The 114,178-nt window shown below is 37.5% G+C and overlaps 1 protein-coding gene across 6 annotated transcripts; it reads right to left on the bottom strand.

The window, feature by feature from the left end:
• Positions 1 to 5,441: 5,441 nt before the first annotated feature.
• On the bottom strand, positions 5,442 to 95,006 carry JPH1 (junctophilin 1). Of its 6 annotated transcripts, none has more exons than XM_068672114.1 (6): positions 94,513 to 95,005; positions 87,432 to 88,188; positions 41,144 to 41,262; positions 19,872 to 20,536; positions 11,425 to 11,520; positions 5,442 to 6,658 (listed from the first exon to the last, which is right to left on the bottom strand). In XM_068672114.1, exons 1-5 carry the CDS (start codon positions 94,889 to 94,891, stop codon positions 11,440 to 11,442), a joined length of 2,001 nt encoding a protein of 666 aa, XP_068528215.1. In that variant the 5' UTR covers positions 94,892 to 95,005; the 3' UTR covers positions 5,442 to 6,658; positions 11,425 to 11,439. The 6 variants fall into 6 exon arrangements, with proteins under 6 accessions (XP_068528215.1, XP_068528214.1, XP_068528213.1 ...); XM_068672113.1 differs by lacking the exon at positions 5,442 to 6,658 and adding an exon at positions 8,899 to 9,568; XM_068672112.1 differs by lacking the exon at positions 5,442 to 6,658 and adding an exon at positions 8,899 to 10,871.
• Positions 95,007 to 114,178: the final 19,172 nt, after the last annotated feature.

A 114,178-nucleotide genomic window follows, 5' to 3' on the forward strand; every position in this document is an offset into this window, starting at 1 on the left:
TCAGATTTTCTTACCTTAGTTTTTCTCAGCTTTTCTCAGTGTTCCACAGCATGTATTCCAGATGTATTTCAGGTCTCCACTGCTGTATTTTTTGGAATAATACTCCACATGTAATTCTACTCTATGTTAATAAAATGAATATACTGTAAAAACATCTGTAAATATCCCCCCAGCATATTTCATGTGCTCTGAAACAGGCTTGTGTTTAGTCCCCTGATACAATGAGACGGTCTAGAAGAATAGGAAATAATAACAGCCTGCACACGCATGTCATGCCAGCTACTTCAGGCCAAATGTTGTTCTCCAGCACCTGGCAAGCACAATTCATTCATTTTCCAAATGTCAGTGGCCAGCCAGCTCCTCGGGACATTCCCTCCTAATGCAGGGTTACTTGATAGGCACAATCAGGCAGATTTTGGCTGCCAGCCTTGTTCCCAAGTCACGTGTGCAAACTGTAAGGACGGAAGTGCATCTTGCTTCTGGTTTTGTCTTGCAAGCAGCAACTTTTTGTATTATCCTTCATGTTTATTTTACTCTGTCATTAGTATTTCACAGTATTTCCACAGGGCTTTGAGGGATGCATAGTTGGAATACTGAAAATACTCTATAGGTACCAAGACACAGCAACTGGCTTCTGATCTAATGCCCAAAGTATTAATGGCATGCTGCAGTCACCTGGCTTGTAGGGGCAGGAGAGCCCACGCAGCTGTGAGTATCTGCTGTACGCCCCACTATTCATCAGTGCCCTCCCTGGGGATGCAGTGCCTCTGCCCATGGCTTGTAGGTGTCAGGGGGTAGTTGAGATGAGGGTGCTGCTCCACCAGCCCCCATGCCAGCATCTCCATCTATAGCTCCCATCACTAGGCTTGCACCCTAAGCTGCTACATACAGTTGCCTGGCAGCTGTAATTTCACTGCAATGCTGCACTGAAAGGAGCCTTGTCAGCCATACAGAGGGCATTTGATGGCTTTCAGTGGGATATGTGTGCAGAGCCTGCCTAGCTAGTCTTTCAGATGCAAGCTCAGCTACAGTGGACATAATGTGACTGTGTGCAAATGATCGTTGAAGTTCTCTGATTCATGGCTGTAACCTAGAAGCTCTGGTTATTTCCACCAAAAATAAAATCAAATAATGCTTCTTTCTATGCCTGGAAATACTTTTTATTCAGTCTTTTCACTTGCTTTCATTTTAGTGTGAAGAATGTGAGATGGGTGAACTAAGGGTTTTGAAATGTCAGACAATTAGCAAGTAGCCATAAGGTGAATTGAAAGTGCTTCTCTCTCTCTTTTATTTTTTTTTTCTTTTTTTTTCTTTTCTTCTTTTTTTCTTTTCCTTTTTTCTTTATAAGATAGCAATAAACATATCTGAACACTCACCAGTCTGTATCCCTGGCAGACGAGGCCACCCTTTTATTATTTGTGTCAGTCACTCCAGACTCTCAATCTTAACGATTAAAAATATTCTGATGCCTAGAATAAACAAATGTTTGTAAAAGTGGCCATCAGCACTTAATGATAGACTTTACAGATGGATGTATGATCTACACAGCTGACATACTTAGCTAGCTAGCAGCTATAGAAGTACTCTGGCCCCTGGGTAAAGGATGAAGCCCATAAGTCCATGCTGGTGCTCTGAAACACCTTTGCTACACTCAGCTTGTTTGATTGAGAGAAATGTCCAAAGCTAATGGCAGGAAATAGTAAAATCACTGTTTCTGCCTGTCTGAGAGGAAAGGATACTGGATTTGTGCGTGTAATATATAATAATAGTAACAGTAATAGCAATAGCAATAGTAATAGCAATAGTAACCAACCACCCAATTCCATGAAGAGTAATAAATGATTTTGTCTGGTCTGACAAAATCAAGACATATATGGGAAGTAAAGATGCTGGTCAATCAAAACATATACGGGAAGTAAAGATGCTGGTACATGAAATTATTTAGCTAACTCACCAAGTTAGAGGCTTTTGCTTGTGAGCAGGCAGCACAAACGCTGCAGCCTGCAGTGTGTGTGTGCAGTCAGCTGGGATGTGGAGCTGCAAGCAGTGCCTTCCAGATATCACGTGGATAGCTCTAATCATCTGACCAAAATAAGGCAATGCCTTTGTAAGTGGGGCTTGGATGAAGCACCAAATCTTCAAAGGTGTGTGAGTGTCCACATAGCCTCTTGGGTCCTAGCATAACCTAGCACTTAGGTAAAGTCAGAGGCGATGAGAGAAATCTGGTTTATTGGAAGGAGAACTTGGAGACCTTGGCTAGAAGTTGTCTTCCTTCCTGGATTTGTTCATCTTTAGGAAAAAGCTTTTCAACTAGCCTGGTCAAGCAGGAGACAGGCTGAAAGGTCAAGAAGGGAATGCTAATGCTTTGGACAATTGACATTCATTTGGAAGGAGGATGATATTTATGACTGACCCATGAAATAGATGGCTTTGTCAAGGATAAGGGGACCATGATACTGGATTACTGGCACATATGGCCATTGGTGCCAACAGAGCATCACAGCTTACTCTGGCTATGAGTCATCTCCCCCTGAGGAAGTAGCATGAAAATAACACTTAACAAGGACGATAAAGACTAGAGATAAAAGAGCGAAGAATCTGTTAGCAATATTTCTGTAGCAAGCAGATGACTGAATGTATTTCCAAATGTTACATAATTTTTTTTTGTGTGTGACTCACAACAACAGTCTATAGAGCATATGCAACATTTGGTACAGCAGCGAATCAGTGTAAATACCAACAGCATTTTTGTCGTCTGAGGAGATACTCACAGAAAAGCAAACCTGTAACTTTGTGCTAATGTTCTTTCAGATGGGGAGGTTGCATGATTATATGTTTGTTTATTTCTTCCTTGTGCGTTTTATCGCATCTTTATTAATATTGGGAAAATCCCGTTGTAATAAAATGTTTTTCTTAGAGTGGATTTATGCAGAGTTAATAAAAAATATTGCAACTGTGTCTGCATTATTGACTTCCTTTTGTGGAACCCAAGTCAGCCTGCTTTGACAGCAAGCCACTATTTTCTGCAGATTTTGGAAAGAGGAAAATGGTTCAGGAAAAAGTTGTCATGAATATTTAATAAAAAGGAGACCTCCTGAAAACTTTGATTGCTTCCACAGTTTAAAAATTCTGTAAAACTCCATTGGATATCTTCATCTGAGAAAATGAAGGGGGTGGACACCTGTGCTGTTGTGGAAAACCTGGTGCTGCTTTGGTATAGCTTCTCTGCTTGAATCTTCTTTGGGCTCCTCTGCTGTGCTTTGTGTGATGTTCTTGCAGGACTTCCTGAAGCTTCCCAGCCCACTTCTTGCTTGTTCTTCTTCCCGCACTGAACACCCTTTTCAGTTTAGCATTTGCTTTTTTGGTCAATTATCCCCTCCTCTCATGTGTCAAATCCTCACATTCTTCTTGACTCTCTACTCTTCAGGTTTTCTTCTTCCTACCATCTGTCTTGTCCTAGCATCCTCCTACCTTATTTTTGCAGTACACCCTCCTTTTTCTTCCTCCTGCCTGTGTTTATGTAAAGAAAGGCTCACTCTCCTGTCCTCTAGCTGCCCGCCCATCACACCTCTGTCAGATTCCATCAGAAATGTCAGGAATCAGAGAAAATGATTCCTAAGGGTTAACTGTCAATCTTTCAATTTGTGATACTGTCTGGAATAGAAACACACCATCCTGAAATTCTACATTTTCCCTAGTAATCTAATTCAAATATGTTATCCTTACAATTAGAAAATTTTTCTTCATGCCTAGCACAGATCTCAATTTTCATGCAGTTTAAGCCCATCTGTTTTTGTCTTAATCCCTGTGGGCACGGAAAGCAGCTTTCTAGAGCAGCTGTTTATGTATTGAAGATGGTTACTTCTCAGTCTTCTATCCTCTTTATATTCCTATTGAACAAATTTCAGTTTCTTCTGTTTCTAGTATCATTCCTTCCTTTGTATTTTTTTTCTCTCCATAAAGTCCTTTTCCCTCTCTTTAACATCTATAGGTCTTCTACTGCTTCACATTTCCTCTCACTTTTTTCCCTTTACTTTCTACTCTTGTTTTCAACTTCAACATGGCTGCACCTCCTTTTTCCTAAATATTTTTTTCCAATCCTTCTGACAATTCCTGCTCTGCTCTGTATCATGGGAACATGTGGAGGCTTGTTGCAATCAATGCCAGGAATGTGTTGCCTCGGTATGGCAGGAATGCATGGAAGCCATCTACTGTAATGTAAATGCCATTTTACTTTCTCTTTGCAGAATGTCTTTTTTAGTCCTAGCCCCTGCAAAATGCTGCTGGTGCTCTTCTGTCTTCCCTGTTTCCATGGCAGCCGATCCCATACTTTCATGACTTTCTCATCAGTGGCCTAAACAAAATCCAGAACTGTCATAATTAAAATGGAAGCCAGTATACGGTATTTTTGAAGACTGGGTGGTATTATATGATAAAAGTACTTTGCAGCTAAAAATGGGTAAGTAATTAAGCACCATTATATTATGACACTTTCAGAGGTATTCTGTGGGACATGTCCTGAATATAGTAAAATTGCAATGTTAAATACAGCTAATGACACTGTTCCAGAAGTACAGAATGTATCAGTTTAATTAACCCAGAGTCACTGCACCCTGGTTTTTAGCAAACCTCTCCCCCCCCCCCTCCCTTCCGTAAAACCTCTTCCAGCTCAAGCATTTTTTCTGTGTGTCCTTGGGACCAGATCTGGATTTGGGTTCTGACCAAATCCAGAGTAGTGCAGGTATCCTGCACTTAGGACCTGTAGCTCTAATGGCTGATCCAAAATCCACATCTAAATGCTTTCAACCTTCTGCATAGTTGTAGGCCAGTTTCAACGTTTACACAGGCTTCAGTTTTCAGTTTTTCACCTGATTTCTTCCCTCCTTCCCACCTCCCCACAAATGTGTTTGGATGGTAACTATGAGGTGCTCAGGAACTGAAAAATGTTTCCCCTTAGGTCACCATGTATAGACTAAAGACTTCAAATGTAGGCAACAATTCTCAAAACTCTTGGTCAAAATCTGTCATTTGTGGTCTAATACAGTGTCTGTGCCAAGCTGCTTTTCAGTTAGCTGTGCAATTTGCAAATTCAAGAAAGACATGTCTCTTCTTTCAAATTCAAGGATCCATCTCAAAGGAAATCAGGATTACCATACAAATTATTATTGTGAAAGATAATACCTGGGAATCTATTCCAGAGGTCTGTTCTCTGTATTTTCTTCTAATTTGGATAAATCAGCATAAAAAAGCAGAGTTCAAAATCACAGGCTTAAAAACTATAATTTCTTTTCTGCCATTTACTGTTCCCTAATTAATTAACATTGAAGTCACTTAAGAAAGTAAAACCTAGCCCTCATCTAGGTGTATGTGCCTCAATTTCTACAGAGATGCCTGATTGTTAAGTCTAAGACATGGAGGAAGCTCAGGCAATTGAGCCAAAATAATTTTCCAACACAGGATATATTTTATTCCATCTAACAATCCACATTTTTGTAGCAAGTCCAGAAAGCATCATACCGCACACTTACAGGAAATCACAACCCTCAGAAAGACTCCTTGGTCTTGAGTTGTGAATCACCTTCAGCCATATGTCCAGTCTTTATCAGAATCTTACCGGGGGCATTTGTAGTGGAGCTCATAACCCGAGCTCATAACCCAGATGACAGCAGATGTTTTCCTCAGCGATGACATTCTTATGTTGGTTTCTATGAGTTGTGAAGGGCCCTTAGAAATCTCCGTGTACAGTTTTCAGGCATTTTCTTTTCTCTTCAACTCAGAAGTACTGTGTTTAAATCACTGCCCTGATACTGGAGATGGTGAGTGTAGCATTGCAAGTCACACAAACCAGCATCAACAGTACGCAGAGGACTGGACCCAATGAAAATTGTGACATGACACATGTAATTCAGTGTACTACATGCTGCAACAGAAGTGACTTCTGCAGCTAAACTCATAGTGAGCTAAATTCAGTTCTTGAACAAGTGTGCTCAATAGAAAAACCTTGAGTTGCTGGAATAATTGGCTGAGGTGTGGGGGCAAGTAGCTGTCTGTGGGGAACAGAAGAATAAGCTGAATTTGCTAGAGTTGGGGGTGGGTGGGCAGTTAAGGATAAAAGATAATTAAAAAAAATAGTGGCAGCACAGAAAGCATACAACAAAAAACATTTCAAGGGTGATTAGGAAAATCCTGTTCTTTTCCATCTCTGAGAAAAAAATTCAAAACCTTCCTCCTGGAGAAATGGTGCTTAGTATACCGCCAATTTGCATTTAAATTCTCCCAGATAACCAGTCTTGATTGATTGTGAAAAGCAAATGCATGAAACAAACAAATACTGACACGAATAAATTTAGATTATTGGATAAAATGCTGCCACTTTTTTTTTTTTTTTTAATTTAAAAAAACAAAACAAAATAACATAGCAACATGAGAGATTTTGACAAATTCCGTTACAGGTTTCATTTTTGCTTTTTTTTTTTTTTTTTTGAGGAGGCTGAGAGATTTCCCCAACAGTGATGACCACAACATAAACTGTTTAGACATGTACAGTTTTACTTTTTCTGTTAGTTTAAAAAACATTAACATTATAGACAATTTTCCTTAAAGATGTTGTGTATGGAAATTATGCTTCCAGATATTCTTATTTTGCAGATTCTGTATTCTGTAGGAAAAAAAAAATGAGATGGATTCTGTAGATGGCTCAGTTACAGTACATTGGCATATGCAGGTTCTTCCTCAGACTTAACATAATTTCTATTTTTTTTCTTCTTTCTTTGAATATTAAATGAGACTGAGAAGACGACTTCATTTGAAAGGCTTATTTAATTTCCACTCTCTTCATTTTCTTTGTTTGATGAATTACATTTCCATATTAGAACAGTATGTAGAATTGTCCCCCCTGACTAAATGGTTCAAATGAGCTATGAATAAAACCATTTAGATATAATTCACAACCATGTTTTATAACGTGGTTTTATAACAACTAGCTAAGACTGTTACAGTATCTCACTATGTAGTGAATTTCTGCAGGCTTTTACCATTGCATCCAGGTTATTGTCAGTATCCTTTAATACCGTGTAACTGTATCTTAACAGAGGTATTTATGGCTATACAATATGTTATTACAAGCTATGTAAATATTTCAAGACTTTTAATCAAATGCTTGCAAAGAGATGTTTACTCCTTTTAGAGTCAGCACTCAATTGTATTAATGATTTTTTCTCACCATACGTACATACCTGAAAGGCAATTTGTAGAGATATGTCATGAAATTTCTGCTATCAAACAGGATCTCCTTTTGGAGAACAAATGGAAAAGACACTATTTGCACTCCTTGCTGCTTTAATTTTGTAAGTAAATAAAGGACTAGATAAGCTGAACAGCAGTGATTTTTTTTTTTTTTTTCCAGCTTTTGGCACCTCATCATCATTAATTTGCCTTTTTATTTATTTATTTATTTATTTATTTATTTATTTCTGTGTACAGTCTACACATTGTTTAGTCAGATAAATGGAATTGCCCAAGAAAGCAGTCCTCAAATTAAAAGGTAGGAGCTTGTTGCCTATGGCATCAGTGGGCAAACACATGGCTCTGCCTGGAGAAACTGCTTTGCCTGGGAAAAAAAAAGTCCTTGCACTAAACTTGGGTAAGATTTTCAATGCCAGAACAAATCTTGGTGCATTAAGTAGCATTATGTGACCATGTTTTTATTTTATTTTATTTTATTTTTTCTTAGGCATGGCAGATGCTTTCCCATGTAAAACCATTTACAACTGATATAAGCTACTGGTAAAAACATTTCAGAGAAGAACTGTCCATCTGCTTTCAGACACCATAGAAAAAATGTTGTATTTCTACGTAGATGTTGATTTTTAAGAATTATGAATACTGTTAAGCAGGGAAAGATACCATATTTGTCAGCTGATTATGGAAATGTTTTTTTCTTCTATTTCTCGGGAAATCCTTTGCTTGTTGTTTTTAAGATTTTTAAGATTTACATATTCTTGAATGTGTTATCATATTCACAGAACTGAAGAAATACTTGAACTTTACTTTTTTAAACAAGTAAAATATGATACCAATCTCGAAATGTCAGTGATCAGCGTAGATCACAAAATGCATCTCAATGACATCTGTTTAAGATTTTTGAGAATGCCTCTTTCTCTACTTGAAGAGTCAAAATTTTCCTTAGGGAATAGGTTATTATGTAGAAAATAGAAATTCTAAAAATTAAACTTCGTGCTGGTAGAATTTAGAAAAATAAGACAGCAACAATTCTTTCAAATATTACTACAAATAAGTTTCCATTGAAAATGCTAATAACACTTGCTCTCCTTTATAACTAAACATTAGAATTGAAGTACAGTTGACTAGTAATCTGAACAGGAATCCAAAAGCAGAATTCTGAGCTGATTTACTAGTTCAGCAAATGTGTTGGCTTTAAGAAAACTCTAAAAGTGACGTTGCTTTTTGTAAAATATGGTTCACATTTCTTCACTTCATTTTGAGTCTGTGAAGACCCGGAGAAGGAAGGAAGTCTAAAAAAGTTATTTGCTTACAGGAACAGCTCTTAATGGACCAATCATTGATTGAAACCAGACTGATTAAACCATCTCTGTAGTGGGAGCATAATTTAAGATACTACATTTACACACATACGAAAATTCTGCATCAAAAGATAAAAGACACATGGGGAAATTTGCCTTTTTTTTTTTTTTTTTCCATTTAAAAACATTTCCTAGAATGGTTTTGTTGAAAACAGGAACTCACAGTGATTTGAAAGGGGCCACAACTTCACCAATTTTCCAGGTTCCTTTCTTGTTTATTGAATTTTTTAGAAAAATCGTTTCTGGAGAGTGCAAGAAGTAATTCTTAAACAGGAAGAACTAGTCTGAAACTCTATTAATAACCAACTTATTTTTATTAGAGCAAATACAGTTGTGAAAACTGTACATTATACATTTTGGGTCAAGAATTATAAATAAACTCATAGATAAAGAGTTCATTCTTTGACAGCAAGAAACTTTAAATAGACAAAATGACATTATTAAGTACATTGGCAGGCTTCATTGTGCTGTCCAAAATGTAGTGTACAGTATAACAACCAATTATAAATAGCCTTTCATGTAAAATACAGCTGTGCACATTTTAGAAAAATACCAACAATTTGTTTGAGCTTTGTTTTAAAAAAGCTTATAAATCATACATATTTATAAATGGTACTAACATGCTTACTTAAATTTATAAACATTTTCATAAGATTTGTTACCCATTATTTCCAGAGCATATAGTATTTTAAATAAACATTTAATAGGAATTAAATATGTCAGTTACAAAATTACCTCCCATGTAAGGAGACGGGGTGATTTCACTGTTTGAACATTTTGTCCATTATGTCAAGGCTTAAACAGTAACTTTTAAAACTTTTTTCTTATTTAAAAATTACTTCCCTAAATTTAAAACACAATTTTGACTCTTTAAAAAATAAATATACAAGTTTTATTTTCATTTGCTCTCTTTCTGCTTTCTTCTTTATCCACACTGGTCAAAACACAGGATTCTCAACATACTTCTGTAAAAAACACCACGGTGTTACTGCCCTGCTTAGAGCTGCTTTGCTGCACAATATTCAGTCTGCACCTATATTACTTTAATATGCTGCATCAAAAGATAGCTAATGTACTCTTAAGAATGTTGCCCATTACACCATGCAAACACTTACAAAGTTTACAAACATGTTCAAAAACTATATTGTATGAAATATTGTCTAAGAGAGATAAAATAAACCGTAATACAAGCCCTTTGCTTTTTGTATTTTGAAATTAAAATATTTACTTTCCAAATGATCACACCATATATTTTCAGTAAATAAGCATGCTTTTGATTAATATAGGGTACAGTAATTACAGTATAATGGCACATAAAAGAAACATGATCACATAATTGTAACAAAGGGCAGTGAAACTACTTAAGACAAACTTTCCAAATGAAAAAAAATTGAGGCTTTTTTAATGCTGAGGTAAAATTATAAATGGACTTCAAAGACACTGAAGGCATCGAATTGATAAACAATCACTTAACATGTCTAAATGCTCTACCTGAATGTATTCAACACAAATCTAGTGTTTAAAAATTACGAAAATTTATTGTGAGCATTAGCTAGCTTAACTGTAACTTGTATTAATATGCACTCAGACAAGACTTTATTTTAACTGCTGGCAAAATACCTCAGTGCTGAAACATAATAATTCAAATCACCAATTACCACAGCACCAGAATTAAAAAAAAAAAAAAAGTCAACATGCAAACCCCATATCTTGTCTTTCTCAGATTATTCTGGTATTTCACCTCCTGTTTAGAATGTGCTGATATCAACTTGAGATTCTTATTTTTTTTTATTAGGAATAATTTGCTTGCTATTAGCATAAATGTTTGATCACTTTTAGGAAGATATCAACAGCGTTAAATTTTGCAGTCATGGTAAATTACTTCCTAAACCTTAAAGCAAAAAGACTCTTCAGGTTTAGGAAAATGAATTAAAGAATGACATCTTCAGATTAGAAAAAGAGGTCTCCTCTTCTGCTTCTGCCGCTAGGCAGAACTGGTAGTGCTCTCCAGGTTGGACTACACACTATGTTATGGCTATACATCAAATTTCATAAACAACGAATGAACAGAATCATGCACAGGCAAATGAAATTCGATCTCCCAGAACACTGCAGGAGATGTTAAAAGCAGCAGGTAATGGAATAAGACTGGTGACTGATGCTGCTAACTATTTCTTCTAATGAGATAGGAGTGAACGCTGGAATCACTTCCACAGCAACAGAATCCTCTGACCACATTCCTCTGGCAGTCGTTTTCCCATCTCCCCACTAAAAACATCAGACGGTAAAATAGTAAGGCAGCTGTTAGCTTCCATCAACAAAAAGTGCAGCTCCGTACATTTCCAGTTTAGTCACACTCTGCTGGAACAGATGGAGAAGCCAACGCACTTCACCGGCAGGGCTGCTTCAGCAGATTATTTTGTTTGTTTTCCGACATGGCTGCTTGCTTCAGCTTTCAGAGGACCCCAAAGCCACAAACCATCAGCAGAGAAACTGATCTGGGCCCCTGGCTGAATTTTCCAAGTTTCATCTCTCTTGCGCCCATCCTAACGCCAAGCCTCCTTCCCTGTGTCTGAGTATGCCTGGTGCCATTTAACAGGCTGATGACACAACTGCAGAGAACTGTGGGCTAACACCACTAGTTGTCATGACTTCACTGAAGGGTCAAAACAGTTACATAATTAAATAACTATGTTGAATCACATTCAGGCATAGCTAAAATTAAAGTAGGGAACGTTAAAAGTATGCAAATAAATTCAATCTTTATAATTTGAGGTGGGGTGGATGTGGTGATTGCATATGAAAACAAGACCTTGCTTACCTTTTCTAATTCCAATCAAGTTAGAAAATGGACAAAAAGAATGGCTAAACCAATATTCAACAGCATTACCAGGGCAATCATGACTGAATTAGGGCCCTGAAAATGAAATAAAGATAACAAAATTAATCAACCTTCCACATAGTCCACAGCAACAAACAGGATCTGACGTTATCATTTCTACCATTTTTGACTTCAGTATGAAGGATTACTTAAATATCAAAGATACGGACTCTGCTCCTGAAACTTAGCTATTACTCTTGGTTTTCAAGTGAGCTAAATATCACCTCTGTGAAAATTAAATGGATAAATACAGGTAAGTATATTATCACATTGTTCTCAATCACAGTGGGAATAATGGTCTGACAACTGACTGTACAAACAAATGAAAACAAACCCATAAACATAAAAAATGGTGTCAGCTAAAAATAAAACAAAATAAAGGACACAAACTTGAAGCCAGAGCACCGTTCCTCATTCATACAGTGGGTTCTTTCCCTGATGCCAACTCATTTCAAAACAGGAGTTTTTGCGCGATGCTGTGTGATGCTCTTTTTGTTGTTGTTAACCAAATGACAAAAAAATAAAGTTATTCCTACTCCACCAAAAATCCCTAGCTATGTTTCCATTACAGATGAAAAAAAAAAAAAAAAGATTTTTCATCTGCAAAATTAAAAATTTGTTTTGATCTACTTTGACACTTGGTCATAAATCCTTATCTCATATACCTATTTAGTGAATACATGAAAAGCCAAAATACTCCTTCCCTTCCTAGCTAGAGCTAAACTTGGCTAGAAAATGAGCTCTTGATTATTACATAATTTTATTCTTTCTTTGAAGGCAAGTAACAAAGTTTTTAATTCTTTTCACCACTTCTAGAAACATTTTTTTTAACATGGATGATAAACAACGTGAAACAATGTATTCAACAGATGGAAATTCTCAATTCTTCCATTCTTCTCTTAAGTAGTATTTGGTATAATACAAAATATTTTCACAGAGATTTGTATATGTTTCTATTTTAAGGTGCACATTTTGTTCAAGTAGAAACAGAAAAACTCCTCACTCAGACAATATTTTCCTAAAACACAAGAATGTCCATCAGAAAATGTCTCCAGAAAACTGATCTACATAAGGATCACTGGCTCCCATAAGAATGAATACATTTCATTAGAAATTATGTTTTTTTTTTGTGTTTTTTTTTTTTTTTTTTTTTTTTTTTTGACATTTCACAAGAAGCTTGCTTTGTAGAAATTCATTATGCTTCGTGGCAGTGATAACGTTAGCTATGTAACCTCTGGAATGGGAAAGTATAAGAATTTGCTCCAAGAAGTTTGCATTAGCAGTGTAATTGGGAAACAGTATTTGTGCCACTATTGTACCACATGCTTTCATCCTGTAACGGCCCCATGAAACACTTTCTACCAGAATACACCTGTACACAGTAGTAAAGATAGCAGGGCAGATGTGGACTGCTAAGTTCTTGAATAAGTCACAAAATAAGTTTTGCCAAGTACTGCTTAAACCCTGTGGGGGTTTAACCCCATTTGGCATTTCTATTCATATAGGTTATGAAGTTCCCTTTGAAGTTCCCTTATTAAGAGATATATGTACCTATGCCAAGAAACTATGGGTAATAGTATTAGCAACATCTGCCTTTTGCTTAGTGGCAGAATGTCAGAAATATTCACTAGAAAATCGAAGACTAGGGCTTAGGGTCACCTTAGTCAAAGGGATTTTAAATACCAGGTTCCCACTTACCAGTGGTATTGTTTAACCATTGGGTCACAGAACAGAAGTGGAACCATCCTACTGGAAGCAAGCCACTATGCGCCAAAGAATCTGAGATGCTTGGTGACAGAGAACAGGTATGAAACTAGAGCATGTTTCCAGGTATGGTTATGTTTCTGACCACAGGACTGTTACTAGCTAGCTGTGGTAGTGTGCAACTTGGGCTTCATTTCTTCCTTCTCTTTCTGGCACTGTCACAATTGTGATAGCTGTGGTTCTTCTGTACTTTCATACTGTGAAGGAAATCCAAGTACCTACCAATACATTCAGAACTGATGACTCCCCCCAAATGATGTCTGAAAATTGTGAGATTTATGCATGAAAGCCATATTGAAAGACTTTGAACAAAAAAATATGCTTAACTTGAAACAACAGCTAACTTGAGGATTTCTCAGTTTGGCAATGTTGAATGTTGGTGTCAACACCCTCAGAGTGAATTAATCTTTCTTTTTCAAAAAGAATCCCAGAATCTCATATGACAAACTAAAATAATACATACACGCTAATGATACATATCACCTGGCAAGGAGTGTGATTACACTACTGATTTGCACTCAGATTTGGATTCAGCATCTGTAGGGACTCAGTGTAACCAAAATCAAATCAACAGATCCTTAGTAGCTTGGGCTCCCACGTAAAAATTTTACAGTTACACTACATAGGAATTGCAATTAACCGTGAAGGAGATCAATGCCTAAAGCCAATAAAATTTACTGGGATTTGGGTGTCTAGCACTTTACATATTTTAAAATAACATTCATGGAAATCAAGTTGACTTACTCCTACTGAAGACCTGCTGGGAATTGACAGGAGCCAGGAACTTATTCATTACCTAAAATATCCTGAAACAGCATCCTCATAGCTGCAAGACAGATTTTGGCTGAATAGGAAATTGGGACTACAGCTCAAACAGCAACTCGTTATCATTAGTGCACAGTCTTACAGAATTAAGTCTGGAGAAGGAAGAGGGAACTTCTCTACAGATGCATCTATCAGGTTAGACAGGTTTAATAATCTCATTATGGTAACATTAGATAAATTGGGTAAAAAAATAAGGGGTGTGTTCTGAATCAAGAGATCTCTCATTGTGAATCAAGAGATCTCACCTACAAAGACAGAAGAAAGTGACACATTAAGAACTTGGTTGCTGAATTTATATGAAGATCAAAGAAAAATGTGTAATCTATTTATGATAATAATGCATAATAGATTATGCTATTACGATAGTTTATGCTTTAGACAAAGAAACTTCATCTCCTTTAGCCTGCTCTGTGCATTTCATTTCCTATTCTTCTAAGACTTTGAGCCCACAGCAGTTTTCTGATACACTAGTAAATGATCAGAGTATTTGTAGAGTGCATGGTTATTATTCAGTAAACCACTACCTGTCTATAGACACTTATGAAATGAACATTTAACGCTTTAAGACAAATACCATAAATAAGACTTTGGTGTCCTGCACGGGCTTAAAATAGCAAAAGCCAAAATTAGTCTGAAGAGTCCAAGAGTGACTAGCACAGGTGCAATAAAGAAGCTGTAGCAGAAAAAGTCCAGACCTGCTCAGAAACTGCCCTTCTAGCTTCTAGTACGTCAGCCACTTACGCAGTTGAAAATATATCCACACATTAGGTTTTAAAATGTGGAGCAAAGAAAGTTATTTTCTTAAAATGTAGAGCCAGGAAGTATTAAGACTAGTATTATAATCCCATCACATTAGGAATGTCAATTAAATTTAGCATGAAGTTCTTGCTCAGAGTGTTTTTTTTTAGGATCAGGCAAATACTGGTCTATTTTTCTAACGTCATGTTAGCTATATCCCTTACTAACTGGATGCTAAGTGAACAAAGAGACAGAAGTAGAAACACTAGGTAACATTCAGCTAAATGCAATGATTTTAGACAGAGGTAAAAAGCAAGCTAAACAGTCCATGTAGCTTAAAAATCTTGACCTACAAAATGAAACAGAAAAACCCTGGCATTATCGTAGAACACTAGTGCCTGTGCTTCTCCCCGTCCTAGGGCAACACAGGGACACGTCAGACAAATCAAATGTGTACTCATAAATATACACTACGATGGTATTTTTTTTTTTGCAATTCAGTCCTATTTTTTATCCAAATCCAAGACAATCATAAATCACCTCTCAGTCAAGGTGTGATAGCAGCATGCAAGTTGATACTGGGGCTAGAGGCTGCTAATGTACAATTAGAAACAACAATTAATACTGGTTTGTGGTTAAATGTCTGTGCACTCTTAATACTGCATTCTTTATGTAAAGTAACCTGAACGTTCCTAATGGTCAGTGAAAAAAGGATAATTTGCTTTCCATTTAATAGGGTAAATGTTTACAAACAGGACACTATTTTGGAGCAGTTGATGAACAGGGACTTTGGCACTGTTTTTATGCATGTTTTCACCTTGATGAAACTGTGACAGACTCCTATGGCTCTTTCTTACAAGCTCAGAAATGACTCAAAACTTTAATTTTGAACATTAGAAAATAAGAATGTAGAGAAATACATTTATATACTTTAAGTGCAGTGTGGGCATAAGTATGTGCTGATATTTTTCAAGTATAATGCCAGAAATGGAGATACTAAAAGAATCAATACTGTTGCTGTAACAAATTTATTGCACAGATGATTTCCAATAACATTCTTAAGGATATAACAGATTCACAGAAAATATGATCCATGAATTTTATTAATAAAATAGGTGTCACAAACTTCTCTGTAAATAAAGTTGTTTAATGTTCTTAATCCAAATTAACACATATGGATATCTTAAAGGTCCATGTTTCATTCAGATGTGAGAAATGACTTAGATTTGTAAGCATGGAAGGAGGAAGTAAAAATTGTATGTCTTATATCTATGTTTTTAATGCACTCTCACTGGAAAGCCAGAAAAAGCACAGCATAATTTTATTGAGCACTTTCAAATAACCTAATGAAAGTGCTCAATGAATGTTATATGTTAATATTTTATAACCAAACCATGTTTTCTCACTGTCTTTTCATGGGAGTGGGAGTTTGTTTTCTTTCTATCCTAACAAATATATTTTTAAAATTTTATGGAGGATCTAATGCAGATGTGCTTTCAAATCACAACAAAATTATTTGTCAGGATGAATAGAGAGCAATTGCAATTCTGAATAAAATAAAATAATTCTCTAAAGCAGCCCTAGTATTCTAAATTCTCTTAACATTCAGAACTGCTTGGGATAAAGAGAAGTACACTAATCTGTTTTTTCCTCAGCAATTCACTTTTAGGAAACTCATTCTACTGGGGCAAATTTATAGACACAAGTGGAAGATATCTTTGAAAAATAAACATTCTACATATCCTTCAAAATGTTGTTATATTAAAAATGAGTTCCTAATCTCTACCTTCTCTCCTTATTGACATGCTGAGAGTAAGAGTAATGCATTCAGTGTGCTCCAAATGAAGCAGAGGGACAGATCCTAGATGACCTATAATACCAGTAAACAAACAGTAGCTAATGTGCAATATCTGATTACTCTTCCACCTTTCCTGGTAATTGGCTATAACTTCACAGTCCTTATCCTGATTGTTCTATAAGGTCAATAAACAGCTGTTTAGCTGCTTGGTTTCTTAATTTGAAGACTCCATCAGCTCCAAACTATGATTTGGTCTGGTTGCAATGAAAGAAAATTAGAGACCATTTCTAACCACATATTTTCACCAGAGCTGAGTGAAAAATTTCAAATCAGGCTGAAATTCTGTGTGTGCTCACTCGACATTTACGAGCCTGACAGCTTTGTGTTACCCTAGATAGGAGTCATATCTGTGAGATTTGAAAGGTTAAAGGGCTGTTATCAGCTGTAATACAGATTTGCAGATTACAAAACCACTGTGAACATCTAGTTTGACCTGCACAAAACAGAATATAAGCTTCCTGCTAAACTACAGGACGTCATCTTGGCAAAATGCTCATTATTGAACTATTCAGTGATCACTAATGAAAACTGATGTTACATGTAATTAATCTCATTAATAGTGACTTAAATTAATATTTATAATCTAAACCTGTCCAGCTTCAACTTTCACCTGGTTGTTCTTATACAATTGCCTTAATAGCTTGGGAAACTATTTTATAAAGTGGACATACAAAGTGTGATTTAATGTGTCAAACAGTTTTTCTGCCTTGAATATCTGAATCCTTCATTATAACACATTTTATTTACTCTTGAAGCTCTTCACAGGTATTTCCCTTAAGGTTTTTACGTTTTAAATCTCTGATTTATGGACACTGTATTTTGTTCCAGAAGTGGTTGCACCAGTGCCAAAAACAGATAAAATAGTCTCCCATGTACTCTTGCTTAATCTTTCCTGTTGATAAATCTAAGGATTATACTAACGCTTCTCATCAACAGCAGACTGGGAGCTCATCCTCAGTTGCCTCTCTTGCTCCTGATCTACCAGCCTTTTCCATTTTCCCTGCTGCATGGCCAGGCTTTATCAACTGTCTTTCAACATACAATCTTGTATTTTGCTGTACTGCAGATAGAAAATTATACTTGCATCTTCTCTATATGGTGATTTGGATCAGTTTGTACTGGTTATCTGTTGTCTTCATTATTTATCAGCTTCCTAGTCTCTGTGTCTTCTGCAAACTTTACGGGCAACATATTTATGTTCTCTTCCATGTCAATAGTAAGCATGTTAATAAAGCAGTGCAGCAGAATTAATCCAAGAATGACCTCACCAGCATAATACCGAATTACCAAATTACTGTTTTTTTTCCAATTACTTTTTGAAAATCCTCAGTCTTTTAAAAATGATTTTAATGTGACATTTAGTCTTTGCTTTACTGTGTCTTCCTTGTCATAATAAATAACTGTGTAAAAGCAAATCAAGTGACCTTCTTGATTGAGGGTATTCATATGAAGATGACAAGCTTATCTGACAAGATCTTTTACAATGCATGTTGGTTGGAAATTCTTTTACCTTTCAATTTTGAAATTATTTATTAATGAAGTTTGGTGTTATTCAACTGTTTTACCTGAGCTCAGTGTTAGACTAGCAGGATCTCATTAATTGGGTCATTCTGTTTATCCTGTTTTAATAATGACACAGTTATTTTTCTGCTGGAGTAGCAAAAATGATTCAGAAAAATAAAGCTTATTAAAAAATTATCACAATTACTTAGACCTCCTCATTTGCTAGAGGCTAAGTCCAGGATCTAAAACTAACGTATTCCCAAGTTTCTCTTGGGCAGCAATAATTTTATTATCATCAGAGGTTCTGAATACAAAAAAAAAACTCTTTTTTTTTTAACACAGAATAGAAATGCTTATTAGTTATTTCTCCTTTTCAGCATATCTATTGTTAATTCTGTTATTTCTAAACAACATTCAGATTCATCGATTCATCGTGATCTGAATATTTTAGTTTTAGATTTAATATCTTTAATATTTCAGTTTTAAATTTCCTTCTCCATTTCCTGATAGAGAAAGCTAGATTTTTCATTTCACACTAAAACCCAAGCATTGTTAGAAGTCTGCATTTTAAAACAATACATATTTAGATGCACAATTGCCTTTTTTTCAGAGACTACAGTCAATGCAGAGAGGAAAATGAAGATAGGAGAATGTCTGGACTGTCAGAATGTCAGACTGAAGGGGAGCATCCTGCCCCCAACAGTAGTCAAAAGCGGACCTTTAGAGAATGAGATCAGAGCAAGTGTGTACAGGGATTCTTCTTCCCAAATACCCTCTAGTCTCCAACAACTTGTTGCTTAAAAAATGCCTAAGCTCTTGAGGTGGTATCCTTGTACTAATAATTCTCAATGGACTTTTCCTTAAATATGTCTGTCATCTCTGAAGCCCATACAGACTTCTGACTGCTTTTTTGCCTTTGATGTTCTTTGACCTGAAGTTCCAAAAATGCAACACATGATGGCTAGACTACAATATACTGCATAAATTTAATTGAATGTCAAATAAATTGTCATTACCAGGTTTTCATGCTTTTCAAAATTACCTTTCTTTAAGCAAATGAACATAACCCCTGTGTTGATACTAATTACATTGAAATGTACTGTAAGGGTAGCTGTAAATTATACAGCTCCTGATGTCAATCATCAGTTCCTTAGGCACTTTAACAAATGTTAGGGAAAAATTGCTGAATTTTATTTTTAACAAGATTTTTGGAAGAAGCTACAGAATGTGCAGTAATTTCTGTATCATGGCAACAGCCTAGCTGTGCAACTTCTAGTAGTGCCCAATTATCCACTGAGGCACAATAAACATTGCTTTGAAGAAAAGACGCAGAAAGATATTTATATGTATATTTGCAAATATGCATGCACACACACACACAAAACACATAAATAAACACACACACACATACTTTTAAGGAATATACAATATACTCTTGTGTTTATGGATGCAATAGAGATTTATATTTCAGAAGTCTGTCACTATCTGGCTATCAACTCTCCTTTCCCAATTTTCAAAAAGAATATTATTAAGGATTGGAACGAGTGTTCCCCACTCCAGTTGGGTGGGTTCTAGGTAGCAGACTGTATGCAGATAATGACTTAACAGAAGTCTGGGCCTTGCCTGTCTTTAGGCTGAAAAGCTCAGCACTAAGACGGAAAAGGGCAGTGAAGGTGAAAAGCTTTCCTGTAGTACTTACCGAGCTGTTTGCTACTTCTTTTTCCACTGCTGAAGATGACTCATTATTAGCTGGATTCTTTGGTGCAGCAATTTCTGGTTTCTTAACTTTTGTATCAGGTTTGTTTTCTTTGGCATCTGGCTTACCCCCAGATCTAGCAGGACTTGGTTTCTGTGAGGGTGGTATCCGTGCAAGTGTTGATGGTAATGGGTTGACATATTCATCATCTTCTTCCCTGAGCTCCTGTGGAAGCACTGTTGGATTCATTTTTACATAATAGCCATGGTAGTGACCATGCAGCTCCCCATTCTCTGTGCTGATGGGATTGTGATGGGCTGAAAACTTTGACTGGTGTTTCACAGCCACCTCCTCCTTCACTGGTGCTTTTGAATATAAAGGCTTGTTAACTGTGGCTGTTATATTCTCAGTGGCTAAAAGCTTTTTTTCTTGATTGAGTCTTGCCCCAGAAGTGGAGCTTTGCCTTTTCAGATGTTTTGAAGGAGAAGGCTCAGAAGGAAGAGGAGGACTATGCCTCGGACTTGCCTCTGGGGTTCGAGGGGGTGTAGTACCTTTTCGATAAAAGTGAGGTGATTCTTTTGGGGTTGTTGGTTTTTCCTGAACTTTTTCTTCAGTTTTTTCTTTCACCTCCATTCCTTCTTGAAATTTTTGTTTGATATAATCAGGACCTGGAAAATAGTATAATAAAAATATCAAGATTAAAACAAAATTAAGACTTCACAGTAAAATTATTGCATTGGGATGTCAGACTAGCCAATATTGCTAAAATGTTGGGGAAGGGGGTGTTACTCAAAAATTCACTGACTTCTGTAGAGATTTACCATAACTGACTTTCTAGTTGAAGTTACTGTAGTTTTTGATAATTCTTGGGACTCCTTACTGTTTTGGTTCAGTCACTTTATGTCTTTAGCTTTGCAAAGGGTAAAAAGGATATAAATAATCTCTGAGGAAAGTCTGAGGGACTGAAAACTGACTTACCTCACATATCTATCTATCTATCTCTCTATCTATCTATTATCTATCTATATATCTATCTATTTATTTTTTTTTCTAAGAGCTATGTTTTGAGGTATGCTTTGCTTAATTACCCTAATCTATTTAACTTCTACCCTCATGATGATAGCATCTATTTGACATGGAAGTGTTTAACAATCAGAATGCAATATCTCTTCTGCCCTTATAGACCACAGGTCTTTTTTTTTTTTTTTTTTTTTTTTCTTCTGTATGTGTGCACATCAGCTTATCTTACACAGATGTATATGTGCCTTGAACTCTGATGCACACTGGCTTTGTCTTCCTAACCTGATCACGCTTACCTTATGAAGACCCAGGTTAACCCCACTAGTGGATAACATTCTGCTTTGAGGTTAGGAAGACAAATTCTCTCACATTCACTAGGGAAGTACTTATATAGCAGCCAGTATGAAGGATATACTTGCACAAAATCCTAGCAAAACACCCATGAGCACACTCACCACCAGTGAGGACTCAGTGATCAAGGTGTATTTTTATGCACTTGTTCACATAAAGACAAGCTGCCTGAGATGTTTTGCTCCAGGGTTTGGTTGTCTGATTTAACAGTTTAGTGGAAAGACGGGAGCAAACACTCTGTTGATGGAATTAAATTGCTGTAAATCTGTCTGTATCGTGGGCAGCATTATCTAAATTTCTTCCTAGGAGCCACATCCCAGATTCCAGGATCAAGCCTGCGAGAAGTCAGAAATGGGGAACTCTGTTATACAGTGCAACTCTTTCTCTGCTTCTATCTTTGCAAATACAGCTACTTTCCTTTGATTTCTTTATCTTCTGTAAGTGAGGCTTATTTGTGTTTCATGTCAGAGAAATTCTGTGCCCAGAGAAAAATGTCTGCACACATTTTTCTCCTTTGAGTTTCTAGGAGGTTCTAGCTGCACTAGGCAGATACCATATTTTTACAGATGCCAGGAGCATATGCATCACTACACAACACTGAGATGAGAGGAAGGAACAAAGAGCAGCATGAAGTTTTCGGAAGTTATGAATCATCTGTTAAGTAAACATTGTTGAGAATGAGAATTACTCGGCGTGGAATTGCTTTTGAGGAGGAGGAGAATCACAAGGTTTTTGGTATCTTTGAAAACTGCTGGTGAAAACAGGGAGTTGTTGAAAAAGAAGGCTGGATTTAGACAAGCCAGGATTTGTTCTCAAATGGTGTTTGAAGAGGAAGCTTTGAGGAGATAAGCCTGCACAAAAGGATGGGACTAAAAGCTTGGTTCTTAGGGAATTTTGTAATCTTGGTAAAAGGGAAAGGCAGCACAACGCAAAGTTGACATGTATGAAATCACAGTTACGATGTGAGCACCTCAGGCTGGAACGCCCTCTCTTTAGCCTTGGAGTGCTGGTCAGGTGGCATCCAAATTGATCTTGTGCGTACTCTCTATAGAAGGCTGCTGCAGCACTTTTTGTTTCTGACCTACCTAGAAAACTCACATCCTGCGACAGCTCTCCACTGCCCAATATGTGTAAATATCTGACATTTACTAATATATCACAGCACTTGGACTGAAGGTACTTTGGTAAGAAGCATTCCTGGGCCTCACAAAATGTCAGCCTTCTCCACTGTTACCTGTGATCACCTAAAAGCCTTCCATGACTGAACAGAGTGACTGCCTCCTCCCAAAACCTCCAGACAGTTTTGGAATTTCTGAACCAAGGAGGGAGCCAGGTCTTGGCTGCTCATGTCTCTGTGTAGAGCGAAAAACAAACAAACAACAACAACAACAACAAATCAACAACTCTGTGATTCTCTGATTCTGTGAACTCTCCAAGGAAGTTAACTGTCAACAGGCTAAAAGTGTCATATTTTTACTGGGTATTTGGCAGCATTTGATGCTAAGTGACACTGAGCCCCACTAGAGAATGCTGTAGCTCTCTGCATCGAAGTAAAATCTGAGGTGTCTGATAAGACACAGAGCAATTGCTTCAACATAACAGAGCAAACCCCCTCCCATCCCCAAGCCCTCCAGTACATCACATACAACTATTAGAGATACATCCTTTGCCTCCAACCCTGCCAGACGTGTCTTTCTGACACTTAAATTCTTGGCTCTGTTCTGAAGTTAGCTTTGGAGATTCGCCAAGGACTTTTTTTACGTCTGTTCACTGTATTCAGTACAATCAGGTTATGCACCTGTCTGAACCACTGACTCCAAGCAGAAAGAACACAGTTCCTGCTTTCTTCTGAGGACTACGAATACTTGTCAGGACTTAGCATGCCCCCATTGTTAAAGGCATTATCCAACAATAGAGACATGGGCCACAGACTCCTCCTTTTTCTTCTGTGTAAGTGCACTCAACAGCCTGATTCTGAAGGAACAAGAGCCATAGCCATTTGGAAAGGGAGTCACTAACATTTGATCCTAGAAGGAGGCTTAGCTGCCTGTAATTTATAGGGAATACTTTTGAAGGTGGGAAGAAGGTGGGGTTGTCTTACCTGTCTAGGAAATAATCATGGAGTTCTGTTCTTAGTTCGAGAAATATGTAGATATATTATCACATATGATAATTCTGTGTGCCTAAGAAGAACCTGATCTGGAAAGCAGAACCAAGACATGTTTTCTAACCAAGATCAGGTTTCTTTGTAGATGAACCTATCTGTTTTCTCCTGCTGACTTGCTCGTCCTGCTACCACCTGTTCAAAATTGATGTGCCTTTGCTGCTGAAGTTTAGATATGGGTCAGTTTTGGTTCGTACAGCTAATTGTGAAGCCAGCAGTTGGATGGCACCCTAAAGTGTGAGTTAGTCAGCAGCTGACAGGAATAGCCTCTGAAAATGGAAAGGACTGTGTGGATACATACAATGTGTGCATGTGGAGTTGGATCCTGTAGTGAGCTGCTCTGCTTTGAAGAGCATTTTATAGGATCATAGAATCACAGAATATCCTGAACTCGGAAGGACCCATAAGGATTGTCAAGTCCAACTCCTGGCTCTAGACAGGCTACCTAAAAATTAAACCATATGTCTGAGAGCATTTTCCAAATGGTTCTTGAACTGCAGCAGGTTCAGTGCCGTGACCACTGCCTTGGGGAGCCTGTCCCAGTGTCCGACCAATCTCTCGGTGCAGAGCCTTTTCCTAACACCCAGCCTGACCCTCCCCTGTCCCAGCTCCATGCCGTTCCCCTCAGGTCCTGTTGCTGTCCCCAGAGAGATCAGCACCTGCCCCTCCTCCCCCTTTGTGAGGGAGCTGCAGGCTGCCATGAGGCCTCCCCTCGACCTGCTCTGCTCTGGGCTGAACAAATGTCATTTAATGCTTTGCTTTGGTTGCAGACACATTCATAGTTCTTCTAAATCTAGAATTTCTTGTGGAGTTTTTGTGTAAAATGTCCTTCCTCCTGGAAGGTCTCCAGTAAGTGATGTGACAGCATGGCCAGCCCTGTAAATGAGAAGAGAAGGGTGCTCTGGTTCTGCCATGGCATTTTTAGAGAGGTGACAGCCGCATGCTTTCTCCCGTGGCCTAGTGAGGTATACATATTAGCAGCATGGCGCTGTTTCAGGATTGTGGCTCAAGCAGTGCCTGAAAATGTCATCTTGCAGGATAGTATAAATGCAGTCAGTGTTTCTGAAGAAGGCTAAGAAGACACTTTGTACCTTATCAGCTCAGAATTAAATCTGAAGCTCAAGACAGATTACAGAATGTAGCTTGGATAGTGAGAAAAAAGGTGTGGATATATATTCATATATTCCAGCTTCAAGCTGTACGCTTGCCTATTCAGTCTGGCCAGTTTCACTGATTTTGGCCTCTGTGTGAAGAAGAAGAAGAGATGAAGATGTGGGAATAGGGTGGGACTGAAGGAGGAAGAGTTCTGGAGGTGCTGAATGAACCAGGACTCCTTCCAATAGGGTTGGTGACCCTTCAAGGAACAATTCTGAATTCCATAGTCAATATGCATAACTGAATAACCTGGCATAACTGAGTAACCTGGCATAAATCTCATTTCCACAATTTAATGACCTTTTGCCTCACTTTAGTATAATCATTTCTATATCCTCAAAATTATTAAGCTAATACTTCTTTTAATTGGAAAAGCAGTCCTATACAGTGGCAGATCAAAAACAAAAACAAAAACAAAAAATATGATGCTTTGTGGTAGGACTGAAGGACAATACATTTAAAAAAACACAACCAAACAACAACAACAACAAAAAAAAAACACAACACACAAGAACACTTCTGTGGTTTCCTATTACTATAAAGTAATACAGCAGTTCTTAGTAATATGCAGAATCAAAATATAATGGAATATTGAATTAAAACAGTACTATGTAAACTAAAATATACTATATTCTTGAATATTTTAGTTCAACACAGCAATATTTTCTGTAAGAGTTAATCCATTGTATCCTAATCTCTGGCAACTTTACATTTACTCTAGTATGACCTTGGACATCCCTTACTTGGTCCATGTGTAAAGAGTCTAAGCAGCAGACACTCAAGTTTGAAAGTTTTTCCCTGAACCAAAATTATCTAAGACAGGGAATTGTGTTGATATCAACAAACAATTTCCACGGTAAACATTTTCACAGTGGCAGGAAAGTTGTGTGAAACTTCACTAGGACATAAAATCTGATTCTGGGAACAGCAAAAATTTGGGGAGAGTAGGTTTTTCTGAGCTAAATTTGAGACACTAAGCAATATGAATGAGAGCCTCTCACCATGCTATGACAGCTGATATTCCTGCAGTCCTGCACTGTTTGTGACTGAAGCAGGGTCCTCTAAGACCCTATAGACAAGTGCAGGCTACAGGACCTGGGTATCTCTGGTCCTTTTGGTGGACTGGCATTCCACCTGTAAACTGGCTGGCTGTTGCACAAGAGGTGCATCCTCCTCATTCGCTTCCTCCTTTCCCCCCTCCTCTTTTTTCTCCTCCTGTTCTTATTTCTGAAGGCCAAGCTACAACCTTTAAATCACTTAAAAAGAAATTTGGATGGAAAGTGCTGTAATTATATACCCTCTGCAGAAATGCTAATTTGGGAATTACCTGGCATTACCTAAGAGACTTTACTTAATTAGGTCATCATAACTTGCATAACTATATTTAAAACCTAGAGGTTGATGTGTTCTTAACCACAGAGACTGATTTTGTTCTTCAGGCAAGTCTTCTCTATTTGTTCTTCACAGGAAAATGAAAAACAGAGCAAAAATCACCTTCTTAGTATATGGAAATAGAATTTAGGTTCTTACTCCATGCTGTTTTACAGTAAGTAAAAACAAACAAACAAACAAACAAACCAAAACAAAAAAGAAACAGCTTCTCTAAGAAAAAAAAAAAGCAACACAACTTTATTAAAAAATGTCTTACAATTTCTTCATGATACTTCTTCCACTCTTTGCTCACCATTCTTACAATTCAGGAAAAAACAGTATTTCAATTATAAAATTATTTTAGTTGTCTTTTGAAGATGGAAAAAAGATAGCAATATCTATGTATGGCTATATCTATGTATGCTCCAGAAAATACTGTTTAAAGTACAAGTGGGGCTGAAATTTTGTGATTCAATTTCAAAGTACATTTGAAGCAATCATTAAGTATTTGTTAGGAAACCTATTTCTGTTTTTTAAACTAGAATGCACATTATGTAACAGAACCTGACTAATTTTAGTACTATATAAAGAGTTAACTAATAACTGTACCTGTGTTTTGACCTAACACATTTAATTCCCAGGTAACAAATGCCAATAGCTTCAAGAAAATTTATGTTGTACTTCTAGATATATTCTATCCTGGAAGTGGATACTTTGATCCCTAATTCTGCTTACACATGTGCATTGTTAGCAGAAATACCTTCAGTCTTCACTGCAAGATTTACCTGATTGAATGGCGACAAGATCAAAGTTATTCTAACAGGATGCTGCAGTCCATATGCAAACTTCAGTGCAAATCATTGGTGGTACCAAGAAATGCCTCAAATCTGCCAAGTTTAGAGGCCCTGTTTTACTAAACTCCTGAATATTTCTTCAATAAAAAGAGTGAGTTTCTCCTCTGAAAAGTTCACAATCTAAAAATACAACAGAAAAGATAACAAAAGGGTTATGCCCATTTTACGGACGGGGGAACTAAAACAAGAGGAAATCACAGCCCAAAGCAAATGTTTCATCTGAATTCAATGGTAAGTTGTCAAAAAATGCTGTTATGCTTAAAGTTTTGCAAAATTCTTGGTAAAGTGATAGCCTGAAGCTGCACAGGAAGTCTTAGTAAAATTTAGGGGTGGAATTTAAGTTTTCTGAGTAGCCAAAAGCTAACATAGGTGTTCAGTCTTAAGTCTGTGATGTGTCTCCACAAATGTCATCTTCCTGGAGAAACTGGAAACTCTACTGAACTGGAATTCAAACATTGATTTTGTTTGTGTTTGGGAGAATGAAATAGTAAATGATGAATAGGTTATCTCAAGTTTCTAACTTCTCATTATATATCAGTACAAAACCAGGCCACAATATTATTGAAGCAAAACCTAAAGACTTAAGTTTCCAAGTGAACTCTACTAATTAAGGAAAAAAAATAATTTTTTAGTAATGCAGATTGCTATATACCGTTTGAGAGATAAGCCAGTAAAATTCACCTGGTTTGTTATCTTCTGATATGATCAATTGTTTTTTAGAGAATCACTGTTGGCAACGCTATCTGTGATCTCATGATAAGATTTATTTATTACTCTGATGAACATTCATAAAACCTTAGAAGTCTGCTGACATATCTGATGATCAATTAATACAGGACCTTTTATCCTACAAATATCCAAAATGCTAGCATGTTAGACTTCACAATAGGTTATCTATTTTATAATCATTCCTCAGTATTCAGGATGGTAACTAGGTGAGGGAAATAAAAATAATCATTTATCAGTCTGTTAAAATAAGAGATTCAATGAGTCATTAAGAAAGTGCAAATAACTATATTCAGTGAGTTTTAGAAAGACAGTTTTTTTATTATTGCTTCATTGTGGATATGCGTAGAGGGGGGGAAGAACTATAATTAACGTCACTAGTACTTCCTCTGTTTTATCCTTATTTTTCTGAAGACTACGCGTGTAACAGGAAAAAAAGGCTTTTAACTGCTAGGCTGCTGGCTTGAATTCAGCCCAAATGAATGGACGGCTGTGCAATGTCATGTATGAAACATGTTGATGAACACAGCAGAGTGTAGCTATGGTTATGGCTTTAGCAATGCTTGGCAGCCCTGTCAGCCATCTTGGCAGGCTGAACAGGGATGGAATGGGCCTGGAGTTGGAGAGGGTGGGATTGTAGCCATAGAGAAATCTATAATTGTAATCTAAGGTGCTCAAAGAGGCATAGGGCTCTGAGAGATGGGTTCTGCCTGGTTTAGATATTGTAGTTCAGGATGTTTTTCCCCCAGCTGTCTGCAGCACCCTTCTAATGAATATAGTGTCCCTGCAGCAGAACATGGAAGAGTGCAACTATTTCATGATTGGGCCAACATGCAGCAAAGTATGTGAGATATCTGGTCCCCAGACAGCACTTGACTGTCAAGTGGGAGGTGGGATTCTCCTAAAAAGAAATACCCTAATTCCAGTGATGCACATGTATGTTATTTAATTTTTTACTTCCGAATGACATATACAGACCTCATTACCCTTTTTTGGTTGCACCTAGTTGGTTATGCCATCTCAAATAATGGCTCTCCTTCAGCATACACAAGAATGTTTTAAACAGAAAATCATACATTGGCTAAAATTTAAAAATAAAGTTTACAACAAAAGAGAAATAAGAATTAAACTGTAAGGCATGGTTCACACTGTCTGTTGATATTTACAAGAAACCAAAGTTTGGATGCCTGTTTTAGCTTTTAGCATCTGATGGCACCTACATTTCTGTGAGGTATTACCAACATTTTAAAGGCTAGTAAGCAGCTTCCCTAGCAAGGGTCAAATCAAAAATCTCGCCTGGATTAATTTTTTTTTTCTTTTTCTGGATGGAGATACCATGGTTGCCTAGGAAAGCAAACTACAAGGTAAACATGAGGGAGAAGACTGCATGTTTTGCATAATCCAAACATATCCTGAAATATAGTGTTTACTATTTGGGATGCCTTATAAACTTTCTTGATTGACTTTCACTCCTAAATCCTCATTTCCTCCTCCTCCCCCCTTGAAAATACCTTCCCTTTGCTGAAATTTTATCCAGCTTAGGCTTCTGTGTTTTTTCAGTCTATTATTAACATTACTGCTTCCTTAAACACTATCCCTAGTAGTATAGAATCATAGAATCATAGAATATCCTGAGTTGGAAGGGACCCTTAAGGATCATCAAGTCCAACTCTTGACACCGCACAGGTCTACCCAAAAGTTCAGACCATGTGACTAAGTGCACAGTCCAATCTCTTCTTAAATTCAGTCAGGCTCGGTGCAGTGACCACTTCCCTGGGGAGCCTGTTCCAGTGTGCAACCACCCTCTCTGTGAAGAACCCCCTCCTGATGTCAAGCCTAAACTTCCCCTGCCTCAGCTTAACCCCGTTCCCGCGGGTCCTGTCGCTGGTGTTAATGGAGAAAAGGTCTCCTGCCTCTCGTAGCTTTTCTTCTCCTACTGCACTGGAGGCAACAGGGATACTAGTGTGCTAGCATGTGCCAACAGTTATATACTCACTAGATCCATGAATGTCATGGAGAATGATGCCTACGTGTATTTATTTTATGGAACTGTTGTGACTTGATCTGGTAGCCTGCTGTCCTTCAAGTCATGTACTACCAATGTGATCTCAAAATGTAACACAAAGATGGTGTATAATGTGATCCTATGCTACTGCCACAACCTGACAAATCCACATCATTATTTTGGGACATAAAAGTTAAAACACATGAACCTTTCACTTAGGAGTAACTTTAAAAGGTAGCATCACTAAATATAAGCATATTTTCAATTCAGCTTTAAATGCAGCTTTTCCTTCTTATTAAGTAAAGATAAGCACCTACAACAGGTAAAAACTGGTAGAAACTGCTTACCAAGTGTCTCATGTAGAACAATCCCAAACACTCAAATATCTGCGTATCAAGGATGCCCTCTCAACTATTTTCTTAACTCCTCTTAGGAAACAGTTTTGTGCAGTATCATAAACAATTTCCAAGTAGTTTTGCTAGAATATCTGTCTAGTATGTTTAAAATATCTGCCAATACTTTATTTTCCTAGTTTTGACATCAATAAAAATCTACATCAAACACTTCCTGTCACAGAGTTTACAAAGACCAAGAGTGCTGAGTTACTTATTTACTGGCTACACATACAGCGACATGCATACACCTGTCCAAACCCATGGCTAGTTTTTATGCCTCTGTATTTACTCTGTTCTGATATTTGCACAACACAAGGTAACTATTAGTGTGGCCTGTGAACTGACGACTTTGTTACTAGTCTATCTATTTCACACAGAGAATGAGCTTCTAAAATTACAAAGGTATTTGTTGAAAAGTATATGATATTACGTTATCTCAAAATGCTATAAGAAACCTCTTGAAAATATTAAATTGTCTTCTCAAGCACCTGGACTTGAGCTGCTAGCAACAACAAAGATAAAAAAAGGAAACGGAAATCATATACAACGTCACAAACTTGTGAGTCTAACAGTAGGATGACACAACAGAAACGTTAGTCTATCTGTAAGGAACTCAGACTGCCTCCTCTTTCCCTACCTGTCAGTTCCTGCAAATCTGAAGTTAATTTGAGTCACCCCATCATTATCATACTTGAATACAATACACAAGCTGCATTTTTATATTTTGTATTCCCAACAACTCTCCAATAAATAATTGAAGAATAAAGAAGAAATGACTCTCTAAAAGATTTCCTTCCACAAAAGGTTCCTAAACACGTCATTATGGAACAAACGTATATACACTGAAAGATCTGAGAGCAGGAAAAAATAGACTAATGAATCTAAAAAAGTGTCTGCAGCCAACACTAAGTAAAAACAATCTACTTATCCTGATTGTACAATCTCTGCTTCCTTTCTGTAACTGTTTTAATGGTGACTAAAGCTGCTGTGACATTTGTAGAAACAGAAACAAAATTCATAATTGTATTTGCATAATAAATTACAGTGTGTAGGCTCTTAAACTTTTGGACTCATTACCACTAGAAACACAAAACAGATTTATCCCACCTGATAGACAGCACTTTGAAAGCTGCACAGCTCTCTAACACCTCACTGGGACATCAGCTCATGGGCACAGAAATTGCTCATGACCAGCAATCTTAATTACTTCACGGCTTTCTTTACTTACCCTAACTCTCTGCTGATGAATACTGACAGAAGTTCAAAAAATATTTGACAAGATTATATGGTGTTGGCATATGGCTCCTGTATTTAGGCCAGGCTTCATTTTTCCAGGCTGGATAATATACACACATTGTACTTAATGTGAACGCTCCCAGCTAAATAACACACGTGCTATAATCTACTTGAATGCTTCTGAGCCTGCAGGCTGCTTATATGAAATAGCTGAGAAGGTAACTTTTAGCTTTTTCACAGAAAAAAGCAGAGCCTATTTTATATCAGCCAGGCTGCAATGAGGCATGAGGGAGATTGAAGCCTTTAGTCAGTGTGTGCTTTACTGTCATTATTAAGAATAGGACATGAATCTCTGTTCATGGGATCCTGCTTTCTGAAAACTGGAAAAAAAAATCCCTGGAAAATTTAGCAAATGTTAACTGCAGCAGTGGTGTTTTTTAAGCTCCTTTATGTCTATCATAAAGGATAGGCAGAAGTGAAAGGCTGTAATTTTGCTCTCATCACCACTGCATATTCTCTGAAGAGATAAGTATGTATATAAAGAGTTTGTTAATGTGGCGTAATAGCCCTCTTTACCCAGCAAAATTATATTTCTTTACATTTCTCCCAGCATGTTCACACTTTCCTTGTATGACGATGCCCAAAGCTATAGACACTATTTCAGAGTGCATGTCACTGGCATCATGCAGAGAAGGGACCATTACCCTTCTTCTCCATGACGTGCTTCTGTATATGCAGCCTGGAATAGACACTTCTCCTGCTGGATCACATTTCAGGTGCATGGCTATTACCCTGCTCCATGGGAGTCTGGCAACTGACCTCAACAGGAGCAGGTTCACATCTCATCTCCAACTGGCTGAGTCTGTCAGCCCTTAAGGCTGTCTCATAGCACTTCTGAGGAGCAAGTCACTGTCTTCAATTTAAATACTGATAATTCTGCCAACTAGCTTGCAATTGGTGAGCGGCTGTTGGTGTGAATGGCAGTGCTCACTTTCTGCTGTCTGTGAAACGTTACTGAGAACTCTGTTCCAGCTTGTGTTTGCAACATACCACTTCACTACTGCCTGTTGATTTAAATAATGTTGTTCACCATATTATAAAAACACACAACATATCACACATGATATTTAGCTAGTGATTAGTGAAGAATCAGATGAGATGACTACCAATTTCCATGTCATTTTATTGGCTTCTTTCTCCTTGCTATTTTACATTTCCATTTATTACTTTTTTTCCCCTCATCAACAACCTCCAGTATTCCTGTATTCCTGTAGAATCAGACAGGAAAACTATCTAAGAAGTTCTAAAGAAGTCCTTTTGAAAACACTATGAATTAGTAACTGTCATATCTTTTTTTTTTTTTTTTTTAATCTAAAATATACAGTTTATTTTAGTTCAGGATTAAAATGGGAACTGATTTAGGCTACCATATTTTAAATCAAAACTAAAATACTTATGTCTCTTAATATTTATTGTTCTCTTAGTTTATTCTCTCCTCTTGCATAGGATACATGGATTTGCCTCTATTTAACATCAAAGCTCTCAACATGAGCATCCCAGTTCCCAGTGAGGCTTTGATAACAGACTATTGAAGTTGTATCATGTACATTGCTTCTTGGGCCACATACAAACATGGACGAAAGAGCAGGGTTTTCTGTTTTGTATTTTGTTACCTTTACAGAATTTGATACCGTATACTAAGAAAAAATTTATACAAAATTTCTTACACAAACCAACCCTCAAGCTCCTGGTTCATCTGTTCACATACGCAATGTTACACAGATATTAGAAATTACTTAATTTATAGTAGATGCTCTACTGATACATCTCAATTAGCTTCAGATTAAAACAGGAACTACTTCCACTAAGCAACTTTAAGAAACCACAAAATGACACAACCTAGAGGTTTTTGGAGGACAAGAAAAATATCATTCATAGCTATCAGATGCTTTTCAATACAACAGTATTGTTATTTAGTAAATTTAAAAACCAAGTAAAATTTTCGCCAGTCATTCTAACTTTGGGCTCATTCAAAATTCATATCTGACAAAGAAACAGTGCCTGCATTGTTTGTTCTCTGAACACCTTTAGGAGCTTTAGGAGTAATAAAAAAGCAGAGCCTAGGATATGCACCCAGGGCTTGGGTTCGGGACAATCCATCAAGCATTTCTTATGCTTGTGGATTATGTAACAGTTAGACTCAGTACTGGGAAGACATGAAATGTCATCAAACAACTGAAATTACATTTGAATGATTTATATGTGGAAAGTAACTAGACAGGGTTTCAGACTCTGCTGATTCTAGTCAGGAATTTAGTCAGGAATATACTGCCTTTATTTAAACTCAAGATATTTCAAAGGGAGAACTACTTGTCACTGTGATTCATCATGTCATCATATGGTAATGGAAGACTTCAGTTTTTAAAAAGTTTCCTTTATCCCCTTGCATTTGTAGAAAAAAACACCACTGATTTATGAACTTGAAAGATGCAAAAGTCAGATAAAGAGATCCAAAATTCACTGCTTTTACAATATGAGGTTTTATGAATTTTGTTGGAGGGTAAAGGGTTAATTCAATATTTTTCAATATTAAGAAACAGTATGTCATGAAAACATGGTAGTACTCATTAAGCTGCATTGAACTTCTGGCAAAATTGATTTTTTACATTTAGCAATGGACTCAATTACGAAACTTATGAAGTGGGGTAACAGAACTGACTACAGAACTGAAAATGCCAGAACTGCACAAATTCACCAATCAGTTTAATTCTGGTAAGATTAGGGCATGTGCTTAGCCCTCCATCCTATTGTAGCTTCTTTCCCGAGATACTATTGATCTTTCATACTTTAAGAAAACCCCCTAATCACCATGTCACTTGCCATTCTTACAGTGTCAGTTCTCCCTCTTCATCTCTAAACTCTAGGTTTTCACCTCTAAACTCTGTTTGCAATAACCCCTTACTGCTCCTCTTCTCCAAATTTAACTCATACTTCACAGTTTAGCAACCAACAAATACCTTTTTAACCTCAAATGATACTTTCTGAAGAGCCTCGGCTGATTGCTTCATCATATCTCAGTACCAGTACTTTATTCTCAACCTCCTTTGACGCAGTTGGCCACATACACTTCTGGAACATTTTTCCTCTGTTAAGTTCTATGATTCATCCTCTTATTTTCCCCTCATTTTTTCTTACCCTCTTTAAACATACTTTCAAGGAAGAGAATCACAGATTACTCTGTTCTTGGTCCCACTTCCTTCTCTTCTTACACTCTTCATCCTGTCTAATCTCACCATCCAAAAAAAAAAATCAACTACCATTTCCATGCTGGCTACGTTTCAGTTCCAGATTTGACTCCTGTTCAGATTAAGATCTGAGAGAATAACTGTTACATGAATAAAATGCAGAAATCTTCATCCTCTCCAAATTCTCACCATGATCTTTCACACCATTCTGAAAAAGGCATTTATCTGTATTATGCAGGTCTATAACTTAAACACCGTATTTCTCTCTCTCTAAACTCTCTCTACTTTTAGGGTAACCTTAAGTCTTGCAGACTTTCTTTGAATAAAATGCTCTGTATATTATCCATCTATTTCTCTCTCCCTGGCAAATGTGGAATGCAGCTGCAAAGATCATTCTTTTTCTACCCTTTCCTCTGAAATACATCTCTGGCACTCCACTTCCTATAGAAACAACAGCAAAGAAGCCCACAGACCAGCAGCAAGTATTTATTGCTCGAGGTCAAGTAGAACTTGATGTTTTCATCAGCCCAGTATAACTGATATCACATGTTTAAAAACAAAACCCCTTTTCAACGTAATTTAAATCTGCACTAGTATAATAAAATCCTTTAAAAATAAATTTCCATACTCTAGTGAAAAGTAGCACTATAAGTAAAGTTCCCACAGTACAGACCTTGTTAGTTGAATTTCAACTTGGAACAAATATTTATGACAGTTATAAATAGCATTTATAATGGAAATGTTGACATGCTGTGATAATGCACCCATGTGATAGACCCTAATTCATCTTGTCCTTGGCTAATGGACACTGGGACGGACCAATATAGAAATCTACTGGAGCAGGACAACAGTGGTCAGGTTCTGTGTCCTGGAAGGAATGGATCTTTTGGAGGGCAAATGAATAATACTGAGTGGGAAACAGGAGTCAATTAAAATGCTAAGGTAGCACTGACATCCTTCTATCATACCTCCCATGGTGGCAGCTTTATAGAAGGCTTTAAAAAGGTACTTCATTATAGCAACTTTGCAGTGACAAAACCCAAGTTAGCCCAGGCTAGTTGCCTGACTATCCGGTTAGCTTCACAGTCAGATTCTGTAGCCTTCATAGTTGTATCTAGATGTAAATTAACTAGCTCAGTACTTAATGGAAGCCTATGAAAATTACAGTCATTTCAACAGCTTTATTTCTCTACAGGAAGCTGGCTCTCCGTTATTAGTTTTTAAAGTTAATTACGTGCTTTTTTTCCCTAAGCAAGTCACTTGATTATGTCACTCAAAAGTATGTTGGAGTGACTGAGAAAGCATTCTGGAAGAATGAAGGCCATTCCTTTGCAGTCTCTCCTCCTTCTCCTTCTCCTTCTCCTTCTCCTTCTCCTTCTCCTTCTCCTTCTCCTTCTCCTTCTCCTTCTCCTTCTCCTTCTCCTTCTCCTTCTCCTTCTCCTTCTCCTTCTCCTTCTCCTTCTCCTTCTCCTTCTCCTTCTCCTTCTCCTTCTCCTTCTCCTTCTCCTTCTCCTTTCTCCTTTCTCCTTTCTCCTTTCTCCTTTCTTCTTCTTCTCCTTCTCCCAACTCCCTTCTCTCTTAACCTAGATGCATTCAGGAGCGAGCTGAGCTAGCATGTGTGTGACAGTGGGGCAGGATGGATGCAGGCTCCCAGTGAGTTGAGTGGTTGTCAGTGGGCAGGACAACAGATGTGGAAGGGTGAGGGCATCTGTATCTAGGGTTTGGCAAGACAGGTGATAAATTTGGAAGTCAAGTGGTCAGACAATAGTTATAAAAATAAAGGAGAGAACAAGAATAAAGCTTGAAGCTCACCTTTTCTTTTAGTCCACCTTGTTTCTTTGATTATTAGACAAAACACAAGTGCCTCAGTATAGGGTTCTCCAGACTTATGTAGAAAGAGGATGGAAATAACAAATTGTACAGGAAAGATGCCACAGGAAGAATCCAACAACAGTTGCATGAGGATGATGAAGCCGTATGTCAAATCATTTCAGAAAACGAACAGGCTCTTGCATGACTAAGAATAACTAGTGAGCTTCCTTATGCTTTAAGGCACAAACTGATGGCATGGCTGGTAACTGTAATCAGGGGGAAATGCTCATTGTAATTGGCTTTTAAAATATAAATATCTGGCCTGGTCCACATGCATTTAGCCAGTACATTCCTGTTAATTAGCATCAGGAAGAAATCTCTCTTTCCTGTCCATATGGAGTTTGCATTTTGTGAACTGGAGGAGGTGGAGATGGCAGAGAAGAGGAAGATGGGAAGGATGTGTTTTCTTCCGAGGCTACAGACGTCAACTACTGGTCAAAAGAAAATGTAAAACCCAGTTTCTCTTTAAGACACTAGAAACCATCAGACATTGTCTATTGCTTAAAATGCTTTTATTTTTGAAACCAGTAACGTCAGAATGTTAAGCGATAGTGTTGCTGTAACGGTATCCAAACAAAATAAGAAAAAATCCTGGTAAAAACTATGAATTCTTATTCTTTTTATTAGAAAATCTTTGTTCCCTGCTCATATATTTCATCTAAAATTCCGTCCATCTCTTTAGCAAGAATTAACTGCTAAATTGCTTCTCTATTTCTTTTGTGCCTTGTTCAGGATGTCAAAAGCTGGAAGACGTTCTCGCGAGCCACGTGTGTTCTTCAGGCAACTGGCTGGCCTGATAAATAATCTGCCATAAAACAATTCAGATCTGAATTTCCAGAGCTTAATTGGTCCATGGTAAAGTGCCCAGACTACTCTTACCCTGCAGCAAAGTAGTTTTACCCCTCTTTCATTTAATCAAACGTTATTCATTCAAACTTAATGAAAGAAGAGTATACATTTGCTGCAGGATATATATGTACACAGACAATTACAGCTTAGTTGTCCAGTCTGTGCAAGTTCATACTTTAGCTTACCTCCTGACAGCGTGTTTACAAGAGTGTATGCTAGAGATGGTTTGTAGAATTCAGCATGAATGGATAAGTCACAGCATCCATTAAACTTATGCAGAACTAGAACAATCTTATCCCTTTTTACTGGGTGCCAAAAGCCTTTCTTTTGTCACGTCTTTGATACATCACTTCAATTAGTTATTTACCCTTCTCTAGGCTTTAACAAGAGACACAAAACTACTTTTACTGGTTTTCTCTGAGAAAATACAAAAATCTCAAACTGTCCTTGGATAACTCCCTTGACTGAGAAAAAGGCTCAGGTTTCATTTGTTTCCTGTCCTGACATGCTCTTTTCTGACACATCTACAAGTTTAGTGATCCCTAGAGGAACCAAACAGGTCAGAGCTGGGATTTCTCAAAATTTGTTGTTTTTAGCAATAAAAAGGTCTGTAAAGCCTGGCCTCAATAAAGTCCGCAACATTTGCTAAATGTACAAATCCTACAACCTTGAGGGTAGGGCTCTACAAAGATATTCTATCTTCATTGCTATCAACCACTAGCAGAATTTTGTCTGAGTCCAGCATGAACAAGATTAGAGAAAACAGCTCCCTGCAACGTTATGAACCTCTAGACCATGGCACCAACCTTTTCAACCACACTTATTCATACTTGCTTTCCTTATATGCAAATATTAAGGTAATTAATTAGTGTGCAAATTAAATCTGAAGATTCCTATGTCACCTCAACATTCATGATTCAGACTGACATAATTATTTGTACCTGCTGAATGTTGCTTTGCTTCCTAACGCTTTGTTCTCATTTCAATCTCCTTTTAAACTACATTACAAAGCTAGAACATCTTGGCAGCTTCTGATGAATGTCTTAATGAACATAAAATTTAAATGAAGAGAAAGTAATTGGGAAGTGAGAACTGTCATGGTACAATGAGTTATGAATACTCACTGTAATTATAAATTGTGTATAATACTAGGATATATGGCCCAGAAGGCTGCATTTAAAAAACCTGAAATTTAAGAGCTTTATCAAAGATTTTCAAATATTTATATGGACTTCGGTCTTAGATAGTGCAGGCAGAGATCACTCCTTAAGACAGACAAAAATACTTAACTTGTTTACGGAGATGTATATGTATTTCACATTTCTTTTCCCTTTCTTGTTGATTTGGTACATACATTTAGTTCTTGCTGACAGCATGTTTGTTTACCATTCTAAGCAGTTGAAGCAAAGAGAGAAAAATTACGCTTTCCCACCATAAGTAATTTTCAAGACAATTTAGCACAATGGTAAGCTTTCTCTTAACAATAGTTTTACAAACTGAGATACAATGTGTGTCATTAGCTTTTAGAAGCACTAACAGAAGCTTAAAAAGGAATTGTAAAAATAAAGAGCTCAAGCAACAGAAGAAAACCGAGAAATTGCCATTAGTAGGCAACAATGCTTACCTAGTTTTCATTCAAACATAAGAAAATGGTATTTGAAAAGCAGATTCTTGCTGCTGTTTGTGTGAGGGAATGTAAATATTTAAAAAATATATTTATCTATTTTATTATCTTAAATGACAAAAGTTGTTGCTAATATTGCCCTATCACTTGTAGTATGGCATGTGAGAAATATGTAAATAAGTAAGCACTTATACATGTGAGCCTCAGGGTTAACTGGCACTGCTTTGGAAGAGTGTATCTGAAAAAGACATCATGAGCACTGGGGATGAGAAGGCTCTCTGACACAGTAACACCGGAAAGCATCACAATGACGTACAAAAGTGGTGTTTTGCTGCAGTTTATAAGTGAAAGTTAGTCAACATCTCAGCATTTTGAAGTTATCCAAGCAAAGGGAATAACAATCTTTTCAAATGTATACAAATATCCTGCATTTAGCCATCCTGAAAATAATGAGGAAATGTAAAATTTAGATTCCAAAAGAGATATTTATCTTTTGACAAATAGCTAACTAATTTATAAACATTTCCATACAAAGAATAGAGTTAGAAGACGTTGAGGTGTTTTGTTACTCGCTGTAGACACATAGAGCTGGAATGAGGGAAAGGATACAAACCCTTTCTTTTGGTAACTGAAAGAAAAGTTTAAGTGAGAGGAAAATAAGAATCCTACACCTTCCTTCCCCAGATCTCAGCCAATTTGTCATCAATGTTACTTCCTATCCAGTGGCAGGAAGTAAAAAAAGACACCTAACAAATTCTTTATCTGGTGGATTTCTTGGTGTCGCATTTCACACCATCACCCGTTTACATGTTCTCTTGAGTATTCTAGCTATTTCCTTATTTCAAGGATTCAGCAGCTTTGAAATACTTTCACTCCAAGTGCTTTAACTCCTTCATTTCTATTCTCAGTCAAGCTTTCTTTGACAGTGTCCTTGCTACTAGTTCTCTTCATGACTGAAGTTCTTAACTAATGACCGATAAGATGAACTGCTGCTATAAAATGGGAGTTCATCAGTTGATGAAAGAATGAAATAGTGAAAAAATGAAAAAAAGAAAAAGACTTTGGCATCACAGGAGTCAATGTGGGCCACTGATATGATGAATCCACAGATGAGGAAGTATTGAGGTAATTTCCAACAGTGAAAGGTACATACTGATACCATGTTAAAGCCAGTAAAGTCTTATTGCTGCAATTACTTCTGTTGAGCACTGCCTATAGTTCTGGTCACCCACATTAAAGAAAGACACACTTAAACTAGGATGGATACAAAGAATGGTTGATAAGGGGAATGGAGATTCTAACCAGTGTGAGGTGACCAGCCTTTGACTTATGTACTAAGCAAATAAAATAAAAAAGCCCCAACCCTCCCAACCCCAATGGGGTTGCTCTCTACAACAGAATACTTAGAATTAAAGCAAAGAAAAAAAAAAAGTGTTGTTTAAGCTAACTGACAATAATGACTTATGAACCAGTTATATGTAGTGATATACATTGAAAATGAAGGAAATGTGGATTGTTAGAAAATGTTGAAAAGATAGTTCTTCAATTATAGGGTCTGTACTATGTAGTAGCACCTTTAATCACAAAGGGGTTTGTATCTGCAGAAGATTATGGTAAGTGTATACAATAATCTATTTTTGAATAAAAATGCAGACAAGTCCTCAAAAAGTAATAAATGATATTAAAACTCATTTGATAGGTAAAAGAAAGGACAAAATTCTGAAAATACATTAACTTGTATAAGTGAAGATCCATTTTACCTATTCAACCTTAAACTAAAGAGCCGTACACAAAAATATTAACTTATTGGAAAGACACCAGAAACACAAGGTAAAAAACACATTGCTTCTTTTACATCAACTTTCCAAACCGTATGACAGGTGAAAATATGTTGCAGTGTGACACAGAATTGATGCTATGATATCCTGAGTCTGGGACTAATCTTCCACTGAGCACCACAGGCATAAGAGGAAAGAGTCCCTCTCAAGTTATGTATGTGCAATGGCAAAGCATTCTCCAGAACTCAGCCCTTAGCTAGCCAAGACTGTCAAAATTTCCCTCAGACAGTAAAAAGTGTGTTCCTGTAATAAACACGATACAGAAACAACCTGAATTTCTGTTGATTTATATTCTCTGAAGTCTTATGTTGACATCATCCTGAAGAAGCTATTAACTTCAGACAAAGCTTGATACTGACTTTTTGGCACTGTTTTATACAAAGCAATAGTCAACAAATAATTAAAAAAATGAAAACAAAATCACCCTAAGGAACACGCAGTCTTCATTACAGTCACATAACTACTGCTTCTGTATAAACAACAAAATGGAACGAACTTTTTAATTTAACACAGAACCTTTCTACTGTAAGAAAAAAGACTAGCCACAAAACAAAACCAATCTATAATTACCTGGTTGGTAGAAATTTGGTGAAAGTTCTCTGGCAACTGCTCTTGCAATATCACATTCCTGGCGAGCAGACTGAGCGGCCTGATCCGCGGCATCAGCTTTAGCTCTGGCATGTGCAGTTCTGTACAGAGTAGAAAACAGTTTATATGCAGAGGAGTCTATTATGAGTTACATCAATAATGTGAGAGTAAAGTACTGCTGCTCTTAGCTATTGTGCACTGCACTGCATAGTGCAGTTAGTCCCACTTGCTGTGAATCACTACAAATCAAAGTATTCCACAATCAACGTGTTACTCAGTTTTTCAGTCTTGCTCATCCTTGTATCACATTTACTTGTAGGTACAGAATTCACAACTCAGCTTAATATTTAACTTTCTCAATAGAAGAAAAAAACAAAAACACAACAAGGTATCTAATTGAAACTGAGACTATGATTATTTGGTCAAATGCTAATGCACAGAAGTGTACAGAAGGTCAGACTGGGACACTACACTGACTCCCAAACAGGTGTCTGTGAGACCAGGACACATGGTGCTCAAAGGGACTGTGGAATGCCTTTAAAACAACCTTTACAATGCTTCAAAGTTAACATTCAATGCTGGGGGAACGGCAAAATTGAGGTATATTGTCCCCAAAATTTGAGAAATGTGTTCCACAGTCAGACCATGTTGGAAAAGAATCAGATAGAAAACATGTTTGATGCTTCAATAGACATTTTATATTTAAATTTATATAAATAAATATAAATTAATAAATACATATAATAAATAAATAAACCTCCATTTATATAAATGGAGACTTAACACTTCTAAATTCTTGTAATTCACTGAATTTCAAATCCAAAACAATCTGAAAAGGCAACTTTTCTGAAGTCAAGACAAGAGTTTGGAATGCTTTCATAAAGTAATCTTCACTCTGCTTCCCCCTTTTTTCTTCTGTTATTTTTAAAAAAGACTCAAGAAGAGTTTGTGCAAGTGCCTGTCACTACTGACTGCAAATTGATAGCTGTGTTACTGCACAATTGCATTGCTGTTTGTCCCATCTTCCCTCACCACTTCATTTTTTAAATGGTCATATGTATAAAAATTCCTGATGGCAGTGATCTCTGCATCTCTGCAGTGCTAGCACATAGCCTAGAGCTATAAAATGCTTCATTAGAACTGAGGGGAAGCTAAACATGGCAAAACAGCAGAGTTTTTCAGGGCCTCTAGAGAGAGTCATAACATTTCTAAAAACAGTTATATTCAATTTTATGATCTCAGGAATTTTCTCATAGCATTCTAGCAGAAAGCTTACATTTAAGTAAGAATAAATTAGCAGGACAACAAAAGCAGCATTTTTTATCCTAAAAGCTGGCTGATAACATCAACAGCAGCCATATAAATGAAACCCCCAAACTTTCAGTGATTTCTATGTAAAAAAATCAGCTTTATTTGCAAGGAATAAAGAAGAGTTCTATGTGTTTTAGACACAGGAAGAATTAATGTAGGTATTGTACTGAATGAGCACCAAGAGATTAACAGTATTGCAGACTTTGCATTTCTAAAAAGATGCTTAATCTCATAGGGTACTAGTATAAACACAGACATAAAAAAATACATAGACAGTTTCATCTGTGGTGCCTGAAGAAGATTTAAGTTACATCCTCCCCAAAATGTGTCTGTGGATAAATGTTGAATGTTATTTCAAAGCTTAACTTGTCATAATTTAATGGATAAATATCAGCTTATGTTGCTTTCTCATTGGTCCCTTTAGGTCTCCAAAAAGAAGATTATAATGAGGAAATAAGTGATAACACCTTTGACTTGTAGTCAGGATCAGGAAAGAAACTGTTAATCAAAACAAACACATGTTATAATCCTATATGTGTTCTGTGCAGTTCATGAATGGTTGTACGGTATGTGCTTGCTTAGTAACAGTAATCAAAACTGTTCTTTCTCTATAATCATTATTTTCAATTAGATGAGCTATTCTTAGCTCCTGCATAATTATGTCTATGTAGCGTAAACCTAATGAAGCAATCATAGCACTGGGACATTGTTTTATGAGACAATAATGTAGTCTGCACATGGATAAACTAGATTCTGATCACCCTTTTGTGATGATAGAACAACCAGACTATTCCCACATAAAAATAGTCTAATGCTATTGTCACAGCTGCAGTAGACACTTTGAAAGCTAGTACATGTATACTAAATGACCAGCATCAGGAAAACATACTGCCAATTGTTAATTGATGCTTGTGAATTTTTGTACTACTACACCCAAGAAACATCCTGTCTAACACGTACTGAAGCAGTGAAGGAATGGCATGGTTACTCACGGAATGAGCTAGTGAAGCTTAGCCACGTGAAGCTGGGCAGAAGCAAGTCACAGCAGGAAGAAGCTGGTGGAACAGAAGGCAAATGACTGCTGCTTTGCTTGGCTGCCTTATCTTTCACCTTTGATTTCTTTTTTGCCTTTCACTTCCTGCTGTTCTGCCACCTTTGTAGCTGCAGCCAGCCAGAAACGTGAGCACACGTCTGTACCAAGACTTCTCCCTGCTGGCCTCTTCAGCGAGCATCATCCACGAATGACACTTGGCAAATACCGAAAGAAGAGGAGAAGTGGGCAGCATCTAGCTCTGCATAACACAGGGCTGCACACTCCATCTGTGATCACACACTCATCATTATTTGCATTATTTGCTATTTAGCACCTTGGCATTTGGATGCTTTACTGGCTAACTAGCAATGTGTACTTTTTGGTCTCAATTTGCAATTGTATATTCAGACATTTTTTCACTTGCTGCATTCTTACTTATTGCAGACTCTAATATTTTTCTGTTGCTATTTAATTTTTTTTTTTTTTTTTTTTTTCATTCTGATTTTCACATTTGATTTGCCTGTGTGTTTTCCAAACTGCCTGCTTAGAGTAACTCCTGCTTGGCACCATGCTTTGTTGTACTTGCTTTACATGTATTCTGCTCTGCATTCCCCCACTAGTGGGGTTATTAGCAGAGACTGTGGATACGGATGTTAGTTTTGAATGACATCTTTTGTAAGGGAGAGACACCAAAGCCAGACATACTGAAATGCAACTCATTTGCTCCACTTACACTCTACACAGTGTAGGAAAGTGTATTTCTTGAACTTGTGCCCTGGAGTAATTTTGTCACTGTAAAGTCTTGAAGTTTTGTTTATTATCAGTAAGTACTCAGGGGCATTTAAGCCTGTGACTTGATATATAAAGTCAAAATCATCCACTATCTACTTGAGATTTTTTTTTTCTTCCCCAGAGAACTCCACATATGTTGTTGCAACAAGAAATCTTTATGGGAACTTCTGAAAGAGAAAACTCAAAAATCTTTCGTCTCCCCAGAGCCAAGAAAAAGACTTCTGCAGGTTTTGCATGCTGTTCTACACATTCTTCAGGAAGGGTTAATCTGTAGTTTCAGCAGCAAAATAGAAACTATGCAGGAAAGTACGCACCAACCCACAAACTACAAAACAGTATAGGAAAATATTGACCTGCTTTGCAATGCTGCATTCAGGTTCTAACCAACAGCAAAGGAACTTTAATGATTTATTTTCTTTTAATTCAACAGAGAGTAGTTTGTGAAAATGAATTCTTATCAACTGTATCACATAATACGCATTACTAAGTTTGGAATTGCCATGTGTATTTATATGTGTATCTACCTGAAAGCATTATCCTACCATTAATATTCCGTATGATGTCTCAAAAGGGCTTGAAAACTTTCAAACCAATATAAAATTAATGTGTTAAAAATAAATTACATTTAGAGGAACAGTCTGCCACCTAACTGATGAGTCCACAGTGGTCTTCAATGCAATCATGACAGCAATAAATTCAAGTCATACCTGTGGTAGGAATCAAGCTGTACTTTAGAAAATGAACCCACAGCTGCAGAGCCCCTAAATCTACCAGTCTATGTCATGAGTGAATGAGTACTGCAGTGAATGGTTAACTGAATAACTTCTATGAGAAATTTCATTTGGACTCATATCAGGGTTTGATTTTCAAAGAAGACCAAGTTTTCTAGACTGCAGGACCACTGGTATTGCTACTGATACCTCTTTTCTTCTCTGTTTGGATAGGTAGGTAAACCTGTTACATGGGTCCCAGCTACACTCAAGAGATTATAAGCACAGAGTCAGGGGATCTTACAGTGTCCCCTTCCAGCAATGCTGCAATGAGATTTCCATCTACTTATGCTTGAAAAGTGACTTGGAGGAATATTGAGAGCTCAAGAGCTTAACCAACATTATCTAGCACTCTGCAGCAACAATGCTTACATATAATGCCATTTGTCTTGCATGCATTATGTAATGTTTATCTAAATTTAAACCCCATTTAGAACTGTCCATTACCCTCCAGATTATTTTGTATTTCCATGATATCCTTCAACATACTTGAAATGCATGTTGATTCAGTGTCAACCAAAAATGTAAGCAATGTACGTTTACTTTGTTTCATTTTCCAGCTTGTATTAAACATAAGGATTCCAACGTAAAGCTGTCCAGTAGCTTGCTTACTATTTCTTAAAATGATAGAAATATTTTTTCTCAGTTTTGTTTGTCAAACATATGAAACACAATTATGTTCTTAACTATCAAATTATTCTAAAATAATAATCTTAATAATGGTAGTTACTAACAGATTTCCATATTTTCAAAAATTTCAGTAAAGACTAAACGTGCATAAAGTTGTCAGAGAAATTTAATTTATGGCAACTATCAGGTTTGTCTGAGTAACATCACTTATTTTAGGTTACTACCCATATCATCCCTTTTGAAAGTGAGATTCTATAACAATAAGCCCATCTTCCTGAATTCTAAAATTCAGTGATTTTTCTAGAAAGCTAAGAATATTGTTTGCTTCTTTTTCTTTCCAGGTATGAATCTTTCCAACATTGATAAATTTTCCTCTATTTATTGAAGGTTCAACTGTGAAAATTCCTATAGATAGCAATAGTATTTCCAGAAAAGAGGAGCTGGTGAGGAAGATAAAATCTTTACAGAATGATTCTTTGGTAGATTATTTTTCTCTTTGTCACTATTTCCAAATTTTTATATTATATATTGGCATTGAATGCCAGAAATGTATGTAGCATCTATGCATTTTTAATACAGCAAGTGGGGAACTGGCATTTATCAAGTGCACTAGTCATCTTGCTCATCTTCTTTCAGTGATAATAATGTGTGAAAAACTATTTTCTTATGGTAGCATTAAAAATATGTATGTGCACAACTATGTAGAGCTACCTAGGAACTGCAGGCTTTATATTCATTACTCTCAGCAACTCATTTCTGTAATATACCTCAGAGTTGAGGCTATGTCACTGAATACCAACAAGAAATAGAAGTTTCAGAGAGAAACAGAGAGAAAAAAGAATTATTTACAGATACTGCAACATGAGAGCTTTATGTCAGTGAGAAACTTATAGTTCTTCTGAAGCGCAGATTGAATTGACCAAATGAAGTACATGCCTTCAATCAAGAGAGACAGAATTTAAAATTATTCAAAGTGCTTTATTCAATCAAGGGCTTTGTGCTTTGCTAGATTTTAGTTTCAACCAGCAGGTTCCTTCTCCATGAACTGACTTCACTCAGGAATTGGACTACCTAGGCACTACTAGCAAACTCCTAAGTAGTAAAGCATAAACAGAGTTATTACATGCACAGTGCCCGTACTGTGGTCCATATATACTACCTACTGGACTTTGTTTCTAAAATTCCTCCTTTCCAGACTAAATTCATTTCATATTTTTTCAGTCCTAATACATGTTAGAAGAACTGAAAAAACACTACCCTTTACTTAAAAGCGCATGAAAAACGGAGGAAATTCCATAGAATTGGCAGACAGCCAACCTGGTTTCAGTACTTGAGAAAATAATCTTGGGGGTAGTGACTGGTTAGCCAGAAGTCAGTCCTGGACATAAATAACAGCATAAATAAACTGGGTTTACATCCATAAAGATTTATAGGCTAATAGCAAATAATGCCAGACGCCATACCTTCACAAAGTGTAGACTTTACTAACACTTCTACACATGTAATGATTACAGGTCCAATACTTTATCAAGATTGCCTTGATGTAAGATACTTGATTTTTTTTCAAGGTTTCTGATTTTTTACCCTTTGGCAACATAATTAAACAACAGCATAAATTACATCCTATTAAAATAAGGCATGTCAAAATGGATTAAAATCTAACTTACTTACACATTTCAAAACTTAATCCAGAAGACATTAAAGGAAAGCATTGATATACACATTTTGCCTTAGAAATTGGGTTTTGCTCCAGAGTTGTTTAATATTTTACTTTTATAATGTCTCAATACAATCTAAAATGTACTATGTTAGAACTGGCAGATTATAGGACTTCTAGATTCAAAAAATACCCAGGAGGACACTGTATTGGGTTGTAACCTAAAATTCAATATAACAACTCCAAAAAACATTGCATTTGGCCATATTGAAACAGAACACTGGGGAACAAAAAACCTGGCCAGTATGGGAGACTGACATTGAAAAAGGCACAGGAGTATGAGATCAACTTGGATGGCCCTACACCATAGGAAAAGAAGGGTTAATGTCGTCTTTCAACGCACAGGAGACAAAAATCCAGTGTAAACAGGAATTTGTTCTTTCTGTGCAACATAATCTAGAATCCATAAAGCCGCTAATGGAATGATGCCCAATGTCTCAAGAAGGAAAAATAAATGTCAGGACTACAGAATAATCAAGGTTCTGAGAAGAGCTTTTTGACTTAAGCTTCCTGAGTCTCCTATCTACTCATTACTGAAGAAATACTAAGAAGCCCCTTATCATGCTGTATACATCCAACAGTGGAAAAAGAAGAAGACAAAATGGAGAAGACTAGTGTTTCAGATGAAGACATAACTGGTTCAACTATTAGAAGCTGAATTTAGACATAGTCAACCCTTGAAATGTTTTGGGTATATTTGACACAGAAAAAGATTTCCAACTCTTGCAAATAATACTAGGCAGTGTACTAAAAGTCCTCTTTACTCTATTTTTCTGAGAAAAATGACATGGCCTTTTGTTTACAGGAAGTGAGATTAGATGATTTAGAGGCTGTTTACATTAGGTATTTCAGACATGTGACGTAAATGCCTCATTGGAGGCACTCCTCTCACTCCATGAAAAGTAAGACACTTGAGATATTTGCAGTTTGGTCCTCTGAACTGCAGGGATGTTATATTCCTGCAGTGGACAGCAGCTCTGCTATGCCTACAAATATACATATATGTTATATATATGTTATGGTGAACACCAGTCTGCTTTTATTGTGGAATCAACCTTCTTATGTTTATTCTGAACCTGTTTGTATACTCCTTTATACTCCTTTGTTCTGCATTAATAAAACCAGAACTGGTCAACAATTTGGAGGTGCTGAGGTACATTTCTATAATTTGTACTGGTCATACATGGGGTCGTCAATTCACAAAGATTTCAGGAGAATGAAGGATAGCATCCTGAAAAATAAGCTCTTTCTGAAAATCCACATTTAATATTAAGCTATTAGTTCAATTTCCCTAATTAGTCTTCCAATCCTGCAGTTTTGTTCACCTGTTTGGAAAAAGTCTCATGCAGAAGTTGGGATTTAAAATGTGGTTTTAGATTGCTGTTAAAGCATCAATAGACAAGCTGCAATTACATAGTACTCTCACTAACCTTAGGTGTCCCACTAGCCTGGCATTATTTATGTGCATGCCAGATAATCTGCTCATGGATAATGGAATTGGCTTTTTGAGTGATGTATTTGCTTTCATTCATTATTCTGTCAAGAACTTCAATGAGAAAAGTTTTTATTTCATATTGATTGTATTTCATCTTAGCACTATCACAGAAATCTTAACAATGGCACAGCCTTCAATTTCAGCAAGATGAACAACACCATGCGAAATGTCACATGGAAACAAAGTCTTCATGGGGGGCACCTACAACTCGACAGGCAAAACCCATTCTTGTGTAATATACTAGGGTATCTTCCCAATGTGATTCACTGACATTATCTGTTCATGTCACTAACATCCAAGTACATAAATATACTTCTCAATGTGCCTTTGTCTATCGTATTTCATAGGATAGACTACATTTTATCTGATTTTATTACTAACTCTCCTTAGTGAGCAATATTTTATTTTAGTATTCTAATTCCATAATGCTGCACAGAGGAATGGGAGGGCTTTTGATGCTGTTGTTGTTGCTTTGTTTGTTTGTTTGTTTTAAAGATAAGGGAATATCTGCAAAGGATTTGTTATTTCTGATCATCAAGGCCAACTATGCAGGTTGACTGAAGAGCACAACTTCTGAACCTAGCTGGAAGCATAAAAAAAATAGTACACTTGCGCTTTAGCTGCTGTCTATGGTATATTTAAGAAAAAAAAAAAAAGGAGATAAACGTGTCTCTTTCTTTCATCATAAAATATGAGTTCCAATGAAAAAGAACCCCATTCAATAATGATTCTGCACAGAAAAAACAAACCTGCTCAAAGAAATGGGAACACATGGACTGCTGTGATAATTTCCTATAACAATTTCTAGGGTACATTTAGGGCACTGCATTTTTCACCAGATTTTATTATTATTATTATTATTTATTTATTTTTACTGTACTGCTCTCTACTAGGGAAAAATTAAATAAAATGTTAGGTATGACAAGAATGCTATCATCAGTACTAATATCTGGCAGCTCTTTGAGATCCTGCTCATAAGAAAGCAACAAATCCCAGGGATACAGCTGACTGAAAAATAAGAACAGCTTGCAGAAAGAGGAAAAGACTAGGAAATACCATTCTATCAAAATAAACTGTTTTCAACTGATTTTGTCCACTTTCAAATGCTTTTAAAAACAAGAAAACTAAAATAAGAAAATATGAAATCAAATGCCAGTTTTTAGAAAACAATACACTTTTAATTATTTACAATTAGAATAATTCTAGTTAGAAAACTTTCTATTCACCAGTAAAAATACAAAAAACATATCAAACATTGTCGTTGGCAATGTCTTTATTCATTAATTCTTCCTCTATAAAGAGCTTATATGCTTTTCTTTTTGGATATATGATTTTTAAACTTTAGGGAAAAAAGTCCATTGTGTTACAGATATTTTAGCAAAGAATGTATGTATCAAAATACATAACACAAAAATACTGTCTGACCTCTCTTCACTTCAATCTACTATTGAAGTATATACAAGTGTCTAACTTGTAATACACTTGTTGCATGAAAATTAGATTACAGTAAACTGCAGGAAAAATAAACTATTAATTGTGAAAATGTATTTAAAATTTTGTGTTCTTTGCTGGCTTCAAATAGCATCACATAAACTCAACAATCATAAATACTTCCAGGAGTAGTATTGATGCTTTTTACTAATAGATGTGGGTGTTTGTTTCTTATGGTTATATTTTCTAGATCCAAAGATTTAATTACTGTGCTTGATAAAGGAAAATATACTAAGAAAAAAGTCAAAATTAGACATTTAGTGGCTTGGTGCTTATTTGCCCCCCCCCCCCCCCCTTTTTTTTTCTAAAAGCTGTAGTACACACTTATTTCTGCCATTATATCGTAACAGTACTAGGTGGGAACTGAAATCTTCATAACAAATGAGAACATAAATTATACATTGACTGTGGAATATAGTTTTAAATAAAATAGTTTTGGGGATGCTTGAAAAAAAACTAGAACATAATGGCAAACAAAGTAATTCTTTCTGAGATATAATAGTGCAATGTATTTCTGTGTATATTTAAAACTAAAAAAAAAGAAAAAAGAATGTGATAATTAAGATGTTTAAATAACAAACATATTAACATGGATTCAGATAATCTGTGGCAATGTTTGTGGTTTTGAACTCTCCTTTTATTATCTCTGGGCATTTAAATCTAGTGGGAAAACAGAACTAAAATATTTTCATTTTTCTGAAGGCATTAAATGTAATGTTTATAATAAATGTTAAAAAATAAAATAAAATAAATATAAAATAATAAAAATAATAAAATAAAATAAAATAATTAAAAATAAATAAAATAAATATTTAGATTTAACATTTGTGTCTCTAGAAGTGTGACAGCCAAAACTGAATTGGGATTATATTCCTTTACTTTGTTCATTTCTGTCCCCCAACCAGGTACTAGATGTCTAGAAAAACAGTATTGATAAAAAAAGTCCAGCACACCATTTAGGGTTAGTTCTTCCATCTTCAGTTGTTACAAATTCTCTGGTGTATTTTAAGAGAACTGTATAAAAAGATTACAGAAATACTTAATATGTTATATATGAACAGCTTAATTAGCAAAAGGCCTAAGTTCTCCAAGAAAGACAAGTGCTCAAGCATAGGGAAGGTCACATGCGATTTGCCCTTACTCCAGGCCAGCAGATATGAATCAAGCTGCTCATACTACACATTAAGTATCAAGAGACTGAACAGTATGAAAACCAAAAGAAAGACTTTACTGACCCTTCTGTCTGTAAACATGGAATTGCACTTAACTGAAGAGCACAGTAGATTGTCATTTGAAAATAATGTCAGATCGTTTCAGACCCAGAGTAGGTGATGGCTATTTCTCAGTTTTTGTTGTCTGTAGCATAAAGGAAACAGAAAGTTTAGGCTTACTACAGTTAACAGCTTTAAAATAATTTTCTCTCAGGTACCTAACACACATAAGTAAAAAGGTACGTATATATTTTCCCTCTGTAGCTACCTACAGTGCTACGCAATAATACACAATCTGAATGAACGACCACCACGTCCTGTAAGCTATCAGAAAATTAGAAGAAAAAAAAGGAACATTGCTCTCTGTTGGTTCCACAAGGGCTGATGGTCTTGTCCAGATGCCTGAAAGCACTCTCTGGAGTCCACGGGCTGCTGAAAGTTCACAGCAGGCTATTTATTCCTGCTCCCGAGTGGTCCCTGAGTGCTTTGTTCAGCTGAAATCATGCAGATCTGCACCATGAGGCTGACGATTCATTTTTGTACTCCAGTGTAGTAACCGCATGCAAAGTAACAACTTATTTCAGACTCAAAACTCTATTGTTTTGAGTCCCTCTGAACAGTCATGGTCTATTTGCTCCTTTTAATTTCCTTACTATAGTCCTTGTAGCCCTGACATTCTCTTCCCACCTCTTCAGGAAGCAACTATTCTCTTTTCTAAGCCACTAATAGCAGAATTTTAGTAAAAATATAACTGTGCAGTAAAGGAGGAACTAAGTCCCATTACTACTAATCCCAATTTATTTTGTTCTGTTTTTCACACGGAGATTTATTAATCAGACTTGACATCTATCTAAAGGTTGATAGGTTTTACTGATTCTCATGACTCTGACATGGTAACAGCTGCTAAGACAAGGTCTTCTATCGGGCAATACCCTGCCTGCAAAAAGCCATTTGTACCAAGGTCTTTTCTTGAGAGCTGGTGCCCTGTTAGGCAATTCGTGAGCCTCAGAAATTACACTCCAGGCATCCTAAATACGTTACCTTCCTGAACTGCAGATCTCTGGGATATGATTCGTACTGGGGAAGTGTCACATTCTGGATCCTCTCCCTTTTGCATAGCAGGACTGCTATAGCTTTTTGAGCTTGCTGGTAGCACTGGATTTGCTGTGCTGCACAGAATGATGGCACTACATACATCATACTACATACATATGAATCTTTTCCACCAGTGTTGGCCATTACTACATACATACCAACTAAGTTCTGTACTCTCCATATCTTCAATAAGTTATATCACAGGAGTAACTGGTGCTACTACAGCTGTTCATGTAGCTGGCAACCAGTGGCAACAGCATCGGTCTGAACTCCAAGTGAGAGGAGAATACTTTTGCCTGCTATTTCTCTTGAGGACATTAAAGGAGTGTCTTCATGTCAAGGGCACACATAACAGGGAAAGGGCTTATAAATCCTGGGAAAGGCAGTGTCCTGGAACAAGCTTGTAGGCTGGATGAATTATCTTGTCAGGCTGTGTACCAAGATAAGATGAACCTTCTTAAGAATCGGTACAGATCCACCTTCACCTGAACATGTCCCTTATTTTATGAATCCCGTGGGGAAACATGAAGGTTAGTAAAAGGGAAGGCCTCAGTGTTGCCTCAATTCTACTGAAGCCTCCGTTGCTCAGGGCTTAAAGGAGGAATGGAGGATATTCCTGAGGACCCACTGTAAGAGCAGGGAAAGTAAACAAATGCTTCCTTGCACAATTTGATAATTCAAGATTATCAGTATGTGGTAATTCAAAGATTATCCCATTTTACATAATTAGCAAAATCACAGCAATAATAAAAATCTCTCACTCAAACAATGGTCAGAATTTCTGTTATATCTATCCATTAAGTGTATATCTATTAAACACAGAATTTGACCTTATTTATGCCTAGCAGACAATATATAAAAATGTGAGGGTCTGCTCTATATAGCTGTCTTGCTGCTCTGTCATGAACATGCTTCTGCAGCAAGTGGATATATATGGAATATGATTTTGTATTAGAAAGGAGAAGTCAGTTGATAACAAGTAGAGACTTACTCTTGAATCCTATTAAATAAATAACATTTTCACTCTCTGTGAGACAGATGTATAGTGAAAGGCCTGCTGAGATAAAGAAAACTTTGGCTATGAAGCATAGCCCTGAAATGAACACTGCTAATGTACTGTAATGGGTTAGTTTGCAAGGAATTCTGCGGACAGTACTTCCCATAACTTGAAATATTGCACTTGTGCTTTGGGCAGTTTCTTGTTCATACTTTTGTGCATGGGCGTTCAACTGTAAAGTCTTGCAATTTATACTTTTTCTTTAAAGGCTAATCTATCTGGTATCAAAGAACTGTTTTACACAGTCAAATTACTGCTGAAAATACAAGATACAAAATAACCTCTTTTATGGAAGGTCAACTAGAAACTAGGAAACTAAAAAAATCTAGGAAACTAGAGTTCTATCAGGCAATCAAGGTGGAATTTCACAGGACAGGAAGAAAACAAATGGTTTTAAGGAGTTTTTCAGTCTAGGATTTTCATGTACTTTCACCATGATTCATATAGGCTGAAATGCACCCTTTCATGTGGTTTGTCAAACAAATGACCACTGTGGAGAAGAATGGTACCTTTTCTTGTGTTTTCTAGGCCTGAATACGAATTCTAATTGCAAGGTTCTTCAGTTCCACACTATCTGGGTAGAAATCAAACAGGTCACAACATGAATCACCGCTCTATAGATGTCTCTCATCACCTAGCTATCTAGGTGAAAACTGGAGTTCCTTATCTTAAACATACCATACATTTTATAAAGAGTGCCAGCATTTTTGAGAAGTTCAAGATGCAACATTATTGATTGGTAATTCCAGGTATATCATATGTTATCTCCTTAGACCTGCTAGAATAACCGTGAATCAGTCTTACACTTTAAACATGAAATGACAAAATCAGGTATTACCAGCCTACAAGTGAGATAACTTGTGGACTACTGTGAACACAGCAGTGTGCTCAGGTGGCCAAGAAGGCCAACAGCATCCTGACTTGTATCAGAAACAGCATGGTGCAGCTGGTGAAGCTGCACCTCAAATACTGTGCTTGGTTTTGGGCTCATCACTTCAAGAAGGACATCAAGGCACTGGAGCGTGTCCAGAGAAGGGCAACAAAGCTGGTGAAGGGTCTGGAACACAAGACCTGTGAAGAGAGATTGAGGGAACTGGGGTTGTTTAGCCTACAGAAGAGGAAGCTCATGGGAGACCTTATTGCTCTCTACAGCTACCTGAAAGGAGGTTGGGGTAGGGTGGGGATCAGTGACATTTCCCAAGAAACAAGCAACAGGACAAGAATAAATGGCCTCAAATTGTGCTAGGGGAGGTTTAGGTTAGATATTAGGAAATATTTCTTCACGAAAACAGTTGTGAAGCATTGGGACAGGCTGCCCAGGGAAGGAATTGAGTCTCCACCCCTGAGCTGTTCAAAAGATGTGTAGATGTGATGCTTAGGGACATGGTTTAGTGCTAGGTTAACAGTTGGACCTGGTGATCTTATAGGTCTTTTCCAACCTAAATGATTCTAGGAATTTCTTTAGGACAGGAAAGAAACAGCCTTTTTTATCCACCTTGAGTACATACATGGGGAGTTTACAGTGGCAAGAAAGGAGAATCATAGAATCATAGAATATCCTGAGTTCTATGAAGCTCTTACAAGAAGCAATTTTGTTTGAAAAAGGGTCTACAGAGAAAAAAAAATCTTTGCAGAAGGAAAGGAAATAAAAGTTGTCTCTAATACAGAAGATTGAAACTGAATGTAGTATAAAATTTTTGTGGGCAGATAGCTTAGGTCCTAACAATTAGTTTTGAAATAAAAGGGCAAGATAGAGTCTGAAGAGCCGCGTTTTCTAGACTGGGTTTAACAAAGAATTCTCTTCTTTCTTGTTAAATCTATTGGGTTGTCTCAAGAGCAAGAATATTGTCAAAGAAAAGAAAGGGTGACTCACACAGCAGTGTCTTAGAAGCAGTTGGCTTCTGAAGGAAGACTGCATTTGGGATGCTGGGCCACTGGACACTCTTTTGGCAGTTGTACAGTCTGCGTTAGAGAGCAGATGTGTCCACCTCCCACTGCCCAGTGTAAGAGGTCCCAGTTCTTTTGGTGAGCATATATCACTGTATCTAAGTGCTGAAGCTCTAAAAAGGTCCCACTTTGTCTAGGGGGACCTGAAGCCTACAGGTACACACTCTAGGCATAGGTGGTAAGGATATCCAATGTGTTCACTTCTTCCTGAGAAGGTACTTGCCTAAGAGCGGACCTTTCTGTATCATTAAAATTAAGTTCTTCTGTGTTGTCATGAGAGCAAGGTGTCATCCTGCCCTATATGAAAATATGATTCCTGTTGGCAAGACCTGGCAGTTAGTCAAAGAGCTATAGCAGAGCTGAGGTATACAGTTTCCTCACAGAAAGGTCAAGTCACTTGGGGCCTCTGACCCTAGGTGTGCTTTAGCTTGACAGTATCTCTCTGTACAACTAATGCACCTTAGAAGGCTAAATCATAGTCCCTGTAAAAATATCCAAGCTCTTTGTCTTGCCTCTTTCTGAATTAGTCATGTCTTTCTTTGGCTGGTACCCATCACAGTGTTTTCATTGAATTTAGCAGTCACTCATTAATGTGGATAATCCTGCCTGAATTGGGAGCAGACATGACAAAACTTCCCAGCTGTGACCCATCCATATGTGCCTGTCTTTTGAGTCTCCAGACACACTAATGATGTGCCATGGGCCCTAACTCTTCCACATACTCATGCCTCACTGGGAAAGCATCAGCCCATGACAACAAGAAGACTCTCATCTCTTATTGGCACAGACCAAAATCTAAAAGACAGTGCCTGAAAGAAGTGTGATGGTAGTTCATATAAAGACAGATGGCTTGCCAGCTGTCCGTCAGTTTCAAGTATCACCCACAAGACACTCTCATAAGATGTCCAATAGGCTGGTGATAGGTAGACCACCAAGAATAGGTGGAATTCAGCGAGGAGAGCAGAGACTGGAGAACCAAACCTCTTCCGCAATGTTGCGTAAGTTTAAAGTTCGCTTGTTTGTATTTGGGATAACAGCTATCTCCAATCCAGTGATGGATGAGTTTAGGTGGCTGTATCTCAGTATCTATAGCTGAGATCAATATTGAGACCAATCCTGGAGTAACTATGGTTATTGATGTCCATGTTGGGAGCATCAATGGTGTTGTCATCTCCGAAATTTTTATCTCAGCAGGGTGCAAGAACATTAGTATGTTGCCAACTCTTTATTATTCTGTGACTGCTACAGCAGTTGGGCATTTGTCTACTCAGTGGTGTACTTAGCAGGCTCTGATTTTTGAAAACCAAAATTCTGGAGCTTTCTTCAAGGTTTGATGAGACCATGAGCCACTTCGGAAGATAACAGTTTCAGTCATGAATCTCACATCTTGTGCATTCCAGCAGATAAAGGCAGGCATATGAAATAGCTGAACATGAGGTTTGCCCAGCAAAAGAATTCTTGACGCTTTTTTTTTTGTTCCTATTCAGGAAAGATTACGTTAGTTGCAAGATGGACTAAATTTAAAGTATTTGGATTCTTATTAGCACAGTTTAAAAATCTGTGCAGGAGCATCTGAACCAGAGAATATGAGACGAGGCCAGGCACAGAATTTTGGATATTCTGGAGGATTTTGGAAATTTTTGAGCCAACAGCAAATAATCACCATATTCTGTCTTACTGACAATAAAAGAAATAAGAGAATAAGGAAACCCCTTCTTTGCTATCCTTATGATACTACTTGGAAGTGTGAAATGACTAAGCTATGTGTAGAGTAGGTCCATGAAGGATGCTGCTGTTAAAACTGAACAAAACCACCCCATAATCTAACTTGTCTGAAGCATATACATACCCAGAGTGACATACACCTGAGAAGAAATGCCATCTGGTGAGACTAGAGCATGATCTACTGCAGAGCCGCAGCTGAATGTTGCTTCTGTGTGAATGAGATTTTTGCCAGCGTATGTCAGAGCTGAATTTAGCTCTGTTGGAGATGTGATAATTAAGCAAAGAGCAGTCCACCTCCAGCAAATTACTTTTCCTCCTACAATATCTCTGCATTAAAGCACATGTATTATATCCACCACAAGCTTTAAAAGCTCTGAGAATGTGAAATTAGGAATTCAGAAACTTAATTTTATTTATTTCTTAAAGTGATGTTTGTATCTGTCCTTGAAGTAAAAAAAAAAAAAAAAAAGTTAAAAGTCAAAAAAAGTCTAATATTTGGGTCAACTAATACAGTATAATGTCTAATAATCAACGCAAACTTCAATACCTCTTTTCTCTTAGTATTGGTGATGTCACAAGTAAAATTACTTAATCAATTTCTTTGTAGGCTATAACTACTTGCTTTTAATGTCCTCTCAAGTAAATCAGTAAATCAACACTTTATCTCTGAACCTTTCTACAGCTCTTTGTGATAACAACAGCACTAAAGCTATCCATCTATTCTTTTCAGCCTTTTTTTTTCTCCCTGTATGAATGAAAACGATTCCAGAACTAGATTTCTTTTATACATATCAGTCAGACTGTAGTAAATCCATGAATCCTACTTCCTTCTGTACCAAGTGCATTTCCCAACTCAGCAAAATCTGATCCACTCTGAACCACACTAGGAAAAGGCACCATCAACCTGAAATTGCATGACAGAATTTAGAATAGTTAATCCAAAATACTGTGCATATAGAAAATCCTCACTAAAATGTAATTTAGCTAAGTAAAACAATCTCTACATCAGTGTTGTCTGTCAATTTATTTACTCCAAATCAGATTTTTTTTTTTTTAATTAAAAAACTTTATTTTTTCTTTCCTTTATTATAATGCATTTTTGGATGGAGTAAATTTTCTTTTATAATTTGATTTTGGTACTTGCTGGGATGAAAGGCTGTGGGACAAGCAAGCAATGTCACTGATCTTGGATGAAAATATTTATAAAAGGTCTGATAGTTTTTATCTCTGTTATCCTTCAAATGACATTTCTTTAGGGTGCTTAAGAGGAACAAAGCACATGTTGTTTAAGCAAGTTCCTTGAACAATGGTATTGCCTCTTAACAGTGGCAGGCTTATGTCAGAGAACAGAAATGATAAAAGGCAAGAAGCCAAGCAGGTTAGTAAGGAAATAAAATACGCTCAACAGCAATTATGCTGTGAAAGGGGCTAGCTACACAATGGAAAGAGAGAAGAATTGAAAGTATTTGAGAGTATCTTTAGGTACACTGAATCAAAACGAAGAAAAAGCTTACAAATTGGAAAAAATCATCTTCAGATTAGTTTTACCAATAAATCTAAAAATAAATGATACAGCTTAGAGAATTCCTCAGGACCCATATGATCTTTCATGTGTCATTTTTGTCTTTTTATCATGAACTGTGAAGACAAGAAAAGCAGCAAAGATGGTCCCTGAATTCAGGGGCAGAGCTACATTCCTTGGAAAAAAAACTCTGCATCCTTGACACTTAGGGTAGAAGATAGAACTGCAATTCCTCACTGTGTCCAGAATCCCGAGGAAAGGAGGTTTTTTTTCATTTTGTTTTGTTTTGTTTTTAAAGCACTATTTCTAGCTTAAATTATTTTTGATACTATGCATTTCAATCTATCGTAACAGCTATTCTGTGGCAGGCACCACCAGCTTCTCCGTCTGTCTTTCCCTATTTGAGGGGCAATGGGAGAACACCAAGCCTTCTCGCCAGCACATTCATACCTCAGACGGTTGAAACTGTAAATCTTTTTAAAATAAAAACTTCCAATTTGGAACTTTATCATTGTTTTCTAAACTGTTTCAACATTAGTAAGGAATAGGCTAGAATTATTATTCTTATATACTGCAGCCACAAAGCCTATTTACTATTACAAGGAGAATTTAGAAATAGCTATTGGAATTAATGGATGGTAAAATAAGCTGTCTACAAAAAACAAGTAGAACTTAGCAAGACAAAATAGACACCTATGCAAGCTTTCACACATTCAAGTGGAGAGAGGAACAGTTATGGCCTTTTATGTGGCAAATGTGGTTTTGTTTTTATGTTTGTCTTTTATTGAAACATTTTCGTACTGTATAAATGTGGATGTGTTTTCAGAAACAATATAAATAAATGTATAAACACGGACATAGTTTCAGAAACAATGCAATAGAAGCATTAAAGAAAAACCCATAATTACTTGAAAGGGAAATATAACAGACAGAAACACTGGATCCCATGTGCAGTATTCAGAGGACTGTCTTCTCTGGCTGGCATTTTGCCTGAATACGTTTTTTCCAGGTCATCAAATTCCCGATTACACTCATACAACAAAGGAACAACTAGGTCCCTTTAAGGGACCATGTAGAACAAAAAATCCAGACAGAGGAAGGCTATAGTTTCATGTACATTTAAACCTGAGGAAGAGCACAGCTGAAAGGAACCATCTTCTCTTCCCCCACTCTCAGCTACGCAATTTCACACTCAGCTCAGTCCCTGTTCCATGTCTGCAGCTGATCCCTGGTACTGCAGGCTTAAAACATACTTGAAACTGTATTAACTTGCCCAATATCAATCTCCTTGAAATGAATAAGGCTGAGTAGGAGTGTCTAAAGAGCTTCATACAAAGACTACTCAAGCACCTTTTTGGCACTGGTGCTACTGAGCCTCGGGTCACTCTCTCCCCTGTCCTGTGTGGAATTACTTCTGGTTACGTAGGAAATGCTGGAATCAGGAAAATGTGACAACAAAACATGAAACAACTGCTCCTCTTTCACAAACTGTTTTTGCTGTAAATGCTGGAATTGTTTGCATTTCCCCAAACAAAAAAGGATCAGTCCATGACACAACAAAGTCTTTCTGTGATCTATTCACATGATTGCAAAATACAAGCAAGGACTTCATGCTGCACATGGTTTGGTATATTCTTTTGCAGGGGCTCAGGTTGCACTATCATGCAGATTTGGTGATGGCAAATTAATTAACAAGATGGCTTATTTAACTAAGATGAGCATATTCACAAACTAAAATACCACACCTGATAAAGGTAGGCAAAGTAAGCAGATAGTGCAAGAACACTGGAATGGCTGTTTGGGCTTGGGCATCTTTACAATATGCTTTCACAATTGTTGCTCATCCTCTGCAGCTGGAAGAAAATATTGCATCCCTTATTTTCATGGATTACTTTCTGTCAGGCTATTCAGTGAACTGTGCATTGGCCAAAGGGTAATCCTTTGGTAGTTGCGCAAGAAGTAGTTCCAAAAGATCTAATTAATTGATTCAAAATGCCTTTTTCTGGACCTAAATTGTGCAATGATTTTCTTCTTATTTGAAATATCAATCCAATTCCTAGTTTGCTAATGTGCTTATGTTTGTACAACTCTCAACATGTCCTTAAGAGACTGCTCTACTGAGCAACAATCTTTGACATTATTTAGAAAAACATCCCTCATTGCAAATATAGGTCAGGAACATCGAATGGGAAGTGTGCCTATGGCAGCACAGTATTTTGAGACGTGAAAAATACTGTTCCACACACGGAACCCAAAAGACTACTAACAAAGAAACCAAGATTCTTATTTACATTTTCATACATGATAACTGGGATGCTTTTACGTGAAATGATATACTGCAGTACAGCCTTTGAGAACACTCCTCTCTTGCTCAGGTCCTCTTCAGGATGACAAAACAGGTCATAAATAGGAAACAATTAATTTGAGACTGATATGCTCTTACTGCTTTATTGATCGTGACATACAATTTCAAACAGGCATGTGTAATGCAGATAAAATTTAGGGGAAAAGTCCTGTCCCTCCCCTCCCCCCAGTAAAAGAGCACTGGAATATGAGTATAATCAGAAACAAAGAATTGCTCATATGCTATCTAGCAATGCAAGACACAGAATGTTTGCGTTTTTAAATGTTTCAAATCTAATGTGAAGAGGAAAGAGAATGTAATGAACAATACCATAAGTGAGTACAGACAAATACCATCTCTTAAAACTACTGATTTATACTCAAATAACTTATTTAAATAATTGTAGCGTCCCTCCCACCTAAGGCTCTGGGGCTTGTCATAACATCTGGCCCATTCCCTGGAGAACCTTGTGGTGGGGCTGAGAAGGGGTCTCTCTCGTTTTGGGGGATTATTTTGATGCCCCACACACTCATTCTGCACTTGAAATTTCTGACAAAAACGTGTTCTGCATATCTACAGGAACAGGTATTTTGCCCTGTGCTACCTCCACAACAGGTCACCTGGCTTACTCTCACCACAGTTCAGGTATCTCTCTGCATTCTCACTATGCTCACAGACTGACACTGTAAGAAAATAAAGCCTTTCTGTGAAATTTTGCTACAACTATCCTGTTTTCATCACCTTCACTAAAAAACAACAAATCACCTATCTGAATACTTCACCAGGGACTCAACAAGTTTTTCACGGATTTACTAGAAGAGCTTACTGTCTTTTGAATAATGAGAAAAAAAAAATCAATGGTACACACCTAAAATAAGCTCGCTTTAAGAAATCCACTTAAAGTTCTTGGCAGTTACATGATGATTATTTTAATGAGTGCACAGATTTATGTACTACAAAATTAGATCTCTCTTGCTTACATTTACTGAATCTTGATGCTTGCGTTAAGTCCCAAGACAATAACTATGTAGCAAAACAATATTAAGTGATATAAAAAAATTAATAAAGATCATGCTTTGCTTGCAGCTATTCAGTTGATGTGGAAAACCAGGTTATAGCTGATGAGATGGAAAGAGGGATCACCATAGCAACAATTTACCACTTAACAATGAAGGGGGAAGGGCGCATCATCTTTTGCTACTTGCACATGTAAACAGTAATAGTTCAAAATTCTCAAGTTCACCTATATTTTGTGTTCTTTCAGAAAGACATGCTGTAAAAAATTGCACTGATTAGTACTACAGCATTACATTCATCCTTGTATGTTAGGCCTATTAGTAATGACAAGAAATCCAGTCAAAAAGAAAATGATGGTGATTTTAATTAAAATTCCTCCTTGGTAGCAGAAGCTGTTATGGAAAAGTCTGTTTCACTGAGGAATAAAATATCCCAGTGAAGCAGTAATAAATCAGAAGTATAAATTGCTTGTTTGCTACAACTGAAATCATATGTTAAAAGACAAATGGTATCATCAACTTTTACTAAAATAAATCTTGTGGTTAAAATAAATAAGGATGACATACATATGTATCATCACCACATTATCTATTATTGCTTTGGCTAATTAAAAAAAAATGATTTAAGTATGCTGTCTTTATTTTCTTTGGAGTTATTTGTCTCATGTCATAGAAAGGACGTGTATAATTAAAATCCACTTTAACTGTTTTATTTTTCTGTGCATGCAAGAATACCTCAACTTCTTTAACTCATCACCTGGAGGTTTACTTTGGTCTTCTTCAATTCTGTCCACACTGTTCAGGTACATTCAAATGAAAAAAGCAAACCAAGGAAATGTTCAGCAGCCACTGAATAAACTGACTGACACTGGAGTCTTCACTACCTGCTTTGGGTGTTTGGTCTTTCAGGCAGGCCTCATCCTGCCTCATCACCTTACTCAGTATTTTACCTGGGTACATCTACCACATCCCCACAGCATGCACACTTATGTCCTCAGAGCACCTTGTTAAACAGGGAAGTTTAAGCCGCTGCCATTTTATACTGAACAGTGACCAAAGCATTATTAAGCTCAACAAAGCCATGTTTAGATGTGAGGAACAGACTTCCTAATGCTTAGATCCTCTCGTATTAAATTGGAGAGGACCTGATGTTCTGGCCGGATAAGGTGCTGGCGGGGATGTTAAACACCAGGAATCTTAAACTTGCCTGCAGGAATGCTAAGAAACACATTCAGAATACCATCTCTCACCTGAACTTGAGTCTGTAATAATGAGTTTCAGGACCTACATTTTTTTTCCTCCGAAATTAACCTCTACGTTCATGCATTTAAATATGGATGAGTGGTTTAGGGTCAGTATTCAGAAAACACTGCCAAAGGCAGAATCTGCAGTACCACACAGATTCATCCTTTGTGTCTCTGTCAGTGATTAGGACACTGCTGTGTGAAACGAGTTGTGCCTGCTCCCAGTCTGAACCTGCATTACCTGCACACCAGGAGCAAAACTGCCGAACTGAAGAGGTCTTTAGAGGAAATCAGACAGCACCTTTCTGACTGAATCCTAGCCACGCTGCTGCCAGCATCACAAAACTAGTTGGTCCAAAAAGAGAGCAAGAAAGAGAGGGTTGTGACTTGATTTTACATTAGTGTCCATAATCTGCGGGGGAAAACAAACAAATCAAAGAAAAACAACAAAAAAGACTCACAGTGCTTCAACAGAAATAGGCAGGATTTACACAAAGCAGTATTGCAGGGGCACTACCAACTATATGAAGTCATTTAAGCTTTATTCAGCAAAGATTCGCTGCACCACATACTACACAGAGGACCTGTGACTAAACTAAAAGCAAAAGATACATTCCCAACACCATGTTTGAAATGAGGTGCTGCAACAGTGAGTGAGAGAGAGTTCAGAGGAATTGTGTAGAACACTTATGACAGAAAGTTATCAATGATGGTGATACCTAAGAATGATTAAACAGATTTAAAAAAGCCTCTTAACATTACCTATGATATACAAGGAGTACAACACAAAACTCGGTTACAATAGAACGCGAATCTGTGCAGAGCTGGTTAATTATTCTAAAGACAGCTCAGAAGAGTCAGCAATGATGCACGCAAGAACAGTAAAAATGGGAAGACTTCTTGATGTAACCTCCCTAAAAGAAGGAGGTGCCAGACTAGTCCTAGTGATCAAAGCACCTCAAGAAAAAAAAAAAAAGAGTTTAAAAAAAAAAAAAAAAGAGCTAGTAGCACTATCGCAGAAACATAAAGAGGATTTTCACGTACAACGGATGTAATCACCTTCAAACACCAAGCAAAACACTACAAAAGAATGATAAGATAAAGCACTTATTGGTGTCAGTAGCATGGCTGCACGAAAGCACCCCAGGGGTAAAAGGATCAACAGTGCTCACGCTGTCATATGAAAGCTGCATGCAAATAAGTAATTATCTGCCGTGGTGCTCGGATATCCAGAACACTATGGATGTAGATATGGCTGTAGCGTAACTGTTGAGATCTTCTAGAATAAACACAGCCACATCTGTTATGCTTGAAGCCTGTTTTTTCTTTTCAGCCCAATCAGCACAGCCACACTGAGGCATTGCACCTGACTTAAGAAACACTGCTGGGCCCCATCTAAATATGCAGACACCGCTCTTCCCTGCCTGGCAACAAGATGCTGCTGATGCTCAATGCTCGGGAAGATGGAAAGGCAGATAAAATTGCTCTTCCTGCTTTCCTACTGCTGTTAACTGTCCCTGCCATAGAGTAGCAGCATTGAAAATAAGCAGTGTGGCAAAGCAGGGAACCTACCACAGGGGTGCTTCAGAGCAGTGCCCCTGACTCCAGTACTCCACTGGATATACAGCCACGGACCGTGAGCCATGCCCAGTCATGCTGATGCTTCCCTTCGGTGTTATTTCCATCTAGTAAATCCCTACCCACTCTCAGCTGTGTTCGAGAACCCTTGGGAGTCAGGAGTGGGTTGCTGTCATCAAGACAATTCATCCAGCCTGTTCCCAAGCTCTCTTGTTCAAGGACACTCAGGAGCCAGCTGCAGACCGGCTGAATTGTCACCCCCACTTCAGAGTATATTCTTAACAACTCCTAGCTTTTGCATCGCCAAGACTTCGGCACATGATCTTACAGTGACAAAGGTAAAACTTGAAAGTGAAATACAACTCCGAAAGAGAAATTCCTGCACCAGATCTTCTTTCCCTCACCCCTTCTCACCCTGCATTTTCATGATAGGACAAGATGCAAAAGAGGAGAAAGATTTAGAGGAACAGGTGCACACTGCAGTACAAATCTTACCAGGGTCTACAAATAAGCTAACAGAAATAGTGGTAGAAATGTAGAATGACAATGCAACAAGCCCCTCAAACTGAGCAAATTTAGGACAGCGTAAGCAAGCATCTCTCTGCTTGCCTTGATTGTCAAATCCCTTTGATTTGATTGAGAGAATGTGCAAAGTAGCCAGCCACCACCCAACAAGGCTGTGAATGGACAATGACAGGTGAGGAAATAAGGCTCCATAAAGGAAGTGTTACCCTCAGAAACATTATTTTACAGAAAATGTACTGGATTAAGCACAGAGAAGAAATGGGTTGGACTGGTGTAAAATGCCAGGACAGAGAAATGAAAAAAAAAAAAAAAAAAAAACAAAAAAAACCCAAAAAAAACAACACGCCACAACTGCAACAATTTGTTGTATACTTTTCAAAGCTTGGCAGCCACAAGCATAATTACTAGACTGTGCTGCAGCTGTTTGCTTTAACTGCTAAAAGAAAAATTGCTCAAAGATGCTGGGGAAGAATGAGAGCTGTGGAAGAGCCTGCAATTCTAATGCTGCTACTCATCAGAAACATCCCTGCCTTTACTTTTGGCTTAATGCTAGTGTTGGAAGCAAGGAGGGAACATGTGTTCATACACAAGGAGACAACCAAGGTACTACCTGTGAGAGGGGCAGAAGGACTAAGCTCCCTAGCCACCCAGTCTGTGCTGAGCGCAGCTGCTGGCATCGCACTGTGTCTGAAAGGGCTGTTAATAAATATTTGCTTAGTATATCGTAACTTGAGCATAGGATAGAAAAAGTATCCCCCGGTTCTAGCGCACTATAGATGACCTTCACAAACCTCACATACTTTTCATAGCAAAGGAGAGAAAACTATTGCTCTCTCAGGAGGAATGGGTTCTTCACGTCCCTTCCAGATATGCTTGAAGAGCTACCCAAGTTTCGGTACTACCATAGCCCATATAGAAAATACGAGGAGGTTTGCCTCAACATAAACTACTGCAAGGAGTCCAATTATTTGTACAAGTTTATGCTTTTTTTTTTATCACAAAAGCAACTGAATCTCTTCTGGTAAATTCAGCATCACCGTAACGAGAGGAAGTATTTCAAAGTATGGCAGTTTATATGAGGACAGGTCACTACAAATCTGGAACAATTTCATCTTCAGAAGAGATTTACCCAAAGAAAACAGACCTTAGCTTCTTTATTGCCCAACCTATGCATTTATTTTTTTAATATCCTCAATGTAAAATTTCAGGACCTGTCCCTCTCATTTACTATAAGACACTGTATGCAATATATGCAATGTGATGTTCCACTTACATGTTTCAGGCCTGGTTACACAACATAGCAATTTGCTGCCTAAAAGCTGAATTTATGTTTACAACCTGAAAACTGCATCTGCCAAAAGCTTAGAAGTTTAAAATTGTGTTCCTGTATTGTATGATACAGACTCCCGTTTCATCAGAGACAATAAAGTACCCCAGCAGGCGGTATCAAAAGAGATTTATTTTCTGTCAGATTTCTTTTATTTGTTCTTTGCAAAGAGATAAAAGAATGTGAACTATGGCTTTAGAAATAAATAAAAATATTTTAAAATATATTTCAGTATTAAATCTTTCAAATTGGGTTATTTTAAGAAAATGAAACCACCTCTATATGTTGCAGACTCTCTTCCGGAGTTGCAGGATTAACGGGACAGTTCATTTACAACGGGCCCAGATGAAGAAAATTTTGAAGAAATTAACTACTAGACATGTGGGACTTCTCTTCATTAATATATGATACAAAAGATAAATCCTACTTAAAAGACAGTAATATTAAAATCGCACCAGAAAACTTTGAATTTAGAAGTAATTGGCTGTGTAAAAGTACCCCAAAAAAATTAATGAGATGCTGAAAACATAGCTCTTTATAACATAGTTAAGTTCAGCATAGAAATGTCCTCCCATGATTAACGGCTGTCATTTTTTCTCATTATTACTGGCATCACAGTGTCAATAACTTTCAAATACTGATCTTCTTAGCAGAGGAACTGAAGGGTTTTTTGTTGGTGGTGGTTTTTTTTTGCTGTTGCTGTTGTTGGTGGTTTTTAAAACATTAAATCATTCTTAGATGTTTTCAAATATACTTCTTTGGCTTTTTAGTCAAGACATTTATATTTAATTCCAAAGTAGTTATTAAAAAGAAAAGCTGACAGTGGGGGCAAGGAGTAGGCCATCATCATCAAGGAGTAGATCATCTCAGATGACAAAATTTCCTTTGCAGAATCGTTTTTCTTTTAGTTAATGTTCAATACAAAACTAGTGACTGCATCTCTGTAAGACACTAGTGTGTGAAGTTAAGATTTTCCTCTGTCAGTCTTAATGTGTGCCAAATACACCTGCCATGAAATGCACTGAAAGTCAACACAGCATACAAGCTTGTTACTAAGCACAGGCCCTAACCTGTGATTCTTCTTTTAAACTTCAGTGTAGAAATAATTGCTAAACTTTAAAAAAAAAATCAATCACATTGTGTCATTTAGCAATTAAAAAGACAGCTATTGAGCAAATTCTTCTTTAAATTTCAAGTACAAACTTTCTCTCCAAACTATTGCCACTATATATGAAAGGATACTCAGGTGCTTCAAAGAACGTTTTGCAGAATCCTGAAGGTTTTTTGTTGTTGTTGTTGTTTCATTTGTGAAACAACCTTTATTACAAAGCTGTGTAAAAACAACATGATGAAATATTGATAAAGGCTACGGTAAAAATAGACTTGAAAATAAAAGTTAAAAAAAAAAATGTTAACTTGTAAGTCTGCATAATTAATATGGTTGCAGCAACTAAAATATTTGCAAAATGTATTTTTAGAAATTGAAAAGATAAAACCTATTAATACTATTCCTAGAAAGAAAGCATTCCTGAATTACTAAAGAATTGCAAAGGCTTTACTATGCTTGCATGCACAATCGCTGCACTTAAATTCAAGGCTACCCAGCTTCTGTATCTCCATGGACACATCACACTTTCCATGCAGGTATATGAGATTGCATCCAGCTCAATAGTGGGGGTTTGCATCTATTCTAGAAAAGTAACTGAATATTTTGGGAGAGAAATGGTATAGAAATGTCAAACCAGCAGCATGAAAGCATTATTTCCCTAGGGGAGGTGGTCTTATTTTGGAAGGGAGCTACATACAAAACCACGTGCAAGAGCTTTCACACACATGGCAAACAGCACCATGCTGCACGTCTGCTGTGAGCCCTTCACATGTGCTCTGCTGGCAAGCATCCCAATCCACTGCTGATTCTTTTCTTATCTTTATCATAGATGGATCCAGAAGACAGAAAGGTATCTATCTTGCTTATATGGCATACAACAATGCTACTGAATTGTGAATTCCCATCAGGACAGTTAAGCCAGGCTACTGAACTGAAGAAAATGGATTTGAATTAAAACTGGAGGGTTTTTTTTTTTTTAAGCATTGCATTGGGAAGGATGAAAAAGCATTCTGAAAACCAACTTTGGAAAAAGCAAATAGTGCCTGCTGGGCAAACAGGATTATCACCCCTGACCAGGCATTGGTGTATTTTATTCTTTTGCAACCCGCTGTGGCACACAAGAAATTATCACCTCCAGCAAACACCCATCTGGAATGTAAACAGGTAAGCATTCCAACAAAGATTTTAGTCTTTTCTTTGTCCTGCCAGACATGAAAGTCATTTTGGAAGGAAAGATACCTGAATCCTCCTTCCAAGCACTGTGAAGAAGTAACAGGGAGGAAAAACCACCACCACCAAAAAAAAAAACCACAGCCAAAAATCAATTATTATTATTATTTTTTTTAATCTGTTCTGCTTTCCTGGGACTACGATTGCCCTTAAATTATCAGGTCTCTTCCCTAAACTAATTTAGAAGCTTTAGTCTTTTTTTCTCTGTGTCATTTTGCATACAGTGCAACAAACATCTTTTACAAAATGTGGGGTTCCCATAGAACAACCTTTGAACTTTCTGAGTGCTCTCAGAAGGATGCCAAGCAATCCAGCTAGCATCCTGCACTGAGGAGGACAAGAGGCAGGAGAACACTGACAATGCTGTTTTGAAAACAGGAAGACACTAATGATGGGATACATAGGTATAAATAAGCAAGATACTGACCTGACAAAGTAGAGTATTGGGTAGCAAAAAGAACACAGTCTATTTGCCCAGCAGGCACTATTTGCTTTTTCTGAAGTTGGTTGTTTTCAGAATGTTTTTTCATCATACCCAAAGCAGTGCTTAAAATGAAGAAGTACAGTGGATCTGATTTTATACTGGGAAATTTATGCCTGCTTTACATTTACAGTAAAATCAAAATAACTCTAAATTCATCAAGACTACTTTTGGTAGTGTAAAAAACAATGTGGAGTACATATCTGAGGTAAAGATGTAAAAGGTTTAATATGAAAAGATAAACATAGTTCAACGAATTAAAAATGAAGGGAAAAAGGTACATCATCTGTCCATCCATCTATTTATCTATCCATCCATCCCTTGCTCCCTCCCTGACTTGAGAAGATGGTAGGAAAAGACAGTCAGGAGCAACAAGAAATGAACAGTATGCTATGGAGAAGAAAAAGGCATTTTTCACTATTGTCTTAAACACCTACTCAGCATAAAATGCCTTGATCACTTTGGGTAACAGAAATTTCTGTCAATAATTCAACACATACAGCCTCACAGTTTAATGATTTGCAAAAATAACAGAGATTCCCAAATCATTGATTTGAAAGCATAATAAGGAATGATAAGAATGTAGTATATGGCATTTTTCAGAAATCCCTAGTGAAAGTTAAAGAAGCCACACATGCACAGACATTTACTTTCATTCCCTCTATCAAAAAATATCTGTAGGTCCTAAGTTTGACTGCTGTGGGACATTCCACAGCAGGCCAGTTACCACCAGATCCTAAAGATTATTTACTGTCCTAGTGACTTCATTCATAAAATCTTCAAATGCCAAACCTTTGCACAACACAGAAGCAAAAACTAACAACCACACTCCATTTAACAGCAAAACCGATACTGAAACAGTGCTAAGGGAGTTTTATCATGGATTTTTTTTTTTTTTTTTTTACACACCCTGTGAACATGCAAGGTGTAACAGTATTCCCAGAAAAGTTACTGGGAGCTTAGCTGCTCATTTGAGTGAGATCAGTCCCTTAGAGTGAGGAAGGCAAAAATCAGTCAGGACTTTTGTAATGTCATGGATAATTTTTTACAAACATCTTTTAGTACACAGTAGTACAATAATGGCACCAAAACGCATGGAGTTTCCTATTATTCATGTTAGCCAACAATATTCACCCACTCTAGACTATTTGGTAGGGGAAGAAACAGAAGGAGCAATACACTTCTCTACTCATTCAAAGCTGACTACTCCACATACAAATAAATATACACATATAAATATTTGTGTACATAATACAAGCACATTTGGCTTTTTAAGGGTTTCAGCTCACTTTCATGGCTGCTGGGATAAAATGACAATAAAAAGAAAAAGCAGAGGGCTACTTTTTGAGCACAATCAGCAGCAGAGCAGCCGATAAACATACATCTGTGTGCAGCACAGAGAGCCGGTGATAGCACAGAAAAGATGGGCTTCTGTATCAGCTGTTAGTGGACTATATTCCTGTCAAATGCTGATAAGCTCTACTCATGCATTGCCTTATTTAGGCAGACTTCTCTGCTGACACACCAATGTGCAGTAACAAGCACGTGTGACGTTTCCAGGCCAGAGAAGCTTCTGCTCCTTCTAGTAAGATCATAACAAACGTTACACAGCTTGGTGTCATTTTCTGAGGTGTACTGAAAAAAGTCTTATTTGAAAACACATTGTCAGTAGTGCAACTCCATTCTTAATAGTATTTAAAATGGGAACACAATTTAGAACAAGAAAATGTGATCATAAAAATATGTTGACATAGGAGATACGTACTCTGTATTTTGAAGACTAAGGAACTTACTGGAATGCATGAGAGGGCTTTCAAATGAGCCTATAGCTTGGGAATTACTATTTTCAGATTGAGCATATGTCAGCAGTTCAGTTCTCTAAAGTAATTCAACGTGAAATTAAAATTTAACATGTTTTTTACCTACATATATACCTGCATACTACTGTGCTAGTTAAGATAACTCACTTTTCCCAAATACTTTTAGCTAGATTTATGCTATGGTATGCAATATATAAAAAGAGAACATTTTTACTAATCTATTAATTACTACTAATTTTTACTAAAGACCAGTAGCTATTACCTCTAGAACTACTTCACCAGCCTCACACTCTCCCAGCTGGAAGATTTGTCCTGTTTCTTTGAAGCTATTTAATAACAGGCTGCTATACTAAAGTGTCATTTCATTTTTGCTTTTATTGATGATACTGCTCTTTGCTAACTTGTATATTATGAATATATTTACAAGTATCTTGCTATTAGCAAGATAAATTAGCAGAGAACTTCCTATGAAAGCATGCATCTCTAAAGTTTTGTCATCATGTTCCACTTACTTGCTAACTTGTATAATAAAGTAATCCGTGATGGGTCTCTTAAGTCATTATCACGAATTAACAAGATTCTCCTGTATATTATTTCACAGCTACTGCCAAAAGGTCAGCTCCTGAATACAGGAATACATTGAATGTCAAAAATTTTTCTTCCTTTGGAGCTATAATATATTCTATTAAAACTCACTCTGTACTGCACAATGCTATTAATCATGCTAGCTAAAGCACTCACTTCCCAGCCTACCTTTTTAATAGAGCTTAAATGGCCTTTGCTGTTGTAGTTCAGCACTACACATCAGGTTTTATCCTTAAAGTGGGCTAGATTAGGCAGTACTTGCCTTTGTACATGTGAAGAGTACATACACAAGCTGGACTAAAGGCTCTAATGTACAATGAGACACTGAACAAGCATGCTGCAGAATAGGAGGCTGGGCAGCTATATCAGCACAGTCCTGGCTCTGAGCTGGCTGCCTCGGCCGGCTGGAGTCATGAGAAGCAAGGCTGGTTTTCCACAGCGCTATGAAAGCATGACAGATTCGCTGCCTCTGAGAGAACCGGGCTCGCTCGCTTGCATACTGCTTGCCCCTGCCCCACAGCACACAGGCGTACCAGAGTCCTTGCGGCCAGGTCAAATATCTCCAACATGGTGCCTCCCCGTAACTAATGCGCTGAAAGGTCATGCTCAAGTTTGTGGCATGCTTGGAGAGTAAACTCACGTAACCACGATCTGCTGTGAACCAGATCCACGGGACCGATGTACTGCTAGAGTGCATACAGCGCCTGCCAGGCCAACAATCCCAACCCATGGGCGGCTCCTGGCTTGATGAACACCAGGGGAAGAGCAGCGCACAGGCAGGCTGCTGCAGGCTGAACTGTTTGGGAAGTAACAGCAGCCCACTCCTAATCATGATCTTTCCCATTGCTGTTGCCTCCCCTATCACACGGCTGTCTGCCCGCTGCTACCGGGATTTCATAGCACATTCCAGGCCTGCCGCTGAAGACCCTTTGGGAAAAAAAGCCCAGCTGGGAGCCAGCTGTCCAAGAGGCTCCAGCACCCTCCTCTTCTTTGGGAGCCTCAGTCCTATCGCACGTGTGATAAGCCACCTGGCACTACACCCGCACCTAGCCAGGGAAGCTGGGCACCATGACCTAGGTGACCTTCCAGAAACATCTGCTGGATGAGCAAAGCTGAGGAAAACAAACCAGGCTTAATAAGATTTTTTTTTTCTGATTAACTAGTACGCTGAAGACTTCTGCAACAGAAAAATGGCTGCATTCCAAAAAGCAGCAGGAACCTGTATAATTAGCTATTTCCAATGCAAACCCATGTAATCTATTAATCATTTTTCTCAAAGATGCAAATCCAAAAACCAGACTCTCTAGAAGAGCAACGAAAAATAAACTGTATCCTCAGTTAAGCTTTTCAAAGCAAAGCCCCCCTAATTTCCATAAATATGGATATCTTCAGCAACTGAGCTGACTTATCTTCCCACAATAAATTCTGTCCCGCTTACTTGTACTGAACTGCACCATACTGAAATTGCAGAATTATATGGGACAGCGTGCAGAGCAGCACAGCATTCAGTAGGCTAACAGGAGGCAGAACGTGACATACTGATTTGTTACAGAAGCTTCATTGTTTGGAAAGAGAAAGGACTAAACCTCAGAAAGCTCTATTAGTTCCTTTGCAACTCACAAAATAAGCCCCAAATTTTAGTCTTGCTGGGAATTGTGAAGAGTGAGTACCTAAGAGCAAGCTGAGAACCTGAAGTTTTTTTTTTTGTGTGTTCACTGGACTGTCTCTGTACATGCAACTCACCACCCCTCAAAACATGCAACTCACAAAGAGCACTGTTTTGTCAGGGATAACCTGGTGTCAGTGGAATCAGCATGGGTTTTGCTGTTGATGTCAGCAGGCACAACATTTAATAGTTGCACCAATGGGTTATGTGAAGAGCAGACTAAAAGCCTGACAGATTCAGCTCATGCTTACATCCTCTAAACCTACCGTGTAAATGGACTCTAAGCCATTTATCTGTTCTTTGATTAACACTTTAGAAAGCTGTGTCTGCTCCTAAGAAGAGTCACAGACATCACAAGCACCATTTTAAAAGTAAGGTGAATTTTTTGAAACCTTTTGACCAACTCTTTCCCCTGCACCTGCTGAACAGCAAGCTGTAGGCTCCTCTTCTCAGAATTAGCTGAGTAACAGCAACGATGAACTGCTGATCATGTATGTGAAATCAGCACATTCCTACAGACCGAAAGGTACAACAAAAAGCAGGGAAAGAAACAGCCTACATTACTACCACAGTCTCACCATTTTTTGCGTAATAGACTGCAAGTACACTTTAAAGTGTCCTGGGAGGTTACAAAAGCGTAGTTATTTTGCATTATTATAAATCACAGAAGCCTGTGATTTTTTCCCATGGTAAATCACAGTGCAGAGGTAAATCACTTACCAGAATATTGCATTTGAATACAATATTTCTGGATTTAAACAAAACCACTGAGTTCTAAAAGCATGCAGAAAATCATCTTCTCATTGCTCTTGTTATTATCAGTATGCATGTTATCCTTATTATAAATATGGCATTTGCAAGATGACAAGTAGACTCCAAGGCTCCATCATTTCAGCCATTTTAAATGGATATGGCCCCTGAGACTGTACAATTGAAAATATTAGCATTAACAAGTGGGACAAATGCTCCAAAGAGAACGGAGTGAGAGCAGTAAAGTGATAGAAAGTTGTTCACTCAGAAACAAACAGTAGCAACTTCAGCTCTCTATTCTGCTGGACACTTTGCTGCAGAGATGGTCTCCAAGTCTCCTAAGAAGGTCTCAAGAAGCACAGGTTTCTCCCACTCACGTGTGAAGAATATCATGGACAAAAGCACAAAAAAGCTTGCTGAGGAAAATTTGAATGCTTTGTGTACATACCACTCCAGAAGCAGCACATAAACAATATTAGCTTTAAGGTGATGTTTGAGGTGTTTTGGCACCAAATAAAGGAAAAATAGGTCTAGTACTCAGCCTCCATCTGTAGGCATTGTTTCAGAGCAATGCTGAGAAAGTTAATGGGATCTATCAGAATATTTCAACAAAAGGTGCCCAATTACCTTTCAGGATGTTCTCATGCCCTTTATGAAGCAGGCTGTGTGTAGTCTTTTCCCTAACATGCAAAGGGATCGCTCTGATGACATCATTTCCTTTTCTCATGCATTTGGGTTTTTTTCTTCTTCATTAGAGCCACACAATAGAAAAACAAACAGCAGGAACGGATGTAGCTGCAGAAGAAGGTGACACTTTGCTGACCTTAGGATACAAGCTGACTTGTCTTGTCACATTCACAAAGAACAAAATCTTGCAGCCCTACCCTAGGCAATGTGATCATAGGCAGTACTTCCACTTAAGACAACACAAGCTTTTTGCAGCAAAGGAAAAAAAAAAAAAAAGAAAAAGAAAAGTCTATAAAGTTATCTCACTACAAACATTTCTGATGAACATCAGTCAATTATCTACACTTTTAAGTTGAGCCTTTTTTCTCTTTATTCACCAATGCAATGAAATTTGAGTTATACCTATTTACGTATATACGTAGCCAGGTATTGGAATAGAGTACTAAGTTAAATCACTTCAGATCTTTAAGGGAAATTTAGAGGAAAATCATGAAATTAAAAAAAAAAAACAAAAAAACACAACTCTTATGGAAGATTAATGTTTGTCCTCATGTTCTCTCTTTATATAGCCTTCTGGAACAGATTAACTCCATAAAATCTTTCACTTGTATGATACGGAAAGTGCAGAAAAAAGAAGATACGACCACTAGAGTTGATCATGTTGACCAAATCTTCTCTTGTATTTCTAGAGATCTTTCTAGAAAGTGACTCAGCTTATTTCCATGGCCCTCAGCAGTAGATCTGATCTAAATTCTCATTCCATTAAAAAATATCCTCAAGCAAAAATAAACCACAAATCCAAAGTACTAAACACTGTGCACTAATGTGACCAAAATAAGAAGGAATGCAGCATATAAAGCAGCAAAATTTGAAAATGCTGAACTGAAAGGCGGTATCAGAAGCCTTCAGTAAATTCTGCTTTTAAGTTTTGAATGAAAAATGACATATTAAAAAAAAAAAAAAGAAAAAAAGACATTTAAAACTAAAAGAAGATCTGATGTAAATCAGTACCTTCTTTTCACTTGGTGTGATGTAAAATACAGATTTCTAAAATGCACCACAGCATGAGACCAGCAGCCAACAGAAATCGGATGGTTATATAATTTGGTGGTTAAGCAAAGATATTTTTAGTATTTGCTAATCCATCTAATGCATTTCTTTCCAAGAGAAGAAAATGCATTACACTGATAGCAATAACAGGGTCAAAACACAGGGATATCAACAAGGAATTTAGTCTATATAGAAAACAATAATAATAAAAAAAAAAAGGTTTGAAATTCTTATTAACAGCATCAATTCCTAAGTAAGGCGTAGTGATCCATTCTTAGTGATTGGGAAATGGGTGACAGAAGAGCTAAAACAAAGAAGGAAAGCTCTCACAAAGCTTCTCCATGTCGGCAATCTCATAATGCAAACCAAGACAATAACACCTCAAGATAATCAATCAAATAGGAAATTAACTGTATAGACAATTCAGAACAGCATCTGGAATTAATGGTACATGTGAATCCTCAACTATTTTCTACTTCTCTGGAAAACAAACAAAACAGAGTACTTTTTGGAGAACTGACAGTAAAGCGGCAACAAAAAGATACACCTAAAATAAAAGAGTTTCTTTTTTTTTCCCCTCAGTTCCTTTTTACTACACTGTCTTCACACTGTGAAATGATTATTATATTAAATAATAAACTCTTTATATCACACTTAAAATCTGCCCAGAGCAATACCACTAGGAAAAGTAAGAAAAAGTAGCCTCACAATGCTTTATAGTGGGGATATTAACAGAATCTTACTCTTCATTTCCAGAATTATTTCTCCCTTATGTTTCTGTTTATTGTCATCTTTGTAGGAACCAAATATACTTGATCTCAAAGCACGACAACAGGAGGGGCAAAACACACCAAAACATTTTTTTTTCTGAAGAGTAAATATTCTTGAAAGTACTGGCCTGAGTTAACACACTCCTCAAGTGTTATCTGAAATAAAATACAGTGGACTTAACTGCTAAAGGTTACATTTAATCTGTTCCAAAGTTTAATTTATTAATAGATAGGAACATCAAAGTTGCCTAGAAAAGGCTTGCTTCCTCAGCTGCCTTACACCTAAGCAAATTCAATTTCCATCTCCCTTGAAACTTCCACTTGCAAAATGAGATAATTTAGTGCCAAACAACAGAAGGAAGGAAGATCAGAACACCTCGAACATGCTAGCTTTATTGAGGAAGAGACAATAAACCACTTCAGGGTCAGACAGATGATATCAAGTGGTTTAAAGTTTAACCGTGAGCGTTGAAAAGCAGATAATCTAAGAGGATACCACCACCTTATTTCTGGCAAAGCGTATTTCTGTGCAAAACCAGAACTACCTATTGAATTAAGCAGTGAGAAGTTATACACTGACTTGGGTACGCGTTTTCACGTACCAGGATGGATATTTTCAAGACAAATTCTTTTTTTTTTCTTCCCAGAGAAAAGTATCTTTTTCATGCTGAGATATACAAAAAGCAGAACAGAATTCCTTGAATTGTTAAGGGCCTTGAAGAAGCAAGCAAGGCTCCCGAGGACGGTTGTAGCTGACTTTTCTCAGACTGGCCTTGGAGAACATCAGTAAGAATATTCTTTGAACTGCTGACCAAAAATGCCTGTATTATTACAAACAGCTGATTAAATCTGTTGTGAAATACCAAATAAACGGAAAGGGCTGCCTCTGTGAGGAAGCCAGCTCTCAGGTTTTGCCAGACCAACACTTGCACAATGCCTACTCAAACACCAAAGCACATTTTTTTTTTCCTTTTTTTTTTTTTTTTTTTTTTAATTGTGCAAAATTTAACAGTGTTCCATACGGAAAGGATTCCAGTCTAATCTTATCTTTGCTAGAGACAGAAAACTGAGGTGTAAAAAAGAGTGTCAGAGATTTCGGAAAGCTTACCTATCTACATATTCTGAACTTCTTGAAAGAGACATCTTTGTACTGTCCACTCATCACAGGTCCAGAGCCAAAGTTCCTCTTGTTATGCAGGTACTGTATCTGTCAGCATTTATTAACTCACTACTCACAATTACACAGACCTCAAGACCACTTATACAGCTTTTCAATAATCATAAATTCAAAGAGTAAACAAACTGAAATTGAATATCTATTATGTCTGAAATCTGGAACTGACAGTGAACTGCTAAAAACCATTTATTCTGATCAACTAAAATTTGAAGAAAACATCACATCAAATTTAGGACCAGCTCCTTCATGAATTTACTAGAACCATCATTTTGTCTGATCACTCCCTGCAATTATTGTCCAGAGTCCCAGCAGGGCTAAAAGCTAAATGCTATCTACTTTTTTAAACCTGCTAACAAAGGCTAGCAGAAGCTCCACTAAGCAGTTTGTCCATGAGAAACGCATCATGTCTATGCATATCACAGATACAGACTTTGAGAAGAAAATGCTCAGTATCTTTTCTTCATAAGAAGAGTATGAATTTATAGTTTTCATAGAGGTGAGCTGTGACCAAGTAATATTCACGGAGCCAGTTCCTTATGAAGCTGTTGAGTTTGTCATAACTACAATTTACTAGTTTCATTTCTCTCCTTGTGACAGTTATGTTTCTAACTGTGACAGTCATAAAACCTTAGCCCCTAATAAGCAAATAATCTCCAATAAGCAGCCATGAAGCATGTCCACATCAGCCAGAAGACCACCTCAGTAGTGAACATTTTTGAGTCTTGTCTCTTTCCACAAGAATGCCAATACACTGATATGAGTATAAAGTGTGGGTGCCATACTGTAGTAGGAAGGTAACTAAAGGCTAAATAGCAGCCTATGAGATTCAGAGTGAAAAGAGAAATACATGCCTTTCTTCCTAAACTCCTAGAAGATAAGAACAGGAAATTCACATTTAACTGATTTCATATTAGCCAGATGCTAAGAAAATTTCTGGCTTCCAAATACAATGTGGTAATACCATCACTTCGCATCAGTCTCTGCTTTTAATGTAGCAGGACCAAAATATAGTACTTTCCTCACCAGAAACTCTGAAGACTAAATGGAGGAACAAAGGAGAAAACAATAGGAAATACTTGAATAAATAAAAACTTAGTTCAGAAACAGAATGCAAAAAAAATACAAAAATAAACAACTGTTTTCTTAATAGAAAGGTTCAATAGGGAGGTGTTCAATGACAGGTTGGATGGGGCTTTGAGCAACCTGGTCTAGTGAGAGGTGTCCCTGCCCATGGCAAGGGGGCTGGAACTAGGTGATCCTTAAGGTCCCTTCCAACACAAACCATTCAGTGATTCTGTGAATCTATAAAGTGATATGCATTGCGGTGAGCTCAGGAATGAGCTCTTGGGATACTACATCTACATTGAACAGGAGAAACATCTAAGGAGGACAATAAGTGTAATCAATGTTTTGTTGCAGATGTTAGAAGTTTAAATGGTTTTGAAGAGAGACAAGTTCATACAGGAGAAATTTTCTCCTGGATACTAGCTACAAAGATTTTCTCTGCCACTTCGGACTTTGACAATGACAGCAGAGAACTGCAGAATAATGAAGAACGTGTAGCAATGTACCAACAAGTAGGAAAAAGAAGGCAAGTTAATATATAAAAATATATACCAACGTCTATTAGATGTAGAATACAGAAAAGGTATTAACTACCAGCGAAAAAAGAACAGAAATCATAGTATGTATCACTGATAAATTACTATTCAAACAAACAGCATCAATCAATGAATTACACCAGTTTTCACGAAATTAATCAATCATTATTTGGAAGATATACTATAAGATCAACATAGGAAGCAATAACTAAATAATTTAAATGACTTTTTCTACTGTAGTTATTCACTGAAAATCATTCTAAGTAGAATACTGATCAACAATGTTACAGTTAAAAGCACATTTTCTTATTTCTTTGAAGAAGCTGAGAATTTTCTGTATTAATTGGTTTAGTCTTTGATCAAAACATCAAATACATTTCTGATGCTCACACTAATACTACTAGCCATATGTATGCAGTTGTACTAGCAAAAATATGAAATATATTTGTTTACGAGAATGTTTTTATAGCAATTAATATTATGAGTCTAATGGCTTTACACTCTGGTTCACGTTTGACTGACCACTACAAACCCTACAGATTTTGTTTTTTTAAATGGAAATTTATTTCCATCACATAAACTCCCCTGCAAGTCAGTAGAGACAGATGCTGTTTGCGGCTTAGCTTTTGAACAACGGTTGTAATACAGATCAAAACTGAGATGCTATGTAACAACTAAGGCAAGAGTCAGCATAATAGCTCATCTAATTCTTTGTTTACAGGAAAAATATTGATCTTTTACTAGTATGTCTCAGTATCATCAAAAAAGCAGTGTTTTCACATACATCTGCTGGATTGTCGCTGTAAAGATTCTTTCAGCTCCTAAATAAGGTATTCTGGACACCAGGGAAAAAAAATCCTTAACCCTCTAAACAAAGAAACATTTCAAAAAGGTTTGTATATTAAAAAAAAAAAAAAAAAAAAAAAGCCTTCCTTTCAAGCTTATTTTAAAAGCAGTGGTGCACTGAGTGTTGGTTTGTTTATGTTTTGAAAGCACAGAATACTTTCAATCTTAAACTATCAACCTCCAGATTTTAAGCAAGTTAGAAAAGCAACTCTGGGGTAACAAAGTCTATGTCTAATGCAAACACGAAGTAAGATTGGCCATACTCCAGAAGTGATTGCACTTCAATTGCTGTTTTAAAAGTATTCCTGAAGGTATTAAGGAATGCTTGTTTGCTTTCACACTGGAATCAAAGCAGGCCTTTTATTTTTTCTTTTAATATCCTCATTCATTCTTACAGCTATGAGTAGGTTTATTTGAATATAAGTACTTGGATCAAAAATTTAAATACTCGAGGCTTTCTTAAATTTCAAGCTGAGTGATAGTACAGGAGTAATTTTGTATAATTTTGTATTTTTTTTTTTTATATTTTCAGCCATGTAATCTTACTGCATTAAATATTAAGAAAGCAGATCTGTGTAGTGATGTTTATACAATTTGTTATTTCAAACAGATGTATTATTCATACTCCAACAAATAACAGAGGAATGGTCCAAGACTATATTCTTTTACTGGTGAGTTGTTTTTGAAATCTGAGTGAAAATGTGCCCCATTGAAGTTATGGGTATAACTCCCACAGGATCCCACAGGAACATATGGTTTCCTCTAAAGGATGCAGAACTAACATTAAAATTACTATTCATAGTAGCTGAATACTTATTTTAAGTTTTACCATAGCATTTTGTTATCTTCAAATAGATTATATAGTAAAGTTATTAAAATTGAATTTGTTTTGAACCTAAGGTAACTTTTCAGTAAAGCAAGCAGTCATATAAATACATTTGGTATTTCTTGGATCCTATGCCTAAACATAATGTTCATATTTCACATATAAGTAAAGCATCTCAAAGATGTGCTAGACTAGTCTTGCAAGTGTCCCGTTCAGTTTCTTGGGTAAACAAAGCTTTATGGTAGAGTCAGCTAAACCTAGAACAGAAAGCTGTGCACGGTGCACATCGTTCAGTGCCAGCTGGAAGGACTGGCAGCTGCCATCTAGCATAGACATAAACTATAGAACCCATGCACTTAATTCCAGCTCTCCCTGGAAATCACGATCTGTTCACGTCAAGTAGAGAGGACTGGTCATGCAAGGCAGCAAACACAATGAACCCACCATATACTGAACCACTCCTGATGACTCCACATGCTTCAAACAAACCCACCACAGCATACTGAAATTTACTCAGAATTAAGGGTCTGAGAAATATAACCATGGATTTCTTATACAAGTGCTGTGCTGTGGGACAGATCAGTGAGAGGTGCAGCTGCGAGCAGGTGGAGCCCAGCATCTTTGAGCGAATGCTAAGTGCCCAGGCCTGGCCAGTGCAGTGCCAGCCCAGGCTCTCTAAATTATCCTCAAGACTGAAAATTACAAAAGCTAGCTACTGGCTCCAGGAGACCACTGTGACCCCACACATAACAGAACCCCAAATCATTGTTCCAGGTCTCTACTTGTGAGCCAGCCCTCCTGCATTGTCCTCCTGTGGCCTTTCCACCATCTTGAGGCTGCTCAGCAGCAGCCCCACAAAGCACCGGATTGGATCTAGAGTTTCGGTGGCTTATTCAGGAAAATAAAAGCTGTAACTAAGCCACGGCATCTGTAGACTTGGACACAAACACATTAAAAATAAAACTGAGCTGACTAAAAGAGCTGCACTGAAAAATAAATTGCTGCAGAAGACACCGCTTAATCCCCTTTCAGCGCTCCCCTTAAAAGCTAACCTTTACAGGATGCTTGCAAGGCATGGCTATCTCAGCACAGACAGCTAATTGACAAGGAGATTTTGCCCTATATTATTAGCTGTAAGATATTAATTTTACTGTTATCTCAATCTCAGGACCTTTCACAGTCCTGCCAGTTTTTTCCATTTGCTGGGCACTGCCATTTTCCCATACTGCAAGGTCTCTACACAGGGTAATTTATTTGTACAGTGCACAAAGGCACCATTCTCCCTGACTGAAATCTCAGGTGCTTATGCAATGAAAAACCATGACAATGTAACTTTTCATGTGGGCAAAAGTTCTCACAGCATCTGATGACAGTACAAGTTAGTAAAGTATTCCAAAATTTTGAAAGAGTTTTAGAAGTGTTTAGTTTCTGCGGAAAACAGAATTATATATATATATGAAAATACAATTAATTGCCCTGCTTGTTTTATGAGCTGAACAATCAATGGAGTATAAGGAAAAGATCACGAAGGAAACATTTTATTTCTTTTGATTTCTTTCTCCCTTTCCCTCCACACACTATCACCACACGCTATTTCTTTTACTGTCATTTCATCTTGTCTCTCTGTGTCCTTGCAAAGTGTCTTTTTCCTCAGAGAACCAACACTAAAATGAGAATTTATAGTTGAGCATTAGCTAGTAAAAATAAGAAAGGAGGAAAAAAAATGGCTCAGCTCTCAGTTCTAGACCCATAATATTGACTTTCCTAGAAAGAATCTGCTGTATGAAGGGTTGTACGTAAACAAACATGATTCCTTCTGCTTCCAGCACTGCATACTCACGACTCACATATTTAAAACCACCCAGCGATACTGAGTATTAGAAGGCAAGTTTATAACCAAATTCCCAAACTGAATTTCAAAAATGTTATCACTTATACCATCATAAGTAATGATGAAGGCAAAGTTAACATAATATACTAAATTTACTCTTCTAATAAGAACTTAAGGGATGTTAATACCAGGAAAGAAATGCCCTAATATAATTCCAGTAAGCAAAAATAAAGCTTAAAGAAAATCCAGTCTTTCATATTGAACTGCAGAGGCCTATCTCCTTTAAATAAGGCACATTGTAGCCATAAAAAGGAAGTTCAAAATTCCTACTCAGAGAAGTATTTGGTATCCTTTAAACAAATTTCTGTTTGACTGTTGCTTCAGTGGACTTCTGAGGATTTTTAACATCTTCCAGAAGGCAACGTTTATCTTCTAGCTTTTGAAGCATTTCACTTGTGCTTGAAATAAACGTAGAAAATAATTCATTAAGTTTCTGCAAGGTAGCTTTTCTTTTTAGAGAACAAGCCCCCAAAAGATAGCTAGAGTAAACCTGACTGCTTTTAGTACAAATGGGTTAACGATGAATTTGACTTAATCACTGCCTATAATTACACACACAAAAGCCTTTTAATATATTTGTCACTTTCAAGATAAAACAGGCTTCTATAATTCTTCAAACTCTGTGATTTTTGTATTTATGCCTTAATCACAGCTAGTAAAACTATAACAAAATCAAGACTCGTAATACGCACTACCAACTTAGAAGCATTTTTATTCATTGCTAATGTGTAACCTGTTTTGGATATAGATGTAAAAGAGACTGGTAACTAATTCCCTGATACTAAAGTTTTCTGAACCACTGTAAATTCAGGCTCAGAGAAGCTATGTTTAACCAACTTTTAGATTTTCCTTTGTAAACCAAACTGTCATGATAGATAAGGGTTGACTGCACAGATTATTGAGGACTTTTAGACATAAAAGGACATCAAGAATATAAAGCAAAACAGTGGTTGGTCTTGTTGATGACTGTGTGGACATCTGTCACAGGTCAAACTATCAGCCAAACCTGTCATGACCAGCAGGGAGCTATGAAGAGGAGTATGGAGTCTGGTTTCATTTGGCTCAGCAAACATTTAGGGAATGAACAGCACAGAAGCAACAGCACACAACTTGAAATTGCATTGAAAAGGAAAGTATCTGACTACTGAGAGTCTGGGTTTCTGGCTGTTTGGAATACAAATATGGACTCTGTGTGTGTGGTTACAGTAATGGAATGGCAGTCTACAGCAAGCACGCATTGCTGGTGAGGTCAGAAACGGAAGGTTTTACAGGCCATATGGGCAAAAACACCTTTGTATCTTTATCACACAACAGAAAAATGAAAAAAAAAAAAAAGAAGACACTCCTGGATTTTTTTCCCTATAATACTGGTCATTAGGAAACAGGTAAGACCACCATACTCATATTCATGTAAGACACTGCAGGAAAGCTACTGCCTGAGGGCTTAATATATTGCTTCTTTAGCTCTAAGGAGTGCTAAGAGAGTAGATATAGCTAAGTTTATGAGCCTTTTCCTAATCTGCTATGACTGCTCTATTCCCATCACTAGGCTTCCAGCATAGTGAGAATTTGCAGAAGTTACGTTTGCAGCAAGTTCCCAGGGGCAATATCCTGCACCTGTATTCAGGTAATTTCACAATGAAGTACCTTTGCTTTATGTTTATCAGCCAGACAGCAATGTTTATCAGTCTGTTAAACTACCACAGTCACAAAACAATATTGGGACTCAAGTTTCCGTATGACAGAAGCAAGCTCTCTCATCCTGAAACACTACCAATCTGGTCAGTCTAGATTTTGGCAACCACTTGAAGTTTCTTCCTCAATGCTCTTTCAGCATCTCTTTTAGATTATCTGACTCTTGGACAGTCAGTGCTATTGACTCCACCAGTATGCCAGTTCCTTAATTCACATAATGTCATGGACTTGCTCCCACTGGTTGATCCTAAAGGGAATTCTGAAAACTTGTGAGACGGGAAGTGTCACATCATCCCTACTAGATGAGTCCCACATGAACTCACAAGTGAAGTTAATGTTATCTTTATGCCTGATGTTGCCTGATGAGGTGTCAGGTCACTTTGCCTTTGACTCGATGCCAGTACAGTTAGTGCAAAGGCTGCTATGAGAAAGGAAACCTTTGTCTGCAATCTTGATATCTGGTAGTCACAGGACTGTGTCTGAGAAATTCTCAAACGAAATACCAAAGGAGCAGCCCATAGTCAGGTACACCACCACTGATGCCTTCTTTTCCAATTTCAGGAACATCTTTTCAAGAAATAAACACTATTTTCATGAACTGTTCCAAAAGATGCAGTTTGAACTCTACCTTTCACTCAAAATTTAAGAGAATAAGGAACAGCAAACAAAATACATCAGAGACATATCCCTTCTTAAAAGGAAAGTATATATACTTTGTTACTTAAGTGTATATACCTTGTTACTTAAAGCTGTTTAAACAAAACATAGTCCAAGACCTCAAATTGGTAACTATTGACTCAAATTGGTAACCTACCCTATTCACATGTTCCATCAACCATTGTTCAGAACTAGGGCTTACATACTGACAGAACATGAATGGGATCCAGGAACTTCTTAAAGTTAGTTGCTATTGCTCTGCTTCGCTAATGTGGTATGCTGTCATGTAATGCCTTACATATATTTATAGAAGCAATAGAGTATACATGTATGCTACCCTCTAGTTACTTAGGTGGCCAGTGCTTGTAAAATTTCTTTAAGAATACACTAAACTCTTTGTGTATATGTCTCAACTACTTTTTTCTGTGAGCCATCCACATATTCCAGCTTTCCCACGTATGTACTTCTCAGTCTTTCTGTATTCTTCACGACTGCCAGAAAAAGGATAGTCACTGAACATACACTACTGACCACACTAAATCAGGAATCAGTTGTTCAGCTGTAAGTGTAATGTGACAGCCTCTTTCTAAAATAGCAGGAAGATTTTCTTGCATGCACATTTCTGGTTTCTTTTTTTGGTTCACAGCATATTTCAAGAAAAGCCTGCCCGAGGAAACAGACAAAAACCAACAACAGAGAAACTGCCACAGAAACTTGTTTGAAGACATTAAAAATTAAATAGCTTTTTAAAGAGCTCTCAGACTTTATAGTAAAACCTATTAAAATTGTCTATGCTGATTTAATTTGTAGCAATTCCATTTCAGACAACCTTGCTTGATTGTTGGTTAGGAGATCAAAGAGGAAATGCCTTCCCCCTGCCCCATTACTAATACCCTTACACTTCTCCCTTCCATCTCAAATGCTTGACAGGAGGAGAAGACCCCTGCTACTTGAAACTATGGTCATAAGACCCAAATGAATTCAGGCTGCAGGAAATACACTCCAAAACTAAACAATCCTTATACAAACCTTTTTCAGCAGGGATTGTTCTGGCAACTGAATCAACAGTCTCTAAGCACAAGAGTCTCAACCATTATTCTTACACTGTTCATATCACAGCCTCTCAGGTAAGCACATGAATCTTAAGATGCTCAGTGTCAAATGCACAATTTTGAAGTCTCAGATGATACTCCCAAAATCATCAACACAATAAGAGTAGCTGAAGCATGCTTATGGGAAAATATTCCATCATCACCTCACACTCCCCAAATAATTCTCTACATTTCCTCACCATTTTTATTTTTCATGCAGGTTTAAGGATATACTGTAGCAGCTCTTAAGTCAGGAATGTATGAGCTGTGGAAATTTACTTTCATGGTATATTATGGAACTTACATGAAAATCTTTACTCAAATGAGTTGAAGTTCTGAGTTTTATATGTATAGTTTAACTGAAGTCAATAGTTACCCATATGAAACTGAAATGCAACATTTAAATCCTTTGCACTTTTGAGCATTTTGTTAACAGTAAGAGCTCGCATATTATAACATTTTTTTTCCTGAAAATTCAGTGATGAGCAATATATTTTGTAATAACATACCTTGAAGTTGCAATTTCCACTTTGGTTCTTGCCATGGCAGCTGCTCGCTGTGCACCCTCTATTGCTCTATCCACCTTTTCTCTAGTTTTTGTGTTTCGTATTGGTATAAGTTGCTTTCTTATTCCACGAACCAAAACATTATTTTTGTATTTTCCCTCTTCTTTGGTGCCATCTGGAAACATGGTACATCCATATCCGTGCCTCCTGTTATTTAGCCATTCTCCTTCATATTTCATACCATTTGAACGCTCGCTAACACCAAAACCACTGCGCTTGTCATTCTTCCATTCACCCATATACGTTTCTGTGGTGGTGGCATCAACATGGTCTTCCATAGGGCAATAATCACAGTCACCGTCTCCAAAACTAATTGTAGAGTTGGCATCACTAGAACTAATTCTGCTCATAGCAGCATCGCTCCTGACGGAGCTCCGTTTGCTAGATATTGATGATCTAGATTCAGATTTTCTAAGTTTTATACTACCAAGAAGGGATCCTCTTCTGAATAAGCCTCCTTTTTTCTTAATGCCCATGGCTTCAACATCGCTGTGAAAATTGAGCACAAAACCGCCTCTTGTTCCAGCTGGGCTGTCTGCAGTGATGTCATGCAGAACGGTGCCATTGCTCTGCTCGCTTCGAAGCGAAGCTAGAGATGTTCGGAGGGGTGAACGGATCACAGTTGCCATGCCATAGGGTACACTCTGACGTACACCATACCCATGTCGCATCCCTCCTGTCCACTGTCCCTGGTATGTACCTTTTAAAGTAAGAAGCAGAAATTAAATTTAGGAAGTTGTAGAAGACCTACCACTCTACATTCAATATGCTACTGGCAACAATACATTGTCAATTCTGCTCTTGGAAACTTGGAATGGAAGGAAAAAAAAAATATGACAGCACATGACACAGTATATAAAATACTTTTTGTTACTTGTTTTTCTTATAAATCATTTTTCCCCTTACCAAAGCTTTCACTTTCCAAGCTGCAGTAGTTTATTTTGACAGCTAAAACACAGCACTTATCATCGTAAGCTTTTTTCAAATGGTTCTGTCCATGGAAGAAACGTCAGAAGAATCTCAGAAACAGGACTCCCTCAACATTTTTTTATGGTGATTGACAAGGTGGGAAAAGAAGGGTGGTGGCAAGGAGGGAGCAGGATGCTCACAGCTCTTGCCTTCAGCTGCTTACAGGAGCAAGCAGGACTGGTAAATGTCCTGTTACTCTGCACTTCACTCAAATGCAGAGCTCCCCTTGACAGGACATACTTGACAATCTACTAAATTGTCCTGATCTAAAGGTCCACCTGAAGATCACCATTACAAATCCCTGTTGTACAAATGAATGTTGTCTATAAAGTTTCTCAATGCATTTGAATGGAGGAAAATTATGAAATACTAACAACAAAACCCTGGTATATGACACTTTTTATGAACTCTTTTTGGTATACCCAGTATCATAAACATGTTACAATGGCTACCTAAAATATTGGCAGTACAAAACCAGCTACATTTCAGCTATGATTTCTGAAGTAAGAGTCACAGGAAAATAGAACACTATCTTCACTGCCACCTTATCCATTGGAAAGCTCCCAGGGGAGTAGGTCCTTTGCTTGAGAAACAGCTGAACACAGTTTTAAAGAAAAAGAATACAATATTCAAGCTATTTGACAGTCATCAAAATTTGGAAGGCTGATGTGACGTAGCAAAATACAGTAACACTATTTTTCTATCTACATTCTGCAGTATTATGACACAAATCAGTAATGTGAAGCCTTTTCCACTTTTTTCTTTTCCTTTCATTTGTGCTGCAGTATGTAAGCAACATGAGGTAGTAATAAACAGAACATTACACACCACCTTATCCAACTACATTCCTATAGCAATCATAATTACTTTTGTATTTAAAAAAAAATATATCTATAAAGAGCAGCAACATAGTATTTGATATGAGAAGTCATGTATATTCCTGTATACGTACAGCTTCATCTGAGCCAAGGAACAGTATAATCAAATTACTATTGCAGACCATTTTTTTTTCTTGTATTCTCAAAAGGCATTTTCATTTTGACAAGATATGTACTCCAGCGCCTGATATCTGAAAAGCAAAGAAAGGTGTGTGGTACCCCACGCCTAGCAAATACAAGACAGCTGGCTTTCTAAGATCATTTAATTCTAATCCTTATTAAATTTCTTTAAAAGAGAAGAAAAATTCTCACCCACCCAGTACTTGCCTTTTTTTTGTTGTTTTGTTTTTTTTTTTCTTTAAAGCTATTTTGACTCTGAATGTTTGTACAGAAGTATGAATAAGCTGCATGTAAAATATCTTTGATTTTACTCTGCTTTAACTGGAGCATGGATTAAATTCGTCAGAGATTCTCCAGGGAACTAAATATCAAGTGTCAAATTCCATGATGAATTTTTGAGAATATATTTGTGAAATACCTAAAGTTTTAGAGGTAGTTCAATCTCCTTTGTGTATGCATAGTATTTTGGTTATGTTTATGTCAATTACCTATTGATTACTGTTTTACTGTATCACCTGTTGAGCTGAGTTGTATTTCAATGTAAACATGCAATTGCATTTGCCAAGTGTGATTTCTTTATTATATAATACTAAATAGGTTCGACAACATCACTATTTTGTGTTGGTAGAAAATTCTACCAAGTGGAAGGTTTTTGTTTTAACAGATGGCTGCTGACACAAACCAACAACTTTCTTAGTTTCTTTCTCATTCTCTGTATCCTGGATACCTACTGCTGCGCTGCTTGTAAGGGTGCTGAATCTAGAAACATGATTATTTTAAAAAATTCAGCATATGGAGAAGAACAAATAGAAACATGAGCACAAAAACTCTGATATGACATATTCTGTAAATACTGCAAAAATACGGCCACATTGTAATTTTTTTCTTTATTAAACAGACATTGCACAGATATATATTAATATTTTATGAGCATAAATGACTACATTTTCTCCTTAATTATATCTGGGATAGCCCTAGTGTTGTAATGACACGCTGGAGCTTGGAAGCTGGCAAAGTACACTTCACTGCTACTTGTAACAATCTGGCTCATGTTCTGCTTTTTTTTTTTTTTTTTTAATTTCATTTAAAAATAATAAATCTAATTGTAATTTTGATTATACCCCAGGATTACATTTCAGCAGCATAATTGTGGCTCTCCACATTGCTATTTGAGTGTTAGACTTAGAAGTAGAATTAACCTCTTTTTGTACAGAATTTTATAAAAGTACAAATGGGCTGCCTATGCTGCATTTTTTCTTACTAATATTTTGTCTTAATAAATATGGAAAGCTTAAAAATATTTAATTAATTTATGACTTAGGTTTTTCACTACTCTGTAGACAGAAGTGGAAGTGATTACTGTTGCCCAGAAGGCATTAAAATGAGGACAATTGACGTGCTGCTGTTTACTTGTCAGATTTTTCTTTCTACTAGGGCAATAAAATCAATGCCAGTTTCTTCTAGAGAGAAAGCAGCTAATGAGAAAACAAAGATTCATACTGAATTGGTCCTGAGAAATTATCAAGATATTTAGTTGGAATTTTGTACAGTCTTGCAGGTAACAACGATTTCTTTATCATTACAAATCCATTAAGGGAAAAGCTTCTGGTACTAGTGCTAGAAAGCTAACATTTAAGTTAAAAAATCAGGGTAAACGTCAAGGGAAAGATATTTTAATGGGACATGGAGGGCAGTTTACAGAAGGCAGATGCAACAGACTTGTACAGTGCTGACTTGAGTAATTTGATTTACTATATCAGACAGTAGCTGCATCATCTCCATCAACAGCAGAAATTTTAGAAAGCTTGAAATGATCGAGATAAGGTTTATTAATACTCTCATATAATGAAATGCTACAGCATTGTCATAAGACAATAAAAACACCTCTTTCCATATATGAAGATACAAACGTGATATCTATCTCTATACAGACATAGATATGAATGATATCAACAAACATGTCTCTTCTTGTTTCATTTAATACTATAATTCACTGTCTTAAGCAGTTCCATAGAGGGTCAACTTTTAAAATTTCAATTATTGATGTAACTACCATGCTAATTTTAAACTGTATTTGACCATAAAATAATAATATTGTTCAGCTTTATTTTCTAAAAAAATAGGCTTGGAAAAAAAACACAAAACAAACAAACAAAAAAAAAGTACTCGGCCACAGCTTCTACTGACCATGGTGTCCCTGAAAATGTGTTAGTATTTTGAGCCAGAGAACTAACTGCAAATGTATTTTTTAGTATTGTTGGCAAATTGCTGTAAGGTAGAATTTCATAACCTGTCTCCTCAGAGTTACATTGTACCATCCTTCCCCACTGCCCCAGCTGTATCTTACAGCTGTAAATGTCATTGCCTACTTGTGGATAAAATCTGAAACTACGCTGCATGAAAAAGCTGGAAGGCCAAGGAACAGGAACGACTTGACCTACTCTTACCCTTTACTTGCATCTTCAGTGGTTTAACGATTTAAGTGTCACACCAAGGTTTTTGCTTGCTCTACAGACTCCAATGTTAGATAAGTAAGCATCTAGGAAGACAACTGCTTAAAAATCAATAAACATAGGCACTACTTTTCTTCAGATGTGTTTGTCACTGATCTCTACAGAATGACGATGCACGTTATATCGCAAGACTCCTGTTACCACTGCTGTTGGCAGGATCATAAACTGCTAGCTAATTTACACATACTGAAGCTGCAAATTAGGCTGTAATCCCTCTGTAAACAACTCTCAGGTATACCTGTTGCTTCACACAGCTACAATAAAACCTGAGGATTGCCATCAATGCTTATGATCCTTTCTCCCTCAACTACGTCTAATAGCACCAGTGCATTTAAAAACATCATATTATTAAATAACAAAAAAAAAAAAGGGACACCAGCAAAAAGGTCTGTATTTTAGTGAGTTTGAAAGCAAAGTGACAATTTGCATAGTCTAAACACTGTTATTTTGCAGTGCTCGCATTCTCAGGTCATCGTAAAGGATTTCTCCCGTAAATAGCTCACACGACATTAAAGACATATATATAAATCTGTTTTCCTTGTAAAAGTAGTTCAGACATGTTCTGGTGTGCAAATATATCTATTGTATCCAGAGCATGAAAACAAAAACGTTTCTACAAACATCTCTGACGTATCGCCTAACTTCATTCATGAATACTTTCATTAAAATCAATGGGATTACACATCTTCTGTTAATGTGAACTGAAATATCTCAAAGACTGGGAGCTTGCTAACAGATTTCAGTTAATATAAATGTTACAGTGTGAACTGCACACCACATATACTGTTTCAGACAAAGCATTTCCTGTTGGGTTTAAGTCTAAAAGTTTACAGAATTTACCACAGAATTATCAGTACTGTGCTGAGATTAAAAAACAAAACAAAACACAAGAAGCCTAAAGAGAAGGATACAAGAAACTTTTAGTTTAAGAAATTTACTCCTATAAAATTTACTGGAATGGCAGTTTACTTTTCTGAAAATAATAAAATAATAATAATTAAAAAAAAAATTGCCGCTACAAGTTCAGCTATTCTTGAGCTTCTAATTTACAAGACAAAATAAATTTAACAATCTAAATGCATATTGTGTATTGAAAGTGAAACTAAAATTCTGATCCATGTGGGTTTTGTTTTGCTTTTTAAACCCCCCAAACCGTATCTAAACTGAGTGTGAACATCAGAACTTTCCACACCAGAAAACAATTTTCAGATAGTTATATACAAGCAAGGGAATTGGAAGAGTTCCGGGTACGAAACACACAGCATATTTCATTTTATCAAGGAAAGGAATCTTACCCAATTAGCTACACTTTGTATTTCAGAAAACGTGAGGAGACAGAAGAATCCGTACGTAATTGTATCTTCCTCTGCTTACTAGAAAACTATCTGACACTATTCGTAAAGGTTTGCCACAAATCTCTTATCAAAATTCCTTGAATAAGCCAGCAACAGCATCACGCATGAGATCTGATACACGGGTTGGTCCTCTTATCCCATTGCACGGGAATTACAATTTACCCCCAATTTTGGTAAGCTCTATTTGCATGTTACCTACGTGGTTTGCTCAACACTGAAGCAAGTAGCTTTCCTGTAAAAACAAAACAAAACAAGACCTAGCCCAACCCTCTAAACCTAAACCTGATCCCAGCTCTTCCTGTTACAATGGAACAAATCCAGTTGAAGAGCAACTCCACGTGCTTCCACTGATGCCAGGAGCATTACAGCAGAAGGCAAGTTTAGAAATACTGGGCTTACATTTCACGCAGCACGTGAAATGACACAGGTAGGGTGAGATTAACCGGACCTAACCACTCAGGTGAGCTGGAGTGCCAAGTGACCCCAATGAGCTGGGGCTTCACAGCACCCCCAAATGACATGCACCTGCGGGGAGCTCAGCTCTGCAGGTGTGCACTTGTGGGGGTTATGTTGGTGGGAGGGAACGGTTGGGCCAGACGAGCTTGGAGGGCTTTTCCAACCTTAACCTATGATCCCACGACCTGTTTGCCAGAGGTGAGGGGCATGACGAACAGGCCTGCTGAATCTCACGGTACTGCCTGACCCTGTGCGTTTTGAACTGTATTGCATTTTATTAAAATGAGCATTATTACACGGAGGTGGGGCTAACTTTCGGTGATATTATGCAAGTTGAGCATCCACAGCGCTACTTCAGCTCCCCGTTCGGGGCACCACGCGAGGCGGCCCGAGGGCTCTCCCACCAACCTCCCGGCGGGGCAGGAGCCCGGTTATCGCTCCCGGGGCCCGGAGGCGAGGTGCCTGCGGGCGGCTTCCCTCCGAGCCCCGCCGCGGGCGCTGCCGCCGGCTGGCTGGGAGACGGCGATAAGCCAGGGCCGCCCGCGGGGGGGCAGCGGGCACCTGTGGCGCCCCCCGGCCGCTAAGTGGGGACGGGAGGAGGGAAGGGAAGGGAAGGGAAGGGAAGGGAAGGGAAGGGAAGGGAAGGGAAGGGAAGGGAAGGGAAGGGAAGAGCCGTGAGCGCGCCCCCGCCTCGCCCCCCGCCGCTCCCCGGGCGCCCCCCGCCGGCGCCCACCTCCGTCCCCGTAGGTCTCGACGCCGTAGCCGTCCTGCAGCCCGTTGCTCCAGGTGCCCTCGTAGCGGGCCGGCGTGCTGAGGCTCTGCCGCACGCCGTAGCGCCCCTTGAAGCCGTGCGACCACTCTCCGCGGTACATCCACCTGCCCTTGGTCTCCACGCCCAGCCCGTGCCGCTTGCCCTGCGCCCAGTAGCCCAGGTAGGTGTTGCCGCTGGGCCAGGTGTAGCCGCCCGCCACCTCGAAGCCGTGCGACCAGGAGCCGGCGTACTCGCCCTGCCCCTTGGGCCCGGTGCAGATGCCGTGCCCGTGGGCTTTGCCGTCCTCCCAGCCGCCGCAGTAGGTGCCGCCATCGTCGAAGTCGAACCGGCCGCCCGTCATCCAGGGCAGCGGGGCGAGCGCGGCGCCGCCGCCTCCCCTCCGCCTGTCCCTGTCCCTATCTCCGGCCCTAGCCCCGGCCCTGGCCCTTCCCTGCCCGCCCGCTCCCCGCGACTGCCGGCGCTCCGCCGCCCAGCCCGGCCCGGCCCGGCCCAGCCCCGCCGCAGCCCCGCGGCGGCGGCGAGCGGCGCCCGCCCCCCGCTCCTCCCTGCCCGACCGCCCCTCCCCGCCCCCGGTGTCCCCCCCCTCCGGACATCCTCCGGGTGTCCCCCCCGCCGCAGGTGGCTTACAGGTGGCGCCCGAGGCTTGGGCTCTCTCGGGCTGGGAGCTGGGAGGGTAGCGTGGGGCTGGAGGTGGGGGCCGAGAGGACGGCCGCTGTGCTGTGCCCACCGTGCAAAGCCCACCTGCCCTAAGGGGGGTGTGGGGGGGACACAAGTCGTGGAAATCTGGGGTGCGAGACACGGGGACCGCGGCTTTCATCGAGGCTTTTCAAGAACGGCGCTGCTGGGAACTCAGCGAGGAGCCTCACCTTATGCCTCCCGCTCCGTGGCTTTAAACACCGCCGAGATCTCCTTTGCCAGGTGTTTGATAACCAGAATAAAAAACACATGAGGGCAAATAACAGGAGAAACAAGGAAGCACGGAGCTAGCAGAGGAAGGAGGGGGCAAGGAATCGAAAGGCGTTGTCCCAGGGCATCGCTTCTGAGGTCTCAGCTTTGTTTGTTTGCAGCAGGACTGGGAGAAACTCTGAAAGCAAATGTTCCTCTTCGGTGGGGATTTTGTGGAAAGCATGAATCATACTTACAGATCACAGGGAGTGGTGCTACCTGGACACAGATGATTTAGAAACGTGGGGAAAACAACAGCTGTTAGTAGCAGTTGACAGGAGCTACTGGTGAGAGCTGAAACTGAACTGCAAATGAAAGATTTGAACATGAGCCATCGCGAGCTGGAAGTAAAACTTCAGAAATTAATCCTTGATAATAAGTGGTTTTGTCTTAAACATAAATGAAATGAAAATATCGCACTTTTAAAACATACTCTTTAACCTGAGTACATTTTCAAGCTTTGTGCTCCACACCACGCTGTTCTGTGCAAGTTTTTATGCCGTGCTCATGCAGTCGTGTTGAAGTATTTGCTCTTCCCAGCAGTGAGCAGAGCGCTACAGCCGATCCATGTCCCATGCTGTCTCCTCTCTCATCAGAGGAAGTGTGTGCTATAAAGTCTTGTTTCTGCTCCAAAAGGGGGCTCTGGGATTTCTTGTTCCTCTCACAAATGCATGGGGAGAAGACTCCGTGCACGCACGTTTGAACCTATATGCTCAAAAAGAAAAAGACCAGACCAAAAAAAATGTGCCTTGTCCATGAGAACAGGGAACATTTTATGTCCCTTGTGCCTTGGGATTTTTGTTCCGTAGTTTCAGTGTGTGGAATATCAGGCAAGACCGTCATACCTGTAGCACAGACATTGGGCAGTCTTTTCTGTGGAGATGGACAAGGCTATGTAGCTAGCCAGCATTGAGGGCTGAGACCTTTACTTCAAAGAGAGTTACTGCAAGGTAGAAAACTGTTACTGAAGCTGGAGGAAAAAGTCCAGGAAGGCTACAGGAGGTGGTATTGCTGAACAAGATGCAATTCAGTGTCTCCTATCTGTTGAGCTCCAGGTTCTATGCTCTATCATGCATTTCTTAGTGAGGAGAAAAAAAAAAAAAAAAAGAAACAATTGTGGTCATGGCATCTATGCTCCAAGGACTTCACTACTTTCTGTCTGTATCAATCTCTTTCCTATTTTCTTTCTTCTGGCACAAGATTAAGCCCTGTTGTGTTAGTATAGAATCCAGAAACCCCAAATGGTTTATATTTGCCTTTTAGTATATTCCTGGGCCCTGTGCATGCCAAAGACAGATCTGGCACAGAGAAGGATGTGATGACTTGTTCACAAGCCCAGGTAGTGTTTCCCCAATTAAGCAATAAAAGAGGACGGACTGGGAAGGGAACATGACATTCTCCCAACCATCGGCAGGTCTGAGCTGTTCCCCTGCAGAAGAAGTTGTGCCCTGCTTCCCGCTGGCCTGGCTGATAATATGCTTGTGCAAGGCTTTGGGTATTAACGTTTAGCTCAGAACTGGTGAATTACTGGATTTCTGTCATTTCAACCTGAATAATTGTACTACTGAATAACTGGATTTGTTGTTGCAATGAGCTGGATAGTTGCACTGCTAATCTACATTTGTTACTATACTACTACTTAGATATAAATTGTTTATCCCTAATAGTTGGTTTGTTGTCTGCTATTTTATCCCATGCCTGTCATTCCTCGCGGCCACCTTTTTACATCCATATACTGGAAGTTGCTGGACAATTGCACTAATGAAATAAGTCCATTAGTGCTTTGGTTTTCTTCCTTGATTTAAATTATATAGGTTTAGGATCAGATCATAGGAACCATCAGGATTGCATGGGCAGCGGTAACCTATGACATTTTAGAGAGGAATGATATGTTTTTCTGTTATCACAAATGCATCAGTGGGTCTCTGAGTGATCTGCAAGTGATGTTAAAATGAATGGTAATTTTGCTCTTGGTTTATGTTTCCAGGTGTTTTCATTTAAATGAAATCGTCTTGGAGTTGATGTTCGATGACAAGATGCATTTGTTACTGCCAGCCTTCACTTATTATATTTTCAACAGGGGATACATTTTGATAGTTTTGAGGGCAAAATTGCTTTGCATGGAACTTTTAGCATCATGAAGTCATTAGAAGTCATGAGTGTCTCATTGTTCGTAACATCGTAAGATTTGTTGGTTTATTTTCTGATGGATTTTACATCAACTAGTTTGTCTGTTTGTTTGTTTGCTTGTTTTTCACCATCAACTTTTCATCAACTTCAGTTCATGCCATATTTTTTTGCTTCTGGTCAGGGTGTAGGTAATGATACTATGTAATGTGTAGCATGTATGTATTAAGTACCTTAGATCCACCTCTTCTGTTTCCTCAGATGCTTCCTCCCAGTATCAAGTTGAAAACAGTTCTTAAACTCTGTAGTCTACAAGAAGTAAGCAGTTTTAGGTAGCTTAATGAGTTTGCTTCTTGTGTCCAAAAATAAAAATAAAAATAAAAATACTTCTACTATTTTTTGCCTGCCTTGCAAGAGTTCTTTTCTGAAGTCTTTGAGATAAGTAATGTTCAGAAAATACAAGGTCAAGGTACAATTTAATTGCCATTTATTTGTCTTTTATGAAGATTTTTGTAGTGTATTGGCCAAACAGAAAAAGTTTACTTTGTGTAGTTCTGTTGCTGTCTAAGCCCTCACAACATCAACTCTGTTGACATGTATGTATGCAAAACAACATCGGTGCTTGATGGCATTACGTGTGTACAAAAACTGCTGCAGGGCTGTATTTAAAATTGTCCTTGATGCAGGAATAGTAGATGCAACAGGTGAAGATATTAAACTCTAGTGATTTAATATTAACTAGATACAAAACTGCAGAGTTTAAACTATTAGTCTGATAGCTATCTGATGCATGAATAAAAATTAGGCATATTTATTCTTACCCTTAAAAGCCTGATTCAGCAGGGAATTACTTTAAGTACTTCAGTAATCCCATTTACTTCAGTGGGGCTGCACATGAGCTTTAAATTAAACATCTGTAAGATATCTGCGCTCAAATAAAGCAAAGCTCTGAAGAATGTTATAAAGTGCTTTGCAGAAGAGAGGCAGGATGCTTAACTGATGAGCTGCATGAGCTACACACATTGCACTGGGTGTGTTCACACAGGACCGTCGTGTGGGAGGCAGGAATAAGTACCAAAGTTGCAATGTAGGAATTTCAAAGGCAAGTAGGTCTTTCCTGGTTCCATATGAACAGACACAACATTTATGTCTATTTTTTTAAAATGTCTGGAGTTGAAATTAACATTTATAAATATAGTTCTGTATGACTTTAACAGAGATTATGTTGTTTTACTTGTAGGACTGGAACATACCACTTTTTCTTACTGAACTGTAAATTCAAATAAGTTACAGTGAATACTGCCATGGTAATTCTACAGTGGTTTTATTATTATTATTATTATTATTATTATTATTATTATTATTATTATTATTATTATTATTATTATTATTATTTATTTTTTACCAAAAAAAAGTGAGAAATTACTGTACTGTTTGAGAAAGAGTGCATTACAAAACCACTCTCCTAGCTGCACCACTGTCAGTTCCACCTTGTGAGGTGGGAGCTAGCCAGTAAGATAGTATATTTAATTCCTTAGATACTGCGCTTACTCAGTGAATACAAAGTTATTATTTTATTTGCAAAAGTGCTGATAAAGCTTCTAAAAACAAAAATACCAATCCTTTTCTAACTTGAAAACAAGATGAGTATGTTCTGTACTCAGACTTCTATTTTCAGCATTGTTCTAAACAACTGAAGTAGATTTGAAATAAAATTGAGTTGTTTTATATGGTCACTGCACCGAGCCTGTCTGAATTTAAGAAGAGATTGGACTGTGCACTTAGTCACATGGTCTGAACTTTTGGGTAGACCTGTGCGGTGTCAAGAGTTGGACTTGATGATCCTTAAGGGTCCCTTCCAACTCAGGATATTCTATGATTCTATGATTCTATATATAAAAAAATGGAAAAAAAAAAAAAAAAAAAGAAATGCAACATCTATGTTGTTTGTCTTTGTTTCTGAAGTGACTTTAACAGTGATAGAACTCCATACACACACAAAAAAAAAACCCACAGTGTATTGTAAGGATTTTTAAAACGTATGAAGATATTAGGTTGTCTTATAAATGTGGTATGCATGTGTTACGATTATCAGTACTTAGGAAAGTATGGAAAAATTGTGAAATATCGCTTCTGTGTCTCGTTGACATTGTGTTTTGTTTTCTTTTTTCTTTTTTCTTACGTCTACAGAATAAAAATAAGAGTGCATTGTTGTGCCTTTATCCAGACTTTAAAAAAAACTGCACAAACCTTCATATATATGTGTGTGTATATCCTTGATTTGATAAAAAGTGTAACATCATAATGATTACCCTAAATTACCACTCTGAAAATGAAGTAGGTGGAAAAGGTCTGCAAAATCAGTTTTGTCACTAGCCAGGTTTTTTCTAAATGGTAATCTGAATCCTGCAACTGCTGCAGTTCAAGTCTATTGCTTCCTCGGGGAAGATAGAAACAGTTTATTGCTTTGCTCTTTGTGGTAAATGCATGAGTGTTTGAAGACTGCTCATCATGTCTGGCTTTTGCCATTTCCTTTAGACTAGGCAGTATATATCATTTTTTGTTGTTGTTGTTTGTTTGTTTGTTTTTTCCTCATAGACCTCCGACTGTCATTGTTGCTTTTCTTTGGACTTTCTACAATTATAATATATATTTTTAAAGTCTGATAGTAGCATAATTCTGTGTGACTCTCAAATGACTCTCTTCCTTTACGCTGATGCTAGGATTAATAATTAGTGTAGCGATTCTTTCCTCCCCCAGGAGATGGTGGTGTGCAGACTTGTTTTCAGTTTGTGATTTTCTGTTGTCCTAATCCTTTCCACAGAATATTGTTTAATCTGTTGCTTCCCATTTTGTATTAGTGAAGTTGTTTCACTCAGTACATGCACACTTTTCTTCCTTTGGATTACTTCTCCAGGTTAAGTTCATTTTGAATGCTGATCCCATATTGCAGTCTTTCCCTGGTTTCTAGCAGTTGGCACGTTTGCACATGCAGTAAGTGAGCTCTTCCAAGATCAAAGTACTGAATGTTAAAGGATTTGGTACAGATTTAGCATTCGATACATCCCATAGGCCTAGGACTCAATAATTAGTAACTGCTGCTTAGTGACTGCAAACAACTGATACTCTCCTGCCACAGTTGTACCCAAATCGCCTTGAACGATCATCAGGAGCATTGCTGAAGTTAATGCATAACACCTCTTTTAGTGAAGGCTGAAACAAAAACACATGTAAGGTTTTGGTTTATCTCAGTGTTGCATCTGAAAGCTTTCAGTCCTGCAGATCAGTGGAACAGCTCTGTCCGTCAGCCTCCTCTTCCTCCTAGACTCTCCCCTACTTGCTATACCTCGTTCCGCAAGTTGGCCTTTCTGATTTTGTCTCTACATACTTGCCCTATTCTCTAATATTCTTCCTTTAGTAATTTGACCTAGTTTCTACTTGCGTATACTTCCTTCTAGTGTTTCAGGATCATTGAAGAGCTCTTGACTTAGTCAAGTTTGTCTCATGATACTCATCTTATTTTCCCTCCACATTGTGATAAACTGTGGGTTTATGCCCTTCATATCATTTCTTTATGAAAACAGATTGCCTTTTTTGGAGTTCATAATAAAAATAAAATCCAGAACAGAGCAAATCTAAGTTTGTGATTTTAATGCGACAGTCTTGGCTGACACTGGCTTGATATATTTTCATGCCCCCGAGCCCTCCAGCTTGTGTATGCCAGCACAACTGTTTCTTCAGTGAGCTGTGATGTGGATCAGGGAACCAATCCAGCTTAAAAATAATCCAGCAAAAAGATTTATTTTTATTTTGTTCTTAAAGCTGAATCGTTTTATTATACTGTTTGCAGAGCATCTATACAAACAGTTGCCCTAATGTAATTGAAAGCATACAGAAGAGCTAGCAGTTTTACAGATTACCTCTTGTTTTTAATTCTATTCTCTTTTTCCTAGGAATTACAAATATTTGTTCTATGATTGTTCACCCAATTTGCCTGCTAGTGCTGCCTTCTCAGTTGGTTTACCCCAAGGGTTAAAAGAAAGAGAGATGCCAAATTTAATGCACTCATTCATCTGGTGGGTAAAAAAGCTTTTCCCCAAACATTTTACTGCAATTGTGCTGCAGCACCTTTCCAGTGAGTCCTCAGTTGTTGAAGTCCCCCATGGTCTGTTCTGTGCTTTGAATAATTAGCAGCAGCACCCAAAGCTTTTGAGTCCTACAGCATTGTGTCCTACAGATTTTCTGGGTGCCTGAGGAGGTCCAAGGCTTGACTGAAGCTTTTCCTGTTGTTTGGAGCATTTGTGTTAGCTCTCATGTCAGATAAGAACTGAGATTTTTTCATATTTTCTTAGGGATGTGCAAAGCATCCCTCTACCTGGACATGCATTTTTGTAGGAATGTAGTATATTCAGGGTCCCAATTCCCCTGATAATTTCACATAAGTTTAATGTAAAATGAGTCAGATCATTTTTATACATGTTGCTCTAGTACTGTGGGAAAAAAGAAGCTGGGCAGCCTTGCTCAGTACTCACCCTGCTGTCATTCTCTCGAATACCTCTATTGAGAGTCTCTTTGGTCTTCACAAAGAGCCAGGTCATTTGCCATGTTTTTAGGCCACCTATTCATTACATCTTAAAAATCTCCTTTCATCAATCAACACTTTCATAAGTAGTGATTACAGACCTTCACTGAGGTTTTGGTTTAAAAAAAAAAAAAAAAAAAAGACCAAAACTTCATTAGCTAGACAGTCCCTGCTCTGTAGTTTCTGTCCATGCAATGTGACTCCGTGGTTGAGGGAACCTACACTTCCCTGATCGTGTGTGCAGAGGTAAGTGCATCTCAGGAAAGCATCTGTCCCCAGTTGTGCAGGGATTGCAGTTCTCTGTCTGCTCCCTGGACTTTGTATGCCTTGGTATGCCTTGGTTCTATCTGGTAACACAGTTAGTGAATGATCAGATGAGGCTGTGTGTCTGTCTTCATTCATTCCCAGTTCTATCTTAACGTGAGATGTGTCCTTGAATTTCTTTTTTATTATTATTATAAAAATTAAAATGTGTTTTTCTATCTTTGTTAAAAGTAATAGATTAATGTTAAAATAACAATTAGATATGATCTAATATCATATTATCTAATATCTCTAATTTTACATTGTAAAGTTAGCTTTAAAACAATGTTAAAAGGAACATTTATGGCTCTGCTCATGCAGCCTAGTTTATGCCAGGCTGGAGCAGAAGAAATGAGCTGTTACATTTGACCAATGAATGTGTGTTTGTGCTTTTCATGCATTTGATAGCTGATTAATTCTATGTAAAATTGTGTTCCTTTTCTTTTGAGTGAATCCAACTGTGAAATGGATTGAAAATCATTGCCATTCTGAAAAAAAGTTACAGGTAAAGCTTTTTTTTTTTTTTTGAGAAAATATTGGAGAACAAAATGTAAATGATGCCAGCAAGGCAAAAGCTGTTTGATTGATCTATATAATAAGGATATTTTATGCACTATGTAGTCCCTTTTGAGATATGTTTCTGTTAACAAAGTTCTCAATAAAAGAATCTTTCTTGAGCATTCCTAGGGCTCCGCATGGCTGAGCAGCCACATTGCAAGGACTTTTAATAGAAAACCACTCCCTCAATCTGCTCAAATTTTGGTGAGGATAATATAGCTTAATCTAGCTGATTTTTGATAAAACAGTGAAAGAGGAACAGATGTGGGTTATGCATGAGTTTATAAATGTACTTTACTTATATGTTTCTTTTGCTTATCCATCTTTTTTTTTGCTTATTAATGTTCATCCAGGGGAAAAAAAATGTTTTCATCAAAACTAACATGCAAGTTAAACATTTAAACATGATTTGAAGTTTAATTTTACATGCAAAAAATATTGCAGTGGCTACTGTATCATAATTAGCCTAATCAGCCTCTTTTTTAGGTGGAATCACATGAATTCATATTTGCAGCTCTGCTTATGAATAGGTAACATATATCTGCTTCTTGCAAGCATTAATTGGACATTGGACAAATTGCTGTTTGCATTACTCTTTCTCTAAAGATGTACTGCATGATTGAGAGGGTTTTGAAACTTAATTTTGTATGACGTTAACTTTTTTTTTTTTCTTTTGGTCTGTAACATGTTTTCTAATGTTCTGTATCAAAGCATCAACCTTTGATAAGTACAGTAGTCACAGGAAAGAAAATCCTTTTATGTTAAAGTTTAAGATCTTGCTGCAGAAGATTTCCTTTATGAAACAGAAACCATTATTTGAAATTTTGTAACCCAACAATGATGTGTATTCAGCACTTAATGGGGAAATTTAATCTTAAGTTTCATACAGAATAGAAAAATGTCCTTTCTCTGATGATGTTTGCTCTGATCATGGAATGCATATTTTCCTATTAATACAGTATGCTTGAGAGGCAATTATATGATGTTCTATTATGTTTTGAAGCAGTCTGAATGCATAATAAATATGTATTTGATTTACAGAATAATGAGATATATTAAGTTAGGCATGTGTTTATGATTAAATCTTTCACTTGTAGGTGTGTGTATGACCAGCTTTATTATAGAGTCCATGGTAGAGATCGCCTTAATTCATGTTGTAGTTTATTCTCAAATTTGTCTGTGTCCATTTAGCTGGGTGAAATTTAGATAAAACAAACAATCAACTGAGAGGCCTGTCTATCAGTTATTTCAGTTGACTTGAGGACTAAAATTAATTTTGAAATTCGCTTGCTTCCCATGACATCATTGCAAATTTATTTATTTATTAATTTACCCTTGTTTAACCATGTTGTTTTGCTTATATGAGGGTCTCCCATGAAAACCAAAAATGTAACAGAGTTGGAGGGTAGGGGTTCTGAAGTAAGGCATGCCACAGTTAGAAGCAGAGGGGCAGTGATGTGTTTTTTTTTTTTTTTTTTTTTTTTTTTTCATATATAGAGGAATGTGGTTTTGTTTTTGTGTAAGATTGAGACTGCAGTTTTTTGACTAACTTATGAAACTTTTAATGAGAGCTGATTTTTTAACAGCTGGTTGGTTAGCATATTTGGAGAATTGAGGCCAGTGAAATATTTTGAAAATTTTATCTATTTTTGAAGATACTTGGCATCAGGTACTTCCTACAGAAAATTTCAGTCTCCAGAAAGCGAATGAATTAAGCACTATGTAAATTTGTGATTTTTCCAGTTTCAATGCTGAAAATGTGTTTGCATAGACCTAAGAGAAGAAAAATATTGTTATCCTTCCTGGCATGTTTCTGGATTTTATTTTATTTTTGTTTGGTTTGTTTAAATATATTAAGATTGACAAAATGATAACATTTCAAGTGTGAAAAGTGTGTGTATCATTTTAATTTGGAGTTCTGTTTGTTTTTTTTTTTTTTTTATTTTTTTTATTTTTTTACCTATTACAAAATGTAGCATAGATTTTATGCTAGGCTAGGTTTAATCAATCATGGGAAGTGTCTTGCTCTTTCTACTGGTTACAAACTGGCTTTGTGTATGTAAAACCTGCTTGTCTCGGGTTGGAAGAGGTGATCCTACATGCACGACTGCTTCCAGGAATGCATGTTTTTTCACTGTTTTTGTGGTTTTGGGGAGAGATAATCCACATTTTGAAGCACTGAGCACAGCTTCAGTTATTGTGTTGTGCCTCTGCAGCAGACGTTGGTAAAATAGTTAAGTGGGTCTTGGTGACAACTGACTAGCTTTGCATCATACGACAGTAATTTGTAGTTCCCACCAAGTTCTAATTTGTGGCAACACATAGCTTCTGCCTTTACACTAATCTGAATTATTTTATATAATTTTCCTTTCCTTTCCTTTCCTTTCCTTTCCTTTCCTTTCCTTTCCTTTCCTTTCCTTTCCTTTCCTTTCCTTTCCTTTCCTTTCCTTTCCTTTCCTTTCCTTTCCTTTCCTTTCCTTTCCTTTCCTTTCCTTTCCTTTCCTTTCCTTTCCTTTCCTTTCCTTTCCTTTCCTTTCCTTTCCTTTCCTTTCCTTTCCTTTCCTTTCCTTTCCTTTCCTTTCCTTTCCTTTCCTTTCCTTTCCTTTCCTTTCCTTTCCTTTCCTTTCCTTTCCTTTCCTTTCCTTTCCTTTCCTTTCCTTTCGTGTCCAACCTACTTAGAACACAAAATATTTAACACTATTAACACTATTGAAATATGCATATGTGTGTGTATAATGAAGTTATTAAAATATAAGTCTTCAATATGCAAGTAAGTTTGCTACCAGTAAATTTTGTTTTATTTCATCCTGTCATGCTTGGAGTGAGTGTTGAAAGATGAACGGGTGAGCATTTCTCAGCCAGAGGGAAGAAGAACGTCATAGGGCCCCCAGAATAGCATCAGCAATAAATATGGTCATGCTGTTCTTCCCCTGAGATAGACCCAGATCACATTTGTAGCACCCAACAGGTCTGCTGGTTACCAGACATTCAGGGCCTTTGATGAAACATTTACAAATACAGCTGCAGTTAGGAGGGATCTTCTTCTGCAGTGAAGAAGCTGACATCAAGAAAACAGGAGCAAACAGGATCTCAAGCCAGAGAGTTCAAACAAAACACAATTTAAGGGGAATGCAAATGTAATCACAGTATAAAACACTGCTCCAAGATATGAGCCTGTTCTTGTTGGACTCCCTTTTCATGTTAACTTGATTATGTTTTTGAGTGACTTGGAACCACTGAAGCATGAAGCTTTTGTAAGGGAGGAAAGGTGGACTGAAAAATAGCTCTTTGTTTAACTGTCTTAGGTTGCACACAATGTCAAAATTGGAATTAATATGTACTCTAACTTGAGGTCAGAGGCTAAGATTAAAGACACCCCTCATCATCTCCCCCCCCTCCCCATTTGTTCCAGTTATTTCTCATTTTGTGCAATATATTACAAGAAATTGTGATAGCTTTCAAGGTCTATGATGGTGGCCTATCTCACTCATTAGAAGTTAAATTTTAATTATTCAAGTCTAAGAGAAGGATGTGTTCATTTCTTCATCTTCAAAATATAGATTATCCCCCCTGGGCCAAAAGGATGTTCTTTCTTTTCCCTAAGCTCTGTCCATATTGACTATGGACTGACTATGAACACACCTATTAATATAGACTATGACTATGAACATATCTATTAATACAGCTTTTATTTTTTTAATATGTATTTTATTATGAGGACTTTGAAATGACAGGAATTAAATTGAGACATGGTGCCTTCCCACCTCCCCAGACTTATGCATCTCTGTAAAATTGGAAAAGCTAGTTTCAGCTTCTCAGTTTGGGCTTTGCCTGGCCACCCTGTATGTAGCTGCGGTGTTAGTGGAAAGGGTTTGTTATTTCAGACACATACCATCACCTGCTGCACTCACTTCTCTACACTTGCACAGGGCACGGAGACAACTTCATGCTTTTATTTGTATCAGTTACACACAGGATTTAAATTCATCCCTTTCTCCTATATAGCTTTTTTTTTTTTTTTTTTTTTTTTTTTTTTTTTGTGTGTGTGTGTGTCAGATAACTTGGTAAATGCAAGTGCATTTTTATACATGTTCCATCAGCTGGCAATAATACACTACATCTATTTTCCTTATGAAAATCTCATTGAAATAAATATGATGAAGGAAGTGTGTTTTCAGAGCAGTAGCTCTGGTATTTGTTCTCTATTTGCGAGTGACGTTATGCAGTTAAGAAAAAATCATGCCAGCATGTTCCAGCTAGTGCCAAAAGAACATAGACAGCTATTCAGTGCCCAGATCTATTGCTGCCCAAGACTGTATCTTGTCCTATTTATACTTTCACAAATGAGGGTCTTGCTTACAAGAGGAGGTAGGTGAATATTGTGTGCGTGCTGCTTGGTAATGAATTTGTCTAGCCTTATTTTATATTCTGCTGCTCTTTTATTTCAAGCATTGAAAAATTGACATTTTAAGTGGCATAGATAGTTTATAACAACCAAATGAAAAAATCCCAATTTCTTAAGATTATTACTCACATTGGATTTAATTTCACTGGAAATACCTGGGTGCCACAAAATACCTTTGTCCATAAAGCATTAGAGTTGACCTTTTCTTGCTATTCAGTACACCCAAAACATACTTGATTACTAAACTGAGAGATGTTTTAGAAATAAGACTCACCTACAGACTAAATATATATATATATATATATATTAGACTCTATAAATTAGAGTGGAATATAGTCCTTTTTTGGATCAGGACTCAGGGGTTTATTAAATAGTCTCACCTAACAATTCAATTATTTTGTGCATTTTCGTCAACACTCGGCAAGGGGCTGAAAACCTCAAGGAACTATTATCAATCAAATACGGAGTAGCAATTTTGTTACTATGAAGAGAAATCAGGAGAAGAAATCTAAATCTGTCCAAAGGCCTAACAAAATGGGATTCTGCTGTCTGGCAGAGGAGAATGGAGGTTGTGTAACAGGAACTCTGAGTCTCCCTTTGTCAAGCATAGAAATGAGAGCTGGTGCTACTGTAAGTCATGCGTGCACAGGGCCCTCCACTGGGAAATATCAGGAATAAAAATTCCAGTTGGCTGGATATAGAGAAGTGGAACATGATGAAAATTTCTTCAGCTTTTCAAAATACAGTAAATATAGTAAGTTTATAATATCATAATTGACCGTTGCAATTTTCTTTTGTCTGTCATACTATAATTGTGCAAAGATGCTAAACACTGATGCATAGTTTATGTGCTTTAGTTTAAAAAAATAAAAATGTTGCTCTGAAAGGGAAAACACTCTATCCATGCTTATGGGCCTCTGCCCCTACATGAGAAATCCTGAGCAGGGACTGCTCTGCCTGCCCTGATGCTGAGACATAGAATCCCTGGGTGTCATGGGGCAGCTCTAGTGTAGCACAGGACAGCCCCTGTTCTTGTTCCTGTTCTGGTGTTCCTCTCCAGAACAGAGGATGACCTAAGCTCTTAAAAACACTTTTTCTTATTCCCATCTAACATGAGTGTCTGACTGTCTCCTGAAGTGAGATGCCAACAGAAATATTTTCCCCTTAGCATTTGTTAAAGTCCAGGGTGGTCTGAAGGTAATGAACAAACATCAAGAATTGAGGTTGAAGAAATAAGAATTTCCTTATTTAAAGAACTGTATATTTTATGTTTTCTTAACGATTAATGTTGTTTTAAGTAATGGCACTTCCGCAGTGTCAGCTATCTTTTTATTTGACAATGGAAATGTATATGATAACTCTTTAAAGTATTTTAAAACTATTTTTGTGAGCAGTTGGCTGAAAAAGATCAAATGTTTGATTTAAGCTCTTTCTATAAGTTCAGTTAGGAGCTTTGTTACCATAGTTTCAATAAAAAATGTGACAAATTTTTTTTAGAAATTTTGAAAATGCTAAAACTTTGGGCTTATTTCAGACCCTTCAGATTTCCTTAAGGTTCTCTTTGGTTGGTTGTCATCCCAGCTAGGGGATCTTCCAGTTTTGCAGCATGGTTGTAGTAGAATTTGAACAGGCCTAAGACCTGTTATATGACCCACTGAAGTCATTACGGATCACCCCACTAACTTTAGTGGACCTTGTTTCAGCAACTAAATAATCTATTTTACTAGCTCAGAGTTGAATGTTCTGTTCTTGGCCACAGGTATTAGGCGTAAGATACTATTTTGCATTCACTATTTGTGCTGTGTTAGTATGTAAATTTTTTTAATGGGCAGCCAAAATCCAGTGTGCTAGACAGTGCTGTGCCATCATGTAACATGATGGCAGTCTTTGCTCAACAAACTGTCATCACTGTTACATTAAAAACAGAATATAAATCCACACCTGGATGCTCCTCACAGAGATTCGGAGCACAGGAGAATATTTTAATAGAATTTTTACTCAGGCGAATAGTGACATTTAAGTTGATGTGAGAAAAGTTGAGCATATGGAATTATTTGCAGAACTGTTCCTCGGTTCCTGGGGAACTATTAAGTTCCTTAGCCAGCATATTACATGTATGCACAGAGACAACAAGCACAAAGTATGTTTATAGCTTTTGATCTTTTGAATTTGGCTGAGAGGTTTTATAATTTGAAGATATAGTTTGTATTGGATAAAGCTGTAATGATAATACCAACATTTTAAGCTTTATTCTTAAGAAGTTATGTTTTTAAGAAGTTTTGTACTCCATGGAAATATATTAAATGTATTTCTGTCCTTGTTTAAAAAGCCTGATGTTCCAGGAAAACTGATTACAATCATTAAAACTGTGGAAGTTCTTAAAGTGTTAGAACAATGACAATTTTTATTGTATCTCAAGAATTAGAAATGTCTGCAGTTACTACTAATTATTTTGTAATAGGCTTTCTGTATAACTACTAACAATAATTTTATAAAGAAAAAAAAATGTTATTAAGCAGTATTTCTGAAGTGTCAATATTTGAAACTTCTGCATGGAACATTCATTTAGGGAAAAATTCAGCAGAATGTTATGGTGAACCCCCTGAAGAAAACCTAGTATGATATGGCAAGTAACTTTGAAAGTGAGTAAATAAGTTCTATAGATAGCTGGATTTTATTGGATGTAAATTGGTAACTCAGTAATTATATTTCTTAAGAATATGCGTGAACTATCTAGGATTACTTAGGTTGGCACCCTTCCATGGTTTTATACACAGTTACATTAGGGCACAGATATCTGAACTGTGGCTGTCGGGATGTAACTTTGCTCTGTGCTCTCACTGTTTCTAAATAGCTGCATATCTAATTTATCAGTCATATTAAAAGTCATATAAAAGTCATTCATCAGTCATATAAAACTATTAAGGACATTTCTTGTGTCAATATTAAATCTCACCTGCGTATTTGAATTTAATGCTCTGCTCTTTTTAACTTATGTCATTGCCAGTAATGCAGAGTCTGCAACTGGGATTTAGCCCAATAAATATTGATGACAGAAGGTTCAGAATAGAATCCATCTTATTTTCCCAACCAGTATTAACTCCTGCAATACTTTCAGTTAGACCAGTTCTGTGGCTGGGTCTGAACCAAAGATTCTGCTAGTGATGCACATGCAGATTCCAGCTAATTTTCACCTATAATGGCTATGTCTGTATAGAAAAAAAGGACAAATACGTAAATATGTATTTCTGTAAACAAATCAAACTTGGCTTTAAATCTGTACAAAGAACTGATCATTTTGTTTACTTGCATCAATCATTTCACATATGGCCTAGTTGTTTCCTGACAATATCATGGGGTGCTAAAATAAGGAAGAAAACCAGAATACTGATTTCCAGATCTTTGACCTAATTTATACAGCTGCAACTTCAATTGATTTTTGGTACTGCTTATCTATTGGTAGTATCAGTGTATATTACTTTTTTTTTTTTTTTTTTTTTTTTCCATGATGTAAAAATAGAGGCACGAAAAACCTTATAGAAGTGTGTGTATATATAAACATTTCTATATTTTTTTTGTATGTATACAGATAAAAAATAAAGAAATGCAAAATGCTAAAAAGAAGGCCCTTGAGAGGCCATGTAGAGAAACAGGGCAAGAATATCAGTATGGAAAGAAAAGTGATTTAACACACAATGCCAACAGCCTGCTTTCAATGACAAAGTGCTAAAATGCCAACGAGATGTGCAGTTTTATGTTTTTGTGCTTTGTGCTGCTTTTGTAATCATTGCATTTACACATTAAAAAGGACCCTAACAGAAACTAACTTTACTTTTGATTCTGTATAGTTTGGGGAAGTCTATATAAATGTATTTGGATTAAGGTTTTTCAAGATACTTTGAGCCTTTTCATTATCTGGCACTTCTGCTCACTTTTATTCATGCATTAGAAGTTATAGGGGTTTAGGAGAAAACATACGTGGATAGGCATGTGTTTATTCAGAATGAAAAGGCATCAACCACATTTCTTCCTAAGCATCTCAAAAGGGAGAATTTGCTTTGCTTCCTATTTTTAGAAAAGGGAGGCCTCTTGTGGTCAGTTCTGAAAACAGCTTCTTGCAAGTTCTGGGGAGGAGGGAGCCCACCGCCAAGCACTCCTGACCGCAAGGTATGTATGTAGGCCTGCTCTTTCAGCGACCTCTGACAAAACCACCAGGTCTGACTCCACCTTTAATAGCATTTCTGTATCTATTGGCATATCCGAAGGGGTTCTTAACCTTAAGTGTTGTTTACGCAAACCATGAATGTAAACATGGATACACTGGTGGTATTTCATAGCTATAGCTATGACTGGATTTAAGGGAAAAGAAGTATCTGATTATGATTGCACACACTAAATTGAATGTGTAATTAATTAGTTTTGGATTCTTTTCTTTTTCAAATATGCCAAAGGAACTTTTTTATTTTTTATTTTTTCCTTCCCCAGTGGTTCTCCTACAAAAACTGGCATAGAAATCTTCAAATTTTAAGACACAGATGTTGTTTAATCAAAAATATAATAGATATTCTGTGGGAACATTACCAGCTTCCTGTGTTGGTGTTAGTTATGAAATACGTAAGGTGTATAATTTTGAAATGTTTGGATGTGAGAACACAATGCAAAGCATTTTATTAAAATCTAAATAAAATGAAATCTTTGCTGTTATTTGTCATTTCGTGGTTCCTTACAAATTAATTTTAATTTGTTTTAAATGTTATTTATTTGGAAAGGTAAAGTATTTAACTACTTTTAATGTATATTTAATTAAAGAGGTTTTGTACTTTCTGATCTAAGCTTTAATGGCCCCATAGGGGGAAATCTTGCTGCATACATGGATACGTCAGTTATTATAGTTATTATATTACTTCTGAGCTCCTTTCCCAAGATAGTAGGCTTACATTTGCCCCCAATGTTAACTAATAAAATATATATTTTAGAATGTTGTAATAAACAATTCATACTTGATTGCAGAGCACTTGCATGTGGTTGATGTGATAACCTTAATAAAATAGCCATAGGCGTCACTTTCTGCAAATTTAGGCCTCTAAATCTTCCTATGATCATCCCTTTTGATGTATAAGATTTGTCTATTAAATTGTCTCCTTTAGTGATTTAAATTAGTTTCCTTGATTAATGTCAGCTAAAATTTCCCATAAAATCAAATGTACTCCTTGTCATAACGTAGCTCTCAACGTAATGCTCAGTTTGGGTTGCTACCTGCAGGATTCATCAGGTACAGTGTGCGTGGGTTCCTTGGGCTCACCTGATGCTGCCACCTTTCCTGCTGCCCCGATGGTGAGGGTAAAGCAAAGCAAAAAGTGTTCCTCTGCATGGCCCCACCGGCTCTCCTTGCTGCCTTGCCACCCTGACACAGCAGGTAGTGCAGGCGTCATCCCTGAGACGTGATCAGCAACTGCACCCCCTGAGCTGTCTAGAGGGTGGGGTGAGATATAGAACAAGAATTGAGGCGCAGGATTGAGGCGCAGAATTGAGGCGCAGGATTGAGGTGCTTCCAAACAAGACGTCTTCTGCGGAGGAAGTTCTTTGGTGCACAGCATATCCAAGCCACATTTGGGATCTCAAGCTCTCATCTCCGTTTGACTGGCTCATAAAGTTGGCAGTATGCGTAGAGTTGTTAAACAATCCTTTCCACACTCTTTAGCCCTAGTGTCTAATCTGTGGTGGTTTGCAAAGGAGTTTCTGTGCTTGCAGGGATACGTTACATTAGTTTTGTGGCAATGCAATTTAGTTTTGGAAGTTGTCTTGCCCTTTTCTCCATCTGTAGCCTCCTTCCTGCATCCAGAGGAGAAGCTGCGAACCTTGACGTTACAAATCTCTTATGCAGAATATCAACCCCACAAAGTTAAGGTAGTTGTTCATCTTGGACGGGGTACGTTTGAATCCAAAACTCATCTTTAGGATAGAAGCAAGGTATTAAGCTCTTTCTGTTAATAGGAATGTGAGTCTTTCTGCCTGGAGCACAATTCAACAGAGCAGTCAACCATTTCTTTAGCTTTGAAGATGCTGAAATGGACCCTGGGTTAAAAAGAACCGGTTCCCAGCCTGCCTCGAAAGGTAGTTGTTTAGTGCTAAAATGTGAGTTTCCTTTCTGGTACGTGAACATCCTAGCCTTAAGATTTTCAGTACTCAGTCGCGGTCCCCAGACTCTTGTGTTTTGAGAGGGATTGTACTCCCCTTACCTAATGTGGGAATCCCGTTTTTGTGCCTCAAGGGTCAATGGTGTAAGGCACTTAGAAATCATTGCGGATTGTGGTTGTTGTCAATTGCCACGGAAATTAAGGCCATGCAAGTACCTTCTTCTCCTTCTTCTTCCCTTTCATTTGTCTGGTTACTACTCAATATTACACATTTGGTGAGATGTCCTAAAAAGACATTACATCCTAATGTTAACAACTCTTGGTTTTTCTTTCTCTAGGTCTGCCAGTAGCTGACAAGGTAGAAAGATGACCTCTTCTCTTTCATTCTTGTGAAGTTAGAGGCAGTGCCCATTTAAACTGTGGCTGAGGCTCTGTGATGGTGCAAGTCTATCTTACTCCTTCAAATTCAGTGATGCTGCCGGAGTTTTCAGTAATGAACTTTGAAGGATTCAACCACTCTAAAACTTTTGGACAGTGGCAATTATCTGAAAACATTCCTACAGGTTTATC

The sequence above is a fragment of the Anas acuta genome, chromosome 2 (genome assembly GCF_963932015.1).
Source record: "Anas acuta chromosome 2, bAnaAcu1.1, whole genome shotgun sequence".
NCBI lineage: Eukaryota > Metazoa > Chordata > Aves > Anseriformes > Anatidae > Anas > Anas acuta.

Excerpts from the sequence above, each read along its gene's own strand:
- JPH1 (XM_068672114.1), bottom strand. The coding sequence starts at position 94,891 with ATGACGGGCGGCCGGTTCGACTTCGACGATGGCGGCACCTACTGCGGC. Across the intron at positions 88,189-94,512 it reads CGAGACCTACGGGGACGGAG|GTACATACCAGGGACAGTGG; the intron begins GTGGGCGCCGGC and ends TTACTTTAAAAG. Across the intron at positions 11,521-19,871 it reads AAGAAGTAGCAAACAGCTCG|GGCCCTAATTCAGTCATGAT; the intron begins GTAAGTACTACA and ends TTTCATTTTCAG.